The sequence below is a fragment of the Anarhichas minor genome, unplaced genomic scaffold, assembly GCF_050575085.1.
Source record: "Anarhichas minor isolate MPS153535 unplaced genomic scaffold, ASM5057508v1 ptg000020l, whole genome shotgun sequence".
NCBI classification, from domain to species: domain Eukaryota; kingdom Metazoa; phylum Chordata; class Actinopteri; order Perciformes; family Anarhichadidae; genus Anarhichas; species Anarhichas minor.
In genome coordinates this window covers 4,468,042-4,612,220 of record NW_027466466.1, presented here as the reverse complement: position 1 = coordinate 4,612,220, position 144,179 = coordinate 4,468,042, and the positions used below count along the sequence as shown (strand labels likewise).

Genomic DNA, 144,179 nt, shown 5'->3' with positions numbered 1-144,179 from the left:
TTGGCGGATGGATTTGTTTAAGGGCATAATATAAATCAATGCTTTTCTGCAAATGTAATTGATTTTGCGGACACCGCCGCCTTCTGCCTGCGGGGCGGTCATAATAGTTTACTCACCTTTATATTTACCACAGCAGCAGATAATGCCTGGCTGTAAAGCTCATCTCCTGACTGGAGGCTATAAGAAAGGTTCCACCCTTCTTATTATTGCTGTAGAACTGTATTTATGGTTATAGGGTTTTGCCTCTATACCCAGCTCCAATTCACAGCTGGCGGTAAAGCTAAAGCCACCCACTAACAGCCGCCCACCCGGCCAGCGCACACTGGTTACAAAACCAAACACACCCGGAGGGGGCATATTTGAATTCTCTTTTCCAGCAAATTTCTATTTTCTGTCATCCCTTTTCTTCCCCTCTTTGCGTTTCCCTGACGGTCATTTTCTTGCTTACGGTCGTTCCTCTTTCTCTTAATTTCTGTATTCATTATACAAATGGACTAGGAAGAGACGAGGAAGCAATGAGGAAAGAAGAGGAAGTGTGAGGTGTGTTTGAAGTATCCTCTGCCAATCAATCAGTCAGTGGAGCATAATTCTATCCACAAATAATAGAGGTGGTGACAGCACTAATTTCATCTTCCATTATGTACTAATGAGATTTGGATGAATAAAAGGAGGACGAGGCAAGCAAGGAAGGACGGAAGCAGTGATTAAAGGGACATTCCAACAAGTAAACAGTCTATTCCCAAGTATAACATATGATAAATGTTTATCTGTTTTATATATACATATATATATATATATATATATATATATATATATACTCCTAGAAAGTAGTAAGCAGGTTAGAAGGATGAGAAAAAATCTAAGTGGTTAAAAAAGGGTATTAGATGCAGAGAAGAAGTGTTGTCACTGGATTTGATATTCTCCCCAGCTGCTCTCCACCTTCCACCAGCTCCACCCCGACAGAGCCAGGGCGCTCTGTCTGAGTCCCGCCCGCCGACGGAGCACTATCCCGGGGCTGATCTCCTGTCACTCCCCCGAAACCGACCAGCTCCTTCGCGGCTCTGGGCTTGTGAATAGAAAGGCATCAGCGCGAATGTCGGCTGTTGCAGAAGTGACAATGTAATCTTTTGAATGTGACCTAAGGGGGCCCGACCGGCTGTACAAAGTGAGAGAGAATGCGTGAGGGTGACGGGGAGAAAACTGTCATCTTAAAACGTGTTGTCAATAGTCATTTGTGTGTTTGTGTGGAGTACGTGCGTGTGTTCAGGATGTCGAGTTTCCCTTATCCGAGTGGAAACTGTAGCCGACGAAATAAATAGGCTGCCTTTCAACTGATTTTGACGGATTTAACCTTGCTTTGAACCAAAAGCAAAAAAAAACATGATCTGGATTACTTCAGCAGCCTCGTAATACGGTGGCAGATTGGACAGAGGTCAGAGCTGTAATGTTAAATACCAATGCTGTATATATCTTACATTAACGATATGGTCCATTATCTGTACCTCTTCAATGTGGATAGAAGAGAGGGAGTGTGGGAGAGTGAAGCCGATGCGGAAGTGTCTTTACACTTCCATTCTCTCTACTGACCAGCAGGGGGCGACTCCTAAAAATGGTAACTTTCGTTCACTGGCTGCGAAAAAAAACAACATGGCGATGGCCGTAATCCAAGATGGCGACAGCGACATCGCCAAACAGGCTTCAAAACGGCAGTCCTCGAACCAATGGGTGACGTTACGACAACCACATCCACTTCTTATATACAGTCTGTGGTTCTCAGCTTCATTTTGATGTATTGGTTGCGGCCTTTGAAAGAAGGGAAGGTCCGATCCCATGATGATGCTGCTCTGCATAACAATCAACCTCGAGCCTCTGTTTGTTGCATGGAGAGTGTGTATTTTCGGAGCAATGGGCCCTTCAGAACAATCAGCGTTTATTTTATTGGCCTTCGGTCCAATAGGACATTTTCTCGGATTATTGGGGTTTCTCAATAATGGGCGGTCCCGGCCTCCTTCTCCTCGATGCAAGAGTTTCCCTGATTGATAGCTGGGAACGGTCAGCTGTCGACAGGGGGACGACTGCAGAATAGAGCGATCACTTTTCAATAATGTGTTGTCAGTGAAACAACCTCGTGAAATCAAAGTCCTATGTTGCAAACAGAATGAGCATTGTTGTCTTGTGGCCATCCACAATCATATGAATCTATTTGAAGAAATACCGGATGCACAGACGTGTCAATCATCCCCCCCCCCCCCAATAATATCGAGCAGATTCGGGTAGAAGAAATATCTGCTCCCTTCACATTATTTGCACTTGTACAATTAAAAAAATCTCTAATGGGCTGATTGCTGAGGACATTTACTCCAAAGATTTAAAGCGTATTGATTTTAATGACTGTATTGGCTTCATTGTCGTGACACCTTTAAGACAAATTTGAGAAAAGCACTGGAATGATGACGTTTCTAACCCTTTAATAATCTTCAAGTTCGTCGGCGAGTGACTCCTCATAAAAAGCATTAATATATGGTTCTTTGCGCAGAGTTATGCAGGAGAAACAACATGTTTGTTAAACTGCATGTGTGCATGCACACAGCGAGTGTGATTATAAGCCAGCAGTTGTGTGTGTGTGTGTGGTGAGCTGGGGAGGAATGCGGGCATGTGTTGATTTCCCTTTTCTTTTTTGCGTGGGTGGGCCTCGGTGTTGTTGCTGTGCCAGGCAGTAAAAGACACCAATCCAGCACCGGGTGCCCTAATCCCTCCCTCCCTCCCTTCTTTTTTTTCACCAGCTCTCTCATTCTCGCTTGACATATTTTCCTCTTTGGCCTCGACAGGCCGAGAAAAGACAGAAAGAAAGAGGAAAGTCGAAGGAGAATTAGAAAGACATACAGAACGATTTTTTTGAGTGCGCAGAGGCCTCTGTTTTGGCCCTACAGCGACAGGAAGTTCAGCGTCAGTGGGGATGAATGGGGAGAGGGAGGGCGGGAGACGGAGCGAGGAGGCATGGAAACGGCCCAGTGGAAAGCATGATGTCATGATTAGTGAGGTGCGACCATCCTGCAGTCCCGTTGGCACCACATGGACGCCAGTGGAAAGCGCGCGCACACACAAAATGTCCCAGTGTCTGATTCTAACCGCTCACAGCTGCTGCGAGAAACAAAGCCGCCATTGTCACTCTAAACCTCCGCATGGGCATGCAAACACACACACACACACACACACACACACACATACAGTGCATGCACAGCAGATGTATTAAAACATTCTGATGCTTTAAGCCCCGTTGAAACGCTGGTGAACGAACAACCTTTAAAGCCGCAGCAGGTTCAATATCTCGAGAAGAGTGAGGACATCTCGTTTGATCCACGCCATTATATTTTCACTTTAGTTATCATAGCCGCTATTAAAGAACCTATACGCGTGAAAATGTTTTATATCTATTAAATTGCCTCCTCTCATTATGAATAGATCATCTCACTCTCTGTCTGAACAGATTCAATAAAAGCCAGACTAAAGTTTCTGCGTATTCTTTCGTTTCTATTAATAGAAAAGACACAAATGGTGATCAAAACCCAAACTGGCAGCTCTGACTGAGGTTGTTTCTCGTGGCCTCATGGACGCCCGAGAGAGGAGAGAAAACAAGGGAACTGGGTGGGAAGACTAAACTCGAGTTAACGGGCTGATGCCTGTAACTGAAGAAAGACAAACGAGCTTATTAAGGATTAATGAAGGAGCTGACGGAGGAATATATAGACAGAGACACAAACAGTCCTCCTTGTTCTGTGTTTGTGTGTGTGGTTTAAAGGTTCAGGGGACCGGACCGACCCGACGGCGCCATGTCCAACGGAAATTCACCTCAATGTGAAGCTGCACATGAGCAAGACAAGAAAAAAAAGAAAAAGCTCTTCTTCTCGTTGTTGCTATTGCGCAATTTAAACAAAATGCATTGTTTACCAGAGAAGAAGAAGGACAACAGAATGTGTTCTTCCACTGTTGTTGTTTTTTATCTGTAAGAATCTCCAGCTGACTTAATGCATTTTGGTAAAAGCATTGATTCTCAATAAATAGATACATAAATAAAAGCAATAATGGGAACCCCACCACATTTGCAAGATATTTGCTTTTTTGTTAAAACCATATATTCATTTTGTCAAAGTCAGTGTCAGTGAGTAGTTTCTACAATGGTTGTACAAACGCCCTTTATATTCTTTAGTAGTTGATGTTTTGTTTGTTTTGTCTTTCTAAAAGCAGAAACACTTGCTACTATTTTGGCTGTCAAAATGAATTATCCCTTTAAAATGACATATTCTAATAGTCCTTCATCAAGTAGATGATTAGCTTGACAAGTACTACAAAATCACATTGTGAAGATTTTTGTGAGTCTAAAAAAGTTGGAGAAAATCTTTTCTGCCAACTGAAAGGTGTGTAACAGGGTTGGATCCTCGGTGCTCCTCGCAGCAGCACGCGCACTAAGACGGCGGAACAGAAACAGCAGGAACCAAACCGACGCTCAACCTGAGAAAAAACAAGCTGCTTTGCAATTACTGCCGACAAAAAAAACAGAATGAAAAAGATGTTTCCTTTATCTGTGATAGAGGAATCAGCGTGCGGTTTCTTGTAGGCGTGTATATAAATATATATGTGTCGAGTGAAGGGAGATTTGATTTGGTGCTCTGTAATGAACGCAATTTCACTTTTGTCACAGTCCGTGTCTGCCGTGTGTGGAGCCCCTGATTCATGCCAATGAAAGCAGCCAGAGAAAGATGGAGAAAGCGACGGCCTTTGTATTCCCTTATTATTGTGAAGATGAAAAAAAAGCTGCGGTGGCGAGCGAGCCGTCCGGCTCCTCGCTCATTAATACAGGAAACGGAAACCTCCCGCTACTTCCTGCTCACAGAGAACGGCAGAATGGACTGAGATGAGGAACACACACACTTAGGCAGACTCCGCTTTGAACGCTCCCCTCTGTGTATCTCTCTCTCTCTCTCTCTGTCTCGCTCTCTCTCTCTGTCTCTCTCTCTCTCTCTCTCTCTCTCTCTCTCTCTCTCTCTCTCTCTCTCTCTCTCTCTCTCTCTCTCTCTCTCTCTCTCTCTCTCTCTCTCTCTCTCTCTCTCTCTCTCTCTCTCTCTCTCTCTCTCTCTCTCTCTCTCTCTCTCTCTCTCTCCCTCCGGTCCTTCGATTCAATCAGAGAGACAAATGAGATCAGAGCTCTGACCTCTACTCATCTCACAAAACGCATACACATGCACACACTTCAAGACAAGGGGGCCTATTTGAGGAGAATGACATCATCATCAGCCGCCGTGTCGCCAGGGGTCAAGGCTGGCTGGGACCCGTCCCATCACGGCGGAGATTACCCCGCCGAATGGTTATTACACTTTATGAGGGATTGCCGCGACGAGGGTGACTACAGATACGCCCCCTCAGCGAGCCGGATTGATAGCGCGGCCCATTACTGATAGATGGATGGAGCAGATTATGGAACGCTCCATTAGTGTCACTTCATATAGGTGGGCGACGTGTGTGTGTGCGTGTGTGTGTGTTTCTGCAGTGGAGGCAGCTGCGCAGGAGAAGGGAGAAAGGTGTCTGGAAGAACCTGGCACTCGTCGCTGATTGTAGCTCGTGCAATCACGCTGGTAATCTAAAGTCTGATTGGTCATTTATAAAGACAACTTAAACACACTTCAATGTATCTTTCATGCAATCTGCAGATACGCCGCACATGGAATTTCACTCCTCTGGCTGTAACTTGACATGTGGTTGCACATCCTGTTTTATTCCAGCGTGCATTGCTGGCAAATATGGATGCAAATATGTGTTTTAGTCGTTTGCGACCCATAAAAATGTCAATGTCATAATAAGATGTTGCCGAAAGGTGAAGCCGTGGAGAACGTGCGAAAAACTCAACGGCAACGAGAGCCAAAGAGTGTTTAGTTCACTTGTGAAGTCAGCACTTTAAGATCGAAAAGTGTCTGAAACTTTGTCTTGAACTTGTAAAAGCTGTTTCTCTGTTTAGTTTCAGGGTGGGTCGTGGTTGGCAGGAGACACAGAAGACAACAATACCAATCTCACATTTCCGCTGCATGGTACAAAGGTTTGTTGGGGGGGTTTCCATTAGCAAAGGTTGTGGATAGTACCTGGTACTTTTTTTGGTACCTCTTAGTCCAGGTTGCAAGCGGACTGAGCCGTTACTAGAAACACTGTGGACCACTGATTGGTCAGAGAACCTTGAGACCTGCCTCCCATTACGAAATAGCCAAGCTACCGTCAACAGCGACCACATTGTTTTCATTCACTTATTCTTTTTAAATGGCTGCCAGCAGAAAACATGCTGTGGTCCAGTGAAATACAAACGTTCCTCTGTTTGGTTGCCGATGAAACTATCCAGCCGGAGTTTTGGCGATTTGACGTCGCAGCAGTTTCCTGCGGTGTCGCTATGACGATCAGCTACATTGGACCGGTACTATCCACAGTGGAGAAGAAAATCTAGACAAGGAACTGGTACCAAATGTGAGTCTAGTAGAGTTGAGGAGAGCTGTACCATGCAGTAAACATGAGGCACAAGAGTCTACTGCTGTACTAAGAAAACAGTGGCGCTTTGAGCTAAATGCTAACGTCGGCATGCTAACATGCTCCTAATTGATAAGTGCTTGCAATCTATCAAATGCTGGTCGAGATATTGTGTGTCTGAGTGTCAGACCGAATGACAGACTGACATTGCTATTCTTAGAACTACTCGACAGTATGTACTGCCTTCTGTTCTATTGATTTATATATTAAGTGTGCGTGTCTTCCATATGGTCGATAGTATTTCATACGCTGTTGAACTTAATTTTAAACTTGGCAGAGAAGTTTTATTTTTGTATAAACTGTGTGCAGAGGACTCACTAAACAAACTGTATATTGTACCGATTTTTTTTCTCCATTTTGGGCAACCGTGTATAAATATAAGGGACTTGACTTGTGTGGCGTCTCACAGAGGGCTGGACCTCCAGTGGGTGGGCTGCTCCGTGTCCCTCCCACGGGCTGAGGCACTGAGGCGATGCGAGCACAGACGCGTGATGTACTCCGGCGAGGCTGACCGTGACTCCTGCGTGTGCCTGCGCGCTTCATTACGAGCCGCCACCACACCCATTTACCTTGACCCGAGACCATCACAGAAGGCCCCCCCCCCCCCCCACACACACACACACACCCTCCGCCGTCCCATTCCCGGGACGAGAGTGTTATTAACACCCGTGGAGCCGGTGGGAAGGTGATTCACCTCAGTTAAGATAATGCCGCCCGTCCTCACCTCATCTCTGGTCTAATGGAGCCTGGAGGGCTGGCTGACGTAGGGTGGAGGGGGTATTTAATCTTGGGACAAAGATGACTCCATCATTAGATGTAATGGAATAGAAACTGCGTATCTGCAGCTTCAAGAAAGACTTCTTTTCATGTCTGGTTATGTTTAGTAAAGCAAAAAAAAAGGGGTCGCGTAATGTGTGAACTAAACTGTATTTAACACATTTCCAGTCCATAGCTGGAATTTATGCGCCATCTATATTTAAATACACTGTGTAATTAAGTCCATCGAGGTGGCCCCTGTCATTAGGTGAGGCTCTAAATGGTTTGTGGGAGTTGGAGTTTGCAAGCCGGGCGAGCACTGGGTCCTTTTAGCCCGCCATGACCTGTGATCGACGGAGACCCAGCAGAGTTTTTAGCTGCGCCACTTTGCTCTTTCTATCTGTCCTACCTCCCTCCCCCTCTCCCTCTCTTTCTCCCCCTTTCCTTCTCCGTTGCCAGTCTCACTCCGTCAAATTCCTCCCGTGCTGCTAGCTCCACCATCTCTCCTCCTCTCCTCCGCCCTCCCCTTCCTCTCTCTCTCTCTCCCTCTGTCGCATCCATCTCCCAGCTTTTAATCTCTCCCTCTCTCCTTGTCCCCCCCCCCCCTTCTCCTCCCTGTTCACTTTCATCCCTCTCCCTCTCGCTCGGTGCCGTTGAGTGACAGTACAGTTAAACTGTTATTGGCTTCTGCAGAGGAAGCAAAGCAGCAGCAGCAGCAGCAGCAGCACCGTGGCTTGGCAGCACAAAAAGAAAGGAGCGTGTGTTTGTGTGTGTTGTGTTGCAAAGTCAAATGTGAAAGTGTGTGATTCGAATGAATTGTTCTAACTTCTGAAAAAGTTACATGACTGTGGCTGAGGAAGGGGGGGGGGGGGGGGGGGGGGGGGGGTGTAGGAAAACAAAATATTCGAGGGTGGAAAACACCGTCATAATATCTCAAGCCCATCCAGTGAAAACACACCACCATGCGGTGCTATCGCTTAGCATAACATTACTCACGTGCACCCAAGAGAACACATACACACACACACACACACACACTGCAGCTTTGGAAAACACTCTGTAGGTTACTGAATGTAGGTCATGACACGCGAGTAAAGAGAATCAAAATGCGTTTAATTCCAGCGTTCAGTTACATTTCAGTCATAATGAAACGGGAGTCGGTCGGGCTCGGTGACAGGAAGTGATATGTGCCTCGTCTACCTGACTCCGAGGAAGTGAAACCAATAAGACGAGTGTGCATATCAGACGGATGATGGTAAAACACAGAGTTGGAGACTGAAAGAGGAAGATAAAAAAGTGCAGTGATTCATTACATGTCGTTACGAGATTATTTCCCTCGTCCTTGTTACCTTGGACATGATAAACCGGACTCGTGTGTTCCTCACTTCTTACTACTTCTTCATAAATCCTGCCTCCGTCCTCTTCGGCTGTCATAATGACAACAAAGCAGCTTCAGAGATTAGACGATTTCACAGCAATTTGCATCTCTTTTAGACAGCTGGTGAAATTGCCAACAAGAACACGGCATCACAAGTGTCACTATAACTCATCGGCGCGTACAACGGCCCTGTGGCTGTTGCCTCTCGAGTCCAACAACTGTGTTTTTGAGAAGCAAAGCTGGATGAGACCTATTAGGAATAATCCTGCTAAAACGGTGAACCCTTTTGATTTCTCTGTTAGCTCCATTAGCTTCTAACGGGCGCGTTAAGTTCACTTCATCGTTTAGTGTTTGCCTCGCCCAATCAGCAGTGAGCGACATGTGCGTCCTGGTGACGTCCTCTTACAGCGGAGCCAGAACTCACCGCTCCATTAGTGAGCAACTACAAGCTATGCAGTTAGCAAGCGTGTTATCTCCGAGAGCGATAAAACACTTTATTGAGTGAAATGATGTACATTGTGGCAAAATCTAGTTGTGCGCATGTTCAATTTACACATTCAAAAAAATATAGATGTATAAATCTTTGCAAAAGACGTTTGTGAGCTAGACTGAGGTGGAAAGGTTTGTGCATGGATGAAAGCAAAATGCGCCAAAACGGAACGGAAACAGATTTAGTGAATAAATGATGACGTCCATGAAGCACGTGACTCATACGTCCACTGAAGCTTCTGCAATGGAGAGCCGGAGCGCCACCTGCTGCTTATCTTGATGAACCGACACGATAATCGTGTAACAGTAGTGGGTGGGAACACAAATGTGTTGTCGATATTCAGGTAAAATTTTGGATGCAAACCTGTCTTATGTCAATGTCTTCAATTCTTTTTGTGCAGAGGCGACTCTTTCTGGTGCGACTCTCAGCTATTTCTCAGAGATGAGCTGTGGAACCGCGCTGGGCTGGATACTCTCTGCTCCCAAAATACGTGTCTGACTGACTGTCTGTCAGGTCTGGAGTCAGTGTCAGGCTAGAACGGGATGTTAACTGCCTCGGGCACATGAGAGGTTGACTCCGAGCGTCTGTGACAGATAAAGCGGTAAAAATCTTTACTTTTTTTCTCTTTTTCCCGAACGTCAAATTGAAAGACCTAATCTCATCTGTGCTTGATCAGAAGGAGCATCCCTAACGCATTGTTTAAGGAGTCAAACCTCCAATCGTGTCCGTTCAGATGACAGTGTCAATCTTGAGTCAATATTTGTGCGCCTTGATGAGTGGGTTTCTGCAGCTCCACGAAATCAAACTGTGAGGAACTTTACCCCAAAGCATGACTCAGCTCTCTACTAAAATAACACAGATAACACACACACACACACACACACACACACACACACACACACACACACACACACACACACACACACACACACACACACACACACACACACACACACACGAGTGCTCCATTCAAGTTCTCTTAGATTTAAAAAAAAAAAACTCCTGTCTGACTGAATATTCTCAGTTTCACCCCTATTATAAATATTCATGTGCCAGATTTCCTCTCCATGTGTGTGTCTGCCCTCCGTGTGTGTGTGTGTGTGTGTGTGTGTGTGTGTGTGCGTGTGCGTGTGCGTGTGTGGCGGGACACGTCCACCATCTCGCTCCGTCACAAATTACCTCATTAAATTTCATTGCATTAAGCCACTTTTATGAATTTAGCGTAGTCCCAGGCCCATTGTTCGCCTGCAAATGAGATTAAAGCAACATTTGCCTTTCTCCCCGCTTTCAATTATATTTCTGGAAGGACGGTTCGGGCACGGCGCCTTAATGAGGAGAGAGGGAAAAGAGAAGAACGGGGCATTCGCAGCACTTTGGACAGTTTTTTTCCGGATTTGAGACAACTTTGTGACACTTTTTTTTTTGGGATGTTCCGACTTTCATCCCACGATGTGCTGTAGCTGCTATGAAGATTTATTATTCCTCGTGTCAAAAACGTTGAGATAATCACTGACGTTTTTTCTACGATCTCGGCTTCTGTTTCTCTCTTTATTGCTGGTAAGATGGCACAGAAGTGAATGGCATCCACATAAAAAGGCAGAGAATGGTTTTATCCTCCCATTCAGATGAATAATTAATGTTTTCTATGTGTGTGTTTTTGGTTAATACGCAGCGTGTACTCCCTTTGTGGCCGTGGTCACGTGCCCCTATAGGGAGACAGCGCAATAAAACAGAGGGAGCTTAAGGCTGCCCTCACACAGAGCAGATTACAACAAACGGAGGACGTAAACACACACACACACACGCACACACATAAGCTAATGGCCATTGAGATCATGTTGCTAGGCAACAGATACAACTCCTGCCAGTAAAATGCTTTTAGGAGCCGCTGAGGAGCCGCTACTCCGGGAAGTACAACATTCTAAATACTGGAGGTTAGAATAAAGTTAGAAGAGTTAGTTAGAAAATAAAACATCTAAGTGGCAAAAGTCTTGACCTCCCCGAGGCTACCAGGCTGCCCAGGGGGAGTTCACTTTTCTTTTTTTTGACAGGATTTGCCCTGATATGAACGTCAATAACTCCAAACCTCGGTGGAACTAATCAGCTATTGGGTTGGTGATGATCTGCTGGAATTCACTGTGGATGAGCGCACAAGGTTGTGCCTTGGAACTCCAGTGAGATTCACTGTGACTCTGGTCTAAAAGTCTGAAATCACCTGTTAGCTTGACAATCACTGAGGCGGTGGAGGCACGGCAGACTTAGACGCGAGTCAAACATGTTTGGTTACGTTCGTGTGAACTTTTTGTTCGTTTAATTTAAGAGAGAGCCCTGCAGTAGACAGAGAAGTGGGAGAAAACTGGGGTAAAAACTAGAACATCTGAATAATCACTCCAACAGTATAACAAAAAAACAACTTTTGACTTGTAAAGACCTTTAAATTACTAAATTTTTTGCAATGGAATCAACAGAAAGTACACATTGAAACATCTGTTATGAAAAACCCCGATCACAGAAACTTCACATGTTGCTTCACAGCTTCGACTCGACCAGAATCAAAGAAGACCCTCGAGCCGTCGGCCGAGTCAACAGAGAGCATTGTGTCTGCAGAAAGGAGCTGGTGGCCCGTCGGCCAGCCACACAGGACGGGTGGGTTCTGTGGAGAACTTGAAGACTATAGCGGCTCCATGTGAAAGCCTGTGTGGAGAGGCTTATGTGCCTGATCTGCATGTGAAAAACAGGGGGGGAGGGGCTTCACGCACACATTGTGCAAGGCTTTGACCCTCTCAAAGAAATGGATACACGCACGTGTACACACACATGCGCACACACTTGAACAACAAACATGAGGGGAGGGGGGGGGCATGGCACGTTCTGCAAAAAATAACGAGACAGATTTTAAATCTTGAGGATTACGCAACGTTATGTGACGTATTTCTTTCGTCTCGGAAATGAAAATTCTATGATGGTGAAACAAAAACTGATATGTGGATTAGAAGAATTCACTGCATATGTCCTGAATCCTCACTGTATTGTAAGTCTCAAGCAGCGCAGGAGTTAAAAAAAAAGAAAGAAAATGAAACAGGCCAAGGAACCCAACAGGAGCCGCAGTAAACAGCGAGGGAGACTTGTGCGACCGTGGAATCCCAATTTGTTTCCCTGTTGTTGCACTAGCCAGAGCGCCATTGACGGAGACTACCTTTGCTTTATTATTCCTTTCTTTTGGTCCTTTTTTTAATTTATTTTTTTACATTTGTGAATTGAAGCTCATCTGTATGCATCTGGGCTCCGGCATCACTCGCAGCCAAATCCTTCTCCTATGGCGTTCCTCTCAACCCCCCCATTTATTTTTTCACAAAAAAATAAATCTTAAAAAACAAAAAGGAACAAACACCTCCCTCACTTTTTTTTCCTTCTTTTTAAACCTGTAAACCTCGGCTCGTTCTCTTTATTTCCAGGCCTGCTATCCCTTTCTCCATGCCTCCTCCTCCTCTTTCTTTTCATAAACTCCTCCTTCCCCGCTTATTTCCCTCCTCGCTCTCAACAACGTCTCATTTCTTTTTTTCTTTCCAAATAACGCCTTTTCCTTATAGCATCTATTGATTCTCATGACTGCTCTCCGGCCCGTTTGATGCGTAAATGTAATTGAGTGTGTGTGTGTGTGTGTGTTTGTGCAAAGTGTGTTCCAGAGTGTGTCTGTGGGAGAAAGGTTGCGATTCGCTGCACAAGTGTGTGGGACAGAATGTGTGTCCTGGTTTATGAGCCTGCACGTCTAGAGGTGTGTGACAGAATGCATGCAAGTGTGGGGGAGTGTGTGTGTGTGTGTGTGTGTGTGTGTGTGTGTGTGTGTGTGTGTGTGTGTGTGTGTGTGTGTGTGAGTGCTAGCATTCACACACACTTTATGCATTTCATTGTTAAACGTGTATTTCAGAGTAAATGTGCATCTACCCTTTTTGGGCTGCATCTGCATGCATGTCTGTGTGTGTGTGTGTTTGATAAGGTGGGAGGCTGGCAGATATGACACACCTCATCTTCCTTTCCGTCGGCCTCTATTTTAATCTGGCAAAACAGGCTGTGCGTGTAATGACCTTTAGAAAGGGTGAAGATAAGTAGATGAGGCTGACTGTGAGGAGCGTTGAGTTACTGTATGGAGGAGCCGGCGCTGAAAATAAGGCGGTAGATGACAGAGGGAGGAAGATAAATGGATGAGGGGATGGGGATAAAGTGCAGCATTTAACGAGATATATGCAGACAGAGGGCTGAGAACATGGAGGAGGACTGAGAATTTTAAGCCGAGGGGATCCAAACCTTCGGTCCAGCACCCTCACGCATGTCCTTTACAGAGGAGCCTCTCCATTCTGACTTCATCAACGTAAGAATTCTGTGCTGGCAGGGTCAGCCGTCTGAATCCTTTTATTACTCCGAGCGCCCGACTGACGCACTTTGCTCCAAATGTCGAACGTCCTTTCAGAGTTACACTTCAGCCAACAAGAACGTGCGGATGTTTTTCACAAACTGCTGCTATGTTTTCCAATGTTAGCAGTTCCCGTGGCGTCTATTGGGGATTAACGTCCAAAAATACAAAAGGACTGTCGTTCGATTTACAAGAACCTCATGACGTGATGGCGTCACTAGATGAAAGTAGGGTTTGTAAGAAAATATCAGTTAGAGTATATTATGTTTTGTGATATTGTATGTATAACCCGTTCTTGCCAATATACACCCTTTGATGAAAGGTCAGATAATTATTTACGTTACTACAATTGACATATACATGAATTCTTCCCCTTTTATGGGAATCCATCAAAAAATCTCACTAAGATACAACAACGTTAACCTTACATTGGCATTAGAAGACAATTCAGGGGATAACCAAAGCCAGTAGGGTTTATCCTGTGAGCACCTCGCACGGCTGTACAAAATTCCATGGACATCGATCCAATAGTCGTAGAGACGTTTCAGTCCGGACCCAAAGTGGACCAACATACAGTAGAGAGGCTACAAGTGTCATGTGAAGCGCCACTCACATGCAAACTGATGGCGTATGTGAGATGCCGAACTGGTCCTGAAAATAACAATGTATGGCACGCCTGGCTAAGACACACTAGCCGTGTTTTCCATTCACATATTTTGAAGTGCGTTTGGAAGTATCGCACGAGAAAAGCGAAATGGAAAACGTCAACATTTTTAATTTCCCATTTGCACTTACTTGAGGTTGTTTTTGCCTTTGTGGAAAAAAAAGAGTTGATGTGCTACGTGGATTATGGAGACACCTTTGCCCAATAAAGTCTGACAGAGTGGAAATTTAACCCACATCATTGATCAGCTGTTTATATTCCCATTACGCACTTTAATAGGTCTCCGTCCCCGACAAAATGAAACATGGCCAATAGTAGCTGACATGAAAGAACATTTAAAACGTGCACAGTTGAAACAAATTGTTCCTCCTCTCTCAGATAGGTCGGATAAAGTTCGATGCCAAACCGACTTGTAGCCGAGTTTATTCGCTCCAAACCAGCTGATAGAAAACGCGCTCTATTTGCATTTCTTTCTTTTCGACTTTTCAAAAGTTTGCTTATATTCGCTTGACGATTGACTGCTAGCACTGCTTGTGTCATAATCTAATAAATAAAGGAGGTGAGACTAAAACAGTGGAGGGCTCAAAGGGTTTAATCTTCTCCGAGCGTGGAGTGAAAATGAACAGCACGAAGCCTCCGAGAGCAGGAATTTAGTATGCAGCGCTTGTGCTCGTGTGCGTTTCTATTTTGGTGTAGCCGTTGTAAGGATATCAGCGCACCTCGAATCTCTAGTGCAGCTCGACACCCGGATGCCTTCACTCACTCTAAATTGCTTTTTTTCTCAGGCACCGCTCTCATGTTGGCCGGTCAGTGTTCGCAGGGGTATCGGACTTTTCTCTACACGGCTGGGGCGTCTCAACTTTGATGCTCGGTATCTGGGTACTGCACTGCACACGGGCGGGAGCTTGTAATTCCGAGCCGCTGAGTTAAACGCCTACTATGTAGAAGGTAATGATAAGGATAAGTGTAAGAGGATGAGGTCAGCGGGATGAATGGCAGCGCGGGGATGAGGATGAGGAGCTGAGCAATGCGCTATGAAAGAGACTGAGGGAAGGATAGAGGGATAAGGGGGAGGATTGAGAGATGAAGGGGGCTGACGGGGGGAAGGGAGGGAGGGATGAGGGGGTGGATGGTGGGCAGAGCAGCCGAGGGATGACGGGATAAGGAGGTGGAGCGCGGTGGGGGGCTGGGAGGGGGTCCTCACAAGCCCCTGATTATACTAATCCTGGTGGACCCCCCTCATAGCAGATTAGTGCCTGTACACACACATACACACTCAAAGACAGAGAGAGAGACACACACACACACACACCTTCTGTTGCCCCCAGCACATGTTGATTTGCCCCTCTCTCTGGCACCCCCGTGGCCACATCCAAATCCCTCACAGATTGGGCAACAGCTAGGAGACGGGGGGGATTGTGGTGAGGTCACGATTCACTTTTCGAACACGACTCGCTTTGATTCACGCCGAACTTCTAATCAGTCCAACGAGCATTCTTTTTGAATTCTACTTTCTAAATGACCATTCATGTCCTCACATGAACTTCTCTTTTTGCTGCAGATGCATTACTGATGGTGTCGGAGAACTACGGTGGACGTCAGGTATCGTAAAAAAGAAGAGTCTCTCCAGAGCCACTGGTTTGTCCACTCTGGGCTACTGTAGGAACACGGCCGACTCCCTGAAGGGGACCTGCTCTGTAAGAACGGTTACTGGATGAAAGGTCCTAAAGATTAGGAGAGTCTGTCAAAAATGTTTGCGTATCATATCATCAGCTTTAGTGGAGTTGAGCTTTGACCTTTAACCCAAAGAAATTACAGTACAAAAATTGAAAAATTTGTTTACCCTTTGTTGTTTTGTCTGATTTCTTAAACTCACAAATATCAACATCATTACTGTAGAAGCCCCAAATGGAATCAGTTGCCCTATGACAGGAAGAGTTACCCCATATAATAGAGATAGAATAAAACATTGCTCACAGCGGTGAAATGTCACATTTTGACAGAAAATCATAAGGTTTCAGGTTAATTGTTAATTGCAAGAGTTCGCTCAGTTCTCATTGAGCTGGGGGGGGGGGGACTTTTATTGTGACGAGTTTCTAGGGAATGAAATGTGTGTATTCACCGTTTTACAGCCAGTCCTTTGACCGCGAAATATATCCGATCACTATCCGATCAGGCAAGTTGCGTTGATGTGTCAAGTGGACCCACAGAGATTGTCATCCATAATATCTAATTCCTCTTGTAAGTTTGGATCTAGTCCTATAGAATCTCTGCTTTTCTCTGAGCTGTCCTTTGTTGAAATAAATCGAAAAACGAAGACAAAACAGACTCACGATTAGACCTCGAGGAGCGGGTGCCGGATCCCTAATGTGGCTGATAAAAAAGGAAAGAGTAGGACATTAAAAAGTCAAATTGGAGTGCTGTCCTCGCTGTCCTTTATTCCCCAATGTATTTGAAAAATATTGTGCGGGTTAATTTTCTTTTGGGCTTTTGGACCTACTTGCCTGTGGCAAACTAATGAAAACTGTTTTCAAAAAAGGCAATTTCTAAGGTCAAAACTTTCAAGCAGAAAGTCAAAAGAAAACTTGTAACTTGAATAATCCAAAGAACCATCGACATGCGTTGGTAAAAAGCAGCTCCTGTCAAACTGCGCGTGCAAATACTTTCCTTAAAACCGGCTTTAACCAGGCGCTGAACTCCCGACCGCTGCTCGGTGGCCCACACCAGCAAACCGTGGCGTCGCTGAGCGGGTTCAAATGTGTCAGACGACATGGAAGCACAGCAGGAGGGCGTTACAATAGAACATGTATGCTCAGCAAACATGTCCTGGGTGAATGGCATTTACAAAAAAAAAAAGAATGCAGGAGATTGTGTCACGGTAAGCTACTAGTCAAGCGGTGAGAGAAGAGGCCTGAATGGCAGGATATGCTTAACGTCAGCCAGATTGCACCGTGCAGCACTTCTCAGTGCGAACGACACCAAAGACGGATGAAGAGGGATTAGAGAGCGCGGCGTGCTGCAGTTACAGGCTAACCGGAGACGGCCAGTCGACTGCGCTGATGCTCGGCGGCCGTTAAACACACAACTACAAATCATGCTCTTTGTCGCGCATGTCGTCCCCCCCCGTCCCCCCCCCCCCCCGGATAAGGTCACAGGGGATAAACAACAGTTGAACCATAGTCCCGGCTCTGCTTACATGTACGTTGATTTCGTGTCTCCTTTCTTCACGAGTGAGACGAGTTACAGACACAAATGTCACCTTTGCGCTGTGTTTGGTCTGAGTTGCACAGATTAGCTGGACACACACACACACACACACACACACACACACACACACACACACACACACACACACACAGAATTACCTGTGTTGCTCTTTCACAGGTCATCCAATACTCCCTCTGCAAATATTAAATCTGTTTTAGATTCCACTGAGAGAGAGAGAGAGAGAGAGAGAGAGAGACAAACAGAGAGGGATATGGCAAGAAGCTAGCAGAGATAAAGAGGTGAGAGACAGCTCTTATGTTTTGGTGTGTTTATGATTACTATTTTGTCTCGTACTTTTAATGATAACCATTCATTGCATGTTTTTTTACACTTCATCTCAGAGAGACAAACAGTGAATGTAGTGCTGCGACATCATTTTCTTTGTAGCTAAGGAAGTTTACAGCTGAAGGGGAGACACCAGGTGAATATAGGGTAAGAAAACATAATGAACTAATAGATATCACCATCAAACATCCCCAGTTGATTACTTACATGACTACAAATATATACAGTATATGTTTTCAGAAAATGTATGTTTAAATATGCAAATTAGGCATTGGTTTATCAAATGTGTGCAAATTTGCAAACATTTCCAGAAGGAGAATCTGAACACTGATAAAGCCAGGCTCAAAAGTTCTTGTTATCTCTTTATTTCACGCCATGAATCAGAAAATACTGTGAATCTATTTCTGCCACGTTTTCATGACTAAAATGTTCTACAAATCAGGCTATGAATGATATATGAACGAAGCCCTCTGTAAAAACCATCAGAATATAGATGGGAGTCAAAGTGGAAAGTTTGGTGTATGTAAGTGAACTTAAGTGGAGATTTCTGATTTCTGAGTAAAATCTCAATTAAAGAAATCGGCCTTTATTGATATGTAACGTAAAAGTATACAAACAGGTGAATAAGGTAAAAAAATAAACTAATAGATATCATTATGAAACTTCCCCAGTTGATTACTTACATTAAAACCATTATTAATTGTGTTGCAAGTTTGTTTAAGTATGCAAATGAGACATTATCTGATGCTCACTTTTGTCGAATTCAGGAGAAATCTACAGACGCAAATAGACAAAGCAGTCAAATAAACACCCTAAATATGTATTTAAGATGTTTTCTTTCCACTAGAAGACAAAATCTCAAAAATGTACCAGTCCATGAAAGACGATGCTTTTAGCTGCGGTGTCGCTCCTCAATCACTGCTCCACTAATAAACACTGTTCTTTTATTTATTCTGCTTCTGGAAACAAAACATCTCTTTCCTTAAGTCCTAACGTTCTCCAACTGGTTAAAAAGAAACGCAGAAGCACGCCTGACCAATGCAAAGTCCCTCCTCAGACCAGTGCTGGGGAACCGGAAACCATATGATTCAGAATAATAATTACATAACGCACTTGGCGTGGCGCGTGTTACATCTGTCCCCCACATTCCCTGTCACACCCACAACAGGACGCTGATTCTGAACCTAAGTAGGTCATCCATACGGGCGGTAATCTGTCCATCATCACCCACCACAGCTCCTCCATCTGCGTAACGTGAAAACTGTCAACATTAAGCAGTCTGTGGTGCCAAAAAGCTCGGGAACTGTTGGCCAGCAAGGCAGAGGCTGTGCAGACTGAGACACGACAATGCGTCTCCCTTTTTTGTGTGGAGACCGAAGCTAAGGAGACATTTACTTGTGTGAAATTTCACAGATTATTACCTCTGCTGCTTGTTTAACTGAGTTGTAATTGCCACGATGTTTGTGATCTCCAGCTGCCGCGCATAAACATTCAGTGACAATCCAAGGCAGGTGTTGCCGGTGTCAACGCAGAGCCGTGAACCACACTGGATTGGATTCACAAAGAGACAAGCAGGCAAAATGAAATAGGGGAAAACAAATAGGAGATCTGTACTGAATAAGACAATTTTAGGCAACGTAAATGTGAAAATGAACTGAAAACACACTGTAAAAGGGTAACAATTGTAAAAACGCCCAGACCAGACAACACCGTGGTATTGACCTGTCAATCACAAGGTAGCCCCGCCCTGAAGCATACCCTACTTTATCGTCTAATTTACTCTAAATGGACCATCATTTACTAAATGAACATCATGCTCTATTGAAGAAGACTTGAAACTAGAGATTGAGACCAAAAACAATAAATCAAGAGAGGAGTAGAGTCATTTTCTCACAGACTTCTATACAATCAGACTTATTTTTGCAACCAGAGGAGTCGCCCCCTGCTGGCCATTAGAAACAATGCAAGTTTAAGGTACTTCTGCATTGGCTTCACTTTTCAGACCCGGAAGTTGCCGCCTGGTCTCACATCATAAATGTTTAAGCCAAAATACTCCTAACAATGTCACCACGTTGTTGTCAATGTGTAATCTCCTAAAGAGATTAAAAACCTTTATTACAAAGAAAACTGAAAGGCAGCTGTCAACTCTCACTAGTGTCTACCGAAAACAAAATTTCATCAGGATACCAAACAAGATGCTTTTCAAGTCCCTGTCGGAATATCATTAAACCATTTCGAAGATTTGTCTCTTTTGATCCCCAGGAAATGTCTCAAGTCAGTTGACAATTCTAGTCAATTCAAGTCGGTAGTCCCTCGAGCCTCCCGAACGCCGCTACTGCAGCTCTCAGACGCTGGCCCTCGCGCACCCATTCCGCTCGGTGACTTCCCATGGCTGATTGAATTAATGTCGCATCTGCTAGTGTTGACATGGGAACCCTGCGGTGATATTTTGGTGCTGTCTGTTTCTGTTGGGTCTCCAAGCCAGGACACTCAGAGTAACAGGCCGTGTGGCCTGGCCTGGTGAGAGGGTGTGTGTGTGTGTGTGTGTGTGTAGGCCACATGGCTAGAGGGTAATAATGTTAGCAACAGGGTTGATAAGTTCACGTCCGCCAAACACACACACACACAATGTTGTGGTAAAATAGCCTTCCTTCCCTCACTGTTCACTCATCTGAACTTCCTCAAATGGATTTAATAGGAAATATTCCGAGAAGGGTTTATGCATCGCCTCCGAGTAAAAGCTCAATCAAATTACATTGCAGTGGAGTAAGACACCAGCTTTGAATAGGAGATGACAAACACAACACAGCTTTTTTTTGGGGGAGCAAAAATGAGAATAATGCAAAAGTTACTGGGTCTGTTAAAAACATGAAGGGGGAGCTATTGACCCTTTGTTATTACCTGTAAATACTCAGAGAGCCTCGACAATGTGACACTCATTCAGTATTCTACACATAGGGCATCCCGTCATATTCAACCTTAAGCAAGACTCTCCCCTCCGCTTATAATGCTGTCAGCGTGCACCAAGGATATGCATTTTTAATTCTACAAGTAAACTCATAAAACATTCATCAATACATATACATATACTCCAGGAGACAAAAAGGAGAGAGAGGCGTCAGGAGAGTGGATAAGTCGTCGGCATGTTTCACCAGATCCCCGTCACATGTGGTGCTAACTGTTAAATCCATAGAAAATTGCATTTGGTCGCGGTGGAAACGTTGTTTCCTTTGTCTGGAACGAAGTGAACATGTTACTGGTCCACAAGAGACGGTGAAACCACTTGTTGGGGCTGAGGGTGATGATTGCTCCCAGTTCATGTTTGAGCCCCCGACTCTCTGACGGGGCTCCCGACACACCAAGCTGACCTCGGAGAATCATGCTAATATCTCCGATCACAAATTCCTGTTTGGAATGATCTGCCTTGACTCTGCAAACTCACAGCAACAGAGTTTGCTCTGAGGCATCCTGAGACCCATCTTTTCAGGCGGTTCTGATCCTGTTTTTTAGTCCCACCAGAGTTCCATTGACGGCGTTCACGCCAGCCCAAACTAACCGAAACGAACCGAGGCAAACGCACTGGTGTTAATCTGAACCGAACAACCCCGTGCTGCAGTTTTAGGATGATCTGGAACGCCGTCTGTGAGCCGGGCCTTATCACCCAGCATCAGCGTCCGGCCCCGCTAACGCCTTTGTGGCTGAATGGGAGCAGATCCCTGCACAAAGGTTCCAGAACCTGTTTGGGAAGAGTGGAAGCTATTTATGGAACAGACTCCACATATACAACCATTACAGCCACATATGGGTGGGATGTTAGGCTGTCCACATACTTTTGGCAATAGTCAGCAAATACTCGTGCATCTTGGAAAAAACGACTAAAACAAACTAGTCCTTTCTCATGCTTGAAATGCAAATTCAGAATATATATTTCATAAAAGCTGCGGTTGTGAAGTGTAGCTGTTATTTGCACTGGTGTTGTCAGCCATCGGTGTTTATCTTGTGGAAGAAAAGTCAAGGAACTACGTGAAACTCTCTTTCACTGACTCATTCTCAGTCAGCCCAAACGGCCAGCACCCTTCAGAAACTACAGGTGACGATCGGCCACAGCGACGGCCTGTCAGCAGCCGACGGCCAGCTCGGTGTGTCGGGGCCCTTACAAACACACACACACACACACACACACACACACACACACACACACACACACACACACACACACACACACACACACAGATATTTTATGGCATATGGCACCGGCAGAAAGCCCGAATACAAATAAATACAGTACAACGACTGAATTACAATGGAGACCTTTGTCTGTTGACAACGTCTCTCTCTCTCTGGTGAAAGATACCTATGTCGGCAAGGCAATATAGTATTAAGTGAGGCAATACCATTGACATTGCTCTCTCTGTTTATTTGTATTTGACAATCTAAAGTACTTATTTTCATCAGCTGAAGTGACACATGAGCGCTTCAACCGTCTTAGAAGTCGTTCCGGAGAACATAACCCTGGCTTCATTTGTGACAGTAACTCCGGACGACAACAGATGAGCGTCTGTTCCTCCATAGCTAGAGCCATCGCGGCGATGTCTGTCTAGACACTGATGCCTTAGAGTCATGCTGGGGGGAGAGGGGGGGGGCTCGTCACGTGCATGCCCCGAGGAAAAGAAAGCTCAACAAGTATCCCGGCTGTAATTAGCTAATGCCGCTAGAAGGCTCGGCGTGATGCTCACTGAATGAGAATGCAGGGAAGTTCACCGCGGGGTCGCCAGTTCAGAGAGTGGCTGCAACTCACTCTCTCTCTCACACACACACACACACACACACACACACACACACACACACACACACACACACAGTATATATATATATATATATATACATTCACACACTGAGAATACATTTGCTGAGACACACATGCTGGATGGACAATAGCTCGCTCAGATAGTTAGAGCGTCTGGTCAGCGTCACTGTGGTCGGGCAACACTGATACTTCTTAGCTCTCTGTGCTACAAAATGAGCAGTCAGGCTCACACACACATACAGACACACACACACACACAGACACACACACACACACACAGAAACATCACAGACAGTCGATATAGATCGATGATATGCAACGATATGGTTGGAGATCTGATTCGATCAAATCTGAACCCAGTATCCGCATATTGAAATCCAATCCTTCTCAAGCTCTTATCAAAGCTGAGACATGTTATGCGAGTGGTGAAACATCTTGGTACAACAATAAACTATTCACGTTATAACATTATTACATGCTCCCGTGAGTCTTAATTTGTTGTTTTATCGTGTTTTTAACTGGAGCACTAACATCGGAAAAGGAAAGCGCGGGAAATAAGTGCAGCACACTTTGAGGATGTCGGCCATATTATCTGCCCGGAGAATTGTTTTTGTTGCTGCCGTTTACATTCCAAAAAAACCCACTACAGGAAGGCACTACTGTTTTTGTTTCGTTTGTGATGTTTTTTCTCGTGCTGCCAATGGGCTACAGCTGAATGTCGTTGTGCATCCCTGTGTTGCACAATGACAGCAAACGATCCCTGAATCCGTGTTTTTTCTTTTTGTCCGCCTTAGCTTAAACTATTGATACGACGTGAATGAAAGTTTCACCGGAGCGATTCTGACCCTTGAAATTGATGCGAAACAATCACCTTGATGGTTTCATTAAAGAAGCTTGATGAGCCTTTCTCTAACGAACGATCGCTAAGAGCACAGACCAGACAGCAACGCAGAGTTTTGTCAACTTTTTTTAATGGAATTAACAATTATTGGCCGCAGCGGAATGTCATTTGCAATAAGTGATGTTTGACTTTTCAACTGAGCGAAAGAGACGGCCAGTGCCGGTTAAAACAGAAATTGCTCTTTGCTAATAAAAAAAGGACGAGTTCAAGAGATTCGGAGTTTAGCCAATCCCGGCTCTTTGCCAACCTGGACCCGCATCAAAAAATGTTGAATTACATTTAAGAAAAGAAATGAAGATAGGTATTATTCATCCTTTTAGTCAAGGTATTGTTAAGCAAGTCATCTTGGAGGTGGGAGTAGACATGCACAACTAGCATGCACTACAGAGACCTGGAGAGAGACGGCAGCTCCGTGTGCTTTCATGATAGAGAGTGGTAACAAGGTCAATAGAGAACGCCGACAAAAGTGATGAAGAGAGAGAAAGATGGAGGCGGGGGGGGGGGGGCCTCCTTCCCCTCCTTCCCCTCCTGCAGCCGTCGCTTCTTACCATCTCTAGAAGCATTATGCAAATGTATGTGCCGCCGCGCTCTAATGTCATGTTGGCGGTAACAGTAAGCAGTAATCATATTTAAGGAGTATGGGTGGGGAAATCAAACAAGGGTCTTTATTATCCGGAGATCCCTAATCCGATAAACTGTCATCACTTCACTCTGCAGCAATGCTTTCGGAAAAAAGAAGGAACACTCTCTGCTGCAGAGGAATGAGGGAGAGGAGAGAGAGAGACAGAGAGGGGGGGGGGGGGAGAGAGAGAGAGAGCTTCAGTCTAACTAAACTCTCTCTCTTCTGAGAGCAGACAAATGTGGATTTAGCCCTGTTATTGTGTCTGTCGGGTTGTGGGTAATTAAATGTAGCTGATAATTTGATCTTTTTGTCTCGTGTCTTTTCTTCCCGTTCTCACAGCCGCCGTGGGAGTCTACACTGTGTGTGTGTGTGTGTGTGTGTGTGAGATCAGACTTGCGATGCCATGAAAGACTGCGCTCTCCTTCTAGACGTCTTCCAATTAAAAGGTTAAACAAAGGAATGTGTTGAATAGCAGCTTCACCCCGGAGGACCCAAGAAAAAAAAAGAAAAAGAAACAGAGAGGGAGACACAGGTTGACCCAAAACAAACAAACACACACACACACACACACACACACACACACACACTACAAATAATGGCTGCATTGTCCGAGTGGCCCCGTCCTGTTTGTGTTTTGAATGATTTTATTGCTCCACATTATGAATTTTACAACTCTCTCATCTTATTATAGATATCGGTTATTGCATACTGCTGTGTACTAAAAGTTTCAAAGCCAAATAATTCACCAGCTCCGAGTGCTCTGACTGTAACAACTGTTGTCTGTTGAGTCTCTTTCCATATTTCACACGTTGCTATGCCAACATGTTTCCTAATAAACACCCATTTGAGACGGTGGAGTGGACAGAGTCGCCCTGCAGTACAGAGGGATGAGAGAATGGAGAGAGCAGACAGGAAACAATCAATCAAACGCCCTCCCCCTGGCGCATCGCGCCCTCCCTTTCTGTCTTTATTAAACTTCCTCTCCGTTGACCTTTGACCTCGCTGTTCCCAGCTCCCCGCGAGCTCTAAAAGGAGCTTTTTGCCTTTTGAACCCGTCTACAGGCTTTCGCCCTGAGGCTGACTGACAAAATGTTCCTCAGTGCTTTTTCGTTTTTCCCTTTCTCTGCAGAAATAAACAACTCCCAATGACTGACCTGGGAGCAGCACAAGCAGATTAAGGGGTTCAATCCAAATAAACAATAAAGGGTAGAAAAAAATGTATATATATATATAAATAAATAAACTGCTGTCCCTCGTTGGCTCCAATCCCGCTTGTTGCAGAGTAGTCGAACATTTCCCTCTGTTTTCTTGCTGTCTAATGCTGAATGCACACTATTTAAAGGAACATCGTGAGAAACCCCAGACATAACAACATATTAAACTGATTTCTGATATTTGAATCGTACCAACACACACACACACACACACACCAGACGATTGAGTCAAGACGCAGGACCACACACTCAGCGTTTACACTTTCAGAGTCGTGACTCCAGGGACTCACTCGATCAAACGTGACTTCAGAAAAAAAAACGAACTAACGTGGAGGCGGTCTGTCACGTCTTGCACCTAAAAACTAAATAATTCCACCAGCTTGTCCTCCGTTCCTACCGACCAACAGGCCCCGGAGACACAAGTTCTGTTCCCTGCTGTCGGGCAGCCATGTTTCCGCTCCACACAAGTGGGCAACACCCGGCTGGTGACGCTTCCCCCGGTCATTCCGTCGCTGTGTCTTTTACTCTGCAGGATAATGACATCGGGAAGACTCGGATCCAGTCGGTAACATTGAGACGATGTCTGAACCCCCCCACACAACAAGGTCATTCAGGCAGATTGTCGAGGTGAACTAGACCCAAAATATGGGTGGTCTTGGATAACTGGTATCATGAAGCTGGTTATTAACTGGCTCAGGTTTCCTCTCTGGATAGTTTATGTGAAAGAGTTAATATCACATGAAACGTTTCTTTTTTTATTTACTACTATGAAGGCAGCTGTAATAATAGACAGTATGTCGCGTGTTACATCATGTGTGTATTGTATTGTAAATATAGCACGTGCAAAGTAATCCCAATTAGAAATAAGAAGCTGGAGAAACATTGTGAGTAATATCCAAACATTCATTTAGATAAAGGCTAGAAATAAATGTGGCAATCACATTTAGGCCTTTGGCATTTTCAATAGCTCGTCCAGAGAGCACTGTGGGAAACGAATGGATTATCTATAACAAGATTATCCATTTGTTTTCCAAAATGACATTTTTATTGGTCTAAATTTTGTCACATTGAATTATTATGAATAAGTGACACTCAAAGTAAAGTCTAATGGAGAGCACGGGACCTTTGGCCCTTCCAGTTCGAGCAGTTCATGGACGTGCCGTCCCAGGCGCTACCACCGTCTGCAGACACACTACAGAGCATCGCAACACCAACCACAGCTCGCCTGGATGCCTTCTGCATCTTTTATTAGTCAAATGATTTTCAGACATGGTAATTCTGATGTTATCGATATTCCTGTAGATTAAAAGTTACTTTTCTCGACTACAACCTCCACATATTTCTGGGTCTTGCATACGGAGCACAGAGGCCATCTCCAAAAGAGAACATCTATCTATCTATCTAACACACGCCAACGCGTTCCAAGTATCTGTTATTCCCTCCGCCCCCCCCAAGTATCACTCCGCCTAAATCCCTCCCTCCCTCATTGTGTCATCCGTCCGGCAGAGAGAGGAAGACAAACAAATGAGAGAGAGAGGAAGAGAGAGACTCTTGGCTGGCGTGCAGGTTGTTTGGACTGATACAGGAGAGCCCTCTCATCTCTAATCTCACCCCTTTACTCTCGCCGGTCCCCGCTCCCTCCCACAGCCAATCGGCTCCCTCCTCCACCTCTCTCTCCTCACAGCCAATCGGCTCCCCCCGTTCGGTTCCTTATTCGCTACGTTTGCCAAAGTGAGGAGCATTGTTTGTAAGATCTGCCATCTTCATGCGACTGCAAAGTAAGCCACGCGTATCGGGAAAACAGCACCCACCAGATATGTGACAGTGACTCTTTTTCGTGTTAAAATGTGTATTATGAAGAACATTTCTTCAAGTTCAAAAGATCAGGAAAATGAATCTCCCTGTGTAACAGTTGATAACAGAAAGAAAGAGAAACCTAGCTTGAGATAACAGCCACAGTTCAGAAACAATTCGACACAAAGCATCTTGGTCGAGCCAGTTATATGTTAAACCTGCTGAGCACACACACAAAAAAAGACTTATGGTGCTGACAAGAACTTGTCGGGTGCTTTGGAAATGTTTCTAGCGTGTTAATAAACCGGATGGCCTTTCTTTTACACTGTATTAACCTGATTACACCGATAACGCTCTCCTGTCCACTGCTTTTCCAACTGGGCCCCGGAGACACCAGCGGGCCCCTGAGGAGAATGTGGAATAGTGTGGTTTCACCATTGTTCAATTGACCGAAATCTGTCCTGATATTCCACGAGTGCAGCCTCTGCTCTAGACTCCGTCTGGTCAAGTGTACAGTGATGTGATTGTTTTGACAATGTAAGCTGAAGCCGCTGTCATGTGGCAAGGCCCGGTGTTTTCACCGCTAGCGTCGCCGGCTCATGTGATTAGATGTCACGACACTCTGGGTCAGAGTGCAGATTATCCACACGCACACCGTGCAGTTCCAGTGTTGGGTCTAATGTTCAGCTTCCCCAGCATTGTGTTCTTTTCAGTATTATAAGTATTGTGGTCCTTTAAAACACGGCAATCATCATCATTCTCTAACTTTGTAGCATATTTTCTCTTCACCAAGAATATAGTATTTTAACCTCAACCAAGTCATTTCACTTCATTGTGTTGGTTTTTATATTTGATACTTTCAGATGAATTATGGCACATCATTACTAATAGTATTTATTGCCATGTCTGCCAGCAAAGGATGACAGTGTCCATATTGCCTCTTTAACAATGTAAACGTTACATCATTGCTTACTTATGTTACATATTACATAAGCAGATAGACATACTAATTATTTTCTATATAGTTTTGTTTATATATCACCATTGCATTCCCTCCTACTTTCACTACCAACCACTGATGTGTTGTTCGCTCTGTACATTAGTTCATCTTTATACATCTCTATATGAACTTGTGTTTGCACCATCTGGTTGGATATTAATCTTTGTTCATTGACAAATTATCTTGTTCCTAACCTCATTCATCCTCTCGTCCCGTTTACTTGATGCCGAGATAATCTGGGAACCCATCGGCTGTCGGTCTCACGAAGATGTACGGTCAATATTTTGGGGGTTGCAGTGTAGCCAGCGGACATCCGGGTAACAAATATTGTGGCCAAGATGTCCTCTTCCATGCGCCGGCCATTATTTATTTCAGACGTGAGGATGGAGTCGGAGTTGAGAGACGACGTCTACGACTGGATTGATTGCACGAAGTTAACTGTTTATTTTTCAGAAAATAAAAGGCGATATCATCATCATTAGAAGATAGGGTTCTCTTTCGGTCTCCACAAAGACTGTTTACCTGCATACAACCAGAGCACGCTCAAACGTGATTGGTTGATACCACATGGAGAGTAAACGGGAACCAAAACGCTTCAGATACCCAAAATCTTGTTCCATTGCAGATGTCTGTTTATAGAGATTATGTCAACACCGTGTATTTAAGAGCAGTAATTTGACTTATCTTATAATATTTAAATCAAATCCATGGTTTACATTCTACATTTGGTTCCACACTCACTACATTTACTTATTGGCTTCGGTCCGGCTGATGGAATCATTTGGAACTTTGTATTTAGAGTTTTGCAGTATTTCAAACATTTGCTAATTTCTTACTTTGACCGTTGAAGAGACAAATGTCTGTTTGAGGCATTTTATTTCCCCCCACTGACCTCAGTTATGTCACAAAGAGTAACAACTGGTCAAAGGAGTCTTCTGTGCTCAATATGTTTTGTATTTTTTGATGAGAAAACCAGTGAAACCAAAGCTTCATGTCATGAAAACAAGTGCAATCATCCATCCCTTTATCAATCGTTGATCCTTTAACTTCTATCACTCTCCACCAGCCATCTATTCCATTATTCCAGCCCTCATCTCTCTGCTATAATCTCCAATTCGGCCGTTCCCGGTGTATTGTAATCTGCTGTAATCTGACGGATTAACCTCGCTGCGCTTTCTCATCAGCGGATGGTTCTGGCTCAGTGCTGTGGCTCCAAACATCGCTGCTCGTTTTATTTTGCTCCTTGCCAGTTCTCTCTGTGTTTATGTGGAATACAGCAAGGGTAAGCAAGGAGAGGGATGTGGAAGAGATACATAAAACACAATCATACATAGAAAGAAGAGCAATTGAGTTTGTAGCAGATGAAAGAAGAGGCATATGAAAACATCTCACCTTGAATTAGCCAAAGCAAATAAAAAGATAACTGAATTTAATCCTGCTCAAGAAGACAAAGAAAAGGGACAATATGTTGAACAACATATTGTAAAATATGTACAAACCTTTGCTGTATTTAATCTCACACTGCATGCTTAACACAAGCAAACATGTCAGTATACTGTTTAGTCTGTCAACACACACACATACACACACACACACACCACAGTCTAGCATAGTGCTTTCAAATGGCTGAATTACTCGTGCCTGGCTCAGGAGGTGATCGGGAGCACGAGACCAAATCCTACACACACACACACACACACGCACACACACACACACACACACACACTTCAGAGAGTGGATTAACTTCTCATTTTGGAGACTGGATGTTAATTAGAGTGTGTGACAGCTAACACCTGGGATGCCATATGAGGGTCGGCGAATGAAGCACAGAGGCACCGACTTGTTGTATCTGAGCTCACGGGCATGAGACACACATCTATTTTAGATTGATACATCGCAAACAGATACTGCTAAAACCTGATTCAGTGGCGCTTTAATGGGATGGTTGTCGATGTTGTCAGAGACTTTGTCAGACTGTGGAGTCACCGCGGAGCCTGTGACGCGTGCTTATTCAATTCTGCCGAAATAAAAAGAGCTAAAAGGAACGTCCTCATCAAATATATATCTGAGCCATTTAGGAATATGACTCCAAAACACATGAAGTAGTACACGAAATGTAATATGGTTCCATTATGATCCGCTGGGGAAAGACTAACTGCATTAGGGCTGTTGTTGCTGTCCAATTATCTCCTTCATCAGCTCATCCCCGTTCTCCTCCACCTCCATCCTCTCCTCCTCTTCTCTCATTCCTTTCCCATCGTTGGTTTCTACGACTCATCCCTCTCTCTCTATCGCTCTCTTCTTCTATTGTCCCTCCGCATGACTCTGTGACAGCAGGCAGCCTGCCAAGTCAGTGTACACTTCAATTAGAGGAGGGACCTTGGCGTACACACACACACACACACACACACACACCCACACACACACACACACACACACACACACACACACACACCATGCAATGGTCGGCTGTCTTTCAGCTGAATGCTTTGTGAGCTTCCCAGTGAAAACCAAAAGGCTGCAGACAGACAGACAGACAGACAGGGAGTGTGTGTGTGTGTGTGTGTGTGTGTGTGTGTGTGTGTGTGTGTGTGTGTGTGTGTGTGTGTGTGTGTGTGTATGCAGGTCTGCCACTTGGAGCGTGTCCTCGAGTGTGACTTTCATATCAGTCTTGGTAATCTAAGTCATTCTCTCCGCTGCATTCAGATACAATAGAAAGCAGGCGCACACACACACACACACACACACACACACACACACACACACACACACACACACACACACACACACACACGCGCGCACACACTCACAGAGACCAGATGGCTGAACAACACCAGCTCTGGTTGGCTCTTTGTCCTCCTCCATTCTCTCACTATCAGCCTGTATATATATTTTCTCAGTAGTTCTCTGCCGCCGTGTCTGCTTATCTGTTTGTGTGCGTGCGTCGTAACGCACGTTTATCTGTTTGCCTCTTCCGTCCCCGAGGGAAGCTGCACGGCCACTTACGAAACTCCAAAAGCAACAACAAAAAAAAAATTGTCTGATGCGGCTGACCAGACAGACGGCAAAGCAATTCCACTGGATTCTTTAGCTTGTGAGCCAGATCAGTTAGTGAAGAGGAAAGCAGAGCAAAAGGGAGACTGAGGAGTTGAGAGAGGAGAGACGTGGAAACACAGTCACTACATGTATTTTTAAAATGAGCTCGTTCAACCAGAAGTTAATTGACATGAAGTCTATGCAGTTTCTCACTGCGACCTCACCAGTTCATCACTACATCTAATCTTTTGTATCATCGGTGTCTACTCAGCAGAGCCACGTTTGTCTGTTACCAAAACTGGTTAGCGTTAGCTAATATAGCAAGAAAACAATCTGTGGTCCTTTATTCAAAAGAATGTTTTGTCATTTTAAAAAATAGGTCTTATCTTTATAGTTGTCCCATCAGATATGTTTAAGCTGTCTGATTGCAAACGGCCCTGTAACATTAATTTAAGTTTTACGGTACACTCTCTGATTCGCTCTTCTCTTCCGCAGTCCAAATATGGTCACTTCCGTTCACTGGTTGCAAAAAGCCAAGATGGCGACGGCCAAACCGCTGAACTTGAGGCTTCAAAACGGCAGTCCACAAGTCACGACGACTACACTCACTTTATTTTTTTTTAATAAATCAACAGTGGGTTACATGAATATCAGTAAAATGCAGCATTAAAGAAATGATCTAAACTTAATAACTGGAAAGTAAAACAACAAACTATCCAGTGAAGATGATGTCACACCGAATGCAGTAAAAGGGAAGTAATCCATGAAACCGCAGATGTACACATGAAAACTTCAGGTATGTGTGTGTGTGTGTGTGTGTGTGTGTGTGTGTGTGTGTGCTTGAGAGAGAGATTGCGCACGGAGTGAAGGATCATTGTCGTTGATTGCAGAGGCCACTCCAGACATTAGATGCTCTGGCTGCAATCACAATGTTCACAAATGTCCAAATCAGAAATCAGGAGGCTTCTGGAGAGCAGCCAATCGATATCATAAACATCATCAAGGACGACGCTCCGACGGTCTCTCTCACACTCAACCTCCTTATTTTCCATGTCATTATATCTCCTTGACCCCGACCAACTCTCTCTCTCTCTCCCTCATTTACATAACGAGTGCTGAGCCGTGGCCTGACATCCTTGTGTGTGGCTGACAAGCTGGGTTTTAGGTGGACTAGAACACATCAAAAGAAAGCGAGGTTTGGACAATGACTGGGAAAAAAGGGGATTAAAGAAATACATATATATAATAAACCACACAATGGAGTTCCTTCTACCCTAATTGTACCATTTTATTCAACAGATTTGCCACGAATGGTGTCGAGCAAAGTTGACAGACATTTTCCTCACATAAGAAGTCACAGAATAAGCGTAAAGGTGGCAGACCCCATTGAGTGCGACGCACGCCGCGTGTGACTTATAGGTCGACAGAAGGGCCGTGTGTATGCATTAGTGTATGGGTGTGTGTGTTAATGGACAGACAGATGGGGCAGTCTAGAGGAACAGTTGATGAAGGCTTTACACTGCAGCTGGCCCTTTCTCTTCCCCTCAGCAGCAACCACACACTCAGAGATACAGAAAAAGGGCTGCTGGCACTGTGTGTGTCTGTGTGTGTGTGTGTGTGTATGTGTGTGTATGTGTGTGTCTGTGTCTGTGTGTGTCTGTGACTGTTAGTGTGGCAGCTGCCCTGGCATCAGGTGGGCAGCTCCCATTCTACATGAAGAAAGCACAGCTGCTGTAATATATAAAACACACACTGCTTCCTACACTAACTGATGAAGATGAGCTCTCTCACACACACACACACACACACACACACACGTAAGGAGTGTGAGATTCCCCTTCATCTAAGGATCGGTATCTCAGACGGATACACACCCTCTGCAGTCCCACTAAACACACACACACAGTCTGTATCCTTTCCTGCATGTGCCCTCTAATCAAATGCACATGTACACACACACACACACACACACACACACACACACACACACACCCACGCGGGCTGCGTCTTTCCTTGATGTGAAAGAGATTAACATAACGGGCACAAACACACGCTGAAATGTTTCTTCGGCCCTCTAATCAGACATAAACACACACACACACACACACACCCATCCAGGCAGCACATTTACCTTGATGTTAATCTTCTTCATTTTTTCGTTATATTTTTAGAAATTCTCATTACATGCCGACAGCAATCGATAAATCAAATGCTCTGACAATAAAAATGTTTTATGATTGGACGGGTGAATGATTGGCATCTTTCCCTAGATAATAGCACAATGTGCCAAAGAGTACAACACACGTGTATAGACAACACACATGCCAGTTGTTGTCCAGATGCACGCCAGATACAGAGACACATGTCCGCCCATCACCTCCCGTATCCGCGCAGACGCGTTGTGACGTGAGGGGGTTAGCCAGCTTGAATCAGGCCACTGGCACCTGACACCGGTCATCAGCACAACAGCTGTCCGAGCACATCGCTGGCTGTAGCTGAACATCTGCATATGTGTCTGAGTCTGTTGTTTGGCTCCGCTTGTGGCCTCGCATGGGGGGGGGGTTATGGCCCTTCACTGTTCAGTCTCAATGTTCACCTCAACCTCATTTCCAGCCACAGCAGGCTGCTGTTTCCAGAGAAAAAGCTCTGAGAAGCCCGCTGAACACTACCTGACCAGCATCAAAAGACAGACAAAGTTAGCAACTAATGGAGCGGTTATCAAACGAGTCGGTGGAGACCAAACCAGAGGTAAAATAACAGGTTGACAGAAAGACATGCAAAACCCTTTAGTGGCAAGCAGGTTTTAGGCGGTTAGGAGTAAAATATTAATACTAATACTAATAATACTTTGAGCCCTAAGATATACAATTTACATGAATGTAGGAATCCAGTGTCAATATAATGTGTAGGTGTACGGTAGTAGGGACTTCAAGGAGGGCGGGCTAAATGAACCTGCAAACATCTATCCCTAAACCCCCTACAGTGTTACAACATAGTAAAGTTATCCAATTTAATAGCAGCAGCATTTGATATAGAGCTTTATAAACTCTGTTCTCCATGACAAGAAATAATGACTTTATAATAACAACAGACTGTAAAGAAGAAGTGGACGGAGACACTGGGACGTCGTCCATTGGTTTGTGGACTGCCATTTTTAAGCCTTGAGTTTGGTCATTTTGGCCGTGGACATCTTGGTTTTTTGGAATCAGAACAGCACAACAAAATGCTGAAGACGAAGGGCCATTTACAGGCAACCAAATTGTTACAATTAACTTTCATGAACTGAAAACACAATGAAAGGGTTAGAATTGTTAGACGAAAACACCGACAACACCAAGGCCGGACAACGGCGTGTTAGCGACCTGTCAATCACAAGGTAGCCCCGCCCTAAAGCATACTCTGCTTTATGGTCTGTTTGACTCTAAATGGACCATCATTTACTAAATGACATCATGAAGAAGACTTGAAACTAGAGATTGAGACCATAAACTCATGTTTACAATGTTTACTGAGGTAATAAATCAAGAGAGAAGTAGAGTAATTTTATCATAGACTTCTATACAATCAGACTTCTTTTTGCAACCAGAGGAGTCGCCCCCTGCTGGTCAGTAGAGATGATGTAAGTTCAAGGCACTTCCTCATTGGCTTCACTTTTCAGACCTGGAGGTTGCAGTCTGATAATAACATATGAAATTGCAATTTAGGATCTTGCCTTTTTTTCCGAATGGATTTGCTTTATACAACCGACAGGCACATCACTTAGCACTCTGCAGGGGTTTTGTGTGGATTAAAGCCATCCCACAGCTGATAGGTTTAGCTGTGATCTTTGCCTTTGTCTCTTGACACTCACAAAGCCTTCCCACTTATCAAAGATTCATTAGCTCACTAATCCATCCATCTCGCTCTCCATGCACATCGTCCATCCATTAACATTGAGCCACATTCCTCCAGAGGGAGCGCTGAGATAATGCCCTGCTCAAGGACACAGGGGGTAATACATATGAAGTGATAGCCCGCTTGGGAATTGAACCCACAACCACAATGGCACATTAGCAGCGGCTGCCTCTCAGAAGTGATGCAGAACAGTATCATATCAGCCTGCGTCCCGGAGGTGGCAGAGATCCTGCTGCTGTAATTCAGATCACTCTGCCAGCGCCATGAAGGACTATTTCTGTATCACTCCATCCTCATTTGATGCTGTGCTGACTTTGGAAAAAAAAAGGGTTTTACTCTTTTTTTTTCTGTCCATTTGTCTCCTCCTATAATAAGTAACACCTGGAGAATTCACATGCAAATGAGTCTAGAGGAGGCGTTTTAACGCGTGGAAGCCAGTCTTAGGTGTCCCATTGATTCATTTTCACGCTAATGCATTCATTTCCTGTGAGGCAGTGAAAAAGACAGGAAGAAGGACTTTGATTTCCTTAAAAGAAAGCCATTTCAGATGTGCTTCAGATGGAGGTGTTTTCCAAATCCCATTTTTCAAAAGCCGACTGAATAGAGCGGGGCAGGAGTGAGTTCTGAAACCCAGAAATGAGTCAGCAGTTTTGCACATCCGGTTCCCTTGTTTCAAAGCCGGTGGGTTTTATGAATGGGTTTTTGGATGGGCTTGGATGCCTGAAATAGGTTCACGCAAGCTTAAGAGATTTTAACGTTTTGATCTACGACATAATATATGTCAATGAGTGAAATTTGAAGCTTTTACGTGTCTAACATTGTATGGCCAGTTAAAATGATATTTCTAACTGTGCTGGAGTATACTGGTTATATGCAGTAAAGCCCTTTCCATATATACCTATCCACCTTGTTTGCTCTGGATAGCCCAGCGGTCACAAACGCCCCATTGAGCTCCATTAAAACTCAGGTCTCCTAATGCACAATGTCGTGCTGGGTCACTTCGCTGCTGTTAATTTGCATAAATGATGACTTGTCTCGACGCTGGCTTGAGACGTTGCAAATAAGTACAACAGCTTTTACAAATGACTCTCACCTCAAACAGTCGTCCGGACGAACACAGGCACAGAGATCCATGTAGATGCTCAGTACAATCATTTAAAGGATCACTTCTGTGTCTGCCTTACATGTCCTCCTATCTGTTGATCTCTATCTCGCTTCCTCTCTGTGTCCCTAAGCCTCTCTCTCATGAAAGGCTTGACAGAGATAGCACTTCTTTTCTTTTTTTTTCCCAGGCTGACGTACACTAATGTACTAATGGATAGAGGAGATAAGGAGAATGAGGGAGAGGAGAGAAGGACAGTACGCCCCACACACACACATACACACACACACACAGGTTGGAAATTCTCTAGGGGAGGAAGATTTGCGGGCATGTCGCCCACCTCGGTCGGGAGAGAGGGAGCTGAAGGTGACATATGAGTGAGGGAGGGAGCACAGGGGATGAGAGAGGGGGGAGAGAGGAGAGGAAAAGACCTGAAGAGAGGGAGTGCGGAGAAGTATTAGCGGGGAGAATAGGATGATAATTCACTCAAACATTAGCACCGCTTATAGCGGTAATATTATCTCTGCGAGATTTACACACTAGTCCTCTCACAACGGCGACACACACACACACACACACACACACACACACACACACACACTTTCATTTAAAGGGGATAACCGTTGACACATTGATATATACATGTCCACATAATTGTAAGTACACACAGCACATGCAACCAGTGTGCTTGCCAAACTACAGGTTCAGAAACTCACTCACACTCAGGGAAGAAGCTCCAGGCATGAATGACACCACTAACACACACACACACACACACACACACACACACGCACACACACACACACACACACCAGGCTTCACAAAAGTCTGGTGTGTATTCCGAAAAACTGGTCGGACATTATTCCACTAACTTCTACTTAATGGGATAAAGATGGAATTATAGTGTGCTCAGGTATTGTGCTCATCTGCTCATTATAAGTTTGCATTGGAGAGAAGAGGAGCTGTAGTCCACACACACACACACACACACACACACACACACACACACACACACACACACACACACACACACACACACACACACACACACACACACACGGCCAGGGACAGCAGCCCGATCCGAGATTATCAATCATCTCCACCAGCCTGGTGTTTTTGCCATTTAACCAGGCTGAGCAGCCGATGCGCTGCTTCAATCATCGTCTGCCAGTCTAAATGCTGGTGCTAATTAGCATTCACATGCTAAATTACCTCCCATCCCATGTTTCCTGATTAGGCTTAATCATTCTGACAGCTAGTTTTACTGCGAAGCTTGAAGAGCCACTGCACGCACGGCCATCTAAACCTCTAGGAAGAGATTCAAGGCACTCTCATTCGCAGGACACTGGGATCGGCAGAGCCGGTATCCGGCAAAGCACACTGCTCAGACTATTGGTTCCCAACCGCAGTGCTGGATACATTTGATTTACAGGCTTTACAAATTCTATTGACTTTACAGACTTTTCGCTAATCACTGCTCTTTCCATAAAATATTCCTCTTGCCTTTAAAAGTCATTCAAATAAAATGCAGTGGAGTAGAAGTATAAAGCAGCGTACTTAAAGGGACAGTGTATAGGATTTGAGGCATCGAGCAGTGTGGTCGCACATTGCAATAGAAGTGCCAATTGCAAAACCGTGGTAACGCAATTAACCTCGCTCAGACGCCATAACAATAACGCAATTTTATGAGCGACGGAAGTCAAACGGCGGCTGGTGATTATGCACTAATGAAAACACAACTATGAACATTACATTCCAATTCTGCTAATAGATCCCTAAAATGCTACACACTGGCCCTTTAAGTAAAGTGGAAATACTTAGGAAAGTCCAAGCATCTCAAAGTTGTCCTTCAGTAGAGAATCTGAGATAACGTACAATATATGCAAACTGTTATGAGAGGTAGGTGAGAAGTAGGTGCTGTTTGATTTGAAGTTGGAATTTGCTGGTGCCATACTGTTAGATATACTGCGTAAAAGATTCACAGAATGCTGGTAGTGTATACGTCGCTGCGGTCACACAGAAACTGAGGAGAACACATGAGGCAACTTGCCAAAAAAAAAAGGCAAATCAGATCATCTCTGAGTGAGACAGCCGTGCGATCGAAGGAGCGGGGCCGGTGAACTTCTGGTCCACCTCGCTGGCTCCGAGGTGCCCCGAAGTCTAATCGGTCCCTCACTTGTCTCCGTGTCTCACGACGGTGAAGTGCCAGCGCTCTGTCAATCAACCCAGTTGGCGGTAGCGCCGCACCAAATCGGTCCTGTCAGTCAGACCATCTTCCGAGATAGAGAAGGAAAAGTAATTGGATTTGCTGCTCGCAGGGAAATGATGAAATGACAATGAAACCCCCCCCCCCCCCCCACACACACACACACACATTCACACACCTATACACTACTGAGTACCCCCCCCCCCCCTCCTCTCACTCTCTCTGACTTCATTGCTTGCGTCTTTTTGTCTCGTGTATGTGGAAATACTTGAGGCTGTTGAGAGTTCCTCTTCATCTCGCCTGATGTGGTGTTGGGATCTGGCTCTAGTCTAGAAGCACCCATGTTCCTTCCTGTCATACAACGTCTGATGGAAACTCCAAGATGAATGACTACACCTCCCAGCACAGCCAAAACTTGATCCTGGCCCCTCATTGGCCAAGAAGTGGCCCCCCACTGGGTTCGAGACCTGGTTTATAAGCGAGCAGGAAACGCCATTCGCTCTCTTCCCTCCGGACCTCGTCCTGGCAACAAGAAGATTCACGAGGAGCCGAGGCCTCATCAAATCCTATCAGGTCACATGTTACATTCGCTGGTCGAAACTACAGACTGTGTTTTATTTTGAGTTTTAGATCCCGTAGTGCGAGAACGGATAATCTCTACGACCCGTCCTCCCACCCTTTAGTGCACACCTTGCCGGCAAAAGAGGGCAACTGAGCCCCTAAAGAGCCGAAGATTTCCGGACAAAGACGAGCGACTCCCGCACGCCTCCGACGTTAAGAAGACCCCTCTCTGCAGCGAGGGGATTGAGTCTGCGCTAGCTCCGATAGCCGCGCCACCGGGAGCACTCATCTCCCGAGGACTGACTGATTCCCACCACGGGAAATGGACCTTACCGAACGAAGCTTCTCAAAGTAAGAGTTACTGGTATCTGGGCCTAGATTAGCTTAGCTTAGCATTAGCTTAATTTAGACTCTTCGTTTATGTCGTTGTTATTCCTGTATCTTGTTGTGTTAAGTTACTGTCGTGTTATAACGTGTTATTACGCCAGCATCGCGGACCACGGAGTCCCGTTATATTGTGTATTTCCTGCTGTAACCGTTCGCATTTGATCCGTCGCTGTTAGTGGAGGTGGAGCTTGTGATTCTATCACTTTAAAAACTAAAACTACGGTGGCCGACTCTCGTCTGGCCGACCGAGTTTCGGGGTGATAGGGAGACAAGCTGACATTTCACCTCAGTGACAAAGATCTGTTTGTTTTGGGGATTCTTTTATTTGTTTTTGGTTTTATTCTCTCCTCTTTAAATCGGCTCTGTGAGTGAGATCTAGAAGCGCAACTATCACCGTACATTACATTACATTACATTACAGTCATTTAGCAGACGCTTTTATCCAAAGCGACTTACAATTCAGATTCTATCACATTTCTACACCGTAGGCACAGCAACGGGAGCAATTTTTTGGGGTTAAGTGTCTTGCTCAAGGACACATCGACATGCAACTAGCAGAGCCGGAGCCGGGGATCGAACCGCCGACCCTCTGATTGAAGGACGGCCCTGCTATCCACTTAGCCACAGTCGCCCCGTAAAAGCGTGCTGTTCCTCACTTCCTCACTACGGCGCAGAGCACCGCGCTCAGAGCTCGATGTTCTCTCTCTCTCTCTCTCTCTCTCTCTCTCTCTCCCTCTACTAACCCGCACACACACGTAGTTAGAGCTACTGATTTTGGGTGAACCTCTCAGACCCGTGATTACGTAATCTCTGACCCCTACCCACATGTTACGCCGTCCCACGTGGTTATAGCAGCCACCTCTGCGCCATTTTGGTCGCCAGTCTCTAGACTCCATCATCTTTGCCTGTACACGCCCCTACCCACCATCACTGTTGAGTAGCCCCCCCCCCCCTTTCTTTCCACACACACACACACACACACACACACACACACACACACACACACACACACACACACACGTACATATATCGATACACATTTCCTTACCCCACTTTATTCATTTGAGTTTAGGTATTAGACACATAATTGTATGATAGCGTTTGTTGATTGTGATATTACTTGATTTGATCATTTATTATTTTGATTTAATAAACTCTGTTATATTTTAAAGAGCAGTCGTCTGTGATTACTTGTGCATAAGTGTGTAATAACAACTGGATGTAGTGGCCTGTGCTCGAACTTAACCCTTCACTCGCACTCCAAACGTGTAATAGTATTCAGACTGTTAATATCGTGAGTGACCACTAATTATGAGACTTCGTTTATAGTTTGGTTATTGGTCCCTGTCCGCAGGGTGGTGCCCTGTTCTTATTAGTAATTACTAATTAACTTATTGATATTAATAACTCCATTGATGTTGATAGTTTAGTTTCATATTTGCTGATAACCAAACACGCTCCTTTACGTTCCCAACAGTGGTGAGAGCGCCTTGTTCTCTCCAGGTAGACAAAAGACGCGACGGAATGAGAGGAATGAAAGGATTTCCAGGTTTTTACCGAGATCTGAGGAGGTTTTTGTTTTTTGTTTCAGGCAAACGGCACAGAAGGCAGCTCATGGTGCAATTTCATGCTGTTAAGAGCTATTGGTCCGCCACCTACTCCCGTGTCTTCCTACAAAGTGATGCACTGTGGGTTTTTTTTTTTTTAAAAGAAAGATGTTCGACTTTGAAACGCTGAGCAAAGAACAACAGTATATAATGCAGACGTATGCTGCTGCTGGCTGGCAGCCGTTAGACTTTTCACTAGGAGAGAGGAGGCCCATTCTGTGTGACAAGGCTGTAACTGTTCCCTACACCAAATACCCATACTGCATCTCTTATGTCCTACATCCTAGTGTACATCCTTCATCTAACCTTAGACACCCTCCGTCTCACGTCTTTCATCTTGCAACCCTAAGTCTTGCGTCATACATTCTAGCATGTCTTTAAGCCTTCAGTTTCTTTTGTTTCTTTGATTCTGCACTCTACGTCCAACAATTGACGATGCCTTCCCCATAGCGATACACTCAAGGGGTTTGCGGCCTCTGGTATGACTTGTAGCTCATTAAGGCTATTGTTAGCTCATGGTAGCCAACTTTAAGATACCGCACAAAGTGCTGTATAATCATTTACAACAATAACAATACTTTTAGCTTTTTCCAGAGCTCTCGACTGGATCTGATTTCCAAAAGTGCAAGCAAATGGAGCTCGAGTTAAACGTCCAGTGTGTAGCATTTTAGGGGGATGTATTGGCAGAAAAGGAATATAATGTATGTTTTCTTGGCCCCCTTGACGTTTTCGTTACGTTAGAATAAGCCGTTTATATTACTCACGGAGCTGGCGGCCATGTTTCTACAGTAGCCCAGAATGGACAAACCAAGCACTGGCTCTCCATAGGGCTAATTGCATCTTCTCCTCTAAAATGTGAAACATTCTTCAATTTTGCTGGCTTTGTCTATAAAAGTCCCAAACTGAAATCGAAGCGACCGATTCCTCCATTAACTCCTCCAGCTCTACTCATATCATGGATCCACATCCTGCCACGTGTCCTTCATCTCACGTCGTATAATTTACACCATAAGATCCTAAATGTTGCATCCAGATCAGTTTGAAGACAGCGTCGGCATTCTGTCAACGGTCTGCGTCTTTCTTAAGACTAGTCACTCAATGTAATGGCGACCTTCTCCTAACAGAGACCACCCTGCACAATTAAATCACAAAATTAGCCTTTATTTTGACACGGGGCTCTCAATCAGCTGTTCTCCGCTGTGCCGCGTTAAACCAATAAAGCCTGTTAACAGAATGCTGATTTGGTGTTTACCCCAAAGTCAGAAATGCAGTCTACAAGGGCGACTTCATACAACAGTGTTAGTCCTTACACGCACAGTCAAAACCTGCACAGAAAGAAAAGACACAAACCCAACAGTAATGGAGACATTAGGAGGGTATTTAGCACATACATGTCAGTCAAGGCATTCTGATTAGTCATGCTGATGTAAAGCAGCAGCCTGGCTTATGTCACAGCTCTCTCTCTCTCTCTCTCTCTCTCTCTGTCTCACCCACATATCCAGACGAAGACACCATCACTTATCGAATGGACTGCCTGGGTTTAAGATTTACACTAACGATTATATATTCATAGATCAATCGATACGGGGAGTCTGGCGCGCACTCAGCAGCAGTCACATTGTGGGATTTCTAATGAGCGTGAGCGAGCGCGCGTGTGTGCAGACACCAGCGCGCTGCAGCTTTACATTTCATGAGGGCCAAGGAGCACAGTTTAACTCCCAATGAATAGCAATAAAAACCACACAGCCCAGAACCGTCTCTCATCCCATCTGCCTCGCTCTCCGCGTCTCTCTAATCCCAGCTCCCCTCCCTCTTGCCTCCCTCAAAAATTCTGTTTTGGTAGCAATCCAGTTCAGTCATTTAAGAGTTGCTGTCCAATTTAGTTGGAAAATACCTAATTTTAAAAGGCAAAAACGAATTGCATCCTGTGTCAGAGGAAAGACTTAACCAGGCACCGGCGGATGTAAACGCCTCGTGAACGGTGTAATTGTGCTGATTTATTGTTATTGGTGTCCTGTCCCGCCGTTTCCCCTGCCCGTACACTGCAGCATCTGCATTGATCTGCGCCCGGACACCGGCGGCCTCCATCCTCCGCGCTCACCTTCCTCCCCTCCGTCTCCGGAGCACAGGAAGGCATGCCGGCTGAGGGGAAATGGGATTCCGATCAGCGGGGTATCATCCAGGATCTGCTGACCCCCCCCCCCACACACACACACACGCACACACACGCTCAACAAAGCCCGCACACGTAGACACAGAACAGGGGTCAGGCACAAGGACTAGCGGGCCAGGTTTCAGTCGACGTAGCAAAACACCAGAGACAGGAAGACGTGTAAGGAGGCATATGTGTGTGTGTGTGTGTGTGTGTGTGTGTGTGTGTGTGTGTGTGTGTGTGTGTGTGTGTCTGTGCGAGCTTGCACATTATCATAGCCTATATAAAAGAAGTTGACAGCAGCATTACTGCGGCAGACGTTTCTCCGGCTTCGGAAACACAGGGGCCTTAACGCTTAAGCTGTCAAACTGGTACGAAAAAGTGTAGCAGCTGAATATTCCAAACGCATTTCGGCTTGAACAGAAAGTGGCAGACGGTGCGATGTAAACACAAACACTTCCAAACCAATGAGACAAGCACTTACAAAGTCATAGATGACTTGAAAGCGTTCCTAAAATAGTCTTTAAAACTTTCAATTTCAAATGAAGCTGACAGTGAAATGTGGATGTAACTTCCTATCTTTTTTATTACGTATGTATTTATGCAATTATTTTTATCCTCAGGTGACTTTTAATTCAGTCTCCAGAGTATTGGTGACAATCTCGTATGGAGATGTCCTGCAAAGGATGAAAAGAGAACAAAAACACAGAAGCGGCTCCGTCGCATCTCAGATGAAGGAGCGGCTGATTGGCACACACACCCTGCGGTCTACTCAGCATGGGTACACACACACACATACTGTAAACCCACTGGCGCACACACACACGCACACAAAAGGACTGCATGCTGCGTGTACACTGAACATAGTGGAAATTACCGCTTGCCTGTGATTGAGGAGAGATTTCGAAGGCCACCATTGCAAGCGTGAGCGCGCAAACACACACACAGATCTACTTCACCTCTGGGGACAAACAGGAAATCATCCTCACCCACCTTGAGGCCACTCAGATACACACCCTGGGATTTAGCAAGACCACCAAACAACACTCGGCAAGATAAAAAACCCACACAGCTCGGGTTTGTCAAACAGCAGCAGCTCTACACACGCACGCACACACACAGACACGCACACACACACACACACTGCCTCGCTCCGTGGGAGAAAACGTGCATCTCCCCAGAGCTGCTGCCTTCAAACATATATGTGTGTTGTTTGGTATGTTTAGAAAAACATGTGTGTGTGTGTGTGTGTGTGTGTCTGCAATGAGATTTGATGACAAAACCATTTGTCAGCAATGTCAAAACCAATGACCATTGAAAATACATCACAAAATTGCTTCAGAGTGAAAGTGGTTTTCTGTAGAGCATTGTACACACACACACACACACACACACACACACACACACACACACACACACACACACACAGAAACTCTCTACTCTGGCAGGAGCATTTGAATCCCTATTTTAGTGACATTTTGTTAGTTTTATGTCGGTTATTACTGTAATGTATTGTTCACAACGAGCGGGAAACGCCAGAACATACATGACAAAAACAACTTTCAGAGCGGACTATGATATCTTCTATATGCTGCGGGCTTGGAGAAGAGTTTCTGGGCCAAACAGGATTGAATGTTTATTGAATTTGGTCTGTTTGAAGAGCTTCTAATCTTTTACGCCAAGGGTAAAGTTTCAAGGGTTTCGCACCAAAACGGCAATACTGCTTCAACTCTAAAGAGCAAGGAACACACACACACACACACACACACACACACGTATTCCTACCTTCTTCATGCGTCCGCCGCGGGTGCCAGTGAACGCCACGGTGTGCCCGCGGTAGTCGTAGGCCGCCACGGAGGTCATGCCGTCGTCCTTGTCCACGTAGAGCGGGATGCCCTCGATGGCGGTGGTGCCCCCTAGAGGCTGGTTGAAGTCCTGGCCGCAGAAGTTGTCGTCTATCTGCAGCGGCTGCATGGGGGGGGGGGGGGGGGAGGAAGAGACAGCCATTAGCTCAAGCATTAACACTTTTTAAAACAATCCCTTTTCCCGTTTGAACTGACATTAATTGTTAAAGGAGGAGGAGGAGGCTTTAAACGTTTTATAGTGCTGGAGCGAAGCCAAGCCGCTGCAGATTTACTGAGAAGTGGAGCGAAATGAATGGGCGTCGCTGGAAAAATTCACTTCAGTTTCCTCCCCTTAAAACAAAAAAAACAACTTTTATTGAAAAGCAAAGTGATAGAAAATGGGGACACAGTGATGTTTGTCTTTCATTCAAACAGCACAATCCAACCGGTACACAGTTCTAGCTCCTGTGATTAATGGCTTCCCCTCCATTCCAGCCTTTGATTATTTCATAGTACATGATGTCAAACCAAGCAATTAAGCATCTCAGCATGGTTTGAATGGATGAACAGTTGCTTGCTAATGTTTTTAATATTGATTCCTTTGTATACAGCTTTGGCAATGTAGTTTCTAATAAGAGACAAGCCAATACAACGAGTAAATCAAAAGGAGCAGGAGTAAAGACAAGGGGGGCTGGGGGGGGGGGGAGGCAGGACACTGGAGGAGATGACAGAGACATGACAGGAAGTAAATTATAGGTCAGATTAGCATATCATAATCAAAGTGTCTGGTACAGGCACATCACCACACTGATATGTTGATATGTCACGCTTGATTTATGTGTGTGTGTGTGTGTGTGGGGGGGGGGGGGGGGGTATTAGGCATGTCATTAAAAGCATGCGATAGCTGACATCAGGAGGTGTGCGGCGTAGACGTGTGTGACACAGATCATCGACTGCATCTAAATTACCGCGGCGACTTCACACACACACGAGCATACAGAGAACCATATATACAACTCTGAAAGGAGATTGTGCAGATGCACACACACACACACACACACACACACACACACACACACACACTAAATAACATCTAGTGCTTGCATCTTTACAAGCCAAGTTTCTGGATGTGGAGGGATGTGGCTATGAGACAAAGGATCCTTCAATTCTGGTTATTCGGGGATGCTGCAAATCTGATTTGACATAAAATTGCTTGGTTTCTCCCAAAAAATTATGTTTAGCCTATTTTAGTACAAAAAACGGTAATAAAACCATGTAGCCTAAGAACATCTTGGCTGATACAGCAACAGAAGGCTACCGTTTCAAAATCAAAGAATGCGTTGATTAATCAGAGGACTCGCATACGGATGTAGCACTATCAGAGCGCTAGATAATTTGGCAAAACAGAAAAATGGAATTAGGACCAGAAGTTCCATCTACAACAACGAAAAGTAATCAGGCTAAGAAAGCGTCCCAGTTGCTCTGTTTCAGTACTCTGGACAGCGCCGCATCTACAAAACACACACACACAACAAACATTTGTCGGCTGACCTTTTTAACCGGATGTTGTGAGATCCTTGGACGTAAGAGGGTGAAGTAAAATAGCCCTGCACTAAAATCATTCACTTCTCCTCCATATATTTACGGAAGAAAGAAAAAACATCTGCCAGCTGTGACGATTTGAGGGCGCAAAACACATGCCCCTTATTCTTAGTCGGGGTGACCCCTATATTCAACCATTGTAGGAGACGCAGGACGAGATGACGTAGTTAGAGAGCGTCAGTCAAACCTCAAACAACTGAAGACCATTTAGAAAGCATGATCTGTGGAATTTAGGGATCTTTCATGTATTCATTTGAGGACGGCTACAGCCTCTCTTGTTCTAGTCTCTTCAGTGAACGTTGAGGTCACACGCCTCGTGTACGACACGATTTAATCACCGAGTCAAAGTCTATTTTCATCGCACTTCTCTTTCATGTTACAGCCAGTGTTCCACCTCAGCCGCTCAGAAATACTTTTTTTAAGGCACAAAGAGAAAAGGTAGATGGCAAAAAATATATATTTATATATTAACGTTCACTGGAACAAATCTAACGCACACGCACACACACACACACACACACACACACGCTCCAGCCTTTCCACGAGACACAAATTAGCATGCAAGCTTTCCCTTGTTCATTAGAAAACGTATCGTCTCCATAGAGACTAATCAATCACCCCCGTCCCTCCCAAACAGCAACGCTGTCAGGGGAGCGAGTGTGTTTGCACACACAAGTGTGTGTGTGTGTGTGTGTGTGTGTGAAAAATAAGGTCTTTGGTGAACATTGTCTCACTTCTACCAGACTTTCAAAAGGCAGCCAGACACCACAGCAAACTTTAACGTCTGAGGACAAAGACACAACGTGAGGGTGAGAGAGACACGCACACACGCGCTGGCTCTTTCTGTCATTTGCTTAAACATGTTTTAAATTTTGGAACAGTTTTTGCGAGTAATTTGAGAGGAAGAAAGGAGGACAAAAGGGAGAGATGTAGAAAGGAAGAGAGAGGTGGACGTATGAAGCCTGGCCTTGGGTCCCCTTGTTTCCTCTGATAAAGACAGAGCAGAGCCAGACCTCCATTCATTCCTTCCCCTCGTTTCCTGTCTCTCTCTTCTTTTCCTTCCAGCCTCTGCTAATCCTGCTCTTCTTTCTCTTCTCTGTCGCCACATATTTCTCTCGTCTTCTCCCTTTTTCTTCTTGTTTTTCTTTCAAGGTTCACTGGGAACGGCCGGAGGGAAATCACGTCCGTCCCAAAGGGGTTTATCTTTTCTTTTCTTTTTTTTCTGCTTTCACATGCCTGCAGCTCTGTGAGACCATCTTTCCTTCCTTTCAGAGCGTTATAAGGATGATGATCCCGGGCTTCAAGCATTTACAGGTCACATGATTGTTGAGATAAATGACTAAATGCATGTTGCAGATGTCTTTTCCATCAAGCTGAGGATAAACGACATGACGGTCAAAAGCAAAGCCACTGAATATCAGCACCTATCTGGATGAAGACCACGTCCATTTCACGCCTCTATAAAAAACACAGCTTTGTGTCCAAATCAGAAGTTTTAAGGAACCCGTGTATTACAGTGGCTCATAATTACATCATTGAGCCGGGATTTATTTCATGCCGGTGCCTCGCACTCGGCAACTAATCTGCATTCCCAGTGTCTGTGGAGCACAGAAGCAAGATCGCCGGCATGCTGAGGACGCTAATGGTTTGTTATGTTTAGCCCTGACTTGCATCATTACCGTAGAGTCAACAGCTCACGTTGAGGCACAGCGGAGCGTTCAGTCGATGTGTGGGGTTTTCTTTTCTTCTCACTGCAGACAAATGTGGCCTCACACAGACCGGACATCTGCGGACAACTGTTGTGTGCCTTGTAGACATGTAGTTCCTGCAGTCTGCCTGCTCTGTCACTCATTCCTCTACTGCAATTGGGACGCTGACGCTCCGTCAGCTGCAAAGACGGAAGTGACTGGAGAGCCTAAAAAAAAACAACTAAAAAAACGCATTTCCTCAATTGATCACCCTCGGGTTATTCTAGTGTTCAGACTACAAACGGGTTACTTTTTTTCCAAAAGTCGCTAAATGTAGCAAGAAAATCTGAGAGCCCGTCTCTTTAGGCCTCCTTCCAAAGAAATAAAGAATCCTAAGAGCACGTTAGCCACCCCAGCTTTAAGGGGGAACTGTTCCCGTCTGGTCCCAAACCACTCTTGAACTAAACAGAATTATTAATACGGTACTTTTACCTGACCTGTGACTCGGTTTTACAAAGCCAGAAGATAATAGTTTGTTTGATACCTTAATTTAAGCAATTATTTTGTGTCACAAAAAAAGAGAAACTTTAGATGTCCCGTCGTTAAAACCATGAATGTCATATGATCAGGGCCTTCATACTTCCATCATCCGCTGCATGACTCAGTTTAAACGGCTTCTGCTTTCTGCCACTGAGGTTTCACTTCAATGTGCATTTGAAGGACAGTGGCGTCGTCCATATTTGTGCTGGATTTATCATATTATAAGGTTATGGCTGAGTCGTCAGATGAATGGTGACAGTGTGTTTGGTGTGGATCCCTGTGATAATCCTTTACTGTGTCTCTAACATAAGGTGACCAGCAGGAGGCTTTTATTGGGCTTCTATAAGCTCTGCGTAGCTTGTTCCTGTTGGCCCTGCTGGACCTCTGACCGCGCTATTATTATTACAAGCTATTGCTCATACTCAGGACACTGTACATAGCTTTACACATCACACACACAGGCGCACACACGCACACACCGTTGTGCTATTTTCAGGGGGTTAGACAAGGACAGAGTCCCCTGTGTTGTCCTTGCCGAAGACCTCTGCTGTACACGGGCGCAGGCTGGCCCCTGGTGACACACACAAACGCACACACACACACACACACACACACACACACAAACGCACACACACACACACACGCACACACACACGTAGACCCCTGCCAAACTCTTGCTGGGTGAATGATGATGGGCCGATGAGGGAGAGAGTGGGGCAAGTGAGATGAAGAGAAAGGAGAGGAGATGGGGAGAGAGAAGAGGAGGAAAAAAAGAGGGGAGATAGGGAGGAGAGACAAAGGGGGAGGCTAAGGGGTCAACGGCGCTGTTGTCGTCGCTAATGAGCCTCGATCCAGGAAGAGAGCGGGAGATCGAGAGACGGAGAGGGTTTGAGTTCGGCGTGAGAGCTGACCGTGACCGTTCTGTGGTTTCACGAGATGTGGCACCAGGAGGAACACGTTACCAACATTAGCACGGAAAAACAAATTCAAAGCGTTCTTTGTGTCGTGAGCAAGAAGTAGAAAGAAAACTTAAGTGCTTTCTCTTCATTATTAAAGCAAGGGTTAAACTCTGTGGATTGTGGGCCAACACGGGAGCAAACAATAGTAAATGATTCGTCTTCAACTAGTTAAACTGCAAGAAAATCTGAATTTCTAGACCACAAAACCTCATAGAAAATTCATTTTCTTTCTAAATAACTGCAACATTATTACTACAAAATATCTCTGTATCTGCTGCCCCCGAATTCCATTTAATACACTACACTACAAACACTGCATGGATTTTGTGCCCACTTAAAATATCATATCATGTGTAAATAAGTAAACAAGTTAAGGTAAAACAGGCAGAAATGGCCAAATATGTGGTTTCTGTTCATGGCCTAGGGGCCCACTTCAAAGGTTACGATACAAACGTGAACACAAGATGAAAATCTGTCAGTCTAGTGTCAAGATGTAACAAACAGAACGGGCAGAAATGGTAACATGTTGGTTTGTGAGGCAGAGATACTTTCACTAAATTCAGTCGACATCTAGTGTTTAAATTAGGACGTGCAAACTGTGACATTCATGAGGTGGCTGATGCTCAAGACATTTAAAATTGGTCGGCGGGCCGTAGTTAGGCCTCCCCAGGTTAAGGCCATTTATCAAGTCATTTATCTACGAGACTTTCCTTCATGAATATTATTTTTATGCAAATCAGGACCGGGTAATATTTCCATTAGTCTGGATGGGTGAAGACTTTTATTCTGGAATCTAAAAGCCATCATAAGCCACAATAACCACTGTTCCCTTTAGTGTACGTGCGACTCTTCTCTTCTTCAGTTCACTGCAGCGCAGTTTATTACGAACAAAAGCGTCTATACGTCCGTCTAAACACCTTAAATTGTCAGCGTCTTAATTATTTTCAAATCTTGGTTTATCCGCGTCGATGTGAAACAGCGTCACGAAGAGGAGAGGCGGGGAGAGAACGAGCGAGTCAGAGACTGTGATTGAGGTAAACAGAGAGGGGAGAGCGAGAGACAAGTTGTCAACATGCTCTCCAGAGAGCCAAATGTCTCAAGAATCTTCTCATCCGATACCGGCACAAACACACTGCTACAATCCCACGGAGAGCGTGTGTGTGTGTGTGTGTGTGTGTGTGTGTTAAACATAGCTCGTGCCACGTTCCCCCGTGAGAAAGATAATGTTGAAGCGTGTGAGAGTCGTACTACTGAGACAGCTGATGCAACGAACAACAAGACTTGCAGAGTGGAAAACTGCATTTCATTATTTGAGGCTTTGTGTGTGTGTGTGTGTGTCTTTTTTTAATAAAGAATGGAGATGAGATTGGACCGGGAAGAAGAACTTGGGAAGAAGAAGAAGTCAACAACGCACATATAAACACACTGCACATGTATACACACACACACACACACAGTCCTGGCCTGCATCCAGGCATTTGTTGTGACTTGGCGTTGGAAGCGGAGAACAGCGCCGGTTGGCCTTTCGTTTCCCCCAGTGAGCCAATATCTGCTCTCTAATTGGTTGTTAATGAGTGTCTGTGTGTGCATGTTTGTTTGTCAGTGGATATGAAAGACGGTGTGTGTGTGTGTGTGTGTGTGTGTGTGTGTGTGTGTGTGTGTGAGAGAGGGACAGAGGAGGGGCTCCAACAGGGATCTTAAACATCTGTCTAACAGACTGGGACACTTGAAGCTTTGACCTGCTTAACTAAAAACACACACACACACACACACACACACACACACACACATACCATTGTTGTTCAATGTGCATTTGTGTGTCTGTGGGTGAGACAGAGTGTGTGTGTAGTGGGGAAAGTGTACAGCCGCTGTAAGATACATCCACACACACACACACACACACACACACACACACACACACACACACACACACAGAGTGGACTTTGTGCAGACATCTGGCAGTGCAGTCTGCTCTAATGGCAACTGAACTACGGGCATCTGCATCTCACGCCCACACACACATGCTGTCACTCGCACACAGACACACAGTGCCCGCCCTCTATCACTGCAGTTGGTCGAGTTAGAGCAGGACAAGCACAAGATGCAAAAGACTTAATTTGTCCCATCGAGCCTTTGTGACTAATATTATTTCAAAAAGCAGCTTGAATATCCGTTGCTGTGTCTTGATTGTGTTTGATTGGAGCGTACTGTTGTTAACGCACAGGACCTATAACGGAGCAGCGGGCCAATCATAACGAATGACACATGGTTTCTATCTGTTCTCTTCGTGTAAAGGTACCCTGTGGAGGGTTTTCGGTGGCGGTAAGTAGCCATGCAAACCATTTTGTTTGCATCTTGTGCTTTGAGTAGCATCCGCACAAGACCGCAAGCGAGTATGAAGGCGATGCAACACAAACACATTCCACCAGTTTGAAGCTGATCGACTGGTGGCGGTAAAAAGCCAGTTCATTCATACTTTTTACACATTATTAAAGCAGCAGAAATAACAAATTATCCTATTTTGCTCAAACCGTCACTCTGTCCTGACAGTACATGAGACAGATAATCTGTGGAAAACAAATCCGGTTCCTCGGCCTCCTTTAAGTGCTCCTTCTACCGTGCCCGAAGGAAAACAACCAATCAGAGGCGAGGAGTCTGTCACGCAGCTGTCAATCACTGCTCGTGGATTCCAATCAAACTGTCAAACTAAGCAGAGCTGATCGATTATGAATAAAGATTGTGTTACTTTATCACCTCAAATGTTTTAAGCAAAGTATTTGAATGGACTGCTTTTCTGGTGGGCGGTGCTTGGTTTTGTCTCGACTGTTTTCAACATGGCAGCCGGGTTAAATACTTTCTCATTCTCTAGTTCCACAGTTTGATTGACACAATCAGTCAATCCTGATTGGTTGTTTTGTTTTTTCCTAAAAGTTACCGAACGCAGCTTTAACCGCAGCGTTGCAGGTTTTCCTTTGGAAGATGATTTGCTTGTGAAGGTTAAATATGCTGATTTGTTAAATATTCCAAAAATCTGCTTTGCAAATGTTTGAATTCATTCAACGATCCCTCGAGGAAACACTGAACGGAACACGAGAAAACTCATACATAATTAAGTTTCACAAAATCTCCCCAAAAGTAGTGTTTTTCTGTTTAGTAGGTTGGTAGGTTTGGTACATTAATAACAATACTGTTGGAATTAATTTGACATTATTGTTTTAACAGTTGCAAAGAATCTAAAAACAAGTGGGAAAAATATATATATTTTGTTCCCTTATCTGGCAAATTATCTACAGAAAGCATCCAAATCCTGTTCAGGTCAGTGTTTCCTTCACACCGTCGGAACATCTGGCGTTCTTGGTGGAACTGGCATCCCTGCTTTTACTAAAACCACTCGGCACTACTTGGCTTCTCAATCACTCACATGAGAAGGAACTGCCTGCTTCGGATTTTTGCACACAGAACAAGCCATCATTGACCTGATGCTTTCTATCTTTTGGTAAATGTTTTTTTTTTTTTTTAACTTTCTGCAAGTTCATGAATGAAGGGAAGGCCCTTTGACATTTCAGCATCTGCTGTTTTGGCTCGGGTGAAATGAGGAGCATTAAATTGGAGATGGAAGGAGAGCCTGGCAGCAAGGAGATGTGCTCTGGTGGAACGAAGAGGCTGCAGGCGAGAGAGAGAGAGAGAGAGAGAGAGAGGGAGAGGGAGGGAGAGGGAGGGAGGGAGAGAGAGAGAGACAGACAGAGAGACAAAGAGAGAGAGAGACAGAGAGAGAGGAACAGAGGAATAGTTGGGATGCCAAGAAAGAGATCAGCGTTTGTATTTCTCAGCTAGATTCATTCCACACAGTCTTCTTGCTCCGTTGGTTCCATCATTCTCTACTTCTCTCTCTCATTCCTTTTCTTTATCTCTTTCTTTTTCTCCACTTCCTTAACCCCCCCCCCCCCCCCCCCCCCCCCACCACCCCTTCCTTGTTTGAGAACAGATGTGCCAATGCGAGGAGCTGAAACATTTGAAATAAAACACATGCAAAACTTGACTGACCTCGAAGTGTGAACATGTGTGTGAAAATATTTAGTGATCGCAAAACCAGTGGAAAGTGTTTTAGTGTTTCAGTCCCACAATTTCGAAAAAATAAATTCTCATTGCTTTCTCTGTTCTTTAGTCACCTGACTATCTGCAGCTGCACAACACATGCAAGTAAAACAAATAAAATGTTAAAATATCTGCCCGGGCCTGGCAATAATCACGCTATTCCTCGGTTGTCTCACTTCCTGTCTGAAGTGTTTCCCCTTTTCCTTCCTCCATTATTCAACACGGGGCTCTGTGCATGCGGGAGGCCTCATCAGCTCCAATACTGGTCACACTCAATATACTTTAAAAACACCTTGAAACACTCTTTTGGGATAATTGGTTTAATTGCAGAGTCCTAAACGAGGAGGCTGGATGGTGAATGCGAGCCGATCGCTTTTAGTGCCACACCGGTGAACTGAAAAAACAACAACAACAACAAAAACAAAACAAGGCGGAGCGGATTTGAAATCCCTGCCAGTCCGTGCGTTTGTGATGACTGAATCCCGGTGGGAAACCTTTCTGGGTCACAGTTTCACGGAGGTGTGCGGAAAAACAAAACGTACACAGTAGAGGAGTCCCAGAGAGAGAGGGCGCTCTGCGGGGACGAGAGGGCTCGGCTCCAGCAGTCAGTGTCAGTCGGCCACACGGGTTAATGTGCCGCAGCGGGACAGCAGCTCGCTTCACCCCGGATAGCCTCGGCCCTCCACACGGAACAGCTCCGGTCTGGCGTGTTGCTTTTCTGGCACAGTAACACGTTTGTTGACACAATGCTCTGAATATATTTGCCTGCTGTGCATGTGTATTTTCATCTTTATGCATGTAGTGTTTGTGGATCAGTGAGGCTGAATGACACTTGTCTTAGAAGTTTAGGATTCCATATTATCCACAAGAACTCCGAAGCCCACCAGCGTACGGTATGCTTTTTTGTTGTTGTTTTTTAAAAAAGATAAAATATCCCCAAAAATACAATATTAATTTTAGCCTGAATTTTAGCTTCTCAGCGCAACAGGGAAGCCATGACTGACTCGGCTGAGACCGACAGTCACGTGACAAAGAAATGGGCAAATCTTGGACTGAGATGCCGGCTGTTTACACGGAGCGGAGAGGACGACACAGGCATGTTCTGTAAGTAGAGGTTGCACAAAAGGTAAATAGCTTCAGGCTCCAAACCTCAGCTGGATTTTAATCAGATACCGATTTGCTATTGTTGTCGTCTTCCACCCTCCCTATTTAATGAATTACTGATATTTGCATGTCAACACATTTTATATTGTATTGGCCTCTACCTTGTAAAGAGTAAATCATTTACATGTAATTCTATCTTAAAGTAATAGCACAATCATATCTAGTAGTGATAATATATTTGTATCTGGATGTCTGTATTCTACAGAGACGACTAGATATATCTCGAGGTTTGGATAGACTACAGAGACGATCCTAGGGTCGGTACTGGGACTGATCCGTGCTCATCCACATCTTCTCTTTACTGCACTCTGCCCCACCTCAGCCCGCCGCGACACATCTGCCACTTTTTGGCCTACGTCGAACCAAATGTAGGCAAACATCAACGTCTGCAACGTTCGCCAAAACCGCTCGCTCCGTGTAACATGGGCCAGATGATGCTATTTAAAGCGTGCCGTCCATCCGAGCACTGCAGACTATAATCTGTATAATCTGAACCAAAGCCTTCCCTGACAGCTTTAATCCAATAACAACAGAGCGCTGCAGGGATTCACCCAAATATGGGGAGCCTGCAAGATACTCAACAGCGTGTTCAAAGTGACGGGGCACGGACCGACACGGAGGAGGACGTGCCCAGAGTACACACACAGATGCTCCAAATACACATGTGCATATGGCATGCATGTAGGAGTGCAATGGCTTATTAAACACAATTTAACGGAATTATGAGCGCGGGACTGACTTTTGTTGCTGGCTGGCTCACAAAATTAAGATTTACTTTTGTAATTAATGCCTGCTGTACTCGGCCATGTCAGGGTTTCCGACCGGTGTATTGCGAGCCCTGCGTGCGTGTGTGTGTGTGTGTGTGAGACGAAGAGTTTGATGCTAGCAGAAGCGATTGCCACGTGATCGAGAAACTAGCTGCCGTGCAAGGTTCGGTTAGACCTGAGCTTCGGCCCAGGCTCATTTAAGGAGGGCTGACGTTTAAGGTGGACCAGCTCTTGTCATTCCAGTGACAAGCTGCGCCGCAGAGTTTATTTGTCAGGGACAATACATGTAGGCATTGTTAAATAAAGTGCAACAGATGTATACAGGACTTCTAACTGACAGCATTGATCTGTATAAAGTGTTATTGGCGGTTCATTATTAACATCTCTGCTGGAGAATCATGTTTAAGATACATAATAGAACGACCAATCACTGGGTGTTATTATTGAGTTTTCTTCTATCTTTTGAGATATAAGTCATGCTGATGAAATGCTGACAAAGAGCTTGGTAAGTGTGGTGAATTTCCATATTTCAGCTTTCAAACTTTCCACTGTTTTTCAATATTAGCCATTTACTGCCAAGTGTGCGCGTATGTGTGTGTGTGTGTGTGTGTGTGTGTGTGTGTGTGTGTACTCATTTCCACAACCACGAATGAAAATGTGAAGCCAAATCCCGTCTTTGAGCTTCAACTCGTCTCACAGCTTCTGGTGAGCAGCTAGCAGGGGAACCCAAACACAGCCAGGGACAGTCTGCTTCAGAGACACTTACGAACGCGCCTGCATTCACACGTGCACACGTGAATAATTAAAGACACAAAATACACGTGAATGCGCAAACATACATGCATGCATTCATGTCTGTCATGCACCCACACAAACATACACAAACGCAGCGTGACTGCCCATCAATAAATGATTACACACTGGTTAGATGCTGCAGGTTTGCGAGTGTGTCTCAGACATTGTGTCTCAGACGACAAACACAGGTTTGTGTCACTGGTTAAGCAGCTGTAGAAGCTACGGATTGAACGCTGAGGGAGTTCTGCTCCCTCTGAGCAGATTGTTTGGTGGACTCATAAATGATATTTGACACGGACACCAGCATAGCTTTGGGTTTAGCGAGTTGTTGCACAACTTAACCACATCTAATTCATCGGTTCTTACAACCCTCAGAACCCCAAAACCCAAAAAGATTCCATTGTTTGCCCATTTTTGTAAAAAAAAGATATTCTTGAGTTCTCTCTACTTCTAGCCATAGTTGTGCTGTTCCCATAGAAGTGCATGAAAATGTGACAGGAGCAAAAATCTCCCCGAAACTGCTTTGGGTTCAGAGGGTTAAACTCGCTGCAGTATCACTGCTTCTGCTCAGCGTTGCCTCGGCGTGGACTACTGGTGAGTTTCTGAGGTAAAAAAAAGAAAAAGAAAAAGGTCACTGCAGGTCAGACTCACACAGCTTTAAGGCTAAGCAGCCACAAGCTCCGAAACGCTCCAAATCCATGACAAGCTGACACTCTCGTAAGCCTATAGCAGCCATTAATCCATTTCCAAGTGCTAAGAGTTAACAATGCACACCACTGTGCAGTAGATTTACTTCACAGCCACCATTCATACCGGCCTGTTGGATCTGAGAAATTCTCCTATTGAGAATCCACTATAATATAGGAAGATTTCAGAGCATGGTTGGCGCCGCGTGCCTCAGGCGGAAAATATCACAAGACTAAAGCATATGTTGAGGTGTTGGAGCCAAAGTCATTAAAGTGCCTCAAGGTGTGTCATATTTTGCTGCATCATCGTGCATCACAATGTCTCGAGGGGCGGGAGTGAAAACTGCACCTCATCAAAAAGTGTTTCCCTCAACGGGCCGTCTTCTAGACAGCATTTGACAGCAATTCACCCCCACCGCTGCATGTATTCATCACGGCACCGCCAGACAGAATTCATCTTTACAAGTCACTTAGTCGCCCACCGAGTCGTAAAAACTTTGATTTCTTGACTAAAGTCTCCGTGTGGCCTGAGATGACGCTCTCTGTTTTTCAGGGTTCTCTCACCTGCTCTTCAAGGAACAACGTCGGTAAATAAAGAAGGCACACCGAGACACGAGTTGGCTTCTGAGACTGAAGTTAAAGCTACAACAGGGAGCTTTCATCTAGTGTTGATTTTGCCGGTCCCTGTGGGTCGTGTTCTTTGAGAATACCTACATACAAATAGACAGTCTTCCTGGTTAGGGTCTCGATTGCTGATGCAGATCATACAGAGCCATCAGTGTTGAATTGATCCTGTTTCATAAGCAGTGAAAAGTTCCTCACAGTGACTTTAAGTACCTCTTATTTTGTAGGTAAATGACTATGTGACTATGATAATGTGAAAGCAGTCACAAATGGTGACACACTCACAGAGGACTGTGCAGTTTGTTGTTGTGGGATATTGCTTTGGTTGTGCAGGTCAGCTCCCATCAGCATCGTTTTCTAGAAGCAGCCGGTAGCTGTTTAAAGCAAAAGAAAAGAAAAAGAAAAGTACCTGTCTAGCACCAAACAGCAGACAGACAACGTTGGCAACTAGCTGGTGTATACTGCGAAGCATTTAGCAGCTTAAGAGACAGATATTTCCCCCAGGAGCTAGAGGCAGAGTGAGCGGACTCAACGTCCACCAGAGACCCGACTACAAATGAATGTTAATGCTACTTCCTGTCTGCTGGACGTAATGTGATGTGACTGGGCATCTGTTTGTGAACAGCTTCGCCATGACCACTTTGTGAGGTGATGATATGTTGCATTTACAGCTTATTCCACTGGCCAAAAATCAATGAATACCTCTTCAACAATACTACGGAGTCATGTAACAGAACTCATTTTCATTTGCATAACTTAATTTCTGACTTTATCAAATACAAATTACTGTGTGACGTGATTCAGAGATTCAGTCATTACAATGGGGACCGAGCACTGCACCGTATTTTGCAAACGTTATCCAAAATAAGCCAAAAATGGCTTCCATAAGCTGCTGAATGTATCATGGGGTTTTTACAAAGTGGAGTCGTTTGGCTTCAGCTCCATGTCAACGGTGCACACAACAGAATGTCAAGCTTTTCGACTGGACTTCTCTGAACCCAAAACGCTCCTTACATTTCTATCTACACAGGCTTGTGCTTTTTTGGACGACCCAACTATTTACTAGCTCATCTTTTGCACCGATGATTCATACTCGTCCAAGCCAACTGGAAGTGCTCCAACTCGTCGCAAAAACAATCGCTGAAATAAACTAAACTAAAATAAGTAAAATCCTAAAATGAATCCTAAATACTTGAAATAGCTTCCCCGCTCGATATGCTGTATGCAAATGTATACTAGCTGGCATGACAGGTTGTCTTGTAAGCCACTGTAAGGTCATGTTCAACCAAACAACTTGGCCCTGACAAATATGAAGGAAATATAAGTGTAAGGATGTAAGCAAAGCCTTGAGAGCCTTGATATTCCCCACCCAGCAGGCCTGATGCAATGTGTGTGGGTGATCCATCCACTGAGGCACAAGCTAACGCTAATGAGACTGAAGATACAATGGAGAGATAGAGAGAGAATGAAGCAGTGAGCGGACATACGCACACACACACACACACACGCACGCACACACACACACACACACACACACACCAGGAGCCTGGAAGACACAATACAAAACGCCACAGGAATAGACTGTAATCCTGGCCAGCAGTGATCAACACTGATAAATATTAATAAACACTATTATGCAAGAGAGAGCGCGAGAGAGAGAAGTAACAAAAGAGTCTTCTTGCACTATGTTATTGCAGCCAATTTTCCCACTGACATCCACCTTGTGGTGCTGCAGACAATGCAGCAACAAAACACACACACACACACTCTTATTATTATTATCAGCCCATTTCCCTCTGTTGTCCCCCCCCCCCCTCTTCTTTTGAGGCCAGGATAAGGTGGACACACACACACACACACACACACACACACACACACACACACTCAAATGAGCACTGAAGTATAGAGTGAAGTATAGAGAGAAACCCAGAAAAAGGAAGATAAAAGGAGTCCTAAACACACACACACACACACAGAGGATAGTATCTCCTTCTCTCTGTATGAATCGGCCTCATTAGTCATGCCGAGGCGGTAGCGTTGCCGGGTCGGCCTGCTCACTGAGCTGTAGAGCTGGACGGCAGCCCGCAGCCGGCGAAGGTCACCCTCCACTCAGTTTAACTCCCAGAAGGCCAACACCGGCCTCCTCCTGATAATGAGCGGGACATAAAGATGCGCGGGGAGAGAGCCGCACCCCGTCAACGGCGGGACAACAACCGGCTCACCCAAACCCAGGAGGACTCGGGACGATGCACGGACACGCAAACCTGCTGTTGCCAGAGTAATCAGAGTGTACGATCTACCGAGACGTTTTGTTAAAGAGAACGATGATAAAGAACATAATCGTGCTCCAAAGTGAAGCTGACACAAAGGTTTACGACGTATGAACGCAGCAGTAGCGACAGCTAGATGACAGCGACAGCTACATCGTGCGTCGAAAACTAATGTGCAACAAGTTTCGCAGAAAAGGACAAAAGACAAAAGACGTATTTTGACATTGACGAGGGAATTGTTTGTTCATCCGGCTAAACTTACCGAGATGAACCACAGGCTGTTCGGGTTTCACTCTCCATGCTTCACCTGAGCCCCATTTTTGTTCCTTAGGTGAGGCCTGACGTTAGAAGGAGCAGCTCATTTATAATCACTTGCATCACTGGAGAAAGGAAGTCAAGCTGATCCCAACACATGCACGACGTACATACAGTATGTATACAGTCATGACTCATGGTTCTGAGGTTTAATAGCCACTTTCTCGCTGGATGTTAAGCAGGCCTTACAGAAGGTTGTCTAGCTGACAGTGGGGCCATTGTCCAACTGTCTGCCCACATCTCTGTCCATGACTCTTGCATTATCCCATTGCTCCTCTATATTTCACCTCATCCACAGTATCTCTATCCATTTTGCTGGCCATCTAGCTCTCTTGTTTTGTGGGTAGGTTTCATATGAGTTACAGTCTGCGGGTCCTTATTAATATACTTAAACAGGAGGGCTGCATCTCAACTCAAATCATGGGTGACATTGTAGAGACCCTCATAGACTGAACAAATTACTTTCTCTCCAATATGTGAATTATACTGCCTGAGCCCTGGGAGGAAGACTGGAAATGGACTTGGACTGATCTCAAGTCCATTTAAGACAGGCAGTGGAATGGTGACCATAAAGCCCCTCCTTTTATTAGCTATAAACCTGGTGCAAGGAGATAATCCGCGGCCTTAGGAAAGTGAGAGTTCCATAATCATTCGTGATGTCGGTGAAAAGTTTGACATCTTTTGACAGTGCTAAAAATCTAATATTGATCTTCAAGGAGCACGTTTTTTCTGAAAATTGATTTTCTCAAGCGCCGTGATGAAGTTTGACGGCCTCCAGGTGAAGCGGAGCGTCTGAGAGTTGACTGACTTGACCCGACCTTGTCTCTCGACACGAGGCCGTGTGAAAGTTTCCACATGAGACCAGCGTAGAGGCGAGGGGGGCCGTCACTGCCCTCATCAGGAAACGCTGAACACGGCCCTACGAGGAGATGATGAATCCATCACGCCGGCGTCCCACAGCGAGCTCGGCCGACACGACCTTGATCGATCGCAGGCGGAAACGACAGATGGCCATAAAGGACGATCGTGTAACTGTACACTCATTAGCATAATCATATGCATATAGAGTTTACTTCATACTATGAGGCCACATGGCGCTCGCGCTGCACTGGTGGGCTTGTGACAAGAGGTGCCATGATGTTATTGTCTTGTAAGTGGGGCACTTTCAAATATTAAATGGAATTGGAAGATAGAACGTGAAAGAACTTCCTGGATGTGATTCCGTTACTTGAACATACATGTATTGTGTCCAGCTGAACACAGACAGTGACTTTCAAGAAAAACACGAAAACATGGCTACCTTTCCCACTAACGTATTTCTAAAACAAGTGGTTACAGTGATAAAGCCCTGTTTTCTATATACAAATAAAATATAACGTTAACGTTGGATAATCTAATTTACGAAGGTCCATGATCAAATCATGTGTGACAAACACTTCTGTCAAGAAACGTGATCAAATCTAAGCTTAAAATAATAATGTTTACTCTAAATCACTTTATTCAACGTGTCGTATTTTAAACAAAGCGTTTGCAGTAACCAGATCCTGTAAAAAACTTTAAATGATGCGCTCCTCTGTGCAACTCGGATCAAGGAATGACTCGGCTGAGACCGACCGTCCACTGACAAAAAGTCAGTGAATCTCCGATTGGACTGCAGGCCATTCACACAGAGCCAAGAGGAGACCAGAGAAGTTGTAGAATGTAAGTTCAATATATAAAGCATGATTTCAATTTGTTTCCAATTTTTGAAAAATATATTACTTTATTTTTTCATTATTTATAGCTATGACTGTGCTATACTGCACAAAAGACATTGTTGCCCCACCACCACACTTCTAGCCATGAGTGTGCTGTTTCCATCGAGGTGCAGCACTTATATACTTCTACAGGAGCAGAAGACGGCCTGAAACTGCTCGGGGTTAATGGAATAGCCACAGGTTTGATCCCTTCAGCTGCCATACGAGCAGTCAAAGCATAAACATGAACCTGCCGGCTCATTCCAACTCCCACAAGGCCGTGCCATAATTGGACCAGTGGCGTCGGACACATTGCATACACTGTCATGACATAGCGGATAAAAGGACAAAGACTTGTCCATTTTTTTCTATTAAGTAGTAAAACTAGCTACACTTAGAATAAAGAAAGACAATTGGTTCAAACATAGGCTCAAACAGACAAAAAAAGTCCACATTAGTGCTTGTTGTAATTCTGCCTGTCCGTAGTGTTGTTCTTAATACTTTAAGTCTATCAACACCCATCAACTATCATCTCAGAGTGTACAGCCTCTGTGCGGCTGCACTGAGGCACAGCGGTGCTTTGTTTCTTTCCTCTCCGCTCTCAACCCAGTGATCCGTCTAACGTCGCACCCTTCCTCACGTCTTCCCTTCTCCTTTCCCTTTCTTCTTCAGCATCCTCATCCCCACCCCCACCGACGAATCCTGCTTTCTTTCATTCCCTCCCCAGTAGCGTCGGCTGTTCCCCTCCACATTGTATTTTCAGATCACATCTCGGCACTGGCTTTACACACTAAGTCACTCTGCACCTCATCACTCAATGGAAAGTCAAGGAGAGGGCAGAGAGAGATGGTGCAACAGCAGAGGTTTGAGAAAAGAGAGAGCGACAGAGAGAGAGAGAGAGAGAGAGAGGGGAAGAAGCTGAAGAGGAGCGAAAGGAGCAAGAATGTAAAAATGAGGGAGGTTAAAGGTTAAAAATTAAAAGGCATAGAGAAGAGGTCAGGGAGAGGAGGTGAGGGACACGGAGAGAAGCAAAGCAAATGAAAGGCAGATAAAAGAAGGAGCGGAGGGAGAATGGGGTTAGCAAAATGAAAGAAATCTTTATGCAAAAGATGGGGCTCGAGTGAAAGAGAGAGAGAGAGAGAGAGCGAGAGAGGAAGAGCGAGAGAGAGAGAGAGCGAGAGAGGAAGAGCGAGAGAGAGAGAGAGCGAAAGCGAGAGAGGAAGAGCGAGAGAGCGAGAGAGGAAGAGCGAGAGAACGAGAGAGGAAGAGAGAGTAGTCCAGAGATTTATGGCAGGTTGTTATGGAGCACCGACTGAATAACAGAAGGTGAGACCAGGTGAATTATTCATGAGGATACAGGGCCATGTGTGTGTGTGTGTGTGTGTGACATGTGGGTAACACACACACACACACACACGCAATGTCTCTCAAGCACCCTTAGGCCAGCTCATATATGAGGGAAAGGAAAGACAAGCCACCCACAACCTGTGGACAGTCTGAACTATTCCTGGGAGACTGCCGCCCATAGCCCTCAGGCTGAGTAGTGTCACTTAGCTGTGGATACATTTTGACCAAATTATGTTCAATTATGATAGAATAAATTCATTTTCATCCCTCTTGTATTCACATCCGTCAGTGGTAAGAAATTCCCACCTGCACTTGACAATCTACGTATTTAGCTCTTTTAGTTCACCATCAGGTAAGTTCTCATGATCATCATTAACATTGTGCAGGAAAGTTGGAGGGATGAATGTTTTCTAAGCCCAGAGAAACATTTAGGCTACTGTATGGCAGGTAGACCCGATAAATGTCTGTGATCAGTGCTGCAGGGATGACGTATTTATGTAGGCCAACCCTGGAAGTTAGCAATACACTGGTTCCCTCAACAAAAAGGCGATGGGATTTTTCCATTGGATTTTGGATTATTGCAGAAAATAAACTCTGTGGCTTATAATTACAGATTTAGTTTAGCGAGATAATCTTCACAAATGAACAACACTTTTATAAGTTTTGAAGAGTGAAAGCAATCGCCACATGAAAAACTTAACAATAGGCTATTAATGAATTACGCCACAGTCATGTGACCTCACGTCACCACCACTAAACTAAAGGGGGACTAGTGTGCGGCGTGATGAGGTTTTGTAGTCTCATTTAGCCACTTGTTAGCAACCGCCTTTTTTAAGACACGAGAGGGGAATTTACTGATGTATTTTATGTCATAGAACAAAATCTCTTAGGTTTGTGTGAACCACAGAACATATTTCAGGCATCTAACAAAAACCCATTAAAAAAACGTGACTTGGAGACGAGGGATCAGGAAGTGCAAAAATGCTGACTCATGTCTGGGTTTTATGACTCATACCTGGAGCACTCTTTACTCTCTCTTTTATGAGGATCGTGGTGAATATACTGTATTTTCTGTACAAATGATCTCAATGGGCTGTAATTCTAGATTGGGAAAATCGAGGTTTATACTTTCCACTTACAGGTTAAGCAGGGAAACTTGAATAGATGCACAAGCAGCTTGAAGTTTTGGGAACCTGCCATCCTGACAGGGTGGGTGTTTAACATGAGGCTAATGTTGGTATTCACCCAAAACATTGCCTTTCTGTGTTTTCCCCATATAGTTAAGCTTCATTTTCAAGCCCCACTGTGAAAATATTTGAAGCCAACCAACAGCATATTTTTCACCTATGTAGATAGAAAAACAAGTAAATGCTTCAGAGCTGGACAGTAACTCTAAACCAGACAAATATGAACACAACCTAAACCGATGACGACTAAAATGCCTTTGGCAAGGACAAGACAATCTGTCCAATCCAACCTCCAAATAGAAACTGTACTTGAAGTGAAGTGAACTGGCCCATTCTGTTTTGTTTTGTTTTCAATTAGAAACGAACACATGCACACACAACCACAAGCCAAAACAACCAGGATCAACATAATTTTCATGACTGACGATGATCACAAAAATACTTGTGGGAGCTACTGCCTCAAACACTCACCGAGTTGATGCAGGCCAGCTCCTTGTTGAGCAGCCAGGGCAGGGAGAGTTTCCCCTCTCCTCTGTAGCACGACTGAATCCTCTCCTTAATCTTCTCCTTTATCCGTCTCATTGTGAACAGACACAAAGCCGACTCCTTGGGCGGCTTGGCTCGGTTCTTCTGACCCTGGGCGAATACGGTAAACAGAACCTCCTCGTGCTCTTGAATACCAAGCGAGCGGGCCAAACGGGTCCCTGGCCGGGCCAAATAAGCATCCTGAACCAAGCGGTACTCCACTCCGTCCTTGGTGCAGCCGATGGGGAACTCCACGTAGGAGTAGAACTTCGGATCGTCGACACATAGGCGCACAATTTTAGAGGTGAAGAACTGTTCGCTGCTCGCGTCCGGCGAGGTGAGCTGGGTGTCGAGCTGTAGGGTAAGATAATACACGAACTGCTCGCTGTTGAAGCCGTAGATGTAGTAGATGTCGAACGCCGGGAACTTGGAGAGCGTGTCTGAGGGAATCTTCAGCTGCGAGGAGACAAACTCGTCCTGGTAGACGAAGCTGAACATGTCGGCGTTCTCCTCGTTGGACATCAACTTGCGGCTGGACAGCGTTGGGAAGTACTCCGATTTCCCGTCGATGGGGGTCCCGACAAAAAGCTTCCCACCTCCGCCAAAAAGATCCGGGGAGATCACGACACCCGACATGGTGCCTGCCTCGGCGACGCTGGACAGATAATGCTCTTTGCGGTGGTGGGGCTCGCCCAGCTTGAACAAATCATCCAGACGCAGGAACTGGCAAATTCCCTGGGAGGTGCTCCCACAGGCAATCAGGCGGTTGTGGGCAGCATCAAGTAGCAGGAGCTTGTTGACATTAGAGGTCTGCACCAGCTCGTGAGGGCAGGACTGGACACCGGGCGGAGGGTAACAGCGAGGGTTGTCAGTGACTGGGCCAGTGACATGGCTCCGCAGCTTGGTCAGGTTGCTCGACAGCTTGTAGATCCAGTTGACGGCGCCCAGGTAGACCTCGCCCGTTTGGTTGTGAACCACCAAATGTGTGAGGCCTCCCTCCGGTGGGAGGAAGGAGAGGAGGGAGGAGGAGGGAGTGGAGGAGGGAGTGGAGGTGGAGGGCATGGACAGGGAGAGGAGGAGGAAGAGGATGGGGGGGATGAGAAGAGGTGGGTTGAGGTGGGAGGACATGGCGGTGAGCGGAAGGTGTGAGCGAGTGGGTGTTGGTGTGTATTTTTGAGTGCGTAATCCTCTGCAGGGTCAGTCGGTGCCTTTTAGGACTGCAGGGTATGATGATACGAAAGAAGAGTTTCCAAGCAATCGGCTTCCTCTGTCTTTTTTTTGTCCTCCTTGCTCCGCTGTTGTTTTTACAACCTCAAGCCCTGATCTTCAGCCTCGTCCGCCACCGGCCCTGAGAAAGAGAAACAAGGCAAAGATCTTAGCAAACAATGATGTCAATACATTCATGGGTTTGTGTTTTGCACATCCAGAGGTCTGACAAAAAGGATTAATTTGTTTGTATCGAAATGACAAGATACTAAATATTCGCCCACAGACTCAGACTCCGAGGCCTCGATGCCAAAGTCCAAAAAAACAAATGAAAGCACTATCGGCTTTGTTTTATTGACTTCTCGACTCTTGGCTCACACCACTCTGTGGAGTGCATCTTTTAAAAGTAGACAGGGCCGAACATTGCTCCTCTGCGTATTGATTGTCTGGAGGTATTAAAGGATCCAGCAGACAAAGTGTGCACACGCACACGAGAATACATTTAATACACTTCAAATACACACGAAAACGCAACCTGTGACACAGGGTGTATGCCTTTAAGAAAACATCCAAATGTTCTTTTAAACAGCATGTGCACACAACACGCATAGAAAAGACCAACACGCATAAACAGAATCACACGGGGGGCACTGATGTGCAGCATCGTGATAGCAGGTAAACATCCATAAATTATTAGAAGGGCTGCAGGGAGAATTCTACAGTATATTTACAACAGAGAAGATAAATACAATAAAGAGAGAGAGAGAGAACTGGTCCAACGCGATAAAGAGAAGAGGGAGAGAGAAGCTATTTGGCTTCATACCAGTTCAATATAAAAGGCAGAGGAGATGGTGGCAAAGATTGCTACAAGTGAAAACTACAGGAAGAAAAAGTGAGAAAAAAAAAGAAAGGAAGATGGATCTTTCATTCATTTTCCATCTAAACAAATCCTATATCCGCTTTTTTTCAGAGTCGCTAGGGATGCAGGGGCCTATCCCAGAATGCACTGGGGGACAGGTAGAGCCTTGGGAGTTCTAGGGCAAAAGCAACATGGCTGGCTCCACATGCTCAATCATCGACACCATTGCTGCCATTATTATCATCACCATGTGATCGGCCTCGATGGGTGGTGTTAAAAGTTTAACTTGGTTGAGAGAAGGACATCCTGGCTAAAAGCAATGGAATTGTTGGAGACACAATTTTTGTCCAAAATGTGTCTCCTCTACAGTCAAAAGAATAGTTGGATTCCTTCTCACGGCCAAAAGTGCTGTCTGCCACTCAGACAGCACACAAATCGCACAAATATCCTACTGTATATGTGTTTTGGACTTATTTACCGTATCTACATTGATTGATCGAGGCTCCCAGTCTGGCTGCGAGCTCGCCTTTGACACTACAGGCAGATTCCCCTCAATCGCAACGGGTGGGGAAATAAAATCAATGAATCAACACATCCAAACATCGTTGATTTTCTACCCATGGAAGCCGACATGAAAAATATTTCGGTTCAGTAAATGTCTAGTGAATGCAGGTAAGCAACTGAGTGGACAGACGGGTGGAGACGCTTACTGCAGACAGAACGCTTACGCGACGATCCCGTCTCGCTCCCAGTGGGGACTCGCCGTTACTGAAACCCCAGGAAACTCTTGACCCGTCTTCTGACCAGCACATACTGATCACTATGTCTACATTTTCCTTAAAGCTTACCCTAACAGGCACTCAACGCACCAATCGTCCCCGGGCAGCACAAAGGGGAAGCTAACCGCAAAGAGAAAAAGCATTCTCTGCTTGTGCACCTGGTAAGTAATCTTCATTGGAAAGAACAGGCACCATCTTGAGACAACGGGATCCAGTTCTCGCAATACATCCCTGGGGTGAACCATGAGAGGATGACATTGCATTTACGAATGTCACCTTCCAGGATGTAAATGGTGAAAGTAAATGGTGAAGGGTCTTGTACTTGTATAGCTCTATTTTAGACCTACGACCACTCAAAGCGCTTAAACACTACCTGTCGATCACCCATTCATACACTGATGACAGGGGCTACCATCCAAGGTGCCACCTGCCCATCAGAGCTGTGTCACCATTCATACACCGCAGGCACAGCCTACAGGAGCAATTTGGGGTTAAGTGTCTTGCCCAAGGACACATCGACATGGACTAGAGGAGCCGGGGATCGAACCGCCGATCCTCTGATTGAATCAATAAAATATTAAAAAGGCCACTGTCATCTGCAATTGTTTTAAACCAAACACGCGGCCACACAGTGCCCAACTTTCTTTTCATTAGCTTATTGGCTTATGTTCGGCTAAATAAAGAGCACAAGGCAAAGGCTTGTTTCATAATGGAGTTTGGTCAGCAAACTATTCTCGTCTCTCGTTTCTCATTGCTCCCTTTCATTACATTCCTCTCTCTCTCTATCTCTCTCTCTCTCTCTCTCAGACACTTCACTTCTTGTCAATAGTGTCTTTCATCTCCAGCCCAGCCATGATTACAGTGGCCCAGATGACGATGCTGTTGCCTGTCCCATCAGGACAATACAGCTACTGTTGGCATCTTAGACACACGCACACGCACACACACACACACACACACACACACACACACACGCATACAGTACATCGACATTAAACAGACCTGCCCACACACACGTGCACTACCCATGCGCGCACCAAACAGATCTACACAAGAATGTACGCACTTGAATAGACGAGAGAAGAGGAAATTCAACTCGATGTACTAAATGACATGTTAAGATGGCTATTTTTGCAGCATTTTTCATCTCACCTTCTCTGATGTATTTCACAGATTCTATAAATAAGTCGAAAACCACTCAGCACACATGGACTCGGTGGTCATGTAGTTTAGTAGCCAGTGGAGCTGAGCTGTTTGACTAGACCGGGACAAAAAGATGAGAGGAAAAAGACACTGAAAAACAAGTTTCTGATTTAAAAGTTTTGCTTTTATGTCAAAAGAAAGAAAAAAAATGTTTGCGTTTCTGGACGAAGAAATTGGTTGGAAAGATGACGGGGGACACAAGGAAAGAAGATGGGATGGAATACTCTAATGGGGTACAAACTGTCGTCCTGCTTCGGTGCATGCAATCTTAATTCAAATAGTCCGATAATTTATGATATAATTGTGTGGTTATCAAATTGTGTGTGTCTTAACCGAGAAAACCTCACGTGTGTGTGTGTGTGTGTGTCAGGGCCATCCTGAAGCCCACCTGCCACATCAGATGAAGCTATAGAGGCGTTCAGGTCCGTCCCGCGCTGATTTATTGCTGTTGGCACATCGATTGCACACACAGCCGCAGACCTTGGCCAGACACTTAGGCAAATTTATACACACCACTTCTTTAGCATGGAGCTCACATCCGTGCCCGAGTCTGTGCCTGTGTGCATGTGTGCGTGCATCCTGCATCTATTCAATCTTATTTACTACTACCATACACACAGACACACGTCTAAACACACCGAGCCCATCCATAAACTGTATGTATACAAAGCATATGTAACCACAGGGAAAGTATAAATGTTTACATTCATAACCTTTTCCATTTCAAACACATTTCTTCACGATAAACGGCGGCGGAGAGAGCAAATACTGGGGACATGAGCTGGAAATGAGCCACTTGGCACCTTCACCTGCATTTAAGACCCTGTTGATAAAAGCAAGTAGAGCTGGACGGGTTGGTTTCCTACAAATAATCAGCAGCCACGGCTTGAACCTCTGAGGACCTTGGGCTTTGTAACCTTAGACGGTATATGACAAGTGGACTCTAATTTTAACGCCTCAAGAACGGCATTTTGACCGTCGCCATCTTGGTTTCTAAGCTGTCACCATCTTGGTTTCTAAGCTGTCGCCATCTTGGTTTTTAGTCGTCGCCATCTTGGTTTTTAGTCATCGCCATCTTGGTTTTTTGCAACCAGTGGTGACACGAGAGGTTGGAGCTAAGTACAAAAAACTGTGAACTCCCAGACCCGACAACACATCCGACATTGACAGCGACCTGTCAATCACACGGTAGCCACGCCCTAAACCATAGTTTACTAAATATACATCAGGCTGTATTGAAGACTAGAAATTGCGACCTTAAAGTCATGTTTACAATGTTTACTGAGGCAATAAATGATTTTCTCATAGACTTCTATACAATCAGACTTCTTTCTGCGACCAGAGGAGCCGCCCCCTGCTGGCCATTAGAAAGAATGCAGGTGAAAGGTTAACAACTCCATGTTTGAAGCTGCGACACAATACACAATCCTGCAAGGTGTTTGACATTATTCTAGTGAGCTACAGGTGGCAGTAACATGACAAGATGTGCTGCAGTGGACCAACCAAGGCAGAGCAGAGGAAGACTGCTAGCAGGTAAATGCAGACGTAAACAAAACTGGATTTGAAACGCTTTTTAAAAAACCTGTTTTGCAAATGCTTCGATGCAGTGAAAACAGACTTCTGAAAGTACGCATGCAGAGTTTCATCTGATCAATTCCCTTCTCTAACTCCAGGCTCTTGCAACAGATGGTGGCAAAGTTAACGTTACGGAGCAGGTCGGATGAGGACAGCGGAGGAGGATATGAGAACGGGGACAGGAGGCGGACACACACTCGAACGTGAGGAGATTTCTATTTGGAATCCATTTTCCAAAAGGCGTGATATTGACAAGCGCTAATACTGCAGACAGTAGTCGACTCACACCCTCCTCGCCTGGCTTTTAACAGATAGACAGAGATAAGACAAGACAAGGAGGACGGGGGAGGAACGTAACATTGAGAGAAAGGAAACACAAACACTATACAAACTGCCCAACAATATCCTTAAAGAAAGACCTTGAATCTAGCATTGTCTCTATACGTCTGTTAAACAGGCCACTTGGTACCAATTAACACCAGACGGGTTTCATTTTGCGCCATATTCCTGATACTTTGGGAGATTGTCAGCTCTCACCTGCTTTGTTTCAATATGCAAAGCAAATACGATTCAATAGAAGGCTTTCATGTGGTTTAACACCCTTTTGGTGTCATCAACTCTGAGCAATTTGACAAGATAAACGCTCCTGAAGGAGACCAAACCACTTGCTCAGATGGACGACGTTCGCTCATTTGAAACAGATTAAAGAATGCTGTTCGCTGGAAGACTGTCTCCTCAAGTGGACACATATGCGGTCTGATGATGTATATACACGCAGAGCAATTTGTTTGATGTTAGAACTTTGGATGCATGCACACGTTGATCTGGTAGACAGCAAGTGGGGTCAAATAAGGTCACAAAAGTGGACATTTGATTGATTTTGATTTATTTCTTTTCAAAACCTCCACCAGAGCCAGAGAAAGAGACAGAAAAGACCGCTGATAAGTCGACACCTGCACCTCCCAGATCTGTGCCAATAGGCCGAGTGAGTGAAGTAGTCCAAGTACCCCCCCTAATACATATTTATAGCGCCACCTCCTAGAAAATAGCTCCAAAATTCATGTCTGTGTTTATATTTAACACATTGCTTCACACAAAGAAAATGGTGATTGTTGTCAGGTGTTATGGTGACAACACTCGTCAGTGGGGACATAAAGTATCGTCGCAGCTCACCGGGGAGAGAGCTGACTCAGCCCCGGAGACGGACGGCTGGCTAGCTAGCTAGCTCGTCATTCTCCGGAGCAACGAGGAGTCAAGTGGAGGGACCGTTGAGAGACCAGCGGCCGGCCACCAGCCTTCGGTAACTAGTGTAGCATTAAAGCACGACAGATCTTAGCCAGCTAGCTAACTAGCCAGCTGTCCGCTGGCTAGCCAGCTAGCTTGGATCCAAACCAAGTTGTCACTCCTGGCGATAGCAATGTGCTTACCTACGCTGTGACAAGAGTGTGTGGATTAAGTGGCTCTTAACTGCAAAACCTCAACTCAGTGAGTCCGTGACTTGCCGTAAGTCGGTTTAGTTCAAACGGAAGTTAGCAGTGCACATAAAAATGGCCGCCGCTCTAAACCACTCTGCTACAATGACTTGAATGGCAATGTCCCTTCTGGTCCTATTTGCTCCATATTAAATTAGACTGCAGTGAAAGCACCAACAGACCCTTCATTTTTATTCCTTCTATTTGTGAGGTGAGTCGCTCATTTTAAACCCACACCAGGTTTCAACTGGCACAGGATGATGTCTTTTAATTGCATTTTGTGATGTTTTATCTTTTATGCAAAAATAATTGGACGACACCGATGACAATATGCCACATCGTCTAAATTAATTGGACCCCTCGCCTCTAATTATGTGAATCGAATGGAATAGAATCAGTGTGAGGATGAAGGAATAAAGAGAATGTGGCTTGGACTGTGTGTGTGTGTGTGTGATGCAGTAGGTACACAGTGGTTCATTTACAGTCGCATTCCACAACCGACACAGACAGCTGCACACACACACACACACACACACACACACACACACACACACACACACACACACACACACACACACACACACACACACACACACACACACACACACACACACACACACACACACACAGTTCCCCCCCCCCCCCCCCCAATAATAATAATAGGCATTAGCAGGAAGAGGCAGCATATACAAAGACTCCACTTCATTCGTTAAAACTATTCAAACACGCATGCGGGGAAACAGATGCATACATATATGTATGTGCAAATACATGTACGCATATCTTTGTTCAACACACAGCCGTGGACACACAAACCCACCCAGACACACATCCATAAGCATGGATGCACGCAGACACCTACACGGACATACAAACAGATACATTGACACACGTTAACGTTCCGACAGGTGCAGCTCAGCCATCACTCATTCAGACGGTGAGGTGCAAATCTACGCTGAACAGAGCCGAGTGGCTGAGCCTTAATCATTCTTAATCTGACTGAGTCTCCTCTGCAGTGAGCGCACCCCGTCTCCAAGCTCCCCAGAGTGGAGGGATTTAAGGACTTTTCAGATGAAGTGAAACCCTAACAACTGCGGTACGCTTGTTTTCTTTTGCACCCTGTAACGGACAAATCACATGATGTTTCGTTTCATTTTCTTTTTGGTGATTTTCATTTATTTCAATCTGCCTCCTCTGTGTGTGGCTTGGCGCTCTCGCTAGGCCAGACGCACTCCCATTAAGAGAAGCACTTGCTATTAATGTTACACATGTAGGTGGAGAGGGCGGCAATAATTGCAGCGAAGTAGGGAGAGTTTTCCCAATTAAGGGGAAGAAGTGAGTCATGCCTCTCACTCAAAACACCCATTATAAGGCTGTAAGTGGCCGGAGCAACCCGACACCTCAGAGACTTTAATCTTTGGTTTTAATAACTTGTTTCGTGAAATTGAATCTGTCCCGAAAATACATTTAGTCAGAAACCTGCTGCCATTTCAGGAGATTGCTTTACAAAAATGGCACAAGGTAACAAGCGTGCTAAATAGATGGTATTCATTTTTTATTTTTTACAGTCAAGTTAAATATATTTGTACCATTCGTCCTGTTTTTGGATCTCTGCATCTCTATCATGTCCCACGCCAGGAGATACAAAAGCACTCCAATCTACTCCACCACAACAAAATACAATGCACATTGTTTTAGAGTGTTGAAAAGCTAAATGGTTTTGTTTGGATTCTTTATCTGCAGAAATGTCAATGGCAACTTTAGTCCATCGATGTTATGGTGAGTGTGCGATCACCTCTTTGTTGCTACAAACGCTCCATCAACTGGTACCTGGTGTGTGTGTGTGTGTGTGTGTGTGTGTGTGGGCTTTCCCATAGTGTTTCTAGTATTTGATCCTCAGAGTAAAAGGGCAGAGCAGCTATTCAAACTACTCTTACGCTACTAGAAACACATTTTACGTGTGTCATGTCTGTTCACTGCCAGCTGAGGACTACAGTGAAGTTAGCAGTGAGGAGAGCCGCGGTGTGAATGGAATTCAACACTCCAAACTGAATGAGATGGCGGGGGCGGGGGCACCTAATTTCCAACACAAACTTTCCAAAAATGTAAAAAAGATTCCCCTCTTTTGACAACCTTTAAAATGCCCTATAAGGCCGTTCATCAACCCCATTGGTTAAAGGAATAGTTCAGCATTTTAGGAAACAGGCACATTCACTTTCTTGCCAATAGTTAGATGAGAAGACTGACACCACGCTCATGTCTGTTTGATAAACGTGAAGCGAGAGAGCCGGTAGGGACGATCAGCTTGGCGTGGCATAAAGACAACTTCTCCCCTTAAGCACTTTGTTTAACCAGAGGACAGTCTCTTTTATACAAATAAGCATTTCTTGTCAGCGCATGGACATGTAGACATACATTAATTGTCCGACAGCGGTGGAAGTCTGCTAACAGGTACTGAGAGCTGAGACGAGAGACGGAGAGAGACAAACAGAGACAGACAAACCTTCAAAAAAAAGAGAGAGAAATTGTATGATCTTCATGATGGGTGTTGAACTCACTGCAATGGAGTGTGTGTGCTACTATGTGTGTGTGTGTGTGTGTGTGTGTGTAGTCTCCACAGAGGGGACCCTGCAGCTAAAGCCATTTAGAGGGGCTTTAAGTGCTTGAATCGGCCTTGAAACACAGTTCTTTATCGGGGAATTTGGCGTAGATAATCGAAGCTGGCTCCCAACCGCAGAAGAGCAATTTTGCAGTTTAAGAAAATGAGACGGAGAGAGAGCAGCAACGGATGGAGAGATGGAGAGAAAGAGACTATAACAACAAGAACAAAAAGAAGCCCATTCATTCCAGTTCTGGAAGTATGAAAATCGCTGCATTGGAATCAGAGTGCTTGTGTGTACATCATGCGAACAAAAAAAAAAAAAAAAAGAACTGTAGAGAAACACTGACACAAGGACAAAAAAGTTGCTACTGTTGCTGATAGGTCTGTGTGGAGACAGATGAGAAACTGGGTGCATACTGTAGTTTCATATCTGGAGGCGAGAGGAACATCACCATCCATCTTGGTTGAGAGACTTCGTACTGGAAGCCTGTTTTATTGTCACAGCGGTGCTGTAACGCCGCCTATAAACTGGGGCTGTTAGTGCAAATGTTCAGGCGCCAATAAGGAGGGCGGGCACGTAAGCGGTTCTGCATGAGACCGAGATCTGGCCCTCTTTTAATAAGAGTCTAAACATGAAGTCTCCGAGCAGAGGGTCAGACGACCCCTGTAGACGTGTTCATGTTTCGGGAGGAAATGCAAAAGTTAGTGGGTCATTGACATGTTTTTAAGAGATCGTTTTCTGGAGACTTTCATTTCCTCCCGCAGGTGTCGGGTGATTGAGGGTAAGCAGAGTGTAACATGATGCAGCGCAGATACGAAAACCCTCAACGCTGCCACAATAAATAATTAGAATAGAATAGAACTTGAATATCCACCAGGGTGGACATTTGTCCTTGGCTCACCAAGCACAGGAAACTACATTAAAAAAATCAGACATGCAGTTTGTAAAACACAGAAACGAGGTCTTATTACGCACTAAAGCAGTTCATGTCGATGTCTGTCACCCACCATTGTGCTTGCCATTGACACAATACTATAGAGTTTATTCTTAAATGTACAGTTTATCTACAGTGTACCAGACTTTAAACAAACCAAATGATGTCTCGGTGCTTATTGTTGTGGATTATCCTGATCTATAGAAACAATTGTACCGTCGACTATTTAGCTTTTTGGTGCCAGACAGACAGTCACTGTGCTAACTCAGATCCTTAAGGAGATCTGTCACAAGTCTCCAGCTGTCCCTTCTGTACGGGCTTATGTACTCTGACACAGTGGTGTTGTCTCTCTCTCTCTGTATCTTTCCAGTTTTGTAGACGCATATCATATGGTGAATTCTCCAACAAGCCGGTAAGCTCGTTAATGGCATGCGTCCGTTCAGTCTTGCTGTATGGTCGTTAACTGCTGAGAATAATCTCTTTGCTTGCTTTGAAAGATATGGATCCAGAGGACACAAACGTCCATGTGGCAATCGACACCATCAATCTGCAGTTCATTACATGGCAACGCTTATTATTAGTCCCGCCTACTTAGCATTTACATAAACATGTAATATATGGTTTATAACACATTATTGTAATAATGTAAAATGTATCTTCATAGTAAGTACTATAAAATGCTATACTATACATACTAAACTGTCCTTATAGGTGCTTACAGCTATAATATAGTATAATTGAACTCCGATCGTACTACAGATTTTAGTTGATAATGTACTACTCTATCTCTATTAGTAAATTGGGATGAACCTGACCTCCACTGTTGGAATTGAACTGACGTCTTTGTTCTGACTTTGAGCTTCCGACGTCATAATGTAATGTTCAACTGAGCTCGCAGGTCACTCCACTGTCACTTCAATCATTTAAAGAGGTAATAAGAGGTTAAAATAACTGCGGAAGCTGCAGATGATCACGGTGAAAGCATTTTGGCTCTCAAGTGTAACTACAATAGAGAAAAAGATTAACAGCGGCCATGAGCCAAATGCTGGCAAATTTTGGTAATTGTCTACTCCATCAGCCACTCTGGCAGGTCACCAGCCACCATTTGAAGGACCTTTATAGTTATAAAAAAAAATAAAAATAAAGCAGCTTGGTAATTTTGTACAAACAGTGGGCAGATGTAGCTGCAGCTGTTTACTGTAGACTGACGGAGGACGTTTTCATTTTGTGAATCTGTCCTGGTGGACCCCAGGAATTAATATATAGTGTCGCAGAAATTAGTCCTAAACCCCGGAAATGAGTTTCGCACTTCTGGTTTCCTCGTCTTGAAGCCGATGGGTTCTTTGATTGGATTTTTGGATCGTTGAATGAGATATGAAATTACCTTCATCTGGATCTCAGATTTTGGCCATATCTCCCAACCCTACCTGTCAGTGAGAAGACCGAACTACAAAAAACAACGGCTTCATGCACCTTGGAACGGCTTCATGCACCTGTGCCGTTCACCTCCTGCAGTACTGCGTCCTCGCCTCACGTCTTTTCCCTCACAACTCCACTAATGGTCCCGCATAGGACACGAACAGAGGTCTCCTGGACTAAAGTCCTATGTTTGCTTGACCCGTCCACCAAATAATTATTGCCTAAAAGCCAGAATATATATATTTTTTTCATGTTACGTGGACAGCAATCTCACCCCCCGCAACCTGTAAAACACAGAGAGTTAATTTGCAGATATTATGCATCTATGTACCCTCACCCTCGGTCACAGTGCTATTTATGCTTCTAATCCTCTCTTCAAAGCCCTCACTCGTTAACTGCTGGATTTCTTTGGCTCGTCTTACTTTTCGACACACACATACCACACAGGAGATAACGCAACTGCTCTTTCTGCTGCCTACATTGCAGATGCCAAGCACACGGAGGAGGAATATCACACTTGATTAAACACTGCCACTTGAATCAGCCAGTCGCACACCTACGCAGACCTACACCTACACACACACACACACACACATACCGTCACAAAGACATATGCATACCTTAGGGCGAGAGGACGCATTCCAAACGCACTCTCAGCCAAAAGCTGCCTTCATCTGAGTGTGAGGTGGTGCACGCTGCTGTAGATGTGTGTTAGGTGTGTGTGTGTGTGTGGGGGTGTGTGTCATCTATCCGTATGTCATCTCTTCTCTGATGTGACCTTTACACACGGATATTTTCTTCCCGCCCTGCAAGCAACACTGCTAACACAATTACACTGGGCTAATGAACAGAGGACCCTGATAAAGTGGTACACACACACACACACACACACGCACACGTTTCCGCCATGCATATCAATCTCCCTGTAAAGGCTACATTTGCATCTTTAATATAAATGAAAGTGCTTATTAAAGTGCACACAGCAGTTCGGATCAGATGGAGGAAGAGCTCGTCTCAATCCGGAGCGTTTGACCCCCTCGCTCCTCCTCTCTTCTATTAAATCCAACCTTCTTTTCTCCTCACAGATGCGTCCACGGGGGCCGGACCGGTGAAACGGCTTTGCTCGTATGCTGCTTTTGTTCAAAATGAATGCGAGGTGACGTCTTCCAAATTGCTTTGTCTGTGTGCGAAGCGGCCCAAAACCCACGAAATAATCAACTCGCATTCGACAAAACGGGGAAAAGCAGCGAATGTTTGTCGCTTTTTCTTTCATAAATGACTGAAACAATCTGAAATTGTTGTTCCGTCATCCATTAATCCGCTGAAGCAGTAATTACGCTGCTTGTTAGTGGAGTGTTTTAGTAATCAGCGCTGTGCAGACAATGCGGTTACGGAGGCTTTGTGAGTAAGTCTTCAGTGTGAAAACGGTCACATTAAGATGCTGAATATCAGCAGCGGCTTTTTATTTCTCAAGTATCAATACTGACATTTAGTGAGTGCGCGTCGGTTAAACCCTACAATACTTCCACGTCTCAATAGCTTTTACAGCAGTTAGTTAATAATGATAATGCTGCAAGGAAGCATATTCCACACTGCCTCAGTGAGACTGAGGAGCTCTTAACCTGAAATGATCCCGCTGTGACATTTTTGATTAGATTTCGCACCGGTATGAATACATTTGTTTCATTAGCGGTAGCACTAATATTTACGGAATGCTCTCGGCGGGCTTTTCCGCGGTAATATATACGGTGAGAGCCGAGGGAAGCTCTTCGCTGGTTGGTCACCGGGGGCTCCTTTGCAGGGAGAGGATCGGGTATCGGGTCCGACGGCAGGGGAAATGACGCATTTAAACAGGAGACATGAGTTCCTTCAACCAACCTCTGCCTCTCTTGAATGAATGCTAAAACATGTGTCTCTCTGCTCTTGTGTGATTAGTGTCCACAGAGAATATTTCTAACCTGCGCTCACTTCCTGTCATAATATATTCTAATGAAGTGGCTGTCAAAGTGGTCTCTATAAGCCCTGGGTGTCCCTGAGGGATCCAGGATCTCTGCAACAGAGGAAAACTACACTATAATTGAATTCTCTTGAAACGTTTCCATTTAGAAAATGTATGATGTCTCGTCTGTTCACATGTCACACCCAGCGCCGCGGCCTTCGCGTTTACATTTTGGACAGATACATAATTCGCTTCAGTCCCATTCCACACTAAATCAACAACAGACCTCTTTTCCTTACGTGGTCCCTGGGACAAAATCCACTCAAATAGGGGTCTGGAGCCTAATTTGTCTTTACAGCGGGGGCCGGGACATAAGAACATAGAAGAAACTCTGCTCTAATTACTTTGCTAATCAAATCGGGTTCTACATTTTTGACAAGAGGTTACGGTCACCGAGGAAGAAGGGGGGGGTAGGGGGGGGGGATCTTGAGGCGGTGCATTGGCGTGATTGCGATTGAACGGGATGCTGGGTTGCAGAGTCTGGTTCTGATTATCACGTCTATGAACTGACAGCATTCCAGCGCTGCTGCAGGGCTAAGGCCTCATGGGTGGGTGGGGGGGGGGGAGTTAACCACGGTGCACGTGTTCCTCTCATCCTGTGGTGCTTTATGTGACGGAACATGAGAGGAACCGATGGCTGCGTGTGGATAACCCTACTTCTACTAAAGACCCTGATGCTGGCAACCATCAGCTTTGCAGAGGAGTCTGTAATTGCTGAGCTGAATCACTACGAGCTCCAGGGCTGCTGCTGCTCTGCAGCTGAACCCGACCTCTGACCTCCCCATGGGCGAGTGAAAAGAGAATTCCCCTACCAGGGGTAATAAAGTATCACAATGGTGTTATTGCAGCATAGTGGCATGTAGGACAGCCACACAATGAGAGACATTGAGATTTGTGATCATGAGCAGTTTGAGATCTGTAAGTGGAGGTATGTAAGTTGATAATCTAAATTTATAATCCTCCGCATCCTCACAAAGACCACGGCAAGAACTGTTCATCTGATCAAGACAGCTTAAAGTTGAAACTAAATGGAGACTTCCTGCCGGTAAGGTCGCTTTTTACACCGAACCTGTTGAGTCATTTACAAAGAAATCTATTTTGTTGGCGGTTCGTTTGGGCTGGCCTGAAAGCTGTGGATTGAACTCTCATGCTGACCAAGAAACCAGACCGAGACCAACTGGGAGGAAAGGTCTCAGTCCACTTCCACACTCAAAGTTCAAAGCTACCACAAGGAACTTTCATTTTGTGTTGATTTTGGCGGTCCCTGCGGACAAAAGCACCAGAGTCCATTTAGAAAATCTCTCATTTAACTGCAGCAGGGTGTGACCTGCAGTGAAGTCAGGTCTGGGTCTGTCTGTGATGGGCTGGTTGCTGCCAGAGGCTCCACTGGAGAACCTGCATGACATCGTCTGATTTCAAGTGATGTCCCAGTGGCACCGATGACAAGCATTAAGAACGCCTATGAAGAAATAGACAATCTTCTACAGACGGAGGGTCTAGTTTACTTCTGTAGGTCATATAGAGTCATCACATGAGTGCATCAGCATGTGAGTGTGGGGTCTTTCCCTGATCATTCAGACAGCAAAAAGTCTACTGTGAGTGTACCCTACTTTGTGTACTTTGCCAGTTCATTTACTCCATTAAAAAATATAATAGCGATCCAACAGTTATCCGCCTTGTATTGCTCTACAAGATGCTCTTTTTCATTCTTTAAGTATAGCTGTAAGTGGAATCATCTAACTCTGTCAAAGAAAGAGAAGATTTCATATACTTATGGACTTCATATCCATGGCTGTGAATGACCACGCATTATTAAGCTGACGAGGCAAGATTTCAAGTTGGACAAGTAGAATGAACCTGACACAACGAAGCCATAAAACTACTGGGAGGAGTTCAGCTTTGGTCCACAGTAGTAAACACATAATGGCCGACAAACAACTCTCCGTCACTGCTACAACCTCACACATACACACACTATGTACACACACATTAACATCCGAAAGAAAAGCTTGTTTCCTCATCCCATTAACTCTCACAAACACACAGTTGAATAACTTCGCTGCACAGCAGCATATGGACTTTGTACGGAGCCTTGTGCAAATTAATCAACACACATTACAATTCTGAACACAATCTTACGTTTCTCTCGTTAACGCAACATCTTAACCCCAGCCCTCCAGCCACGCTCTCCGACCGTACGCGTTCATCTCAGGCATGAGGACTTGACGGCTTGTTAGATTTTCTGTAACGCTGCTACAGATATTCGTGATTTGCTCTTGTTAACCTTAAAGCAATATTTCAGCGCGTTGCAGCGCTGTGGTGTAGATTTTGGCAGGCACACGCCCACGGGGGTCCATAAATAATCAGCTGCATATGTTAGCTGTCCTGGTTGAGAGTGGTGATGTATTGGAACTCGCCTTCGCTTTGGTTTTCTTTCAGAGGGGAAAATCACAATTCAAGTGCGTACAAAAAAACAAAACAAAAAATTACTTCCAGCTGGATTATAGGGTTTTGGTTGGTGTTGTTGTTGCTTCTTGCCCCTCTTGAAAAATGATTAAAGTTTATTCAGACAGACGAAAAATAAATAACAGTAAAATTATATAATTATTAATATATAAAAACACCGAAAATATATAACATGAAATAAGTAACTTAAATAAATGAGGGGAGAACAATAAATACTGACAGAAAAATAAGGAGTAAAATATTAGGCTAAAAACATAATTAGGACCATCCCACTCAAACAAAAACAGCTTATGAAAGTTGTTTACAAAAGAAATTCTAGCTGTTTGAAGGTATGGATGAAGAGGATTCCTCTTCTCCTTGACCCTACTAATGTTGACCGGTCGCTGCAGCTCATGCCAAGCGCACGCTGGAGAATGAAAATACTGTTGCACTGTGAAATATCAGTGTCGCTCATATCATCCAGCCACAGCCGGAGACCTGCTGCTGCTGAATAAATATTCGGTCGGACTGTGTTACCGCCGGGGTCCCCCCGATACTGCTGTTAAACAGCTTTTGCTTCAGGCATGTGGAAGGGACGCCCCTGGGCCTGGGGGTCAGAGAGGGCGTGAGAGCACAGGCAGGCCTGGCCAGGAGAGACGGAGGGATGGAGGGATGGAGACGGAAGGGATTGCATCTCTGCGCTCCGAGGCAGCAATCCAATACTGTAAACACTCCCCCCCCCACCCCCAACCTGGGAGACATGACCCCTCAGAGGACGCCGAGAGGAAATTTTCAGAAGAGTTCACGAGGTCGCCAACAGCAGAGTCCATCTCGACAAGTCGTTTAGTGCTTGGTCATAAACTCGCAAGATCCCCCCCCTTGCTCGCTTAAAAGTCCTGAAACACTGCTACTTCCTGGAAAATGTGGCATCTTCATTGGCGACCTCACGCTGCACTAGTCCAACCGATGAAGACGTCCCTGTGGCTAAGGGCTGAACTCTCCCCCTCGTTTCCTGTCAACTCTACTGACATTCACTAATAAAAGGCATCACATGTCAAAATAACAATTCAAAAAAGTCAACATTTTTCAACAATCGTACCCATGTGGCTGATGATCAAACTGCTCTTTTCTCCAGAATTGATCACCAAATCATTTGTTTACTGTTTACAGTCACATCCTGTCATAGTGTTTGAACATTAAACACTGATACTATCCCATGAGACCTCCGAGTGTCAAATATGTGGCCACATGTCATAAACAACTTTTTGCACGTCGTATAGTCCTAGTATCTGAGACCAGATACTCTCTTTTTCAGTCACTGAATTGTCACAACGCTCTAGAAGCGTTCCTCCCAACATAATACATTATCTGATCCGTCTGAATTAACATCATTTTTTATAGAGAGACTCAATGTGACTGCAGCGCGAGCCCCTCCGGGTTAAAAACCATATAATGAGCGGCATTTTATGGAGTACAACTCACCCACTGAGTCAGTATCCTAACTGTACAAAGCCGATGATATGACTCATCACTTTGTACAAGCAGCAGGCTGTCAGCGGATTTTAATTAAGCGAAGATGTGTCTTCATAAGCTGTTGCAAAAGCAGCAGAATTACCATTTGCTGAGCCGCAACTACTACAGCAACTTTTCTGGCTGCGACGTTCCGACTGAGGCTCTGTGGCAACGACAAGCAGCAGCTCATAAAGTACTGCTGAGTTATCAAGGTGACTAGTTATCATAGCTGGCCTTCCAAGTCCAAATTAGAGACATAAACCACAGATAATGGAGGACAGCAAAGTTAGCTGACCTGCTGGATTATCTTGACCACGAATATCCTGGTCATATTTCACATCCAAACCAAACATCTGCCTGTAACAAGTTGGGGATGACTTACGCTCGGAGACCAAAAAGTTAGAAGGTTAGACTTATCTAATAAGAATATGTCTTTGAAGCAGTTCTGCGTTTGTGCAACTAAAAGTACCAATCTGAAAAACAAGGATTAGTTTTATTTGCCAGGACTTCTTGGCACAGACTGACAGGACATATTTCATTATATCTGTTGCTGATGCCAGTGCTAAGAGAAGTGATAGCTTCCATCAAAAGCCTCGCATCCCAAATTTCAAGTCGTTTGGAGCGTTTTCACTCAACTTGTACTCGATACACTTTTTATTTCTGGAACCTGAAAACGGCCAACTGTCTTCTCACATTCTCCGTTTGTTTATTCAAGCATAAGCTTTCCACCACAGGGCACTAGAGAACTGATAACACATTCAATGGAACATTTTTTACTACTATTATTCCGATTGAATGGCTCTGCTGTTACCTAACTACAGTCCTGTCAGTAGAGGGAAATGCAGGAATGATAGGAAGTAGGGATATGTAGTCTTCAGCAGCTTCTCTCACGTAGGTATGTCACGATAAATGTAGTAGTCCACACCAATACCAGTGAAATTCCACCATTCCTAATACCCTTTTTTCGACAGCATGGTAATAAACCAGAACAAAACAATAAGTCAACATAAACTCCTTAATTACCCTTTGCATACTGGTATTTGCTAATTCATTATTAATCCCAGATGATCCGCCTCATGTTTCTTGCTAAAAAACCTTTTTTTGTTTATAGATTACCCTTGAAAACATTGTTCACAGTTTAGCATCATCAGGGACATTTTCTATTGTCCCCGGGGACAATTGGATTGGGGACAATTGGATGACAGGAAAATGTTTCGAGCCCCGATCCCAGGTACCTAAAACTGCGGTACTGTACAAAAACGAGTCCATCACTTCACCATCAGGTCACATTTTTTGTCTTACAAGTTTTCTGTAGTTGAAATATGCAAATGAGGCTTTATATTATGCTAACTTTTGGTGCATTTAGGAGAAATCTACAGAAAATAGACACACTGTAGTAAAATATATACCTAAATGTATATGTTTGACATTTTTCTTTCTGGTCGTCTGAAAGAAGGCATATTATTGAAGCTAAATGAACCACACTCTCTAAATTGACCAGTGCATGAAAAACAATGTTTTCGCCTGGGGTGTCTCGCCTCAACTCAAAAAGGTGTAACACACCAAAACCAGCAACATCTGTCCAAAAAGATCCCTCCTTAAACCGTGAGAGACCGGGAAAAGAGAGAAACATGTGATATGCATACTAATCCCGTCTGTGTTTCTGTGTGTGAAGGAGAGCTCCAAAGATTGTGAAAACAAGTTCCATTTACGGTGATAAAAATCTGGCTGTGCCGTATATATCGGCCCCCATTCATTTCCCTGAAGGACCTCTGGAGTGGGGTAACACTCAGCTCTACATCTCACTCACAGAGAGAACCAGATGTTTAAACTGCTCGCTGCATTCGAGCGGTAATCCCCTCCGCCGTGTCATTGCGGCTGACGCGGTCTTTTCGCCAGCAGGCACACGGTTCACGTAAACAAGACGTCAGCAGACTTGAATGTAAAAGGCATTATCAACACGCAAAAGTCAAACATCCGGCTGTCTAATTGCGCCGCGGACTGGGAAGTAACTCCTTGTGTGTTTCGGAAACGCGTCCAGAAGAAGTTGACAGAGCTGGATTGACACAGCACATGTGCACACGTGTGAGCGTCCATGGGAGGAGGGCAACCTAGGGCACGGGCTTGAATGGAAACGTGTGTCTTCGCATGTGTGCGTGTGTGTGTGTGTGTGTGTGTGTGTGTAGGGGTACAGAGTGCTCTGGCCCTGTAGCCTGGTTTTTCCAGCCTGCAAAATGTGGAAAAAATGCGCTCTCACTCCAAGCGCGAAGCAAAGTGCCAGAAAACACTGAACCGGGGACAAACACATAAAAACCCACGGCTCCATTAGCCATGTTCAAGCTTAGCCTGGCACGGCTCGGTTTGGTTCCCTTCAGGCGGTGTGAGATTCCAGATCAACAGCTGCACATAATTCCAAATCCACTCTTGGGACTTCGGCAACGGCAGATCTGTAGATGTATGAGGGCGACATCGCTGATTAAACCACATCTGATTCGTAATAAAAGCCCTATTGTCTGTATCTTAATCTATGTGAACAGCTCTAGTGGCTCCGCTTCATAACGGCAGACGACATCTTCCATTCTTTTATGCACTGATGTCTCCTGCTGTACAACAATGAGAACGTATATTTTTGCACAAGACTGACAACGTTTAGTTGATTGCAATCTAACATGTCAAAGCCTTGATTTCGGTGCATGTGAGCTCACACAGCTGTGACAGTTTACAGTGTAACAGTGTGAAGAGTGGATCTAATCATGGGGGCTGGAATGCGACCTCTCACCCCAATGGCCCTCTGCAGCCGCCTTATCTGATTGGTCTGTCTAGCGCGATAATCACTTCCAGATTCTGAACGGGGCCGCCAAAAAACTGGAGGGATGGGGGACGGGGGGGGGGGGACCGGGGCTGCAGAATCCAGCAAGCTGTGCTGTGTAGAAATCTCAGCGAATGATTTTTAAGATAACACGACTCAATGTTCGTGGTATTTTCATACCAATGGAGTCTTACCATAACATAATGCACAGGGTTGACTTTTCAAACTGTGCCGCCATGCTTTTTCTCCCCCAATTGCAACAGTGAAGCGTTTAGAATGTGACTGGCTTCTTCTTCACAGGCACCCATGATATCACAGTATCCACCGGACTGATGGGAAATTGCATCACGAAACAATTCGGACTGATGGCCATAACAAAAACAACAGTAGTATCATTACATCATCCAGGTGGACTTTTGTGTTCCGAGGATGTAATTAAAACATTTCAAATACTTAAAAACACTTTTTATACCTTTTCCTTTCCAAGAAAAAGCAGCACGTGTTATGCGACGTGGGTATGTATGTCCAAGCTCTGACTGCATGACACAGAAGCGGCCATTGTTTTTTCTTTGCTCATAGTAATCATAACAAAATTTCACAGCTAATTTGATCACTGTATATAAAAGCAACTTGTAGCGAGCCACAAGGAAGCCACATACATGGGAAAAATGTCCTTCTTTTGTCAGCAACAAAACAAAACAATCCCTGTGGTCCTGTCAGTGTTATTGGGGGTGAACTTGTTCTAACACTAAAAAGGAAGACATACAAGCCTCTAATTTGCGATAAGAAGGGAGTTTATTTGGCCGGTTTTCTTATGTAACATGAAACTCCACTTTCACAAGGCCGGAGTTCTGATGATGAACTGAAGCTTTGCACTGCATTCCTGCAGTATGTTACAGCCCAAGTATCCACTAAGTCACTCTTAAACAGCACCACGAGCAGCGATTCCTCACTCTCTCTCTCTCTCTCTCTGTGTATGGCCAGCTCTCCCACATCCACACAAACACACACACACACACTCACTCCACTCTGTATTTCTCTCCATGCTATTTTTTTTCCTGGTTCTGAGCATCAGCATGCAGAGAAAAACCCATCAGTAATCCCCTGCTGCTCAGCTCTGGAACTGCCTGACTGCCCCATGGTAGTTATAGGTCACACACACACACACACACACACACACACACACACACACACACACACACACACACACACACACACACACACACACACACACACACACACACACACACACACACACACACACACACACACACACACACACACAGACGCACAGGCCTTTTCAAAATAATATAAATGTGCACACATCCACAAGCACAAATGCACACACATCTACATGCATGACAATGCGCTTCCTGTAGGTCATTTGCTCTCTCTCTAACACCCACACACACACACACACACACACACACACACACACACACACACCAGTGAGTGACAGAGAAATGCCAGTCTTTATCGCGCCCTGCAGTTTAACCCCTTCTAATCCCTTCAGAGTGGCAGAGCTTTACGGTCAATTCACACTCTTCCGTGCTTTTTATTCCCTCTTTCTGTAGCCTCAAGAGTAATCCCCACAGCAGCTGTGGAAAACATCAGACGTGTGGAATAGACACGTCGTACACATGGACACAACAAACACACACAAGGAGAGCGCACTGATGCACAACGCAGTCACAAAACACTGAGTGGCGAATGTAAAATGACAAACGTATTGTCACAGAACGCACGAACAGAGCTTAAAATCAGTCAAAAGTTGACTTTTGTTTTTTTTGTTTTTCACCGGACTTCATCCCTTGCTCCCGCCATAACTCTGGCCACGTAAAGAGCGTCATTGTCTGCAGCGGAGGGCAACTGACCAAGCTGCTGTACTTGACGACTTGGGAGTGAAAACGGGCCGTCCAAATCAAACTACAGCTTCTTTTTCTTTTCAGAATATACGAAGATAATTCCAACTGGTTCCACATAAATCAACACAAGGCAGAATGAACACAATGTCAGACAATCACCTCCTGTATACCTGCATGGTAACTTCATCACTGTTCACAGTGGTAACATACTGATGGGTGTACTTCATTGATAAAAGCAGAAAATAGCATTTTTGTGAAAATACAGCTTTCATTTCACCCAACGCTACATTATTTAGTTTGTTACAGTGCTGAAACAATTATTTTGCATTTCCACTTTGCACGGCTCTACTCAACTTGACATGCTCTATTTCGGTTTTCTATTAGCAAAAGATGTGGATAGTCACCGGTATTTTTTTTTTGGTAGCACCTCAGTCGAGGTTCCAAGTGAGCTGAGCCCGGACTAGAAGGTGGAGTTAGAACACTGAAGACCACGGATTGGTCAGAGAGAATCGTCACTAGGGTGACACGGGACATCCTGCACAAATCCACCACTAAGTCAAGCTACTGTAAATAGCCTCCACAATCTTTCTATTCAGATAGTCACACAGATTTATAAAAAACAATGGTAGTCCGCAAAACGACAACGTGCACTATGTACACTACGCAACACAGCTAATGAAGTACAGAGATTTCTCTCATTGTTTGCCAATGAAAGGATTCAGTGAGTGTCGCTGTTGAAGATGAAGTCACGGCAGTTTCACGCGGCGAAGCTATGGTGATCAGCTGAGAATCCCGTCTAAACGAAACCAAGAGGAAAACGACATGGAGGAAAGGACCTGGTACCAAAGAGTGAGTCGAGTTGAGCCATGAAGTGGATCGAGGGACAAGTCAGTGAATCGATCAGTCAACTGGCAGCATTGTTCATAATCAATGATCTGATGCTTTTAACATTTATTTTTACACATTCACACTCATGTGTATTGACAAGTAGACTGTTGGTCAATCAAAAATTGAAAATGTCAAATTGGGTTGTGATGGCAATTTTTCATAATTTGCCCCAATTGGGCTAAATGATCTAAAATATAGAAAACTAATAGTTACAGGAAAAGCTTATTGGTTAATTGGTTTTATGTAAAAGAGACAAGAACCTCGGGCAGACCGGACTAAACCCTCAACTTCTATAAGACATCTACTTTAACTCTACTTTATATGCAGACTCAACCATTTCTGAACTCATGGTATCATGTCAAACACACATACAGGCTCAGGAATGCATGAACTGAGTTTATAATAAAGCTCCACTGAAGAAGAAACATGGACTTGAATTCCTCCAGGAGTACACAGGGAAGCCAGTCGACTACATCGGCGCACAGTGGGAAAATGAAATGTTGTGTTCAACAGCCACATAAACTGTTCAGTTTCCTCGGTTTCACAAGAGGAAAGAATTTGAAACAGTGCGTGGAGAGGCATGAAACACACGCACGCACACACACACACACACGCTCAAAAACAAACCCCATAGCTACACACAAAAACACGCTGACTCAAACACACACATATTTCACACAACCAATTTCACAAAACCACACACATAAACGCTCAAACCCCCCCCCCCCCACCACCCCCCACCGCATACACACAGGCACAAGCTGCCATGAATGCACACCCCACACACACAAACACTCCGTTTCTCTCATTAGGGAGAAGGAGCTGCCTGCAGCAGAGCCTCCTCTAGTCAGTCTGCTGAGATCCTTAAAACCAACAGCACTAGTCAGACAGAGAGGGGAGGGGGGAGGGGGGGGGACAGAGCCGTCAGACACTGCATCTACGCTGAAAGAACAGATGAATGGAGGAGAAAGTGGAATCACAAGGAGTAAAGAAAAGGGATGGTAAGAACAAGGTAGATGCAGAGTATTTTCAAATGTACTGATTTGACTTGCCTCTGTAGCCAATAGCAGCTGAGATACAGTATCTGGGATGCGCCAATGAGATAACATGTATGCTTTGCTGGAGCATTAACGCATGTTGATGGTAGGAAATACACTATAAACTGTCGGCTGATTTCTGTTTTTGCTCTCTATCAAAGCGGATATCATCGCGGTGGCAAAGTCCAGGCTCACAGTGACAATGCAAACATGCGGATGTTTAGCAGGTACAATGTTTGCCGTGTTCACCAGCTTAGTGCAGCATGTTAGCATGCTAACATTTGCTGGTTAGCAGTAGACACAAAGTACAGCTGAATGGGATTTTCTTTTAGTTTGGAAGGTATTTAGTCATGAAGCAAAGTGTTGGCACCAGAGAAGGGGATCACCAAAGTCAATAGGATTCACCATCTGGGGACCATGAATGTGCGAACAAAATTTCATGACAAACCGACTGACCAACATTTCCATCCATAAAGCTAAGCGGCTAACGTGGTTAAAAAACTGACCGGTACTGTGAGACGGGTCTGAATGAAAACACCCATGAGACGAAGACAAATCTGAGAAAATGCATGAATTATCTTGAGACTGGACTTGAGTACTACAGCGCCGCCAAAGGTTGCCCAAAAACATTTTTAAAAATGTGAGATCCATACACAAGATGCATATATACTTGGGTTTAACGAGTCAGATGTGAGTAATTGCAGCTTGCTTTCTTCTGCCTGCAACCCGGATAACTCTATAGGACAGTACTGAATGTGTGTGGGCTTACATACTAGGCGTGGGTGTTTTGATGCCAACATACATCAAAGGGTGTGTTGCCCTTAATTGTACAAAATCCAACAAATGTCAGCTGCACCAGTAAGTCTGGTCTGGATGAATAGAATAGTGGGAAAAAACTCAACAAGCTGTCTCATGTTGAAAAACTTGAAAAGACCTTAAATAACTTGAACTTTTATTATCATCTATTTCTGATTTCTCTTTTTGTCAGAGCCTTGTGAATATCCCGAAGGACGAGGAGAAAGCAAAGCAGAGAGAATAAAGAGACGAGGAGAGGATAACACAAAATAATGGCACACAATACCTAAGCTGTGGAGAAAGAGAGAGAAATAGAGATAGGCATAAAAACAGGGAAATAATAGACAGCCCCATTAGGCAGAGGTTATTGAGTAAATTTATCTCACCAGACAAAAGCTCCTCCTGTGGCTGTGTCACTGCTGCCTCCACAAAACTCAACACTTTCTCTCCAATTTCGGTCCATTTGCAACCCCCCGCGTCTGTTAAAAGCCAAATTGCCCGTCTGCATTGCCTTAAAATGGTTTCCCATGCATCATCAGTCTATGGAGGTAGCGGTACGCGGGGCAATTTCTACGGCCGAGGAGAAGCCTGAGCGCCGCCGCTTTCGAACGGTGAAACCTCAAGGTGTTTAAAATGGATTTCAACATGTTTTTGGCCCCGCGGATCTCTTTGCTGTGGGGGAAGTGGAAGCATTTACTACCAACGCTACACCGTTTCTGTGTCTTATCAGCCGCATCCTTCTTCAAGACAGAACGCGGGGGGATGGAGAGCTGGCGTACGAAGACGACGGAAGAAGGGAAACGCAGCTAGATTGGCGGAACCTCGCTCTAGGAGGCCTAAACTGAGAGGAGGAAGTTCATTTCTCAACTCCGGCAAGACTTTCATACATCACAGCCAAGCAAAAGCCGCTACCTTCAAGCAGGAGTCAGCCACCTGTACGCTGTACTTCTGCTCCATCCTGTACTTTACAGTGAGATGAATGGCCACTCGAGATGTCGGACCTCTCTGCACCAGTTTGGTGTAAAGCAGTCAAGCTAAATATTGAAGGGCTTGCGTAGACTGTGTAAGGATACAAAAAAACAACAACACCTGCTTAGGTGTCCTTGAGCAAAACGCTGAACCTGGAAGCTACACTGATAAGACCCAAGAGACACATGAGAGGACGCAACATTCTCTGATCCCATTTCTCACACACACACACACACACACACACACACACACACACACACACACACACACACACACACACACACACACACACACACACACACACACACACACACACACAAAACCTTAAAGCCACTCCTCCTTCACACACGCAGGTTTGTGTTTGACGAAGCACTCAACAAAATGAGATGAGCCTGTGTGTGTGTGTGTGTGTTTGATGACCGGGGGGGGAGGAGTGTCATTATACTCACTGACTCAGCATTTCTGCACCAACTGTCATTCCCTGTCATTCCCCTGCAGTTTCCTCCCTCGCAGGAGGGCCAAGTAGAACCTGCCAGCATCCCTCTCAAAATGTTCAAAAGACAAGATCGATGGCACTCTCTGTTTACCGTATATTTTTCCCCAGCTGGAAGATTGCTTCTGTTGGCAGCATGATGAAACACAAATCGTACAAATGCTTTTGTTTTTGTTTGTTATGGGCCTGTCTCTTTTCTCTTTCTTTCTTTTCTTTGGTTAAAGTTGAGGGATGTGAATATTAACTGGACTCCTGGTGATCTTTGTTTGGCCACACAGCTCTCTGGACGGTTATATCTTTCACAGTTGAGCAAGCCCTCGCTTGGCATTGCAGTGAAAGGGACGTTGCACTTTTAGGATACGAATTGTATTGCAATTATAAAAAATACATACATTCAGCAATATTGAACGCCAGAGTGTTTCTTTTGAATCGCCACTCGAACAATAGTTCTTTTGACCAATATTAAACGAAAACACGTATTTTTAACGTTAGACTAACTTTCGGCTAAATGTATCCGTCCAAAAGTGCAGTACAGAGTCCCTAGCCATGAAGACACCACCTTTACAAGGGAAGAAACTCCACTGTGTAACACCACTGTGCAATCTCGTCATAGTGGTCAAAGACACCATCCGCTTTACAAGATACGGTTTTAAGGGGAATCCAGGAGACGGGCAGCAGACTGATATGGACTTCATGGTCTGCTTCAGCAAGTGAGTCACTCGGTCTCCTTTAGACTCTTTCTTCCCAACCTAGCTTTCTCTCCTCGTTCCTTGACAATCTTAATCGCTTCCAGAAAGACCCAAATTTGAATTGCACAACCTCACCCTCAGTCCCTTTGTTTCCCCTCTCCCTGAGTCCTCTCATCTGAGTCACATTGTCAGGAATACCGTCGCTCTTTCCTCAACTCTGCTTCCAGCTCCCTTTTCTTTCTCTCTCATTCTTCTTATTCCATTCCTCTCTTTTTAAAACCTTGCCTCGGTTGTTTCCTGCATGCCTTTACTCTCTTGACATCCTGTTGCTTTCTCTTTTGTTTATTTCTCTCAATCGAGCCTGGAGCGAATGAATCACTACCTAGGTTCCCGGATATTCTTAAGATTCGATTACAAGGTGGGTTGAAAGATTACCAAATACATTTGTTCATCTTCAGATGGAATGATGTATGGCTACCGTTATACGAAAAACACTATAAATATTGTCTTTTGGATATTTTCATCTTGAGTTCTCTTACATTTTACTTTATTTCCCCAAAAGTTGGATGTAAAGTTACATTTTGACCTTCCAAATTTTTTGTATTTCTTCTTATATCCCTCCTCTGTGTCCACTCTGGTGCTCAACCCCCCCATGCTTCCTTCCTTCCTTTTCTTCGCTCTCTCCTCCGTCTCGGGTCAATAATAACATTTAATAGTCGCACATCTTCAACAGGGTTGCAACGCCAAAGTGGTACCCATCCCTACCACCTGCTAGATTCTCTCTTTTGTTCCGCTTCTCAAACACCGTTGAGCAAAAGCTCCACATGCAGGAAGCCGGACTCGTCTAGTGTTAGATCTTTGGCTCCTCTTGTTCCTTTGGTGTTCATTTGGTGCAAAGCGACAGACATCAGCGCGGCTGTTAAAGGGAAGCCTGCAGTGTGCCGCTTGTGTAAATTCAGATGGTTTCCTCTCTCTGAGACTGTGAAGGAGCGTACTTAAACAGAGGCTTCACCTCAAAGCGCTTTACATGGGCTCGCCTGGGGGAGAAATCCAGACGAACAAGACAGTGCAAACCAATTCCTCTAAAAAAAACAATGTCGTTTTTGAAAATACATATTTTTGGGGGGGGCTTACATCATGATAGAACCTTTCCTGGCGCTGTAGGGCCCAATTTGAGAGTTGTTAGTGGAAAATAACAGCTGGCATTGTTCCTCAAATTAAACATACAGGGTATGATGCCTAGTGGTCCTATCGCCTTATCCTTCCTTCTGTCCAACTTTTGCATTTCCCTCCTCCTCCTCCTCCTCCTCCTCCCCATGGCCTGGGGAAAAGTCGAACCACCAGCACTACAGATACCAGAAGACAAATCTGCATCCAATCGCCATATACGGAAAAAACAAGACCGAAGCTCTCTAACTGTGACCTTGACCCAGCCCTAAATATATACCAGGAGGGAAGGAGGGTGTGTGTGTGTCCGAGAAATACGGGGATGTGCTGATCGGATTAATGTTGCACAAGCACAGGAAACTGCAGACAACTTCAGTAATGTGGGTTTGTTTGGCTACACACACACACACTGATTATTTTGCTGCCTCAACTGTTCAGACAGCACAGAACATAAGGCAGAAATTGGCCATTTGGGACAACAAGCACAAGCTGTATGGTCTGCAGCAGCAGAAAGCCGGTTGCTGAAATTCGTTTAATTGCTGAAAAAACAACGGCAGAATTATCCTCGCTCACACTTGGGTAGGAAATGGCTCCCCCACTCACCCACACGTCGTCGGTCTCGCTCGGAAATGCCGAACGCAGATGACGGCGACAATCAAACGAGCTCCTCGCAAGTCCTATTTTGAACTTGGGAAGCAGGTGTTTGCAATCAAGCGGCGTGCAAAAGTGGCAGCCACCTCGGCGTCGCGGTTACCTGTCACATCTGTGCAGAGTCGGAGCGTCTTTTCCTCTTACCAGAGAAACTGTTTCGATCTGCCTGCCCTGTTTGATCTGCCTTGGCCTTTCACTGCGGAGGCTGCATCAAAAAGGTGCCGGGAACTTGAAAGCGCCATCGCTTCATCTCTCTTTCTCTCCACATCTCTCTCTCTCTCTCCACCTCTCTCTCTCTCTCTCTTTTGCTCTCATCTTCTTTTGTTCAACCTCTTCCTCTGTCTGTTCTGCTCAGACAGAAATTGTGGGATGTAAACACTTTGTCCCTGCCTCATCGGGAAAAAGAGAGAAAAAATAAAAATAAAAACATGGCTCCTCCGCTGTAGTAGCACAAATACTCATGTTGGCGAGAGCTATAACGGAACAATAACCATCTATTGTTATTATTATTACTGTCATCATTGCTATTGTTGTTATTAATATTTTTATTATAATTTACAGTTTTCCTTAAAGGATTGACAAGGATTGTCCCATGCTTATTTACAATTAACAATTAACATATACTGTAGGTGAGTGACTGCCTTTGTCTGCACCTTTACCTCACACACTCAAGCATGTCTCTTCATTTCAATACCGTAGCTCTGAGAAATGAAGCCAACGCGGAAGTGCCAAAAACTGCAGTTCCTTAAACGGCCAGTTGAGCCTGGCTCCAAAAGCGAGTCGATCCCCAAAGTCCTCCATGTTAAAATCAGGCGGCAACTTCTGGTTCTGACAAGTGAAGCCGATGCGGAAGTGTCTGAAAACTTGCATTCTCTCTGCTGACCAGCAGGGGGCGACTCCTCTGGTTGCTAAAAGAAGTATGATTGTATAGAAGTCTATGAGAAAATGACTCTACTTCTCTCTTGATTTATTACCTCAGTAAACATTGTAAACATGAGTTTATGGTCTCAATCTCTAGTTTCAAGTCTTCAATACAGCATGATGTTCATTTAGTAAATTAAGATCCATTTAGAGTCAAATACACCATAAAGCAGAGTATGCTTTAGGGCGGGGCTTACTGTGATTGACAGGTTTCTGCCGCAACGGTGTCTCTGCGTCACACCGCAGTCCAAATATGGTAACATCCGTTTACTGGTTGCAAAAAGTCTAAATGGCGATGGTCGTAATCCAAGATGGCAACAACCAAATCGCCAAACTCAAGACTTCAGAAACCTGTGGGCGACGTCACAGAGACCACGTCCATATTTTGTAACAGTATATGTATGATAGCTGTCAATGTTAATACTTCGGTATTCCGTTACGACCCCAATGTGGGAGTCAATATGACAAAAGAAAAATGACAGCATATTAATGACAGTCACACTAATATGCCTCTACTGGTGAGTTTCCACTTTCCTTCCTGTCATGGTTCGTCTCAATCACAAAGGTTCTACTATCCCAGTATCTATACTGGGAGGGAGGTTATCTCCCAGGGGCGATAACTTTTTGTATAAAGTTATTGATATGACTGACATAGCCAGCAGAGGGAGAGTAAAGCCGAGCATGCCTTTTGGTTGTAATCGAGTATGTAGGAATGTCTCACTAATAAACCTTACTGTTATATCCATCTTCAGTCCATCGCTCTGATATTTGATCTTCATGCCGGTCTGAGCTAATCAGATAACTTGCCTTCCAAAAGCAGTTAAAACAACTGGTGTTGTGTGTGGGATTCAAACTGGTATTTTGCCATTTAATATCAGTTTACGTGGCAGTCGACAGTCATCAGCCGCTCGATCGGCGAGAGCGCGGCTCTGAGACTGCTGGGCCGGTGCTTCAGCTCCCGCTGGGGCCGCCCATGCAGCATTTTAATGTAAACTCTCAACGCACTATGAATAAAAACTCCTCCTCCTCCTCCTCGGCTAAATGCCATTTTCATTACATCCCATGTCAGGTGTTTCTCAAATGGAATCAGTTTAAACTGCTTTCAATCTGGTTTATTGGCCTTCTAATGCCAACTCTCCTCCTCGGTTCATCCATCACAGGCACTTGAGGTATGAAGCGGCTTGACAGAGACGGAACCGCAGGGTGCATCGCCGATCGTCTAGAGCTCTCAGCTCCGCTAGGATCTAAGCCACTGACACACACACACACACACACTCCCTGTGGTGGTTGGTGTTTTCGTCTAAACACAGCGGCTTTCCAGCGACGGGAGGTGGTGACTCCAAAGAGTCCATTCTCACTTATAAAGTGGCTCATGAAGCTCGATGCCGAGGAAGCTCCAGAGGGAAGAGACTTGGGGCCAACAGTCAACAAAGTCACATCCATGAACACAGAATGAGGCCGTTCACCTAAATACCCCCTTATGAAAAGTAGGACTCTGCAGTCATTTATGCATACACACAATGAGTGAAGTCATCTTATAACTTGCTTTAAATGACTGAACCCTGGTTACTGAGCCCACAGAATGTGCATAAAACATAGACAAGGTGAAAACATAGAGAGCGTGAAGAAAAGATAATCCTCTCAGAACAAATTAATAATAAAAGACTCCAAGAATAAACTAGGTAATTAGGTTACAGGCAGCTCAACGCGCACGCAGCACCGCTGTCGTCGGACTCTGATTCTGACTCATTTCAGGGCTAGAACCTCTATAAAAAAACACTAAAAAACACACACACACAGCACGTGTCAGCGGGTGCAACAGGAACTAATATGTTCCACAGTTGTCATTGTGTCACTTTAACCATGCATGCAGTCACTTCGGATGTCACGCCTCAGCCCCAAAGTGGAGGTGATGTTCAGGGTTTCAGCCTTATCAACGCCTCCCAGCACAGGCACATCATGACACACGCGCTTAAGAGAGAGGGGGAGGCATCTTTCTCCCCCCCCCCCTCCATACATCTCCTCTAGCTCCCACATCATCTCTCTCTCACTCACACGCATACACACACACATCCTCGCGAGTTCAGAGAGAGGAGAGAGATAAGAAGGGAGAGAGGAGATGAGAGGAGATTAAAAACATGCAAAAAGAAGGCTCTCTCATCTCTCACACACACACACACGCACACACAACCTGAAGAGATTTTTCTCGATGTGCTTTGGCAGCCAAACCGGTGGCTTGGCGCCCGTAGTCTCTCGAAATCAGCCCGTCTGCCTCACCTACGCATTTCAAGTCAAAAATTCATAAGGTGACACAAAACTGTCAGAGCATGATGCGACTCCAAAATGACGAAGATGTGTGTGTGTGTGTGTGTGTGTGTGTGAGTGTGAGTGGGTGAGGGGCACACACGCTCGCGCACACACACACACGCGCACACACACACATCTGCACATGCACTCATACACAGGTCAAACACTACATGCACCAATAGACACATTCAAACATTTACATTTTGCATCTAAACAAGCACACAGCCGCATACAGGTACCAACTTGTACACGCACACACACACACACACACGGTCAAGGCCGCATACATGCGCTGATATATGCGCACGTGCACGTGCACGCGCACAGCCAGCGCAAAGAGTGTTTTCAAGTTCAAATTGAGTCTCAAGCGCAGCTGGAACGTTGTTGACATTCATACTGGGTTTAATCAAATGTGTCAGGAATCATCGCAATAAACCACAGCAGCTACCCTAAACCCTAAGCTGGCATCACTGTACCATTGCGACAACGTTCCTATAACACTCCTGCGATGTGACATGTACGATATAGATTAAAGCTCAAGCACGCGGGAGATGATACAAACACCCCCGTGGAGCTCATGGACACAGGCAGCCTATTCATACGGTCACTTTTGCATCCAAAATCCGCAGTTATTTGCCAGCAAAGTGCAGCAATCCTTCACCTTCACACAACTTGAACAATTCCGAGTGAACATACTGAAAAGGGGGGGGGGCGTTAGGTCATTTCGGAGCTGGTGTTCATCCGCAACCTCCTCGTGCGTCTGGCTGCTTCTCCCCGGGTGCGCAAAACAAGCCATGCGATGTTTCCAAGCGCAAAAAAAAAAAAAATCAACAGAAAGTCGGATTTCTCCCGCAGCGCAGAGTTGCTCCGTGTGTGCTCATGTTAGTGACATGAGAGAGGCATCGGAGGGCAATGAGAGGGAAGGGTCTCAGGAGGAGAGGAATGTCACCAACATTTCGGATGAAGGAAAGAATATTAAAAAAGCTCCCAGATGACTAGAGAGACGATTAGCAACCACAACAACAACAAAAAAGTTTGCCTCTACTTACTGATCAAACCTCCCTTCGTGTTCGTCCTCCTTGGCATGTTTTCTCTTTTTAAGGTGTCAGAGTTGCAGCAGAAGACATTTCCATTCCCGGCGGGTTTGTCAGACAGACAGACAGACAGACAGCAGCAGCAGCAGCAGCACCGGTTTCGAAGCTCAGCTCTGCAGTTCCGTGCGCACAGGACAGCAGCGATCAGCATGAATGAGAGGAGAGCTGCGGTTAGACTCCGGCATCCCCTGGTAGAGAGAGAGAGCGGGGGGGAGAGAGAGAGGGAGAGGGAGAGGGAGAGGCGGAGAGGTTAGTGACATAAGTGCGCCCCCTGGCTGCGGACGTGGGTAACGGTGGGTCGCCGGACGCACCGCTCCGTGGTGAGCATAGGTGGCAGCATCGGGCCCGATGCAGGCTCCATGCAGTGTGTTTGAGGCTCATAAGTGACACGATGGAGGTTGTTTTACCGGAATCAGAAATCTGTGATATGTCCCCGATGAAAGGCTGCTCCTATTGAGCTTGATTGATTGCTGTTGTCACCGTGAAAGGCATGCAGAGCGAACTGCTCTGGTTCCACGTCTCCCCGCTGCTCACAGTGTGTTTGTGATTGTTCATGCGTCTGTTTTGTTATGCATCTTTAATGTCAGCGCATGCTCCTGTGTTCATGCACGTGAGAACGTGAGGTTGTGTTTGTGAGCATCTATGAGTGTGAGTGTGTGTGTGTGTGTGTGTGTGTGTGTGTGTGTGTGTGTGTGTGTGTGTGTGTGTGTGTGTGTTTCTTCGACAAAGACCACGGTCTACCGGGAGCTAATTTATAGCTGATCTCCACATCGGAACATCAACTTCACTCTTTTCAGATGTTTGAATCCACTTTGTATTTTGAAGGTAATTTTTAAACAGACACTAATCGTTTCCTTGTCTCATTCGTCAGTTGTCTCAACATTGCTGTGCCCATCTCGAGCGCCCTCAAATAAACTGTGACTTTTTAAAAGAAGGTGACATTGTGAGGGACGGAGCTGGTCGGTGGACTTTCAAAAGCAGGGGCTTATTGACCCACAAGTGAAGCAAACAGTTGACAAAATATGTAACAAAGTTCTGGGCAAATAAAAGAGGTTAACTGGAACTAAATATAACTCTATAGGACAACAGGAATTTGACATAAACGGAATAGAACTGAACAGACTAGACGGACCACAAATATATATAGAATTGCTGATTAGATTAGTTTCTTTAAATAAAGGTGTAACACAAAGACACACTACAGATGAACCCAAACAGGACAGTTAGTGTGGCCTTCTCAGTTGTGAGCATTTATACATGTTTTCTGGTGTGTCTGTGTCACTCTGCAGTTGGGTTTCTTTGTCTACTTTAAATAATGGTGGCTGAATCGGAGCGAATCACGTCCAAGATAATAAATGTTAAACAACAGTTACGTGTACCGAAATTACTGCAAACGTGGAGAAGACGTCTGAGGAGATGCTGTGTACGACCGTTGAGTTTGGTCCGTGTTCGTGGGAGCAGCCGGAAATGCGATGCTACCAAGCGGACCAATCACAGTAGTTGCGGTTTGCATTTCATTTCTGGGCGTAGATTCAACGCAGAGGTATAAACCGGCCTTTAGAGCTCTGCTTTCAGGTGCGCTTATTTTTTTTTTTGCTCCGGCCTGACAAGATGTTCCTCTAGCTAGCAGCAGCACCCTCTGCACTGCTAACTCAAATAAATAGAAATTAGAATGATTTAAGGCAAACTTGTCTTGTCTTTAGGCCAAATTAAATGTGACTGCCAACAATACTACATTAACTGCCTATGTGTCCGTTTCCAGTGAGGAAGCTCTGATGAACCCACTGTATGCTAACATTTATGCCCAGGACCAGAGAGTAGACAGCGCTAGCAATTAGTAACATACACGGAGCATTTAGTTCATAAACGGGACAAATATTTTTCCAAAGGAGTTAAAACAGAGCAAACAGGATAATAAATGTTACATTTAGTCCAGAAACAAAAACTCCTAATAAATGCTAACATTGCTACGTGTCAACTGGTTCTGTAAATCAGGTTAGCTATCTGCTAGCTAACACATTAGCCATAACAACTTTATTAACTTTACTTCATTAAGTACACTAGTTATGGATTTCCTTGGGCGCCTTGTGGCCAAAAATCATAACATAACTGGTTTTGTATCGTTTTACTAAACTGCAAACAAGGAAGCTCCGTCATCTGCAATTCAAGAGTCGGCTGCTGCACAGTCGACATTTTTGATCCAAGTAAAAACTAATTTCACGTCATCCCTTTGGCCACAGACATGTCTGTCCTTTTGGATTAAATTCACAGGAGCATATCATCCAATTAATGAGGGCTGAATTCCATTTAGCTCCTATAGTTGCAGGGTGCTGGTAATGTGCATGTTAGCTCACTGGCGGCTCTTACTGGGAAATTTGAATTGAACAGAGTCATCCTTGATGTCATTCGTAACACCTGAGGTTGTTGTACTTTGACGGGATAAAATATTGTTGTGAAAAAAGGCTTTTTGTCAGGTGCCTAGATCTCAGACCATCCCAAATTGCATTCACAAGATTTTGGAAAATGTTGCTTGTCTGCAACTGTAATTATATTAATAATATTAAGAATGTGACTTTGTCACAAAAAAAGGAGATCAATTGTTCCAATTAAAGTATATGCAAGTTAATTAACATGACATACAGAACTGAACACAAGAGTGTCTGGAAGTGAGAAAAAAAACTATGTTTGTATTTATGAGTTTTGGAAGGTGTTTGTCAGAAATGTACAAAATGATATATTATTGGTTAAATTTAAATACAATCTCTGGCTACATTGTCAGGCACTATCCTTAATTTATTTTACTAGTGTAGTAAGCCTTTAAACACAACACTCGGGGAGAAGATAGAAAGGTTCATTTGCACCATGACGGAGGATGCATTGCTGGTATGCATTCAAGCGCCATGATTTCTGCTCATATGCAAGAATTGCGCTCTTCATCCTGGAGCCCTGCTATGACCTTTGCGGTCTCCTTGTGCATAATAAATGTTGATATTCCAGCCCATATTAGTGATGACTAGGGAGTTTTCATATAGGGCGATGAGGTGTTGGGTTCCTCCTCTCCACACTGAGGCAGAGGATGTGGTTACACATATGATACTCTGCTGCTCAGATTACTGTATGTGTGCTTGCATGCGTGTGTGTGTGTGCATGTGTGTGTGTGTGTGTGTGTGTTTGCGAACATCCTTTCTGCTAATGCTGCATAAAATGTGCCATATAAATCGGAAGTCGGAGCTGGGAATGACTTCACACCCGAGTGGATTGCGTTCCAGTCCAACAAGTCGGAACACTTAAGGGGGTTTGCTCCAGCCGGGTTAGCCTATGTTAGCATTACCAGTTGATAACAACGCATTACGACGGTATTTAGAGTTTACAAACACCACAGATAGACTACAGCTTTTTTTCTGTTGATGAAAAGAGATGCCATCTTGGATTTTGAGGTTGGTGTTGGTGGGGTTCGGCCGACCTTCTGAGTGGGGAATCTGACTTCAGGCGGCGTTCCAGTTCAAAATTTCTAACTGGGAACACGTTCAAATGGAAAGCAGTGTAACTCCCATGGTCGAACGTGGCTAAATGTGTGACTGTTCATTTCCTCAAAAACCTCAGAGTCATCCGCATCTGCCCTGTTGTGCTTGTCCAGCTGGAATCTTTATCAATACAAATCAGTGTTGTATTAAATGTCTAGATAAAGACCTGTGCCTTTGGTTGTTGAAAAGCAGGAGACGGACTCAGCTGAAGGTTATTAAATTGCCTGATTTATTGAGTTGCATGGAGTTTACTTCCTCCTTAGGTTACGATATATGAGTCATAACGAATATGGAAAGCAAAATGGGGAAACAAATGATCGACATTTATACAGGTGCTGGTCATATAATTAGAATATCATCAAAAAGTTGATTTATTTCACTAATTCCATTCAAAAAGTGAAACTTGTCTATTATATTCATTCATTACACACAGACTGATATATTTCAAATCTTTATTCCTTTTAATTTTGATGATTATAACTGACAACTAAGGAAAATCCCAAATTCAGTATCTCAGAAAATTAGAATATTGCTTAAGACCAATACAAAGAAAGGATTTTTAGAAATCTTGGCCAACTGAAAAGTATGAACATGAAAAGTATGAGCATGTACAGCACTCAATACTTAGTTGGGGCTCCTTTTGCCTGAATTACTGCAGCAATGCGGCGTGGCATGGAGTCGATCAGTCTGTGGCACTGCTCAGGTGTTATGAGAGCCCAGGTTGCTCTGATAGTGGCCTTCAGCTCTTCTGCATTGTTGGGTCTGGCATTTCGCATCATCCTCTTCACAATACCCCATAGATTTTCTATGGGGTTAAGGTCAGGCGAGTTTGCTGGCCAATTAAGAACAGGGATACCATGGTCCTTAAACCAGGTAGTGCTTTGGCACTGTGTGCAGGTGCCAAGTCCTGTTGGAAAATGAAATCTGCATCTCCATAAAGTTGGTCAGCAGCAGGAAGCATGAAGTGCTCTAAAACCTCCTGGTATACGGCTGCGTTGACCTTGGACCTCAGAAAACACAGTGGACCAACACCAGCAGATGACATGGCACCCCAAACCATCACTGACTGTGGAAACTTTACACTGGACCTCAAGCAACGTGGATTGTGTGTCTCTCCTCTCTTCCTCCAGACTCTGGGACCCTGATTTCCAAAGGAAATGCAAAATTGACTTTCATCAGAGAACATAACTTTGGACCACTCAGCAGCAGTCCAGTCCTTTTTGTCTTTAGCCCAGGCGAGACGCTTCTGACGCTGTCTGTTGTTCAAGAGTGGCTTGACACAAGGAATGCGACAGCTGAAACCCATGTCTTGCATACGTCTGTGCGTAGTGGTTCTTGAAGCACTGACTCCAGCTGCAGTCCACTCTTTCTGAATCTCCCCCACATTTTTGAATCGGTTTTGTTTCACAATCCTCTCCAGGGTGCGGTTATCCCTATTGCTTGTACACTTTTTTCTACCACATCTTTTCCTTCCCTTCGCCTCTCTATTAATGTGCTTGGACACAGAGCTCTGTGAACAGCCAGCCTCTTTTGCAATGACCTTTTGTGTCTTGCCCTCCTTGTGCAAGGTGTCAATGGTCGTCTTTTGGACAACTGTCAAGTCAGCAGTCTTCCCCGATTGTGTAGCCTACAGAACTAGACTGAGAGACCATTTAAAGGCCTTTGCAGGTGTTTTGAGTTAATTAGCTGATTAGAGTGTGGCACCGGGTGTCTTCAATATTGAACCTTTTCACAATATTCTAATTTTCTGAGATACTGAATTTGGGATTTTCCTTAGTTGTCAGTTATAATCATCAAAATTAAAAGAAATAAACATTTGAAATATATCAGTCTGTGTGTAATGAATGAATATAATCGACAAGTTTCACTTTTTGAATGGAATTAGTGAAATAAATCAACTTTTTGATGATATTCTAATTATATGACCAGCACCTGTATATCTATATCTGCCTCATCATAACCACTATCTAAAAAAAAAATCTAAATTCCACCCATAAAGATGACGTTGCTTTTTCGCCACATAATATTCAAGTTCTGTGTAACAACAGCTATCAGCGTATCGATGTGTGGATCAATCGCATGAAACCCCTCCGCCCCCCCCCCCCCCCCCCCCCGTATATAAAGGCCTTAATGCTGGCTACACAGAACTATTTATTTGTTTCAAAATTATTTCCAACAAACCAGAAACAGAGAACACATCACTCCCTGTGCATGAAATGATTCTTCCGGGAAGAGACAAAGGGCCGACATTCAGTGTTTGGACATACAAACAGAAAAGCTTTCATAAGCCAGACTACTGTAGTCACATCAGCTGAAAATACGGACGTTTTTTGTATTTTATTTTGTCTTTTTAAGTACAAATTCTGCAGCAAGCAAAAGGGCCCTGATTCCGACGTCTTGGTGCGCGTGGCTTGTCAGCATGTCAGCGAGCATGGTGTGGATGAAAATGTGTTTGATCAACTCTGCAATCTCTCTCTCTCTCTCTCTCTCTCTCTCTCTTTCTGGTTTGCTTGCATTTCCCTCAATCTCTTTCGACTTTCCAACGGAGCCTTGATCAGCAACGTCCATTTCATCCAATAAACGCCAGCTGATGCCAAATCATAATTAAAATCTCCACAGAGAGAGGCGCCTGAAAAAGAAGCTAATTAGGCTTTTTCTTTTTTTTTTTGACTGTGTTTTTGTCCCTTTCTTTCTGGCTTTAAGACACAAATCAAATTAACTCTCTTAACTTTTGTGTTTAAGAACCGGGGTCTCAGTGCGTGTTTGTTGAGATCAGGCAAATATCCTCCTTTCTTTCTTTCTACGTCAACGTTCGTTTTGTTTCACCTACACGATTCTTTCTGTTATTTGTTTCTTGCTTTTGATCAGTGACAAAATCAGAGCGACCCCTCTGATGTTAGACCCAATTCTGAGAGCAAATGCAGCGGCAATTACAGAGAGACAGAGACGAGCAGTAGACGGGAAGATGTAAGCAGAAGGGGGAAGAAGTGAGATGAGAGTGAGAAAGAGAGAGACAGAGGGATGGAGAGAAAGAGAGAGAGACAGAGGGATGGAGAGAAAGAGAGAGACTGAGGGGTGGAGAGAAAGAGAGACAGAGCGCAGCAGCTCAACAGACAACTGAGCTTTAGTTCTTTTCACTTGTTTTGTCTCTACTTGATCTCTATCGCACATGTGATGCACACCTACGTACACTGCACAGGTGTAGCCGCACATACACACACACACACGCACACACACACACACACACACACACACACACACACGCAGGGCTAAAAGGCCAGACTTCTTTCGAGCTTCCTCCTTTTATCTCCTCTGGATCCGTCTGTAATTACAGCCCGGCTACTGATGAACAGCAGGGGAGGCTGTTAATGCGACTGTACAAGTGTGAGCAGGAGCGACCAATGAAAATCAGCCGGAAAGAGGGAGAGCAAGGTGACTGGGTCTTGTTCTTGTTGTTTCCAAGACCACGGAGAAACGGAGCCGGACTAAAGCTGCTGCCCATCTACAGCGTTACAGTTTGTGACAAATTTCCCTCCATGGAATATGAAATGAAACCCTCAAAATGTATTTTTCTGCGTACTGATGCAAACCGTCTCGATCCTCACCACATTCAGTGAAATGGGCTTTTGTTGTAATGGACCATTGACAGGGTTAGGGTTGGTCTCATTCTCTCTGTCGCGCTGAATCGATGCTGGCACGTTCATGTCTAGCCACTTCCTCATCTCGTCTACACTATAATGAGCCTGTGCCGCTCATAATTACCTTCAACTGATATGTGTAGGAGTGTGGATGGGCTACATTGAGAAAAGGGGTTTATTATGCATCCTACTTTTATTTTGAAATACTTTTTCATTTAGTGACTTATTTAACTTCTGCCGGCTTTGCTTTGCAGTCTATTTGCCATTAAGTTGCATTAATGTAAAAGAAATGTATTCATATTTTTACATGGAGCTAACCTGTTATAGGCTTAAATCTGAGAATAAAATATGATGTTTGTTGAAGCGCGTGCGTGGCCAGCAAGTCCTCCAAATTAAACAACAAAATACATCTTTTGTAACTCCCCTAGAGAACAACAAATGCAAGCTTTTTCTAACCCGACGACATCATTTGTCGGTATCCTCCAAAGCGTAAAAAATATAACCTTTTTAGCGATGCGACACCGCTAAGGCTAAGGTCTGGTTAGGGTTCAGGAAAGATCATGGTTTTAGCTCAAAATACATACTTTATTATGGGAAAGATCGTGGTTTGGGATGATATAAATCACTAAATAAAATATAAACTATTGGACTTTTGTCGCTTGCTATTGAAACAATAGCGAGCGTGGTAAGAAGAAACTTGACTGTCGCTAGGAAACGGGAAATGAAACAGAGGAAAATAAACTTAAAATAGACACGACCTGTGTCGACAACTGGATTAATTAAAATAAGGGTGTATGTATTCTGTCAGATGCACATGAGAGGAATAATGGAAAAACACAGCTGAAGCTCCTCCTGTTGTCTTGTGAAGCAGGGGTGCAGTGCAGCTTCATACTTGGATGTATAAAAGTATTAAATCATTTTATTTTATTTATCTTTTTTTGGAAAATTAGTGCATATTATGCTCACTTCCTCCCTCGTTCTATTTTGGACTTTTCCCCGGGGAGCCCCAGAGAGCAAATAGACCCTGTGAAATGCTTTGATTGTCGACAATTGCAAGTTGCTGGTGCACACACAGAAATGCACACACGTGGACCTTCCTTTCTACAGTCAACATTTCATCTCGGCCTCAGCTGATTCTGACGGCTAACAAAAGGGCCGTGCGCGTATGTGTGTGAATGTGTGTTCTCCATTAGGGATTCAAAAACAGAGACAGGTACGGACCTTCACACAGCCATTTGTGCTCACAGCGCACGCACACACACACACTGAGAAAAGTTGCCTTCTGCTGAATTATCAGATGCTTGTGCAGTTATATCATCGCACCTTTATACACATTTCAAAAGAAGGTTTTAGTATATTACAGTGTGTTGTCATAGCAATCATATCCTTCAGCTGATGTGTTCATTGTACTTAAGCTCTGTTCCTTCGTGCAGTGTATACTTCACTATACTTTATTACTGTCATCAGTCAAACAGCTTGAAATTCCATCAAGTCTTTGACAGTATAATTTATGCTGCAGTTGCCACATAAAGTCAGGACTATTACAACATGGAGCTGGGACTGCAAGGTGCATCATCGAGAGCTGCTGTTTAGAGTGTTAATATGTGGAGGCCAGAATAAAAAGGCTTAATATAGCTCCCTCAGAAAAGAAAAGCTAATTAGTCCATTTGCAACGCTCCTGACATTTCATTATTCAGGATAAAACAACAGGTTTCGTGACGGTGCTTGCGCTGAAATATTTGAATCTCATTATTCTGCTCACCAAGTGTAAATAAGACCAGTGAGCCTCCGAGAAAGTCTAAAACCATTTTCTCGACATTCATTCCAATTACACACTGTGGCGCGTGTAAACACAAACTTCATCAGATCACTTGATTTTGAGCTCGGATAAACAGCTCATTTGGAAAAACTTCAATTTATCCTGTGATAGAGTGTAACTGTAGATGTCGCTTGTGCTGTATCCATACAAATGTGTACATAAGCAAACAGCAGCAAGAACAGTACTTTCGGTCTGTATCAGTAAAAAACACGACTCTCATTAATGCTCCCACACAACGTGAGCCCCACCTTCACTGAAGACACGAGATAAAGTTGTCAGTTTCATTTCTCCCCCAAGTTTCCCTGCTCACGCCATTACGGCTCCTTGGCTCTGAAAAGTGGAACCGTTGTCATGATATTATAACTCGGTTTGGCATAACTGTGGGGCTGGGGGATGGGATGGATTCTGGGACAAAATAAATGTGTGCGGGTGACACACCAGGGGAGCGGCGAAATGAAAGTGTAATGGAAAAAATGCTGTTGATCATAATTGCCAGTGGTGAAATTGCTGGTCTGCGTTTCCCCTAAAATGTCCCCGTGTGTTACTGTTTGCAGGGGCTTCAACATCTGTAATTATTTCTCCGGGAAGGATTCGGCTTGAACTTCAATATCGCTTCCTCCTCCTCCTCCCTGTCCTATCCCTCTCCCCCTCTCTTTATCCCCCCTCCTCCTGCTCCGGACCAATTTGGGGTGGCGAGGCGATGGTTATCTAAATGCAAAGTGATGCTGTAATAGCACTCACGAGGAGGCGCAAACGACTAGTGAGACCCGGAGATGGAGGGATGGGGGGGGGGGGGGGGGGGGGTAGAAGGAGGAGTTATCAGTAAGAAAGATATACATACAAAAGAGAGGTGAGCGAGAGAGAGAGTAGGGGAGGAAACAAAATAAAAGAGGAAAAGAAGCAAAAAGCTACACTAACAGTGGGAATGATGGGAAAAGAGAGGAAGAGAGAGTGAAAAAGAGAGGGCGAGAAGGAAAAGGAGAGTCTGAGAGCAAGGAAGAGAGTGCAGGTGTGATGAGACAAAGAAAGGTACGAAGGAAATGTGAGACAAAGTTAGAGAAGAGATACAACAAAGAAAAGAAAGGGGGAGACCAACTGATGGGAAAGAAAGAAAGAAGGATCCAGCAGAAGACATTACAGCTGTCCAAAGCTGAAGCATTGGTTGTTTGCTCAAATGCTGAAAACGAGGTGTACTTTTACCTGATAAGGACCTCTTGTGGTTATGGGAAACCCTGAATTGGAATAATGATTTGTGACTCTCAGAAGCAAAGTCGGAAGTAGAGTGATTTTACAGCATCGCCAAACCTCATAGGGAGCAGGTAGGAGCTAATTGTAGTCAAACAAAGCATATGACTACTGACAATGGTTTGTTTAAACCAGGCTTACCTAACCTTGAAGCTGCTATAATCAATATTTGTGTATTAACAAAGGATTAGGTACTAAAAATTGTATTAAAGTTACATGGTAAAATAGCAAATATGATAAGCGGTAAAGTTGTCTTTACCCACTTTTTTCCCGTTTGAAACCAAAAGTCAATGTTGATTTTAAGCTTTTTATGTAAAGTTGTACGTGATGCTGTTTTACCTTATTTTAAAAGTGCTTATTTTACATGACGCTGTAGCATAACTTAACAAAGTCCACTAAGGGTGGTTATTGTTTTTCAAAATTTACAGTAGTTACATTGTTAAGGTGCGTTCACACCAATCGCGTCATTCACGCCGCGTTCACTCGTCGGGGACTATTTGTGTTAATTCGCGTGAATCGCCCCATTCGCGCCAAACGCGCCCTGGAAGCCGTTCGACTGTCCACCATTTATTTACGCCATCAACCATGGTAAAAAATAACCTCTATTTCTGCTTAGTACTTGTTGTGGAAGTCCCAGATATCCCGGGAAACTAAACGCCGTCTTGTCTCTACTAATATGAGGTATCGTAGAGCTCTGGGTGAACTCAGACGGCGACAGTATTTGTTTCCTGATTCAACAACGGCAGGACGTCACTGATGACAGGGGGAGCATCTCAACGCTGATAGGCTATCGCGCCGCAGAGTCACGCCATTTTTTCGCCAGAGTTGAAAAATGTCAACTCACGCGTTTGGGAATTCGCGTCACTCCAGTCTCATCGCGTCTGTGCATAGACTTTGTATAATCTACTCGCTCGAATAATTTGCGCCGCGTTTGGTGTGAACGTACCTTCAGGGTTACTACGTTATTTTAGGAACACAAACAATGTTTTTTTCTTACCAAATCGTTTCACACCATTTCTGCCAGCGTGATACAAAACTTATTTAAGAAACTTTTTTTTGGTTAACATTCAAAGTATCCCGTGGTTTGCAGAAAAGTACAATGCAACTGGCAACTAGGTTGTAAAGAACGACAAAGTTAGCAACAAGCTAGTGAAGAAAGGGGAGCATTTAGCAGCTGAAGAACTAGATATTTGCCTCAGTAAGAGGTGGAGACCAAAACAGAGCTACAAGGAGAGTGAGTTACTAACATTTGCCAGGAAGACAAGAAAACAACTTCAAATAAATGCTGGATCGCCTCAACAACTTGATGTAAGTCACTGTTGTGTTTACGGTTTGTTGCACCGACCACCAAGAGGCCCAAAATCTATCATTACTTCTTTAACCAAGTGGTTTTTAGTTTTTCAGTTGACATATTTTGGTTTTAATTGAAATTTCGAATTTGGAAAAGACATTCATGGTCCCTATATGATGAATTGGGATAACTTGGATCCCCTGCTGTTTCATATCGAGCCATCATCAAGCCAAAACATCTGCAAAGCTAATAAAATCAGCCACAGTTGAAAAATATGGTTTGTGCTAATTCGAAAATGTTAGCATGCTAACGCACCAAACTAAGTGATGTTCAACCAAAATCATGAGCTTTCCCTCTACTTAACCTGGAAAAACCTTAGCTATATAGTGGGAGATCAGAAAACCAATCATTTTTGTAACAGGTCTGGAAGACACTGACAGATGATGTCTTTTGTGGGTTTTCATTTCGGAGGGCAATGACAAACGACATGTTTTTCCCTTAAGTTTGGAAGACTTGGTAAAATTCAGATATAGTTTGTCTAGCTTGTAGGGAAAGAAGAGGAAGGGAGGCAAAGGACATAGAAGGAGGGGTGAAAAGGAAAATAGAGGTTGGTAAAAACAAATTGACGTTTGAGAAGGAACAACATAAAGAGAAGCTTTTCTATGAACATATTGCAAACACTTTGAATCCATTTTCAGTTGTCATTGCTCATAAGTTTGTAATAGTACCTCTTTGCTACTAGGTAGAACTGGTGTCTTTGCTCTAATGGTAGTGAAGCAGAGTTGAGCTGAAATTAGAATAAGGAGAGGGCGAAAAAAGAATGGACTGAAGAGAGGAACTGAGACGGATGGCTTCAACCACTAGATTCACACAGTTACAAAAATGTATTCGACCAAAATCCTAAAAAATGCAGGTTAATGTTATTTATGTCAAGCTATGGAAGTAAAGCAAAAATTAGAGGAAGAAGAGAGGAAGAACAACAATGTGGATGTGGAGAGTTAAAGCATGTTCAATTGAAGACAGAGATTAGACAATTTTGGGTGTATCTATATAAGCATATACTGTATGTGTGTGCATGTTTGAGTGTGAGAAAGATAGCAAAAACATCACACCAATCAACGGCCAGAATTGGAAGAGATGAAGAAAATGAAAAGAAGACGGAAGACGATATTAGAGTTGGGTCGATTTCCAGTTTCGCTAGTACGGTCTGGAGTTCGAGCTTCAACCGGATTGATTTTATGCAAACCTGCATTTGTCATTAGGACAGGTTGTGGCAAATTAAAAAGTAGCCTACATCAGCAACCTGTGCGAAAGGCGTCACAGCGCTAAACCCAACTTACATAGCATTAGTAATGTAACCAGTTCTTCATCGGGAAATAATGAATGCACACTGAGCTCCCAGTTGAACATCTGCCAAAACTCTTCATCCTTTCTCCTTCTTCTCTTCCTATCCTCTCCTTTTTCCTTTGGCACCCCGAGGGATACAATTAACAGGTTAACAGGGACTACCAACTAACAACAATAAAACCTGTTACAGTAATGAGCAATATGACAACGTTATTAACACTACGTTGTTATTGCATACGTTACATTTTACTTTTAGTACGTACTTTGGCTGACGTTACAGATATATCTGCTCCGCAGAGGATTGTGGGTCAGAATAGCCAGAAAAAGCATGCTGGCTTGCAGTTCCTCAAATGGCCACTTGAGGCTGGCTCCAAAAGCGATTTAATCTCCATGCAACCACATGTCAAAATGCACATTGTTACTGCGGAAATAAACATGTTCACAGCGTGGTTAAAAAAACGGTTTTAGTCTCTATAGCTAATTTCCGGGAGCGGGTGCCGAGTCACGTGGGACACTTAGCGGTAAAATTGGGTATACCAGTCGGGTTAGATGTTAAGCTTCATATCAAACTGGTTTGAAAGTCTTTACGCTGGCCCAATCCAAGAACACATCAATCAGTTGTTCTGTGCAATTTACAGCCTTTACATATATCGCCTTCCAAAATATCTCTACGACTGTTTAGTCAATATCCAGATGAAGGCGTGCCAGTTACAGCTCTCCGTGTGGAGTGAAGGAGTCCCCTTTTGGCCTCTGCTAACAGGCCAGTTTGTCCGTCTGTGTCCCAGCCAAAGTGTTAGCATTTAGCTCATTGATTTTCTCCAGTCGGTCGCTGTGATTAATCCGAGACAGGCGCCCTGCCCTGCATTCTGAAAGCACGTCTTCCACTGCAGGGGGGGGGGGCAAACAGCTTCAGACGGTGCCTATTCATTAGAGTCCTTGACACATTTTCCTCCATCTGACATACTGTCACTGTTTTTCTGTCCTTGTTGACAACTGGGATGATTTGACAGTTGCGTTATAGAATCCGATACACAAATCAAATAAGCAAACTATGCTTTTTTTTAAGTCCATATTAGCGTTTTGAACAGGATTTATGAACTGTGCCATGTCCTGCTACAGAAAAGCAGGTATTGATTTTCACGAGTGTAGAAAGAGATCGCTTCAATAGGAAACACATCTTGATGGGAGGGGAGCAGCACTTTATAATGTTAATTCTACAGTTTAATTCAGAGGTTTATTTGGTGATGAGTGGATAGAAATAAGTGTTTGCAACCATTGAGATGTTAGTAGCTGAAGGCTCCATGATAGAAGACAGTTATTCAATGCCGAGTTTAACTTTATATATCCGTGTTCATTTCTCATTGTGTAATATTCTTTGCTTTCCTAACATTTAGTGGAGATCATTCTCTAAACCCGTTAAGTTACAATGAACCTCCATGAACAAATATCTGCATATGAATGCCATCTGTAGGCGACTGGGAAAGATTTTGGTGTGTTCTGTGGTCCATTTGTAGTCCGAGTAGTATTGACCAATCACGTTTGAGTGGGCTCTGCATGCAGGTAAACAGTTAGTGTCGCGAGCAAAAGACGTGGAATGTTTTGGCTAAAATGCAATCTCTGATCCCATTGGCCATCGACAATTTTACTTTTTTTACTGGCTAAAAAATTAAACTGTCAAGAAGGTGTAGACTGGCTACTTGTCAAACAATCCGGTCATTGGCATCGTCTCTCGACTACAGCTCCATTCTCGGATCTGAAGTTGCTAATCGGAATGTAAATACTGACTTGACGGTATCGCTGTATCCGGATATCCTCTGGCTACACTGGAACCCCCGAAATATTGCCCTCTGCCCCAAGAGGATACATGGTCCTCAGACCGGTACTCTATGGGCTCCGAGATTGAGTTGAATTCAATTCAATTTATTTTTGTATAACCCAAAATCACAAATTACAAATTTGCCTCAGAGGGCTTTACAATATGTACACATTTGACATCCTCTCGTCCCGGAACCCTCACATCGGAACAGGAAAAACTCCCCCAAAAAAAACCTTTAACGGGGAGAAAAGAGGAAGAGACCTGTGGGAGAGCAATAGAGGAGGGATCCCTCTCCCAGGATGGACAGAAGTGCAATAGATGTCATGTGTAGAACAGGATAAGTGAATTACAACACATTCAATTTATGACAGAACCACGGCAGGAGGCAAGACCTGGTCCAGGTATAACCCGGATACACAGGAACCTGTGAGGCGAGAAAGCACAGAGACTCTGGTGAAGAAGCAGGTCAATAATGTGCATTAATGGTATCGGTAAACCATTGAGTCACCATATATACACACAGCAGCCTGGTTACAAAAGTCGGAATCAAACTTTGAAACCCCGACTCTGCCCATTGAGTTTCACCACAGATTACTTTCTTTCACTTACTGTTTTCTCTCACATTTTTTTAAAAGACATTTTAAATGATATTCAGATCGCAAGGTACTCGGAACACGTTTTTTTCCTGAATATAAAGGGCCAAGGTTGCGCATGAGCTGAGACCTTAAGTTTGTACAGCTTTTCTATGTGCTGCTGTAATCCTTTCAGAGCCTTTTCACTCCGTGCTATGGACGTTCACAATGACGTGGCTTCGCATACAATGGCAGACCTTACTCAAAAGAGGAGTCATTCGATTGAGGTGGTATTTGCAATCGGTATGTGTGTGTGTGCGCCCGCAAGTTCTTTCAGTGAGAGGAAGAATGTCAGGGTAAAACTTACAAAGAGATTTGTTTTCCAAGAGACAAAGAAAAAAAACCTCAAATATATTACTGTGCATTAAAAGCGGCCACTCGTGGCGAGGTTACTTCCGCTCTCACCTATCCTCATGAACCTTTTACCGTTCCTTCAACTCACAAACATAAATGAGTGTGAAATTCATATTGCCCTCTGCCCCAAGAGGATACATGGTCCTCAGACCTATGGGCTCCGAGATTGAGTTCAATTCAATTCAATTTATTTTTGTATAACCCAAAATCACAAATTACAAATTTGCCTTAGAGGGTTTTACAATATGTACACATTTGACATCCTCTCGTCCCGGAACCCTTAAAACTTACAAAGAGATTTGTTTTCCAAGAGACAAAGAAAAAAAAACTCAAATATATTACTGTGCATTAAAAGCGGCCACTCGTGGCGAGGTTACTTCCCCTCTCACCTATCCTCATGAACCTTTTACCGTTCCTTCAACTCTCAAACATAAATGAGTGTGAAATTCACAGCATACATCAACGACTAACACACGGTAAAACAACGCAAAATACTGTGACAGGAAGAATAATTGAGAAATTGTCAATAAGGATGGTTAATATTGTTGAATCCCATAAATATGAAAATGTGTTTTAAAGACACTTTAAATACCTTTTATGCTAATTTCAATTGCTAGTTTAAAGCACACAAATATCCAAAATCGTGGTGACTTTTGCTTCAGTTGCCTGGAGAAGAGCTGGATATTGGTGCTGCCTATAAACAGAATTGTCATCTTGTTACCGTGAAGGCCTGATTTTTCCAACATACAAGACAGTAAACTAAAGACTTTGAGTTTGCAGTGAGGTGTCAGTCCTGGATGGTTTAAGGCCGAGCTGTCGTGAAGCCTCCAACTGCTCACTGCTTGTCCCACTGCTCATTCCCAAAACCATGCTGAGCATTTTAGACTATGTAGTGTTCAAGGGTGCTCTGAGAGCCGGACAGAAAAGACTTGGGCCAGATATCTGATATTTGTAAGAAAAGAGATCGAGCTGTGCGTGAGGTAATGAAGTGGAGACGAAAAGTAAGGTGAGAGACAGAATCCAATCTGCATTTTTCTTTAGCTTGTTCTTTTCAGGTTGCAATTTCACCGAGCATACAAGCTTTCTTTTCAAAGTAACACAAGACTTTTGTCCAGGTGACCGCCGTTCGTGTCCCTTTGCGAAAATAAAAGTGAAGTTGACATTTTGTCACTTGAGTCTCCAGTCTGGTGACCTGTTCTCCTTAACCTAACTAAGGGGTTTTGTGGCCTAAAGCTAAACTTACTGTTAAACCGGAAGTTTATTTTGAAAAGTGTGACGACCCCTCCCTTCCACTAGCCGTCTGAGTCCTGTTTGCTGTCTCTTTCTGTCTTTCAGGATGTTGATCGTCAGCTAATGAGCCACACCTGAGCCTGGCGTGGTTCCAGCTTTAAAGTCTCTCAACCTGAACGTTGAGGGTGTTTAGTTTGGTTCAGACATTTCCACACACCGATTACTGACTCTCCATGTTTGTTTAATTTAGCTTACGTATTCTTTAAATAAATGTGCTTATTTAAAACTTTTAACTCGTCTGGTCTCCCATCCATGTTGCAGCCTTTGAGCCAGGATGGAACAAAAGACACCGTTGATGTAAAAAGCATATTCCGTCACTGACACGTTGCAAAACTGACGCTAGAGCGGTGTGAGAGCGTCACAGCTTAGTACCACTGACCGAGTGCCTGTATTTGACGCATTGGGGTGAGAATGTGTTGATGGTTACAGTTATTGATCCCATGAAAGCTATAAAAACCCTTTGATGATATTTTGTGTGTTCAGCTTCTGAATGGCTGACATAGAAGCTTTTTAAAATGTTCCTGTGACGCCAGTTTTCTTTGTTTAAATTTGGAAAACATTTTAGCAGTTTAAGTTCTTCTTCTCACAGCCTTTTTCCGGTGGCTGCTCACCAATTCTTGGGCGTGTGCCAGAGTACATGCACGCGACACAACACCTTCCCTTGTAGCCTACAGTGTTTAATGGGTGAATACCTATGCTAATAAAAAACAGCCACGTGCTTTCAGTTTTATTCAGCGCACCTGGGTAAGAGCACATGTGGATGGTAAAGAACATGTGGTGCATCTGGAGTTGACTTCACTTATTTTTCCTCTCTCGGGATCGAGTCTCCCTTTTCTCCGCAGCTGTTTTCGCCCCACACAAGTTTAACACGTGTGGCTAACATGTGCTTACATGGCTAAGGAGGTCATATCTTGCACAAAGTCACAATGAAAAGGTCAAACGATGACATCGTAAGTAACTCCATCAAGACAACTCTTGACCTCCAGGTCAAATACAATGGATTTTGCTCTACTCTCAACTCAAGTTTTCAAGTAAAGGGTAGAAACTGCCAAGAACAAGAGTGTCCAGGATGGGCAGTTGGGTTTCTTTTTAAAATGACATTCTTATACAACTACATGGCTCGCAGTAACAGAAACCTGATTCCTATTTGATCAACGCTGCCTAGTTTGACCATTTGGATCGGAGTGTCGCGAGCCTGCTGCTGCGCGACGGACAGATGGAAAAATAACATTGAGATAGAGTCATGACGGTGCAAATTTAGATAGGGCGAAGGGTGAGTCAACTCGCCGAGCCGTATCCATCGCGCAACGCTCGGCAGGATCTCAAAATGAATAGGCTCTGTCGACGTATGTGACGACAACAGATTTGTAATGCCGTACCTTGGGGATTGGAGAAATCAAAAAATAACATTGCTAGTGAATGTCATCCTGGCATCTATTACATTTTGTATGCTTTTTGTAGGAGACAGAGAATCATATATTTTTTTAAAAGATTAAAAAAAGAGCAGAAACAGCCCAGAATATGGGTACTATGGCCTGAACTTTACTTTGTGGCCTGGAGCTGACTTTAGCTGGATAAGTACTTCTGCCAACACGACCTGCCTATTTAAAGTTTGATGAAGGAGGGAAGTTAATGAACCTGTGGAAACTCTCTCTCTCTTTGCTGTTCCATCCTCTCTCATTCTCTCTCTACTTTGTTCTGGACATGAATGAAAGTGAGTCGAGAGATTTTGGCCATTACAAAATCTCTCGGGGAATTAAAGAAAAATTAAATAATCCCCTCCTGGGCAGCCCTCTGAATTGTTGCACAAATTAATCCCCTTTCCCAATTCCATCGTTTGCCCCGAGCTGCCATTTCAGAATTATCCCTTTTCAATTATTTCTCTCCCCCTTTTCTAATTTCTAGTCACCATTGGACATATCAGTGGTGATGAGAGTGGAGAGGAGAGAAGAGGAGTGAATGCGTTATTAATTGCTCTGATGTGGATTAGATGTGAGCATCGTGGCTACCTCCCCCTCCCCCAATCACATTTCAATTAATAACAGTCAGCCGGGCTTCGCCTCAAGATGTGCTTGGAAGATGATTGGCCTGTCAGTCAGAGCTGCTAGGGAGCATTGGCAATTTGTCACCAGTTTCCTTTTTCCTCCTGTCTTTTCACAATCGCTCACTCTTGTTTCTATCTCCTAATCTTTTTCCCTTGCTCCGCCTCTCATCTGCCTCTTCACTCAGGTATTATTTTTTTCTATCCTCAAAATCATGCCACATTTCATCCATTTATTCATTTTTTCCATGATAGCTTGGTCAGCCCTGAAAAGGACTGTAAAAGAGAAATGACTGAGTGTGTGTGTGTGTGTGTGTGTGTGTGTGTGTGTTTGTGTGTGTGTGTGTGAATGCATGGATTTGCTAAGAGGTTCTCTCCTGCCTGAGATGACACCCAACTTTAAAAACACGGACGTCCTGCACCACATTTCAAATGAGATGGGAGACAAGACAGACATTTTCTTCTAAGGCCTGGTGCTCTCATGACAACCTGCTACCCAGAACCAGCTTACGCTGAAACACACACACACACACACAGACACACTCAGTCATTTCTCTTTTACGTCCCCTTCCTCTAAGATCTATCTTCTTTTGTCACCTGCTCCTGTATGTGTTACAGTAAATATGATGCCTATGAGGATTCATAGTACCCCTGGTATCTACTGAATAACAAATTAAAGTCCATTAATCTTTGTTGATGAAAAGAAAAGGATCACATTACTGTAAAATGTTACTAAATAATGTTCCTCTGCCCAACACTGCTTACAATCTGGCAACAGGCTGGATTACAACATTGTTACGCTCCTTTGTTGTGCCAAATAGATATTTATATGGAAGTGTTGCCTTTAGATGATTGTGTCTTGTGCCTTTTTCCGTTTGTTTTCTGTCCACTTTTCTTTTTTTGTATAATTCTCTCCATTTCCCTCTTCTTCTCTTTCTTCCTACATAGTATTCTTCATCCCAAAACAGAGTCATTTCCTTCGTCTTCCAGCGATGATGGATAATGCAGAGTGACTGGACACCATCTCCAAAAAAGAAAGAGCTTCCAACGAATCGTTCGTGGTGTGTATGTGTACGAATGTGTGTTCTTCTGACAGAAGGTGAATTATTCTTCTGCCAATATTTTGGAATTGCACTAGTTGTTGAGTCTCTACAGATGGTTGGGAAAGACTCTAGGCATTTTATTAAATACTATATCTTGTCTCGTGCTGCTTTGTTTTTCTTTGTGCCTCATGTGGTGTTGGAAGGGCAGCTCCTGCAGGAATAACAGCAGACTGAGCCATGTGCCTCTCGACCGGTACGTCAGAGGCCATGCAGCATCGCGCTGCAGTGAGCTCAGTTCAGATATGCTGAGGAAATCCAGTTTATTCAGACTGGGCTTTTCTTGGTTTCCAGCTCTGGATCTCATGGAGTTCTGACCTCCTTTTACTTGTTGATGGAAGGGAAGGCAAAGAATCAGCACGATAATCATTATCATCTTTAATCAGAAGTGAATGCAAACTGAGATCGTTAATTAACACCCCCCACCCCCGTACTGCTGGCATCTTTTCTAACGCCTCGATAAGGTTTCATGTGACTTTTCCGAGCAATTAATAATTTGGTGTTTTTGCTGCGTCGTTGAAAGCCCCTCCGCACAAATACAAGCTTGCAGCCTCAACCGTTCACTGTGATACTACAACCACAGTCGGCCACGGAGCCCCTGCACATTTTTGACATGTAGTTATCCCACTAGACACGGTGGGAAATGGATTTTTCACACATCTCGGGATGGAAATGACAAGGAGACAAATCAATTTTTTTGTTTTTGTTTATTGGAACAATTGTCTCCCCCCCTGATATGACAGATGCTGTGTGCCTTCTTCATGGCAGCGGATAGTCACAAGACTTTATTCATAGAACTCTTGTCTCTATAAATTTACTTTCAAGCAGTAACAACACAAACAAGTCTAAAAAAACCCAATTGTATTTAAAAAAAAAAAAAAAAAGTAAAAGTGGTGAAGTGGTTCCTTTTATGTGCACTACACACATTTCATACTGCGTAATTTGAAGTGGTAATCTGCATCATCAACTTTTCTTCATCTTTGTTGCTGAGCAGCATTTCCTGTTTCTTTTGCAGAGGATATCCCAGAGGTCACTGTAATGTCATCTGCTGCAAAAGGGGTGTTCATTGCGGCCCACATCACTCGCAAGACCGCGAAAGCTACAACAATAAAGCATGATATGAATACCGTATTTTCCGCACTATAAAGCGCACCGGATTATAAGGCGCACCTTCAATGAATGGCCTATGTTAGAACTGTTTTTATATATAGGGCGCACCGGATTATAAGGCGCATAGAATAGAATAGCGTCGTAAGCGTGTCTCTTGAAAGGTGCCATTTTGGGGTCTTTATACACACAAGTGGTGTTGGACTAGGAGTAAGCACAGTACCGGTGTTTACCGCGGTGCGGCTTTGTAGTTTACCAGTCGTACTGAAACATTTTGACAGAGCGCCGTGTACAACCAGTATGGATCAACCAATTAACCAATTGATCCATATATAAGGTGCTCCGGATTACAAGGCGCACTGTCGTTTTTTGAGAAAATGAAAGGCTTTTAAGTGCGCCTTATAGTGCGGAAAATACGGTACTGCTTTGCTGGTAGGTGGTTGCTGAGCTATTGGTCTACAAACATCACTTTAATAAAGGCCTAGCTTTTAACTGAATTGAACAAAAATGTTCGAACTTTGAATTTGATCATTTCTGATGTGGGCATTGGAATAGCGATGCTTTTGCTAAGCTTGGAAAAAATATAATTGAACAAACTATGTGACGATGAGTCACATCTTTAAATAGAGCGGAACAAAAAAATATTCATATTAGCAAAGTAATTACTAAATCCCACCTCTACTCCTGTTACACAGTGCTGGCTATCTCTGTAGACCTCAAAGTTAACAACGCCAGAACTGTCGAAGTCAAATGCGACTTTGATACAAGCTGACTGAATAATGTATAATATCGGCGACGGAGAAAGGCAAAGAAGGCATTTGCTGATTATAAATGTCGTTGTGACTCATTCTGGCGAAGAATAAGCGACAGAGAGACGAAACAAACCGTGAACACTCAACCTTATCTTGGAAAGGTGTGGAAGGGCTCTGATTGACAAGCCAGATGTCCCCTCCGGCTCCCCCCCCCCCCATCCCCATGGAACAGCAAGCACACTGCTGAGCTTAAGGAAGCAAGGATGTGAGGAGAAATGAGAAAAGCCTTGGCCTATCTCCTTTTGGCCGAGTGGCTCCGCACCGCTCTGCTCTCTCACTCACTCACTCACTCAGCTCGCTCTCCTTTCTTTATTAAAAAGAAACACATGTAGTGTCGGGGCGTTCAAGTATGAAATTCAATTCTCATCCCCCAAACGGTGTTTTTATTAAAGCTGCTACTATCACGGCAAGCAGGCGGGCCTTGGCCAGCACTGCTTGGCTCAGCTCCGCTGTGTGGGTACATACGGTACGAGGACGGAGGGGACGGGGAGCATGATGGAAGGAGGGCGGGAGACTGAGAGAAAGGGGAGACAGGGAGGGTACAGTGTGAACAAGGCAGCGAAGGATTGGGGCAGTCGGCAGCAGGGCGCCAGAGGGGCTTAATTTGCCCAAAAGGCAGCTCAGCCTCTTATGCAATTTAACCAGGACGTGCTTGATTTGCGCTTGGGTTAGCACCCCGGCACGGCCCGGTGCACAGAATCAATTGCACATTGGACATGCAGAGAATTGTGCCACGCGGCCTTGTTTGTACTGTGTTATTTTTCATCACTGTAAAAACTATTTCTGGAATTGTGACGCAACAACTTTAAAGCCATCAGCAGAAGCTGTGCTCTCACTTGAAGAAAGTATTCTGACACTTGAGTGATATGACAGTTGCTATTCTTCCTTTACGTGACAAATCATACTGCGGATGATTTTATACATTTTTTATTTTTTACAACAAAGAAAAAGAGAGAGTGTTGTTCTTTAGCAGCGGAATCCCGTTTCTGGTGCTTCAAAGAAAACTATTCTGTAATGCTGGAATACATTGATGCTGTGATAGGAAACCCGCTCTAAATGTGTCAAATGCTCCACAGCAGCAGTTCACTGAACTACTGCAGCTTAATTATTGTGATTTTCCAATGGAAGTTTTGAATTGCTCCAATAGTTCGACCAAATACCAATCAAAACGAATGACATACCCATCAGCACTTTGTATTTAGTACTAAGCAAATGTTAGCATGCATGCTAACATGCTAAACCAAGACTGTGAACACAATCCTACTAAAAATCAACATGGGGGCTTTGTCGTTGTGATCTACTGTGAAGTAAAAAAAATGTAACATGTTGAAAACACTGACTGAAGGACGACTTCGTTGCATCTTTTTTGAGCAGGTATATTTTTGTTTATTGGCAGCTCAATGTTTACATTTTCAATTTACTGCACTTTTTATCCAATTATAGCATTTTCAGTCATTTTCTGCTTGTTTTTGTCTGTGCGATTTCATTCCTACATTACAACTTGAACGGTTGGGTTCCGAGGCCTTTAATCACAAAAAAAAAAAATCTGAATTGTCAAACACTCAGCCACTGTTGGATCTTTTCTGCTATGAATCTCCCCCTTCTCCTTCCCGGCAGTAAATACACAGTCGGGGTCAGTTGACCCTGTCTGTGCCTCAGAGAAAACAACGCATTGTTGGCTAAACTATTCTGACAGGCCTGCCCTTTTTACACATGAGGAAGAGGAAGAAGGGGAGGGCGAGATGGATTGGGGGGGGGGGGGGGGGGGGGGGACAATGCATACAAGTGAGGGAGGACAGGGAGGAGAAAAAAAAGTGAAGGGATGACGATTGGGGGTCACGGTGGCCCTTGGGAAAACAAGTGGGGGCATGACTGTGGGGCTGACTGTGTGTGGCTGGTTGGCTATTTGATTAGGTGGAAGGCCGTGTCACTGGCTGGCTCAGATCAAGGCTGCACGGCTGACTGACTGGATTTTTGACCAACAGGCTCTCTTGTTGATTCGGTGGCCAGCTGCCACGGGGGCCGACTGGCTGACAGGGCGCTTTGACGGGCGCAAAGGTTTCATCCATCCCCGTTGATGGCTAGTTGGCTGTCCGTGCTATTCATTATTCATCCCGTGTATCTGATGATGTGGGTCAGGCTCAGTTCTGGCCAGCTGGGGCTGCAGACAGGCTGTGCAGCGACTGCGAGTGAGGCCCTTAAGCTTTCAGCCGGCAACAAAACAGCACAGACTGTAGCATCAGCAGAATCCTGATATACCGCAGTTTACTGTGTTCCACTCGTTGTTTGGACTCCATGGACGTATGCTCAATTTGTTCTGCCAAACTGTACAGTCAGTTCAACCCTCTGAGGTGAAGGAGTAGTTTTATTTTGGGGAAAACGCGCTTAACCTGTTCACTTTCTTGCCGGATGACAAGATTGATGCCACTCTCATGTCTGAACGGTAACTATGAAGCTACTGCGAGCAGCTGGTCAGCTCAGGGGGAAACAGCTAGCCTGACTTTGTCCTAAGGTATCAAAATCTGGCTACCAGCAACCCTCTAAGCAAACTAATTAGCATGTTATTTGTTTGATCGGTACAAAACCCTAAAAAGAGTAGAAAGAAAGAACGATTCAACCACGAACAGCGGGTTATGTGCTGGACTTTTTCTTGGCCGGGACCAGGAACTTTCTGGAGGTACTGCTGGTTGCCTGGCAACTCATCCAAGCCAATAAATAGTCTCGCGCATAACCCCCCCCCCCACACACACACACACACACAAAACGGTAAACTGGCATTTCTTTGCACTTTTCACTTGCTTTTTGTACAGATTAAACAAACAAAAAATGTATTCGTGGCGATTAGCCGATTTAGTCACCTTCAAACGGAGAAAGGCTAGCTGTTCCACCCAGTTTACAGTTTAAGCTAAACGAATAAACTGCTTATAGCTTCATATTTACCGTAATAGCGTTGTTAGACACGGTAGGACGTGGGCTCAACCTCAAGTGTGCATGGGTAATGTTGAGGCACGATGAAGCACAATTGTAAACACCTTGAGCAGCTGAAATAACTTTGATTGACACGTGTCCATCCACATCAACTGTGAGGAGAGACGTCATCCTTATATAAGAGTCCTGACCCGAGGAAGCAGACTGCCCTTCTCTCCCTCCTTTATCTGTATCACAGGTTCTGTCTCCGTTTCTCTTTGGGATCAGAAACCAAATCCTCAAAGCTGTGCTAAATAAAAGGCATTAGGAAAGCATCGACTCAATTCCAACAGCCGATGCATATTGGAATATAGTACATACACCATGCCTGGGCTTAAACTTCACTGGTTGAAAGCGTACATCAAACCGTATCCCCATGTTATTTGTATCCATGTAGCCAACTGCTGCTGAATTTACTTCTGTTGTACGCCGATATTGATACCCGGTAAAAGATGAATAGCTACAAACTACATATTTATACCTCCTGTCTGCAGGGAGTTACTTACTACTTGCTCTTTTTTGATATTTGAGAACTGCATATTGTTCACTCAAACAACTTCCCTGTATTCAGGTTGACTCCACTGTTTTCGTGGCCATGCATATCAGAGAACAAAAAGCTCAAAAGGGGTAAAAGAGGTTTGCAACTCACACTTTTGACATACATTTGGGAGATTTATAGGGGGGGATTTCTTTATTTCTTAGGATTAAACACCTAAAAAGTAATGTAGCCTAGAAAATACTATTGGCTGATTCCATTACTACGTATTGAATTATATCAGGGATGTCACCATTTCAAAAACAAGCAGGCAAGTACATGATAAATCACAAGGGAGGCAGTAATGACGGAGCTAATGAGGAGACCCTCGAGAGGAAAGCAGCCCTTGTCTGAGGGCTTTTACAGTACATTTTCGAGAAAGTATGCCAGCCGGCAAAAGAGAGACTATGCCAGAGCCACTTATTTTACACCAAAAACAGTTCATTTGAAGAAAGCCTTGTAACGGTCGCCAAGGTAAGACAAATGTGTTGCTCACTGAGACAACGCCACAGCTACAGACTGTGGTAACATGATGCAAGCTAAACTCCTTCAACACACATGGAAAACACACATTTAAGCTCAGGGCAAACCACACAGCTGTAAATTGGGGCAGCTGTGGAGGTAGAGCAGGTCATCCATTAATTAGAGGTTTGGCAGTTTGATTCCCGGCCCCTGTTCACATGTCCAGATGAGTATGTGAATGTGTGGAACGAAGAGAGGCAAAACTGTAAAGCGCTTCATCTATTAAGGTTGAAAAGTGTCATGGAAATGCAGTCCACTTTGACATGTCCAACTCTCGCTGGACATGAGAATGTATAAGGATTTGAAGACATACACACAAGCAAAAGGTTCAGCGAGGGGGCTTGGTGGCTGTGAGCTCACACTGACTCAGAGAAAACGGAGCTGTTCTTTTGGCTGAGTCCAGGCCGGAACCCTTAAACTTTCATTTTCTACCTTAATCTACATCGACCATCCTTTTTATTACATTTATGCGCTTTCCTCTCACTCATTCAACCCTTCCTTCCCACCTTAAAACTAATTTCCTATGCTTTCATTCCTCTTTCCACCTTAACTTCCTGTCTTCTGTCCCTACTAGAATGCAAATGTCTACCAGCGGAGGATAAAATACTACTGTGCACCGTACAACTCTGCGTCCTTTCCAAGCTACCCTGCTATCCATTCTTGGCAGTTCAGGATCTCGTACCCTTTTTCCTTAACCCTATCCTGCTATCCGTGGCGAGACGGAGAGGAACACAAGAGAGGACAACAGGGGGGGAAATGGGAGGGTGGAACATGAGAAGAGAGAACGTGTAGGGTGAAGTGAGGACATTGCCCCGGCCGAAGATAAAGAGATAAACATCGGGGATTGGCTGAACAAAAAAAGTGGAAAACAGGAGACGGAAAAAGGAGACAAATGTGGACAGATGACTCATATAAATCCTCCTATTGGGCAGAATTGAGCAATGGGGGAACCCTGGGTGAAGCTACAGTATATGTTGAAGTTTGAGGTACTTGTCAAACCAGCAGATATGCGCACCCAAAAGACCACGCGGTAACACAGGATTTTACAAACCTAAGCAATGGTTTGCACATAAAGTAGGGGAGAATTTCAAAAGTGGAGACAACTCAATTGTAAAATTTTGAAAAATCAAGTTTCCTTGTTGAAAAGTGATCTGCTGTCTTCCCTAGTTTAGTCACAGAAGAAGTTGGAATTAAAATGGAATACTTTTGTGAGAGAATGTTTCCTCGTGGCCAGCGGTGACCAGTCCCATGCCATCGAGCAGCCTGCAGGCTTTCATTCCAGCCATCAAACTAGATGATTTCACACACCTTCAACCAGAAAAGAAAGGTATTCTAAATGGTGAATGAAAATCAGCATACTTTCTGATTATAGTTGGTGGTTTTAGAGGAAAGACCGAGAATGCAGTCTGCAGTAATTGTTTCCAAGCGGCACTAGATCCTCTAGGATATTTATGGCCACTGGTTTTCCTTGATATGACTGTGTCATGAGCAAATCTCTGGACCTGCCTGTCAGTGCGAGAGTGCTCCGTCTCCCCCGTCTCCGATCCAGTTCCAGGAAAATGCCAGGTTGAGTTTTCAGCCTGAGTGCCCGGGATGTGCACGGTGCAACCATCAGTGTCAGCAGAGTACAGTACCTGAAGCAGCCCCAGTCAAACCGCTGACAGGCTGAAGGGACGGGAGATGGGAAGAGGAATCAACCAGCAGTCCAGTCAGCCAGCCAGCCAGTGCACATAAATGACACTAACTAATTTTACTTTGGAATGTTTTCAATATTTATTTCTTCTTCTCTTATAATCATTAGAATTGTTATTATTAAACCCTGGCAATTCATGCCCACGTGGCATTTTTGCAGCTATACCAGTGCTCTCCACGGCAGAGCAGCCTGATCATCAGAAGCTGGATTCACCGTCTTCTTCAATGAAATGCAGCCACAGCTTTAACACAGTGATATTACAACATCTAGGGGGAAGAGTTATGGTTGATAGCCTACATCAATCCTGAACTAAATCCTACTGACAGCCTATAAACAGCAGACTAAATGTTAAATCCACAGCCCTTGAGGATGTTATTGTACCCATATCTCACCCAGCGTGCTGGCCTTCATGTTTTTTGTGGTTTGGCCCAGCAGATTTGCTTCTGCTTCTTGTCCATTTTCAGGTGGATTGTGGATGCATTGTAGTCTATAATTCTGTTGCTGATTTCCTTCAAAGAACCGTGAACCTTCGCTAACATTATTGGCAGAGACGTATCATCACTTAACTGCACCAAGCTTGCTTCGACGTGCAACAGGTCGAAGAGCTAAATCAACTTTCGAGAATGAGATTATTCGACAGTGTGAGATACCGTTTGACTAATACGGAGCATGCGATGCATGGATCCACAGGTCGCTAAATGAGACACGTTTCTCAACATGGAGACGGCTGAGCTGGCGGCATAGCAAATAGGTGCTTGCGGTTATATTAATGTTCAAATTTTGGAATTCAGCACCTTTGATCATTTCAGAGTGAGTGGTGTTTAATTAAATGATTTCACTAAAATTCACCCAATGTGTGGTTATCCCTTCTCTCCATGCCCTGTGCACCTGCCAGTAGAAGCACCTGCTTTAGAGCCAGTGTATAAGTAATAACGTATGAAAAGACAATGACAAGAACTACCACTGCCTCCAGAATATGCACTATATGGAAGATACTGCTATGTTTAGTGTCCGGTCCTTCAAAGTATTTTTTGAAAAGTCACACACGACTGTTGTTTCGGAAAAGAAAGATTGCAGGGTCCAGTATCTCTTCACCCGTCGTGGAGACATGTTCCCGGCTGACTGATTGACTGACTGAGCGTCTTTCCTTACAAATACAGTGAATCATTTAATATGTGGCCTGGACTTTCACACCGTCTTTAAACACACACTCTCCTCCCATTTTTCTGTCTGTCCTCCCTCTCTGCCCTTCCCACTTTAGATCCCCCTCATTTCTTTCTTCCCTCTGCGTTTTCCCCTCAGAACTCGGTCTCCTTCTCCCAAAACAATAATAACAAGCTTAGCGATGCAGCTCGCTGACCGGCTCATAATCCAGAAGGAACAGAATCTCACAGCCCGACTCCAACAGATAATCCTTTCTGCAAAGCCTGTCTTCCCCTTCTGGAACAATGCTCGCATTTACACCAGAGTGACCCCCACATTAGTGCAGGAAACGGTTGAGAGGAGGGAAAGATGGAAGGAAAGGCGGACTGTAGCAAGTTCATCAATGAGAACAACTTTCCAAGAGAGGCCACAGGATTTTGGGAGTCAGAGAATGCCAAAAAAAAAAAACTCTTTAACTTTTACTTTAAGCTAACAGGAACATTTTAAGTCTTAACATAGCTGCCATACCCTTCTGCCAACCCCATCACCGACCGTCCAGCAATTGGAGGCAGGGGTTTAAAAAAGCACACACTGTGTGACATTGGGACAGTGGAGACCTCGCGGCTCTGCGTCCGTCCTCAACCTCCGATGACTGCCAAAGCAAACACGACGGCAGCTGCGAGGCCCAGAACAAGAGGATGCATTATTAGACTGCTCTTCAAAGCTGTAACCACTAGCTGGACTTGGTCAGATCACACCAGGCGACACATACAATACACACACACACAAACACACACAATGTCGGCGTAAAGACAGTAAGAAACCCTTCATTTCTGCTATCTCCTTCCCTTGAATGACATAAAGCATTGAGTTTGCTGCACTCCCCTGACTTCTTAATATTATCTACCAATAAATGATACTTTATAATACTGATATAAGTGTATACCATGCAAACTAATTAAGCTGGTTGACAAATGATCCAAACAAACAGCTAACATTCCCAACTTTTCGTGCAGAACTGTCCATTTCCTCCTTACCCTGATTTTATCTCCACAGTTTCTTTCACACTGTTGTGTTTGTGGACTCAGCCCAAAGACATCTTCCTCTGCGTTAGATGAAGGAGCTTTTCTTCTCCACTTCAAACCGAACCCACCATCACAGCTCTTGTCTGGTAAATAAAAGATGGCTGCCGAGCTCCCACTGCCTCTCTGGAAGGCAGCATGAAAGAAATGACTTTGCTGGTGCTGTTTTGCTGTGACTTCGACTCAAACTGTAAGCAGCCTTAGTGATGTTTAATTTCACGGCATTCTGAGCATTGGAACTTGTGTCTGTGTGTGTAGAGCGGGCGGCTTTCAGTCCAGGTATCACAACAAGCGTTTTGGACTTGATAGCTGATTGGAAACACCTGCTGTGACATCACTAATTAGGGCGTGGCCAGAGGTGCGCCATGCTCTCTGTTGCCTACAAACAGCTACAGCGGTTTCTTATATTCATGATTAATATGAAGTGTGTTCATCACCAGTGTGTTGACACCAGCTGTGTCTGAAATGACTTCCATTGCCGTTTTGTGCGTATTGTGCCCGTAGTACTGTTTGCTACTATTTGAGTGTCAAGTGTTATGTTCCGGATTGAGCCCTTAAATGAATCCCACAGTGGAACGAAAATAGTGTCCATGGCTACTTTCTGCACGCAATCTCACAATGCAAAGCTATGACGATGACTTATAAGTGTCTCATATGGAGCAAAATCCAGGCCAATAGTTTGATCATTTGAAAAAAATAATTTTAACTGAAAGTTCAAATTTTGGTTTTGAATTTTGAAAAATACAACAATGTATTCAAACTCAAAATAAGTGAAGTTAAAAGTTAAAGTAAAGTTTGTTGGGGTTAAATATACCTTTGATTCAGTTCTGAATAAACTTAAGTTTTGAATAAAATATTTATTTTAATTTTTCACTGTCATATACATTTAGATATTTGAGTTCTTATATTTTTCAGTTTCAAATCTTATTTTTTTGGATTCAAATCTTTTTTTCAGTTTCAGATCTTTTTTTACTTTCAGATCGTATTTTTTCAGTTTCAGACTTATGGGGTGGGGGGCGTGGCATCAACTGAGAGGGGCGTGTAGTCATGAGTGACAGCATAGCAAAGAAGGCTGAGGACCTTCTTCAAACACGTTGCCTTCAGGAAATATGGAGAATACGGAATAAGGCTGATCATCATACTGTTTGTAATTCCTTTCTGGACATGGACACAGGACCATGCCTGGTGTTGTGCATCCTGGCCCACTGGACCACTGTCACACTGTCATGGCTTACTGGGACACTTGATCAGAACAGTGCTAATATTATAATTGCAAACTTGTGTTCTCTGACTGCCTGGTTCTGCCGTTTATTGATGCATTCGCTCTCAGCCAAATCCCAACCACATCACTTTGGTGGTTTAATCTTTTGCATCCTGCTCAGATTCATGCAAGAAGCATCTGAGAGAACCGTTCCTGCCTCATACAGCCAGTTATTTAATGACGTAAAGCTACCTGACCAAGTCTTCAATGGAAACGATGTAAATTTAAGGCATTACAAATGTCTTCCACACAGACTTGAGCACTGTTATGTATATTTTTTAGTCAGATGCAGCTATAAACGGCGAACTTAGTAGATGCTGCCTTACCAGGTGAGTGTCCCAGGCGAGGAGCATCTTGCCTTCTCTTTCTTCCTTCATCTTGTTATTAATACACCCGGAGGGGATCATGCGCTCAGTTGTGTGTATGACTGTATGCTCAAGGACCTGCGGTGATGCCACTTTTTGAAAAAACTATTTTGACTGTTTCATACCGCCAGCGACTCCTCACTCCTCTCGACTGGCCGCTAGGGGCTGCAAGTGATCAAGATCTGCTTCTGTTGGGAATCTCGTTTCCGCTAGGGAATTAGGAGTTGTTCCTGCAAACTTTACAGGATCTATCTATCTTATGTTCTCAGAAACCTCCTGCTTGCCGTACCTTTAATAAATTGCACATCAAGTTATGCATTGCAATTGTTCCCTTTCATTTGCCTACTCTCAGTCGATGGTTACAGAGAACTGTGAGGCCAACACTGTGAAGCCTTGAGCTTTTTTTTTTTTTACATGTAGAAAAGACAGTCACACTTTGATCTGGCTTTGTTATTTACAAGGAAAATGGCTTTAAAAAAAATCAGATTTTCTATTCACACCTCCATTTTCTTCCCTGCCTGTGAGAATGAAATAGAATGAATTTCACCAAGGACATCTATGTTACTACAGCGACGACGAAGCACTGAAGATCACTTGCAAATAGAGAAATCATCATTTACTTGGAAATGAAATACATTTTAAAATAATAATAATTTCTTCACATTATATGTTAATTTACATTAAAGTGCATTCAACTATATTCGTTCCTCCACTGACGCATCTCATCTTTTCTTCTTCTCTACCTGCTACCACTGCCTCTCTTAGACAAAGGGTCGTGCACACACACACACACACACACAGACACAGCTTTGGAGGAGTGAGTCACAGGGATAGTCCGCGTGTCCCTACCTGTCAGTCAAGCCTCCATTAGTGGCTACTTGGCTGGGTGGCTCGGGGTCCAATGCTGTGGACGTAGATGTGAGATGACAGCACTGTGTTTCCTCCCCAATATACACACGCATTCTACATCCGTGTGTGTATCGTTGTTCGCTTTAATAAACCACAGACACAAAGCAACACGGACGCACACACCTGTGCATGAGTGGCCATGTTGGATTCACACGAGGGGGAGATGTCTTTCTCCTTTTTTGTGTGTCTGTCTGTCTGTCTGTCTGTCTGTCTGTCTGTCTGTCTGTCTGTCTGTGTGTGTGTGTGTGTGTGTGTGTGTGTGTGTGTGTGTGTGTGTACGCTCACGGACCCCAAGCCACATTGTATTCCTGCAAGATTTAAATTTTATGTCAAATTCTAATCTCGTTTTGTGCACTCTCAAGCATTTAAAGTGTTTGTGAATATGTATGTATGTGTGTGTGTGTGTGTGTGTGTGTGTGTGTGTGTGTGTGTGTGTGTGTGTGTGTGTGTGTGTGTGTGTGTGTGTCAGTGTGTGTGTGTCCCTTGTGCCCCCTCTGGAGGCAGGTCGTCATGAATCATGTCAAAGCCAATCTGCGATTAAAAGGAGCCCTCCGCACTGAATGGAAAGTCACACACAAACACACACACACACGCGTGTGTGCGCGCGCGGTGGCCAGTGGCTGGTTTGTAGCCAGCAGTAGTGAATCACAGCGGTCATCACTTGGTGTTTCATATGCCGAGCATGACAGACACAGATTAGTGGAGCACTGCTGTATAACTGGCATCTGGTCTGCTCGCCTCTGCACCTCCACCTCCTTTCCTTCTTTCCTTAGTTCCTACTTGTTTTCCTCTCCCCCTCTCTCTCCCATTTTTCCATTTTACTTTCTTCTATTGTGCACCTTCTTTCTATTGTTCTCTTGCACCACCTTCCTTCTGCTACACTTCCTTTTTCATCTGCATCTGCTTCTCCTTGTACTGCACCTGCTTCTGTCTTTTCAGGACCTCTTGTTGCTCTGCTCCTCCTCCTCCTCATCAACACCTTCATTCCTTTCTTACCACCTTTCCTCTCCTTCTTCTCTGTTTTTGCACCTCCTTTCCTATGTTTACTCATCTGGACACGTCCTTCCTTCTCCTCTGCATTTCTCCTTTTCTTCTATCCATGCTAACTTTACATTTCCCCTACCTTCCTCTCCTCTCTTTCCCTCCAGCTTTCTCTTCTCCTATCTCCTTGTCACCTCCACATCCTCCTCCTGCCCCCATTCCACCCTTTACCTCTCTTTCCTCCTTTCTCCATCTCCTCAAACACTACCCTCCTCCACGCATCCTCCCCTCCTTTGGCAGGCCGGTGCACCATTTCAGCACCTCTGAAGTCAAAATGAATAATGTGTGGTTTGTAACAAAGGGATGTGATCAGATCCAGATGTGAAGAAAAAAACACAACAAACTATCGCATGCTTGAGAGAAATACAATTCAAAATAGATCAATTCACAGTTACAAGTCAAGGTTTCATTCTCAGTCACGTCCTTGTGGAATTTAACCTTGTCGGATTAATCACCTACCTGTTGCCTCCAGGTTGCCTCTTAGACACGTAGTGTGCATGTCTCGGTAGTTTGGGATGGATAATAATCAGCTTTGGATGAATCCTCATTTCTTTCTTGAGATTAATCTATTTTAATTCCTTTTCAAACATTCTCTTATCCCTCTTTGTCCAGGTTTCAACTGTTTATTTGGACATTTTAAGCCTGACTGTTTTGGGTAAAAAAAAAATGAAATTATAGCTCTATGAAAGAAACAAATATCTCAGTGAGCACTGTGCTGTAAGACGGCATGATGTTTGTGTGTGTGTGTGTGTGTGTGTGTGTGCGTGCGTAAACTGAAGGCAAGGCTGCCATCTATCGTTCTCACACGATCTAACCGCATGTGCATGCATCCACTGTGGAGCCCCACTGAGTGCTCAGTTCTCCATTTAAACATCCATCATCAGATCCTCGGGACTAATGCAGTGCATACTCAGTGCAGTTAGTTCAATCACAAATGACTTGACTGCATGTCACATGTGGTCACTCAGGTTTGAAACACAGCATAGGCGACACGCAAGTGACGCCAGCGATGCCTCAAGTACTACACAGACAGAATAGTCGTGCCACTTCCTCGAACAAAATCTCCTGCGGCCGTGTTGCATTCTGGTCTATTGCAGCTGTTACTCACACTCCCTTAAGGACTGCTGAATGAGAAATACAAACGTGCTGTTCCAACAGCGCCTTTACTCTTTGATTCTGAGAGATTGACAATAAAAGTTGACATTTGCTGCTGTTTTAATATTCTTCAAACATTTTCTACTGCTGGAAGGAAGTAGCCTATTCTAGCTGAAAGGCAAACCCATGTTTGTGACTTTTTTCTTTAAATTTTTGTGCACTTTTTAATGATTTTTGGTTGAGAGAGTATAAATCACAGCTAATACTTTAATATTGATCTACACCATTTTCCAGAATGTACTAATCCCTCTCTAAACTGCCTTCTTACCTCCATGACAGCAGTGGACCTGATGGGCGAAAGCAGTAATGATCAGATATTTCCTTGTAATCTGATTATGTTGCATACCTGATGACATGTTCAATAATTGGCCAGTGGACGGGACAAAGGACTCTCAACAATGAAAGTTACATCTTGGCTGTGGGCCGATCCGCTGTGCACGAACACACGGAGCAAAACGTTCTACTGTTACTGCTCGGATTTCTTTAAAGCTCTGCGGTGGTTGTTGCTGTTTGCCTAAAGATCCGATATGTGCGGCGAGATCTAACCACAAAGTGCAATATGATGTTTGACAACTCTGAGCCCCTGAGTCAAAATCCAATACTTCTGACTCAATAAGTCCTCCAAGAGAAAATTGCATTGGCCAACATGTGTTGAAGCGAAAGAAATATCTGGAAAGTTTTGTCGGATTATGAGACAGGCTTCGTTGTGGGAAGTTGTACAGGCAATTATTATGTTGCGAACACTGTTTTTTTTAATGTTGAAACAGGATGTCCACGTGCTATTTCACGATAAAGGTACATTTATACGTGGTGCATCTTGAGGGAAAGGTGTGGCTTTTGTTTTACTTTTGGTCACTTGAAACATTCCCTATTACTAGGGATGAGACTAACAGATAAATACAAATATCTTTGAAAGCATTGACATTTACCACACAGACCTCATGTTGTGTGGATTTACATAATGTGTTTTCCACATGTTGACGAAACGGACCCGGATGCTCATTAGCCGCTCTTGGAAGTTGCTCCTGCGTCTCCAGCTCGTAAGGTATTTTTTTCTATTTCTCCAATTGTGTTGAAGACCTCTGTTACCTACTGGCACGTTGCCATGGCAACCCCTAGTTAGGCTGGAAAAATACTACAAGGTTTTGATAAGACTTAGCCCCAATTAAGCCAGCCCACACAGATTTAGAAGGCCAGAGTGGAAATCGCAGAGCCATTCCTCCCAGAGGGCTTTTTATTCCAGAAATATAATTTAGCATATTCGCCTGAAATGGCACTTTAACAAAGTAAAGCCTTACATGATTAGCTGTTTGACTAGATCAAGGCAAAGTCTGAAACGCTCATCAATGCCCAGAGCATTGTGTGTGTGTGTGTGTGTGTTATCTAAGCCATTCCTCAGTGCGACCACCTACAATGAGAGAGAACACATGAACCTTAAACACACACTCACGCTCTGCCATCCACTTACGTGTGATCACAAGTAAACCTTCCTCTCAATCACACTTGTTGTATCGCACCCACGAAGAAACATGTAGAGAATGTTTTTAGGTGTTTTTTTTGCGATGGGGAGAAACCCCCCCCCCCCCAACAACTGTGAATTGACTGAAAAAGATGTGCAGGAGTGTTTGTCCTCTTGGTGTTGTGTCAAGTGCTTGTCTGCCAATCAGGGGACCATAGGGGGGGAGGCACACCAGACACACTGTCATACATCATTAAACAGGGCTTGGTTTCGTAAGCTGTGGATATAGCATTGTAAAATAAAAAAATGCAGTCTCGATATAATTGGGTAAATAATGACATGTCCAGGGGGCAGTTTGAGGGAGCATGAGGCTGGCTGCTACCAAATAAGTAGATGTTTTGGCTCCTGGTTCCTTGTTAATAATGGATTTTAGAGGGTGCAGGTAAGCAGAGACTATTCTCCACTATCCTCTCGTTAAATTTGACCCAGCTGCTCGATTTCATCATATAGAAAAATAAGTCCTGACAATACAAATAATATACAGGATTTCCAAGTTGGTGAGGCAGCACTTTAATAAAAAAGATTGCAACATTGGGCCCCATGCAGGAAGCGATATATATATATCGAACATACTTCCTCTGAATTATCGAGGATTCTCCAATTCCTTCCTTATTTTGGAACTTCTTTTAGGTAAAGAGTGTTTGAGAGCACTCTTACCAAGATAGGAGAGAAACATCGTGTTGTCACAGTCCACAAATTGTTTGTCCGACTCAGGGTTTTTACATTTTTTTTATCTGAGCAACATAAACAAAATTGGGGGCCACACGCCTCTCATTTATGATCAAGTGGGATTCATCATTCTGCACATCTGCAAGAGCACATTTGGATGGTTAAGAACATTTGGTGCATCTGGAGCGGGCTTGTTTTCTCTTAAATATTAACACAAATTTCAGGGAATGTTGCCGCCAATTGTGTGTTACTTGTTGCACATGGGACGAATTGACTGGATCCATACACTTATAAGCAACACTAATCGATCATTTTGAAAAGCTAATTCATATTAATAGGTGAAATCAGCGTGTGTAATGGGAAAGGGAGAATTCGCACCTGACTGCAAAATTCCCCTCAGCTCAATGGAACGTTTTAGCGTTTTGTATCTAATTGCTTTGGTTTTACAGCCCGCAACTTAATTGTTTTGGCTCACTCTCATCCCTCTCATCATCCAAGCTGTTTTTCAGCAAGACAGCTCTGACAGACTCACCGTGCGCTACCTGTCCAGCCGAACAGACAGAGTCAACAACTAGCCTTTAGACAGCGAAAGGCACAACTATCTTCCCCTCGGGAGGTCATGGAGACAAAGCCAGAGCTGAAAGGAGACTTTGAGTATTGGACCATACACGTTAAAGCTTTCTCTTCTTAATGACAAAGACAGTGTTGATGGGAAATGCGGTTTCAAATTGTGAGAAAGAAGTTTTTGGGCTCAAATTGTAAATAGGAAGTGAAATTATTATTATTTTTTTTATTTTGTAGTCATGAGGTCATTTGGGTTTAAAGGTATTCACTATTTCCAATGAAGCATGTTGGGCATATAAAAGAACCTCTGCTAATCGCTTCAATGTGGAGATGTTAGCAGCTGCTGGTCACACAGACATAGATACACTTCTTGAGTAATACATTGAGCCTCTTTGTCCTCTCAATATGTAATGTCCTTAAAATGCATTTATTTGTCCCAGAATGATCATGTAAGTAACAACATATCACACCAAAGACACACATGTTCTAATGCAGCAGCTATTGGAGCACCACTGAATAAGAACGAATAGATTCAATGACATTCAAACGCATTCAAAGAATCGAATGATATGAAAAGAAAAATGTAATATAGTGCGTCACTGAAATACTGCATGTCCGTTCCAGCTATCAAAACCTGTTCATCTCCCGCCTGCAGCGCTCTGCATCACTATTTCAAAATAACTCATGACTGGAGATGTCAAGGCTTCCGCTCGACAATTAATCTAATACATTTGTATGGTTGCTGTTAGCAACAGGTATGACATCAGACCACCTTGGCACCTTCTGCTGGATGAGAAACATCCGGAAATGTGTTAAACTCGTCCCTAATGGCTCCACACGTGGAACAAGCAACGTGCTGCATTGACTTATTTCCGGGCGACATTTTAGGGTCAAAGGTAACATCATTAAAACTGTGGCCATCAAACCTGAGATCTCGTGTTCATAATGAGAGATGCAGCTGTCGTTATCTTCTCTCTTGGATGTTTCTGCAGCTCTAATGTAGTTTTTCAATCCAGAGTCTTCGCTATTAAACCCATATTCATTATCTGGCTTTTTTGATGTTGCTCTTCACTTCTTCATTTTTTTTTCTCTCTCGTGACGATATTTAGTGACCACCGTACGGAAAGTCTTTCGCAGTGTTTTTAGGTATAGATGCATCGGTAAAAAGTGGCGCCCAAGAGCTGGCAACAACATCTCTGAGGTCATCAATATCTCTGCAAGTTTTCTTTTCTTTCGAAAAGTCTTTCAGTTGGGACAGTCCAAACAGCCCCGCAGAACCATCAGACCATGTCAGAACATCTTTAGGAGAGTGCTACTCACAGGGATAAAGTGCACACAGTGGTGATCAGCTGTCCCCGGTGGACTCGGGGTCACAGATTCGCAGCATGAGCCTCTCCGACAGAAACATTGCACAAGCCAAGGACTTGGCTGTGCCTAGTGGGGCGAGACGAACAATGATGACAATTCCAAAGAGTTTTTGACATTGAGCATTTGTTAGTCTCCATAATGGGGATCGGACGTATGGATTGTGTTGTCAGCGTTGCCTTGAAGAATCGGGTATCCGCGGCAAGCATCATAAAGCATCAAAACAAATAATAGGAACTCCTGAGGCATATCTGGAGGGCAGAAAGACTGCAGCGCTACGTCTTTGGTGCGATCTGATAAAGCGTCTATCAAGAGAGAGCAAGCGTTTTTATACCTTCATTTATGTGGAGACGAGACTCGTCTTCTATTGATCTGCCAGCAGTCCGAGTGTCACGGTGCATGAGTGAAGGTGTGTTGAACCTTTCACATGTTACATCCGAGTCCACGTCCCTGTTAGCCAAACGTGCAGCATCTCCACGGGTGCTCAGATGCAGGCATTTGTAATTAAAAGGGTTTTAATAATTACAATATTTACATTATTAAACCAATAAAGGGGGTTTTATTCTAAATCAACACAGTCATGAAATGCAATCTATTGGTTTTGTGTACAGAGACACGAACTGTCCGTATTTTTCGTGTCGCTCAGAACGACTTTCTTTTCGTGGACGACATTACGTTAGGTTTAGGCAACAAACCACTTAGTGAGTTTTTGGAAAAACATCGTGGTTGGGCTTAAAATAACTATGAACAGTTAGGTTTAGCCAACAAGACAAACCTTATGTTTAGACAACAATATCACGTAATTAGGTTTAGGAAAACTGTCTGGAACATTAAGTTAAGGCAACAATACCACAAGGCGGTGTCGAACACTGGTCTCGTGGTGGAATGTCCATTCACCTCCCAACACCCACCATAAGCGGTCTTTTTGGATACTAAATACTACGTCACTTGCTCCGACCATTATTTAGTCTCGTGGATGCATTCAAACCGTGTGTCCACCATGAAAAAGGATCCTAATTCCATTGGCATTATTTCTGTCCTGAGCGACATGAAAAAAGAAAACAGTCCGTGACTCCAATAGATTGCATTTGTTGACTATGTCACGACCTGCCATGATACCGGGCTGTGTGATTAAAACCTCTGGTCGGACTGAGGCTGACTGGAGCCATGCTGAGAATTATGTGAGGTCACCAACATTCAACGTACCAGTAAAGGCGCAGGGATAAGTTGTCCCGCCTTAACAGGTGCAACAGAAAAGTTGATGTCAGTTAAGCTCAGTCTGAACACATCCACACAGTCCAAAGTTTCAAACTGCATCTTTGGGAGTTTGAACTTACCAAGGTCAACTCATCAGTCAAAACTTCGGAGAATGGGAGGACGCATTATGCTCAATTTGCAATTGGGACAACACCTTCTTTTCATGTCAACTTCCATATTCAGTCAGCGTCAGATATATGAAGGTTTTCAGAAGAGCTTTGCTGTGGTATCAGTGTCTGCCCCTGTGGTTTCTCTAGTGTTCATGCCTACAATTATCATATTCCTGAGTGTTGAAGATAATGATGGATAAAGACTGTAAAAAGTTAATTTAGTCTTTAATAATAATAATTGTAGTTACTCTAAATCACCTGTTTCAGTCTTCAATTCACAAATGGACCTACACTGATAATCACCACGTAGAACAGGCTTTATTTAAGAAAAAAACGACGTATTCTTCTCTTTTCTTCAGCAACGAATTGTTGAATCTCTCTTTCACACAGATCGACCTGTACACCCACATGCACGCACGTACAATGGCATGATGCAACTGAAAGTAAGAGGTTGCTCTATAATGAGGGGTGTAGGGGTCATCATAGCAGACATGAACCCTGTTTGTTTCCCACAGTCATTATCACCTTTCCTCTCTGCTCTTTTAAGATATCATAGTTTCAGAAAGTCTTTCATAAAAATCACACACACACACACGCAAAAACACACAACTTATATGTATTTCTATTTCAAAGTTGAAGTAATCATAACGATTAAACGTTGGATTCCTGTTGGAGGTTACAAGTATGCCACGACTCTGACTGAGGAACAATTGATGATAGACCATAAATAAAAAGTAATGATGCTGTTGGAAGCCACTGCAGGGACCGATAGGATGTCTCCTGTTTCTTCTCTCTGGCACAATGTTTTAAATCTAATCTAAAACCAGACACGCAGCGCAGTGCAGATGTCATTGCTATATGTTCAGACGCTGCTGTCATTTGCACGTCATTGATTTCTTGAGGCACCAGAAAGCGATCGGCCATTGACCAATAAAAAAGACTGGTCTTGAGTCAAATGGCGAAGTATTTTCCTGCCATTTAAAGTTGTGCATTATTCACATTGTAAGATTCGCCTTGGCAGGTCCGTAAAGGGACATATTGAGTGTCAAACACATAATTTCCTTCATTCTATTTCGGGTGGGCGCCCCTGGCTTTTAAAGGGAATGGGAGACTCTGGTTAGTTTAATACATGTTACGCCCAAAAAACACCTATGATTATTTTAGAGGCTAAATACAACCCGTTTGCCCCTATGCACTCAGATTATGACTAACAAGAAAAAGTTGGCCCAAAATGTTCTTGCGCCATGCAGATCCTGTAAACATGGCTCACTAAATGCCGATCTGTCTGGTAGATGTTCTTCTGGATAAGATGAAACTTTTGATCTGCTGAAGGAAAAGTCATCAAAGTCTTTAGGATTCATCCTCTGGGGACCCTGAATGTCTGAATCAAATATTATGGCAATCCATCTAATAGTTTTCAAATATTTGAGATATTTCAGTCTGGACCAAAATGGTTGACCGAACAAACGACATTGCCATAGAGCAATGTGGTCAAAGGGTTCATCATTTTAAACTCTTTGTTTGTGTCCAATACAATGATATATGCAGGAAGACAATATACCAGAAAGGTGGGGTTGCAGTTGATAAAACCCCTTGGATGTATAAATAAGGCACCTTTTAAACCACATTAGATCAAGGAGTAGCCAACCGTTCCAAATTCCACCTGACACACGTACCTCAGGTGCATGAAATAAGACAGAAGTGCTGACAAGATGTATCTTTTTATGAGACGTAGATAAATATATAGAGATAGCAGTTTAGAAAGAGGTGAAAAGCACCTCTCAAACCCATAATCGTAATGCAAACATGCAATCTACAGTAATGTTTTTTTGTCAGTGGTTTATTATACTACTTCGCTACAGGGTCACAGCACAACATACATTTTCTATTCATATATTTATCATTTTAATATGATAGTTGAAGCTTATTACAGAAGTAAAATCAGGATTCGGCCCGAAGCTGAGGACGCTAGAGAGCTCGGTCTATTGTCTCCTTATATTTCTCACACTGCAACACTTTTCAATAAATTAATAGAATCCAAAATCTGAAACTGTAGTTCAATATCTTACACTAAAAAATATAAGAATTCCCTAAACAATTATAAAAAACACCTCCACTTAAAACTAAAGTATTGCCTGAAATGCATACGCTGTTGAAAATAAAAAAAAAAGCTCTGTTGTGCTACATGTGGCCCCAGTGGGAATCGTCCCATAACCCAGAAATCCTCAGCAGAGACAGATTGTCCATTTATAACAAGGCTGGTGGACGGTACATAATTCAAATCCCCCTTTTGCTTTTCCAAACCACATTTAAGAAGGAGGTAACAAAACAAGAACTTTTGGGCCTAACAAGGTGGATGCCATTTAATGTGAGCCACCTGACAGCGGCTGTGCGAGCAAAACATTTTGACAGCAGGTGAATGGTAGTCAGTTTGTTAAAATTTAACAAGGACGGTGGACTGAGGATTGGTCTCCATTCATTCGTCTGTCTGCCACACACGTCATCTCAGATGCAGCAGATCAAATTCTGACAGCCTTGAGGGGATGATGCATGTCACTGGTATCCTGTATTTTCAAAAGTTGCACTGCCCAGGAAGTGGGCTCCAATGACATTTGTCCCTCATAGTCCACTCGGTCCAGAGGACGTGATCGGCTAACAACAGCCCAGTGAAGTGATAGGTTTGGTACCATCATAGCTGCACACAGACCAACACCAAAACCTGTGCTTGCTGCACAAAATCAGTTAAGGACAGGGTTTAGGTTAGCTCATCAAAAAGACTGGAAACAGGGAAATAGACATACATTGTGTCAAATAGTCAGTTTTAGAGTTGTTGGTCGGGGTTATTTTCAAACTTTGGACAGACCCAGGGCAGCTATGGTTTCCAGTCTTTCAGCTAAGCTAGACTAAACACATCCTGACCCCCGCTCTGTGCTTGAGATTGATGTGTATCTTCTCATCTCGCTCTTGGAAAGAACGCTAATAAGCATATTTCTTAAAATGACCAATGAAGTGGCAATCCTGGGACTTCCATGTGTCTTTTAATATGGGTATTTCAACATCATTTTGGCACAAGCGCTTACTGCTCATTGACATGTATTTATTTAGAAAGTCCCATTTTAGCTCAACGGAAGCTTTGCTACAGCAGCGCCTTTGTCCCTAAGAGAGAGTAATGACAATAGGCAGATAAAGGGAAGTCACCACATTAAACAGCATTAAGCCACTCAGTACCAGACGCATTACCGAGAGAGAAAAGGGGGAATGAAGAAAGGGATGAGAGTGGAGAGAAAACGACAGCGAGGCCCAGAGAAAAGAGCGAGGCAGTGACAAATCGCAGGACTAATCCGGGCTACTATAGAGGGATTAAATCGTTCTCTCGCCGCACGTTCGCCTGCTCCGTCAGACGGCAGAGGTTAAGCAGACCGCTCTCTCCCTGTCCCGTTTTTCTTCTTTTCACTCATCCCCTCAACCACCTTCTCTGCTTTTTTCTCATCCGTCTAATGGCATTAGAGAGGTGGAAGTCTTCAATCGGAAGAGCAATGTAGTGAGGGGAGGCCTCTGCAGAGCGCCACACACACACACACACTAAGTGTTAGGCGGATGGAGTGTCGGGCTAATAGATGTCAGTGTTTCTGATAATCTGATGGAGGGAAGAGATAACAGAAAGAGTCATTGATTTCCCTTGTGGCAGGTGTGTGTGTGTGTGTGTGTGTGTGTGTATGTGTTGTGTACTTGTGTGTCTCATTTCGAGGTGAGACAAATCGCCTTGGGAAAAAATAAGCAATTATTACAGAGTATCAAAATTTAAAAAACAACAAATTCTTATGTTTTTCCAAATTCTTAAATTATTCTCTTATACCATTTCATATTACAGCGCTTCAATTTTAGGTTTAAATATTTCATGCATTATAATTGGGACAACTGTATGTGTGTGATGGAGAAGTACCAGCCCCTTCTCATTCCCAGGTTGTCAAATACCGCGTTTCGTCACGCCCCTCTGAACCCTTTGACATCATGTAATGATGTTAAATCATTAATAATGATTCTTATTCATGATATTGTTATTATTGCGCAACTATCACAATTCACAGCGCAACCTCCTGGATTAGCTTTGATTAGTGCCTGCTTTGATTAGTACCTGCTGTACTTGTTTGTTTTTTTGTTTCTTTTGCAATGAGGGATTATTACCAACATTTTAAGTGCACTCACCTTCGGTTCCCCCCCCCAATTAAAGCAGATGTTGGCTTGTTTTCAACATGTGTGAGCCGTTTCGTTCCCCGTCTGACTTTGTTGCAATGGCGTCTCCATGTTCCCCTCTGATGTGGAATTACTTTAGCTGAGTACAGCGACAACTTAACTTAAGGGGAATAAAGGCCAAAACTATGTGGTATGGACTATAAAACACCGATATATCCATTTCTGGGTGGAATTTCATAAGCAGAAAGATATGTGAACGAAAAAGGAAAATAAAAAACACCCCTTTTTTACTACATGCATATATACATATATCGGGGAGGCCATAGAGAAGGACTTTCGGTTGGCCTCAAGGAGGTTCTGGCAAACCATCCGACGGCTCAGAAAGGGAAAGCAGGGCTTACCCCAGGCTGTTCTCAGCAGGGGGGGGGGAACTGCTGACCCGGACAGGGGACATCGTCGGGCGGTGGAAAGAGCAAAAGAGCAAAAGAAAGGCTCACCCATATCCCTGGCAGAGGCCGCTGAGGTAGTCAAAAAGCTCCTCGGTGGCAAGGCGCCGGGGCTGGATGAGATCCGCCCTGAGATGCTGAAAGCGCTGGACATAGTTGGGCTGTCCTGGCTGACACGCCTCTTCAATGTCGCATGGGGGTCGGGATCAGTGCCCATGGACTGGCAGACCGGGGTGGTGGTTCCCATTTTCAAAAAGGGGGACCGGAGAGTGTGCTCGAATTACCGGGGTATCACACTACTCAGCCTCCCGGGGAAGGCTTATGCCAGGGTGCTGGAAAGGAGGCTCCGACCGTTTGTCGAACCTCAGATTCAAGAGGAGCAATGCGGATTCCGTCCCGGCCGTGGAACAGTGGACCAGCTCTTTACCCTCGC

At 44.2% G+C, this 144,179-nt stretch overlaps 1 protein-coding gene across 1 annotated transcript; it reads right to left on the bottom strand.

Annotated features, from left to right (window-relative positions):
* Positions 1-44,883: 44,883 nt before the first annotated feature.
* Positions 44,884-99,018, bottom strand: LOC142954385 (plexin-A1-like; the record flags this gene model as incomplete). Its single annotated transcript, XM_076095347.1, has 3 exons — positions 98,889-99,018; positions 65,189-66,590; positions 44,884-45,066 (listed from the first exon to the last, which is right to left on the bottom strand). Coding segments are annotated over exons 2-3 (1,365 nt in total), but the record flags the coding sequence as incomplete, so codon positions are not given.
* Positions 99,019-144,179: the final 45,161 nt, after the last annotated feature.